The sequence below is a fragment of the Biomphalaria glabrata genome, chromosome 8 (genome assembly GCF_947242115.1).
Source record: "Biomphalaria glabrata chromosome 8, xgBioGlab47.1, whole genome shotgun sequence".
Lineage (NCBI taxonomy): Eukaryota > Metazoa > Mollusca > Gastropoda > Planorbidae > Biomphalaria > Biomphalaria glabrata.
This window is the reverse complement of record NC_074718.1, coordinates 35,882,198-36,024,170: the sequence shown is the minus strand read 5'-3', so window position 1 is coordinate 36,024,170 and position 141,973 is coordinate 35,882,198. Positions and strand designations below refer to the sequence as shown.

The 141,973-nt window shown below is 35.9% G+C and overlaps 6 protein-coding genes across 8 annotated transcripts; 1 reads left to right on the top strand and 5 right to left on the bottom strand.

The window, feature by feature from the left end:
- Window positions 1-4,369: 4,369 nt before the first annotated feature.
- On the bottom strand, window positions 4,370-21,431 carry LOC106059424 (LON peptidase N-terminal domain and RING finger protein 3-like). The gene is made up of 10 exons (XM_013217052.2): window positions 20,714-21,431; window positions 15,255-15,496; window positions 14,263-14,545; window positions 13,733-13,882; window positions 12,185-12,513; window positions 11,055-11,176; window positions 10,206-10,376; window positions 9,659-9,849; window positions 9,285-9,532; window positions 4,370-9,054 (listed from the first exon to the last, which is right to left on the bottom strand). Exons 1-10 carry the CDS (start codon window positions 21,309-21,311, stop codon window positions 9,019-9,021), a joined length of 2,370 nt encoding a protein of 789 aa, XP_013072506.2. The 5' UTR covers window positions 21,312-21,431; the 3' UTR covers window positions 4,370-9,018.
- A 3,562-nt stretch (window positions 21,432-24,993) lies between these two features.
- On the bottom strand, window positions 24,994-40,094 carry LOC106059425 (vacuolar protein-sorting-associated protein 36-like). 3 transcript variants are annotated; one of them, XM_013217054.2, is made up of 14 exons: window positions 40,022-40,094; window positions 39,571-39,670; window positions 38,252-38,320; window positions 37,898-37,968; window positions 37,652-37,766; window positions 35,380-35,478; window positions 34,339-34,455; window positions 34,130-34,207; window positions 33,173-33,307; window positions 32,230-32,295; window positions 31,167-31,231; window positions 30,601-30,685; window positions 26,858-26,934; window positions 24,994-26,291 (listed from the first exon to the last, which is right to left on the bottom strand). In XM_013217054.2, exons 2-14 carry the CDS (start codon window positions 39,664-39,666, stop codon window positions 26,198-26,200), a joined length of 1,167 nt encoding a protein of 388 aa, XP_013072508.2. In that variant the 5' UTR covers window positions 39,667-39,670; window positions 40,022-40,094; the 3' UTR covers window positions 24,994-26,197. The 3 variants fall into 3 exon arrangements, with proteins under 3 accessions (XP_013072508.2, XP_013072507.2, XP_013072510.2); XM_013217053.2 differs by having other exon boundaries at window positions 39,935-40,083; XM_013217056.2 differs by having other exon boundaries at window positions 39,843-40,076.
- Window positions 40,095-40,292: 198 nt separating this feature from the next.
- On the top strand, window positions 40,293-46,095 carry LOC129927672 (uncharacterized). The gene is made up of 3 exons (XM_056037743.1): window positions 40,293-40,450; window positions 44,669-44,868; window positions 45,518-46,095. The coding sequence occupies exons 1-3, from the start codon at window positions 40,411-40,413 to the stop codon at window positions 45,581-45,583; spliced, it is 306 nt and encodes a 101-aa protein (XP_055893718.1). The 5' UTR covers window positions 40,293-40,410; the 3' UTR covers window positions 45,584-46,095.
- On the bottom strand, window positions 45,872-58,723 carry LOC106059408 (GH3 domain-containing protein-like). Its single transcript, XM_056037736.1, has 10 exons — window positions 58,553-58,723; window positions 57,506-57,756; window positions 56,551-56,763; window positions 56,288-56,433; window positions 52,450-52,877; window positions 51,525-51,697; window positions 50,271-50,398; window positions 49,687-49,844; window positions 48,655-48,755; window positions 45,872-48,006 (listed from the first exon to the last, which is right to left on the bottom strand). The coding sequence occupies exons 1-10, from the start codon at window positions 58,578-58,580 to the stop codon at window positions 47,776-47,778; spliced, it is 1,857 nt and encodes a 618-aa protein (XP_055893711.1). The 5' UTR covers window positions 58,581-58,723; the 3' UTR covers window positions 45,872-47,775.
- An 8,711-nt stretch (window positions 58,724-67,434) lies between these two features.
- Window positions 67,435-90,293, bottom strand: LOC106059427 (protocadherin-1-like). The gene is made up of 4 exons (XM_013217057.2): window positions 89,694-90,293; window positions 74,170-77,257; window positions 72,664-72,771; window positions 67,435-70,390 (listed from the first exon to the last, which is right to left on the bottom strand). The coding sequence occupies exons 2-4, from the start codon at window positions 77,218-77,220 to the stop codon at window positions 70,379-70,381; spliced, it is 3,171 nt and encodes a 1,056-aa protein (XP_013072511.2). The 5' UTR covers window positions 77,221-77,257; window positions 89,694-90,293; the 3' UTR covers window positions 67,435-70,378.
- Window positions 90,294-123,606: 33,313 nt separating this feature from the next.
- LOC129927838 (histidine-rich protein PFHRP-II-like) lies at window positions 123,607-125,529 on the bottom strand. The gene is made up of 2 exons (XM_056039367.1): window positions 125,505-125,529; window positions 123,607-124,397 (listed from the first exon to the last, which is right to left on the bottom strand). Exons 1-2 carry the CDS (start codon window positions 125,527-125,529, stop codon window positions 123,607-123,609), a joined length of 816 nt encoding a protein of 271 aa, XP_055895342.1.
- Between the last annotated feature and the right edge of the window lie 16,444 nt (window positions 125,530-141,973).

Genomic DNA, 141,973 nt, shown 5'->3' with positions numbered 1-141,973 from the left:
CCGGCTCTGAAACCACATTGGCTTTCAGATAAGACCTCGTCCACTAAAGAGTGGGTTAGTCGGTCGAGCAGCTTAGTATGAAATCATTAATGATGAAAATTATTAGCCTACAATAATTACAATAATTTATATAGCGCTGTCACATCCGATATTTAATGAAAGGAGATTTTCACATTAAGTAAGTGCCTCTCTAATCGTTGTACTTTCTCTTATCTTATAATGGAATGGGTTGCCTGAGTCAGCCAAGAAAATCAATGATTTAGCATATTTTAAGTCACAGATCAACATACATGACTAGATTGACACATGAAATGCGTAAGACGTAACAATCTTATTTTTTGAAGAAACGTCTGTAATCTATAAGTAATACCAAAAAACTTCAAACTCATTAGGCTGCTATTGTATTGTTTATAGTTTTCAGACTACATACATGTATAAATAGAATACATTATGTAATCCTACGAATGCATACATCCAGTTTTCGATGCGTTATCAAACTTTATACATTTTGTAGAGAATCTGGCTTACACCTATAATATAACACATGGGCGTAGCCGGAAGGGGAGAGTCTTCAAACCATCACTTGCCTCAGACCTCATTGTCTGAAAGGGAAACTTTACTTACTGCCCCAGTGCAGCCAACTTAAGCAAACTACAGTCACCAAATTTCATGAGCGTAGCCAAAAGGGGCTTTGTGGTTTCCCTTCCCCCTCCAATACAAAAACTAAAGCATTTTATCCTTTTCTACCAGTCGCTGGACTCCATTGAATAGCAAATTTGGTTTTTGAATTTTTTTTAGCGAAAGAGTAGCAGGCTAATTGCACTGTAGATTTTTTTAAAGCTCAAAATAACGGAAATAATGCTTGGTTCAGCTGCCCTTTGGCGGTGTGTACTGTCTTCCCACTAATTATAGGAAGAGAGTATTCTAGGGTAGAAAAGACGTTTGAAAGAATGAAAGATCAGAATGTAATGAAGATTAATTACATACACACACACACTATATATATATATATATATATATATATATATATATATATATATATATATATATATATATATATATATATATATATATATATATTATATATATATAAATTACAAAGTGGGGTAAAAATCCCCCCCCCCACCGAAAATATATGACATGCCATTTGTGGGCCGGTTTATATGGTAATGCCCGGGCCGATTTTGATACCCAGTCCGCCCCTGTATGGACTGGTATATCAACCAACAAACCAGCATAGATTCTTGATTTAAATAGATAGTTTAGAAAAAAAAACAACATAAATGTTATGTTTATACAGAACTCGTATATTAAAACGCACAAAAAAAAAGGCAATAAAATAGAATATTGGGCGTTTAGATAGAATGATTTTGTTAAATAAGATCTAGGTTCACAGTGAACAATAAGTAAACAACTGGATTTATCATTAGCATCATGGCGGAAACAACTTTATTATCTTGCGTACCATATCAACAAAACAAAACATAGACATGATATACTTAATTCAATGAATATTGTTGTAACTCCGCTCCCGCGCCGTCACTTATGATGCGCATCAGAGCACCGTTCAACGCGAGTAAGAGAAGACATGTTGATTCTACAGGATATATTAAACATAAATGAATAGCAGCACCAGGGACCAAGTTTTTAAGAGAGAAAGTAGTGAATTAAATGCCACGAAAATAAGGGACTGCGCCGACCAAGGCCCGAACCAGTGACCCTGGAAACGACAACACCGCCTAGCGATAACCCACTAAGCGACCTCCGTGACTATGTCGAAGGCGTTGACTTAACCACCTTGTAATCGATTCTCGCTTTCACGGGAAGCCAATGGAGCTTACGCAACAGCGTAGTAGCAGAATCTCGTCTTGTTTTTCTAAGGACAGAATACGTAACAGCTTGGCGATTCTGTCATCAGGTATACCCGCTAGCACGGCGTTGCATAGTCAAGGCGGGAGAGTATGAATACCACAACTAGCTTTTTTGCTGACTCCGTTGTTAAATATGGTCGGATCTGGCCTAATCTGCGCAGCTGCAGATAAAGTCCCTTGCAGAGCTGACTTATGTGTGGGTCGAAAGATAGTGTTGAGTCTAAGAAAACACCAAGATTCAGCACTACATGGACATAAGGAACCTGATAAAAAGAGAATCTGTGATCTCGACTTTTGAGACGTTGTTCCGAGTGCCAATCTTAATTATTTCTTAATTATTTCTGTCTCGTCTTCGTTCATCTTCAGCTTATTCTCAACCATCCAATCGCTCACCCTTGCAACGGTACCGCTGATTTTCTCTACCAGATGCGACACCTCTGAGGGTAGGCCTACTGAGGAATCGTATAACTGTGAGTCATCGGCAAAGAAGTGGTATAAGAAGCCGTATGACACCGCTGAGTAGATATGTATACATAGTGAACAGTACTGGGCCTAGAACTGATCCTTGGGTGGGGTACTCCGTACTTCAAGAGTAAACTTGTTGCATGTGACCCGTTAACAACGACACTTTGGGTGCGTTCAGTCAGGTAGGAAGCAAGCCACATTAGGACGATTCCTCCTAAACAAAAAGTGGCAGAGAATCTGGCCATCATAATTTCATGGTCTAGCGTATCAAAGGCTGCGGACAAGTCCAACATGAAAAGTATTGATATGTGGCCTATGTCGGAATTGTGAAGTAAGACGTTTAGTACCCTGACCACTGCTGTCTCTGTGCTAGGGCACTTCCTATATGCAGATTGAAATTCTTCCGAGAGACAGTACTTTTCAAGATGAGAAATAATTTGCGCTAACACGATGCGCTCCAGAAGCTTTGACGGGAAGGGAAAATTTGATACCGGGCGATAGTTTTTTTTTTTAGATATTCTGGGTCAAGACTGGATTTCTTTAATAAGGGCCTGACAAGTGCATGCTTAAATTGCTGTGGTACAATGCCTGAAGTCAGTGAAGAGTTCACAATGTTAGTAATTGTGGATACAAACTCATCTAAACATTCAAGGAGCAAGGAAGTTGGAATGGGATCAAGGTTACATGACTTATTTAGCATCTTTAAAATAATACTTTTGACATAATCTTCAGATACACGCTGAAATTTGCAAAAAAGGAAAATTTTGAAAGATTGGAGAGTGGTCAAGCTGTGATGAGAGGGATGGCATGTCATCTCTGATCTGCTCAATCTTGCCAATGAAGAATCTATTGAAGGAATCAGGGAGTTCAGATACGTTATTAGCTCCCCCTAACATTTCAGCGGTGATCCCGAATAGCTCCTTTGAAGATTCAGAAGTTTCGATTTTTTGTCGTATATGACTAGCCTTGCGTCTCTAATCATACGCTTCACCTTTTTTTTCTAGGATGTAGATTTGTCGATGTATCATCAGACCTTCTTTTGAAATGTACGTTCGGCACGTCGGCGAATGAGTTTGGCAGTCTTCCGTCATCCAGGGTGCAGATGGCCTGACTGAGCCTGTACGAGTGACGAGAGGTGCATGGCTATCCAGCAACTTTTTCAAGCAAGAATTGTAATTGCTGAGAACGTCTGTGTTGCTCTGCTGCAACAACAAATAGGTCACTTCCATTTTGAAGGAGGCAAGTCACGTTTTTCTTTGGCTTTTTTGTTTTTGATAGTCGCATTTCAAAGTGTACAAGAAACTGACCTGACAAGCCACGGTCTAAGGCAGTGATGCCCATAATACGGCCCGCGGGCCAGATCCGGCCCGCGATGTGCTTCCATCCGGCCCACCGAAACATCGGCACAAAATATAGACAATCACGCCCCCCCCCCCCCCCAAAAAAAAAATGTATCTTTACCTACGTTAGGGCCCTCGCTTTTTTCTAATAGATTACTACCAACGCATTTAACATTTGTGGGTTCATGAAATAGAATCTACAAGGCAAAGTGAAAGAATCTTTACTTTTTGTAGCACGATATCATTGCTAGCCAACATGTTTGTTTTTATAAAGAAAGTGTGGCGGTTTAAAAAATACAAGAATAACAAAATATAAACAGAACTCACGCCATTTTTTGAAGTGTAAAGGGAAAATCCATAGGCCTACATCCCAATAATTCAATGTAAGTACTAGATCCTCGGTTTGAAATAAAATAGTTTCAGGCCAATTTCATTAAGTTTTTGTATCTTTTCCATCATGTTGCTCGAGACACTAGTGTTGGAAATTAAAATGGCCCGCAGATTGAATTGTGTTGGGCATCGCTGGTCTAAGACATTGATTTTGGCTATAAGTTCACTTGCATGTTTAACAATCCAGTCAAGAGTATGGCCTTTGACGTGTGTCCAGGGCACATAATGATGAAGTGTTTTCTTCAAATCTCAAGCGTCAGAGAAATGTATGAAAAACAGAAAAAAAAAGAGTAACAGATAAAAATTTTGAGGACAAAGTTTATTTCATGACTTCAAAATTATTGCATAAATTAATATCAATTAGCCTATACATTCTGACACCAGAATAAAGCTTTTGAAGATAGCTGAAACAAAAAAAAAAAAAAAAAAGAATCCAAATGCAAAGTTTCATAAATCATTTTAAATGCCAGCCAACAATGTTGTTCAAATCAACTCTAAAGAGTTACCTTATCTTAGGTCTGCATTGTTACTATTTTCCATTGTTTCTTTCTTGCTATTTATGTTTGTTAGATTGAAACCATTCCTTGGATAACTTTTATTAGCAATAGCCCAAACCTCCTACATAACAGGGGATGATGCATCAGTAGCATGCAGGGCTCGAACTATGTTGAGGACAGAGTAAAACACAAACACCACGTGGTCAGGATGTTATCTTTACACTCAAACTAATATGCATATATTTTTGTTTTTAATTTTTAAAAAAAGTATAAAAAAAAGAAGCTATAAATAACACAAAAATACAAAATTTATCACAAATATTCCATGAAATACCAAAAAAAAAATAAAATTAAATAAATATGTCTTCAACCAGATCCATGTTTATGTCATTTCTCACTTTTAAGATGCAAGCAAGACAAATGTTTATCATTATTATCTTTTACTCAAAGTAGATAGTCAAAATAATAAATAACAAGACCAGAAAAAGTTTATCACAATATTGGCCCAGTGAAATACATGGTAGAATACACAAACAAGTGTTGTTTTTGACACACACATAAATCTGGAGTCTAGATCTACTTTTGACTCCATAATTGGACAGGATCATATATACATGTTATTACAAAAACAATAATTGCATACAAAGTCAAGCAGTTGATAATTGTATTAACCTTGAGAAGTAAGTGCTACTTCATACATTATGATCATGATAAAATAAAAAAAAAAAGTCCTATAATATAATACTATGTAAATGTATTTGAAGGAATATTTATATGTTTCTCACTTATGCCTTCCAAGTAATTAATTAATTAAAATACAATCTTTCTATTGGGAAAATTAATTTTGATTTATGTATTTAAGACTCTTTGAACAGGACAAATTGATACATTGATTCAGCTACTGTGTTGGGAACATAGGAAGATACATTAAATAATGAAAAAAAAAAAAAAAAAAAGGCTAAAGTAGTTTTTCAATATATGTCACTTTATACGATGCACTAAAGCAGTGGTTCTCAAACTGTGGCCCAGGGGTCCACGAGATGACTGAAAGATGAAATGTGCATACAATTGAAATAACTTCTTCACTAAAAGCCAGTTTATCTGATCAGGTAACTTTAATAACAATCAACTCGCCCCTAACTACTGTTTTATGTCTATTACGTTCTAGGCCTATTCTAAACTGTCCTAAACCAAAGATTTGAATATATTCTTGGATATTCCTGACTTAGTATTGAATCCTTTTGCGCATGAACATCCTCAGATCCCTATCACAAATAAATTCTGACTAACGCAGGAGCAGCTTATTGAAATATCCACAAACAAGGAACTTAAACCAATGTTTGAAAAAAAGTTACCACAAATTCTGTCTACAAAAACAGATTTCAATTTTATATTCTGCAGTATGGGTCATCACACACAAGTATGTTGACTGCTTTCCTGTCTTCTTATTTGGCACCACATGGAATCATTGCCATATTAGTGAAACACATCACAAAAAAAAAAAGATTAGAAATGTGTGTTTGAGGAGAATTGTGGTTGCTACTTTCATGAAATCACATCAGCATCATCCTAGTCATTAGTTTTTCTATACTTTTATTGTAAACAAACCTATAAACTCAATAAACACTTCTCCAAAAAAATGTTTTTTTTACACAAGTAACTTATGTACTATGCAGTTATATAGCTTTTTCACTTAGGGGTCCATGTGTAAGTTTTGATTATATAAAAGGTCCCCTGGTCAAAAGTTTGAGAACCTCTGCACTAAAGTATTTGAACTGTTGGAAAGTGAACACAATAGATGTTGCATATATTAAAGAGTAAAATGAAACATACAACAAAAATATAGAAAAACAGAATTGTAAAACACAAAATATATATATATATAAAAAAAATGCATCCACTGTAAATGAAAATGTGCATATTAAGGAAATGTATTAACCATATCATCAGCACTTGCTCCTCAGTCTTACAAATCAGATGACTCTACCTTTCTTTTGTTTTTCAAACATAAAACTGACCAAGTTTGTCTGGTGGTTCTACTCAATAAGGTAATAGAGATGGCATAATGTAGGCAGGAGCTCTGAAGTCACATGCTATGCTGATAAAACTAATCTGGAAGGTTTTATCATGTAATAGATCCTATAGCTTTGACCAAGTAGACAAAAATCTCAAACAAAATACAGCTCTATACACAACTAAAAAAAAGTGCAATGCAAAACTAATACATTTTAAAAGAGTACACCCTTGACAGTTCTTGCTTCAAATAGATTATAACTGTTTCCATTTAAACACAAATGTATAATGATATATTAGTGACTTCTAATTTTTCTTTTTCTCTTTGTTATAAATGTATTGCATAATAAGAGAGTTTTAAGGTGCTAAGCGTGTGCTATTTCACACTATTTTTTGTAACTCTAGTTCACACATAAATTGTGTTGGTAAAGAAGTATGAATGCTAGACAGACAAACTTTGCTTTGAATAATTACTGCTAATTTTGAGCAAAGAGAAGCATTACAATTTGGTAAAGGCGCTTTTGGGAAGAGCGTTCAGTTTAGTGACTGGTATATCAACCAACAAACCAGCAGTAACAAGAGTCATAAAGGAGGGGGCTTGAAGACTCTAGTCAAGACAGTCAAAAGAAAATTGGAAAATGCAAGTAGTGATATTTCTCAATAGTATTAGCAGATACACTTTTACAATGTCATGTTAGATGCTTTTTGAAACCATTATATCCTTAGCAGAAATCCTATCTCATCATGGAATACTTCAATTCAGATGTGTCAACTGCTCTTTATATAGAAAGCTTAAGAGCATTTCATGATAGAGAAGTAAGACTTGCACTACAGACAGTGCTGGTTCATTTGAATTCATAAGTTTTAGAGAATAATATAATACAATGTAAAAACAAAATAGGGAGACAACACTTTTTAATGTCCAAATATTATGGACTTCTTCAAACTGTTAAACCATCTTGAGTTGTATCTCATCTAGAGCAAGCAGTTTTTTTTCACTGGCAATTGTGTTCAATAGCTAATCCAATGTCATCAATCAAAAACACTTTACATTTTTCAATAACTCTTCATGCACTATAGCATTATTATAATATCAACAATTTTATAGACAACATACAAAGCCTTTTATGAATTACAATTCACACTGATTTGGGAGGGGGATGAATTGTATCAATCTTATTAACAAATCCATGACAGAGCAGTAAAAAAAAAAAGTACTATTGGCGCCAAATAAGAAAGCTAGTCACTTAACCAGCCCTGAGAGCGTAAAATCAAGCAATAGGGATTCAGAGCAAAAGAATAACCAAGAAAAAGGCAGATGGACATAGTGAAAGCAACACATAAAGATGAAGACACCAAGCTTTATTGGGCCTCACACCTGGTGCTTGAGCATCTACTACAGCTCATCACAACAGTCTCATGGTAGAAACAGAAGGATGAAGTAAGCATTTTCTTTTGTTCTCTATTTTTGCCTCTATTAAAATCAACTGATTAGCAACAATAGAATCTAAATAAAATGAAAATACAATTATGATATGTTACAAACTCAACATATTTGTACAAATACAATTGACGCAAGCTTAATATCAGTTTCTGCTCAGTTTGAATATGTTACACTTTTAACATTTTTTTTTTTTTACACAATTGATGGTGTGCAACAAGCTTCAAGATAAGCTTTAAAAACTTTTGTGGTAAATGTCAGTGAAAGATTTTCACACAAGTGATGATAATCAGTGAAAAGTTATTAGAAACTTTTTTTCTTTACAATTGAATAGTGTGAGAAAGGAGTGTTTGATGGTTTATCAGCAGCATTTCCTAGATTTAAATTGGGAATATTGCCAACTATTAATGATATTATTTCTAAAAATATTGTCACTTATGTTTTTATTTTTTTTAAATATTATGTAAATTTAAGCTATATATTTATTTTCATTTCAAAAGTTGCATGACACAATGGCCATGACTACTTTAATTGAATGTAAAATGTTTGTCAGATGTACACATTCATTTTATATTGATAATTGCTTGGAGAGAAAACAACTATTCATTATGTTTTATAAACTTTATTAAAAGTTCAGTTTTTTTTTGTTTTTTTTTTTAATCTGGTAAGATAATTAATGTAAGATACCATTGTCCTGTTTACTTGTGTTAGTGAAACCCACATGCTTCAGATTTTCATAAAATATGTATAAACTATCATTACATTGATATAAAGTATACTTTGACCTGAATACAAAGAATCGCAGATAAGACAATCTTCACAATTTGGTGTTTTAATTAAATATCAGTATTTTAAAGTACTAAATGTTGAAGCTGATTTAGCAGTTGGCAAATGATGTCTCATCTCAACCAATATAAAGCCATGACAGCAAGCGATATGGCTGCCACCAGCAAGTTGATTGGTGAAGCCATTATGAGTTGCCATAAAAAACATGAAATTAGTCAATGACATGACCTTCTGTTTAAATACTCAATTATCTATGGAAGAAAAATAAAAGGGAGTGAAGAAATTAAGATTAAAAGTTTACAATTAAATAAATATTAATTAACTGTATGCAGTTTACATATAATAAAATAAATTTCAAGATAAAAAAAAGCATTTGAATTTAATGAGAGAACCTAAAACTCTAAAATACAAATAGTTGGTTGGATATTTCTGCCAACACTTTTTTTTCTTTTTACTATTTACAAAGATTCTAAAACCAAACCTTTTTCAGTGCAAGTAGTCTGTCTTGGAAGCTGCACATTCCAAGCATGGTCAACTGAACTCGAGGATCTAATGGTAGCACAGCTAGAGCCCACCAGGCCCAGTTAGGGCCATTTACAGTAGACGGATTGGTATCAGGTTCTGGAAGCTCACCAAAATGCTGTATAATTCTATTCCGACGAAAAGATGGAACTGTGGTCAGCCAGTATTGCACAGCAGAGTGTATTTCCAACTGAAGTGCATTCACAACTTCACCAGAGAACAAAATTGGAATAAATTATAATCAAAATATGATATAATAATCTGTCATTCAGTTTTTAGTTTTGAAATTAATAAATGATGTTACTTTTGATATTAATAAATGATGTTACTTACCCAACATTTCTTCCCCTGTGATTGGCTTATCAGAAAGAAACTCTACTCTAGCTGTATTGTAACCATCACGTTTCCCACGGCTTAAAACTTTAAAGCGCCTTCCTCCGACAGTGTCTACAACTGATCTTCCATCAGGAAAATATTGAACATCTCTTATCTCCAGCATACAACCAAAGTCTGAAAACTCAGAGCTGATAGAAGATTGGAACAATCAGTAAGATCAAATTAATTTGAATTGGATCAGAAATAAACTAGTCAACAATCACAATAAATATTATGACATTGATTTGTTTTTTAATTTGTTAAAAATAGTATTCAAGCCAAATAATAAATTTTACTATTTTGAGCAAGATAACAACAACATATTATTAAGAAAGTAATTGATTCATAAATCAACTATTTGTTCCATGCTTTTGTTATTATCATAATAAGACTAAACATCAAAAAAAGTTATAAACTTCTAAATATTTGTTCATAATGAGCAGATGAATTAGTTCTAGAATTTTTTTTTCCACTTAGATAATTATGCAAATGTTGATACACTCACTCTGAATCAGGCATGTGCATACACATGCCAAATTGACGATTTCCTGATTCCATGCATTGCCGAATCATTAGTCTGTAACGTGGCTCAAATATGTGCAGAGGGCAAGAAATGGTTGGAAATGACAATGTACAAACAAACACAGGGATATCAGACTGTTGTCCACTTCCCATTCTGTAGTAAATAAAAAAAATTAAATTAGTCAATAGAATTTAACTTGAAACTTTTTGGAAAATCTAAGAAAAATATCATCACTGAAGGAAACTAGACATTTTGGTTAAATCTAAAATTAAATCGCAAAAACTATTTTTCTGTTTTCAAAACACTGACAAAAATACAAGAATTTGTTTTCAAAACCATTGCATTATGATTCAGGTGGCATTTCTTAATAGTTACGTTTCCCCATAATAACTAAACAAGTTATTTGTGGTCTTTACTCTTTTCCACATTATTACCACTAGCCTGATTAAAATCTTCATCAGCTCTACTCTGTATTACTAAGCCACCACATAACATGAAATCTTAAGAATTTTTTTAAAACAGACTTCTGCACTCTATATATATAAACACAGTGCTTTTTTTGTAAAGAAATAGGTGTCAGTATTCAGTGATGGATTGCCTAACTTTTAACTACTAATAAATTAATAATAAACTTTAAAATACAAGAAAAGTAATAATTTTTTCGAAAAAGGTGCTGGTATGCCATACCTGTGCGTACCGTCACAAAAAAAAAGCAATGTATATATATATATATATATTAGTATATATATTAAGTAAATCTTTAAAAACAATGTTTTTCCTAGAACTTCATAGATCTAATTCTGACAGTAAATTGAGTATGACAATACTTGCCTAATTAACTCTACCATTTCTTCATCATTCATTCTACATCTTTCTAAGTATTCCTCTTTGAAGTAGGTCTCTAGAATACCTTCAATGGCAATATTCACAGCTTGTCTTCTTTCTGCTAAATACTGTGGTACACAAAAAATGTATAAGCAAATTATGGAGTTAAAGAATATAATGTTACAGAAGTTTAAATGACAACTGAAATTATAATCTTTGTTTACAGAGCAGGCACACTGAATTTTTTCATTGAGTTCCAGAGTGCATGATCCTAAATGTGCCATATAATCAATATGTAATTTTATTTGTGATGAATTGTTTAATATGATAATAAAAAAGTCAATTTAAACACAATATTGCAACAAATTTCTTATCTCACAATTATTTTAAGTTTTATAACTTTGAAGTTGTTTAAATGCTGATTCAGTGACAAGTTTGATTCAAAAGTCTAAAATAATCTATTCATATTCCTAAAACTGTTCTATTCATAGAAGATGTACAACTAAAATTCTATCATAACAGAATTATAATTAAATTTTCATTTTTTTTGCTCCTAATTGATAACATTTTTCTGGTGATATTTGGAAATGTTAAAAGTTTTAAAAATAAAGGTTTAATAAAATAAATATTATTTATGTTTTTTTTTTTTTTAAATATGAATAATTTTAGTTATGTAGTGCTGGTGGTGAGTGGTGAATACAATTTTGTATTTCTAAACACTGGGTTTATTAACTCAACATCCTAACATAGCTGGCAATATTAAAATTGGTAAAAAAAAATTATCTTAAATAAATTAATAATTTAATGATCTGAATTAAATTAAAATCAGAGAAGTAATACACAAAAACAAAATTCCTAGCTAGAAAACACAATATGACATGTTTTATTACATGACGGATTCATTACACATTATTTATTATATATATTTTTTTAAACATGAGTTGAGCTTCTTTGAAGTTGTTTTTTTTTTTTTGTATATTTTTTTTTGATTAGCTTTTAAAGTTTTCTCTCTTCAAAAGTTAAAGTGTTTTGTGAGATCTGAAACAGGGTAAGAGGAGTCTTGGCAAGTGATTTTCAATAAAAAGCATTAGGAACTTTATATCTTTTAAATTAGAGGGGCAAAGTCATGAACTTACTTCTGCTAAGTTTCCTTTACACATTGGGCAAGTAACAGTGTGGTCCAGACATCTATCTAGACACTTGCGACAAAAAGTGTGACCACAAGGAGTGGTGACTGGCTGGTAGAAAAGCCTGTAACACAAACCACACTCCAGATCTTCCACATTTCTTTCCTTTGGTTTGACCACGATTTTATCTGCTGACATGGGATCACTAGCTAACTGAGTCTTTTTATTAGAGGCACTTGGTTCTACACTATCTAGTAGAGTCTTGTTAGAAGAGGCACTTGATTCTACACTAGCTAGCTGAGCCTTGTTAGAAGAGGCATTCATGTCTATAACAGATTCTGGAAAAATTGAAAAAGTATACATTCTTAACTATTTTGATTGCTACCAACATTGTCTACCATTAATCCATTCATGTGGACGATATTTTATGTTGAAAGTATCATTACAGGAAAGGTAAAGCTAAATCAATAAAATTTGCATTGCAAAAACAAACAACAAAATATATAAGTAGGTTTTTTAAAAAAAAGTGTAGGCTATAGTTGCATAAATAAAAAATGCACCATTAAAAAAAAACGGCTGTTGGAATTTGAGGTTCCAATGATGAGTTCAGGTATAATTTATGGTTCCCAGTCACTTCATCATCTGATCATTTTTATCTAACAAATTATAATTTTAAAAATCATGAAATGAGCAATATTTAATGTATTTATTTTTTATTTAAATGACAAAATTGTAACACGTTAATGTTTAAAAGGAATTAAAGCAAAACTTATACAGACGACATGATATCACAAGGATGGGTGAACTCCACCTTTATTAGAAAAAAATAAAACCTTATTTCAAGGCTAAAAATGATGCACCCATTTTCAAGAAAGAGTGATTGAAAAATAAAATAAAGTGAAACATGGTCGTACTTTCACCACACTACACTAGCTAGCTGAGCCTTGTTAGAAGAGGCATTCATGTCTATAACAGATTCTGGAAAAATTGAAAAAGTATACATTCTTAACTATTTTGATTGCTACCAACATTGTCTACCATTAATCCATTCATGTGGACGATATTTTATGTTGAAAGTATCTCTCAAATAATTTTTTACTACTTCCACCAAACTTTGGCCTTTGATCCGGATAAAATTATGATATTAAAACACCCACATCCAATAGAAGCGCTATAGCTAAGTACACACCCAGATTAACCATATAATATAAGATTTCTCATTAAGAAAACAAAGTGGAAGAGGAAACACAATAAACGCATTAGTAACAAGTCATAAAATGTCAAAAAGCATTCTACATAATCGTATTTATAAATAAAATATTTAATTGGGGATGAAATGACCGGGGATGAAGTGACCGGGGGATGAAGTGACCAGGGATGAAGTGACCAGGGATGAAATGACCGGTCACCTAATTTACCCCTTTACAAAGTTAAAATCACCACAGGTAGTTGTTTTTTTTTTAATTTATTTATTATGAAATCTCAATTAAAATATCATACAACTATTTTACAGTAGAATACTAAAGAAAATATACAAGTCACTAGCTTAAAACTTACTAGATAATTTCTGAGGTGAAGAGTGGGTGGGACTGAGTGGAGACTGAGTCAGACTTGGGTTTCTTGAACGTTTTCTTGGCAAAGGTGAAGATGTTGCAGAATTAAATAAGTGATGACTCTCTAAATGATCCAATGAGCTTCCATCTGGTACTGAGTCATTATAAAAAAAACAATTGTCAAAAAAAAAATAAAAAAAAAATAAAATTTTTTAAAAACATTTCTTACTCCATATGATAGGACCAATTCTCTAAAAACATGTACAATGTCTTTTGATAATAATTTAAATGGAGCTCATTACAGGTTATCTTTGTTAATAAACATAATTTAAAATTAATTAAGGATCCTTGCTTTTAGAACCCTGGATAAAAACACTGCAGCTGCATGTAGTTAATGTAGATTTCCATAAGTCACATGATTATTTGAAGTTTAGAAATGTGAAAAAAGTACACTAGTTCATGTGTTTAAAGAAAAAGTTGAGGCCTGACTGTGTACTGTTTTAAAAAAGCATCAGTGAATTTTGTCATACTTACATTTCAATTTATTTGACTCAGTTCCTTTATCTATTGATGAATGTTCTTTATATTTTGACTCCAAGAGCGGCACTGGCTCATAGGAAGTGCTGCCTGTGTTACTGATAGCATCTTTCACAGCTCTCGTCAAGTCTTGTAGAGTATTTGTAATGTCAGGTAGCAGAAGCTGACCACTAAAATTGTTTTCTACTAGCTTTTGCAACAATGTAGGGTTGCTTCTCTGTTGCAATGCTTCAGTTTTGGGGTCATCAGGGGGTAAAGCAGATAAGATTTTGTCTAGAGCCTGCAAATGTATAAAGCAAATTAAAGATGTTGTAAATGGCATATGAAGATCTACTATGAATGAAAGCATCTGAATGGGAAGTATACTATATTTTATTTAGACAACTTAGTGGTTAGGGATATCCCCTGCATGCAAATGTACTACTTACTACAGTCATTATTGTATTTTCTTGAAGATAACTAGATCTACCTATTTCATAATAGCTACACTGATGCTTAATCAGAAGAGAATAGCATTACATTATGATTCTTTTTTAAGTTAAAATTAATAAAATATGCTGAGGAACATAAGATTTGCAAACAGAAGAATACATTTATGGCCATTTGCTAATGAGAAAAATAATAAGGACTTGGATATATTATAATGATTATCTGCAAAAGGCAGCAGATAATATTATTGTAAATGAGCATAATGCAAAGGCATACAAGTATAGGATATTATATCATTAAAAAAACCCAACAATTTTTCTTAATAAATATGGTGATTTCATTTTAACAAAATTTTTTTAATCCTGACACAACTTAGACTTTACTTGTAAGCATGGCCATAGACTGGTACAGTTCATGAACACAGAATGCTATATTGGTATTTCAATATATTAAGCACATTGAGGCAATAAACTAAGTTCAATCCGACAAGGTTGAACAATTTAAAAACTAATTCATTTAACATAACTCATTTCAATAGGAGGAAAAAATGTTATAAGTACCTTGGAAAGGTAATCCTTTGCTGAGGTGGCTTTCTGATCTAATGCAAGACACTGCAAAAAAGCCACAGCAGCATCTTCATATTTGCCAAGTCCATATGCTGCAAATCCTTTTCTAAAATATCCTTTTGGCCACTGGGGCTTTAGTTTTATTACCATCTCAGCATCTGCGAGAGCATCTTCAAATTGATCCAGAGAAGCATGGGTATGGCTACGGTTGCTCCAGAGAAGATGATCATTAGGAGCTAGATGAAGATTTAAATAGAAACTTTCATCATTCATAACTGAAAAATTGTTTCAAATATTAATTTTCAAAGTACTTTTACAATTATAATTGAGATGAGATACATACTCCAACTAATGGTGGATGCATTGACCAAGACTGCTATGAGATGAACAACACATGGTAGACAAAAGAAAGATTAATAGAGAGAGGTCAAAAGAAACAAAAGAGAAAATTAATAAGAGATGAAGGAATGTTACCTAATATTTCAATAGACAGAAGCTATTTTATGTATTTTATTTTAAAGGCTATCTTTTTGTAAAATTTGTAGGTTATGAGTTGGTGAAATGCTTCTCAAACTGTGGGGCTCCCCCCAATCCAGTTGAGAGAGAGGTGATATCATGACAAAGAGGGGTGAAGACAAAAAGTTCTATTAACATTGTATTTTTATAAATCCATTTCAGCAAATTCATAAAATGGTATTAATAACAATGTTTGAAAAATTTAAATATTTTACGTTAGTGATGTCATTTCCTCTTCTTGTATAACCTTATAAAATGTCTACTATAATACCATTTTTGCCAGATGAATCTGAAACAATATAAAATCAAAACCTTTTGACAAAGACATAATAAAATGTCTCTTGCTCTGTTAATGTGATTCTTCTTGACTTTCTAGTGTCAGAATGGTTTAAATTCTTTTGAATGTAGTACTTTATTATGTTGACAACTTTAGTGTAACAAAAAAAAAAAGGTCTCTGGCAAAACATCTTATGTTAACATGATTATCTTATTACAATCACACCCATCAAAGATGTATATATTGTTGTAACCCTGCCTTGCACCAGTGCTTGTGCTTGAGGTGCGCACTAGCACACTAGTGAACGTAAACAGGAAGACACTAGGATAGAGAGAAGAACAGTGCATCAGGGATTGTGAAGAGTATGAATGCTTGGAAACTAAGAAGCCAGCTTTTGTGCTGCCTGAAGGTTGTAGAAAGAGACCTGGAGCGAAGCTGGGAAGGCTGTTGTTGGTCCACATTCGGGTTGCTGTCTAAAGGACTGGTAAATTAGTAGCAAGACTATGAGGAAGTTGAAGGATGTTATGTGTTTGTCCTAGTGAATAAACACCTGTATTTATTTCCTGTTAAACTGTGTTGAGTTGCCTGCCTTACATTGAGTGCCTAACCTAGAGAGTTACAACAATATATATATGTGCTATGTGTAACTAGAATGTCCCTCACATAATAGTATTGTCCAGTGCAGCCTCCTTATTTATTAAAATTAATTTGACCTGTTACTTTCCTTTTTTTTTTTTTTGCTAGGATACTAAGTTGCTCTGATTGGAAGAAAACACTTCAAAATTTATTTTTCTTTTAATTTTCTCAAATTACTATGAGAAAAGGTGTTAGAGACACCATGAGAAAGAATTTCTGATGCTCATAATGCCATAAAATGCTTGGCACTGGAGCTTCATCCAACTCCACTGTACAAGCTCACAGAATTCTCCAGTTCCTTAGTGTATGGAGGGAAAACCTACTGCATCCCTAATTCTATTTCTAAGAGGAACATTTTCTAGCATACAAAACACAAAAATTATGTTGGGAATAAAAAGAAATAAGAAAAAGGACAAGCTTTAGAGAACATTCATTGCATAAATTTGGATACTAAATATAATTTTAATATAAATGCAAAATTAAACCAGAATCTTTTTCATTACATTACTAAAACTCTCTCGGACCCCACAGTAGTCCTCCAAGAGGCCCTCAGCAGGTAAGGGGATTGCGAATGACACTTTTTTATTTGGAGGGGGGGGGGGGGGGGAAACACCACTAGAAAAAATTTGACAGAGGGTGGATTAGTGTTTTGTCCATTATTGTTACTAACATTATTGTCTTCTCTCAAGAAGTGACTGAAAGTTTGGTAATTTTACGAGTAGTATTACTCGAATTCCTTGTGAATTTGTTATAAACCTTATTGCTCTATTTTATGCCTGTCCTAATTTTTTTTCCCCTTTACTTGAGTTGAAGTAACCCTAAGAGATGATGCACATTATAGAATTAGGGTAACGAATATTAAATAGCATTATAGTTTTACTTCTTGTTATTTTTATGTATGGCCCGATACCCCCATATCAGTTTTCTTTATAAATATTATTGGTGAAATGGACAATTTATAATATTCTGCATTTGGTGATCCATACAATTAGTATCCAGACAGACCCTGTTTCCAATTAATCTGGATAATCAACCTTTTAATGTATATAACAATTTCATCCTTACTTATGAAATCCTGGATGCATTGTTTTTTTGTTTTTTTTTATTGGTAATGAATCAGAAATGCCAAAGTGTTTCTACATTTTTAAAAATCATTTTTTAAAAAGCTAAAGTGGTGAAATTTCCCAAATGCCTTAAAATTAGAAAAGTTCCAATCTTAACTCTTTCTCTCTTAAGGTGAACTACCTGAATTCTAACTCAAGGGCTAAAGCCTCCTTAGCCGCCTCAGGCTAATACATTTACCACAATGCCAGGGAAGCTATTATGAATATAGAAGGTTTTATAGATTGTTAATTTCAAACTTTAAAGCAAATATAAAGAGGAATAATTTAACTTATGCCACCTAATCAATTTCTTTCCCTTGTTCAAGATACCAAGCAAAATAATTAATTACCAATAGGTAATTAACTAATTGTTTATTTTTAAAAATTGATTCTTGTTTTGTGAAGTAAGAAATAATTGTGCTTGGGTGTGAGAAATAACGTGTACAAACCTTTGGCCAGACAGACAGAATGAGTTGATATATATAAGCTTTGTAATAAAATTTCATTTTGGTTATATAAACATGTGTTTTATCATAAAAGGACATGCCTTTGATTCTATACCACATAAAACAGTCTCTAATTACAAACAAAAAGGTTATTGAAGTTAAATCTTAACAGGTAGTGAAAAACAAATTAGCGAAATGGATAATTATAGTCGGAGCATGGATAATAATTATGGAAAGAGTTCATCTAATAAAATAGCATTTATTTATAAACACAAAACCATTCACCTAGTACAGGGGTGGGCAAATATGGCCCAGAGTGTTTTATGCGGCCCGCGAACACCCACAGAATTCAGGTGTGCCCACAGATTAAACATATAATGAAGTTACAATGAAATTTAAACATCTTCTTATCACTTCTGATGAAGAGGCTAAAGAAACAATGTCTCTGCATGTCATTCTACAAAGTTTAAAGCAAATGAAGATTACGCTTATTGGCAATATTTCAAAACATTCAGTCAAAGACACAAACTTATGCCAGTAGTTATTCAATGCTATGAAGAACTGTGTTGAAAGTGTTGGGTTGGCTTGGAACAAGATGGCAAGTGTAACAACTGATGGAGCCGTGCTTGGAATGAGTAACAATTTTTTTTTTAATAAATTAAAGAAATATATCCCAACCATAAACTCTACACGGAAAAGTTTGTCCAAGGATGCATTGAATATCAAACATGTTATTGACCCAATTATCTCAGTGATCAAACTTATCAGAGCTAGGGGTCTTAACCACACGCAGTTCTAAGAAGTACTTGAAGATGTGGAAACAAAACATTCCGATGTTTGGTTTCACAGTAGTGTCTGCTGAGTTAGCATGGGCAAAGTGTTGAGAAGAATATGAGATCTCAAGGGAGAAATTGTTATGTTCCTTGAAGGACTGTGACTTTATTACTAATATTTCTAATGAAGAGTGAAGACAGACATGTTTTTCATTCTGAATGTTGGAATGAGTTGCTTGCACATGAAATGTATGTGCATCTTTCCAAACAAAACTTTTCCATTTCTCCGGGCAAGCAAGTGAAAACAGATTTAATCATTTTCCTTTGCTGAAAGGTTTCTAGTAAAATGGTTGAAATGTACAGGACTTGTTGAATTTGAAATGCAAATTATAAGACATCAAGATCTTGAAACAGTTTTCAATATCCTCACTTCACCATTTAGGACAGAAGCTGATTCAGCTCCAGAAGAAATACTTCCAAGAAAATTATGACCTTCCACTGGAGTTTTATGGGTGCCAGAAGCTTTATATCCACACTTTAAAAAAACTTCATGCTAAATTTTTACATTATTTGGGTCCACATAAATCATGAAAAAGCATTTTTTTTTTTGGGTTAAAAATAAACAAGTGTAAGAACAACTCGATGCTGACAGACTGTAATTTGACAGCAGTCACAAGGATAACAACTAGTTAGCTAGTTCCATCACAGTTCCGGAACGTTATGCACAAGTGTAAAATTAAATATTTTACATTAAGTAAAACCGAATTGTTGTGATGAATTGTAGTGATGTAAAAAGGGAATAACAAAATTTAAACAAAGGTTCATAAAATTAGTTTCAGATATAGTTAAATCTTGTTATTCCTCAACTGGTAGTGTAAAAAGAATACATTATAAATCTAAATTAAAAGTCAGGTAGCTGTATTTTCTAAGCTGTAAATACATATTATATATGCGCCCCCCCCCCCCCCCATTTCAAATTTTTTTTAATGCGGCCCTCCATAGAAAAAGGTTGCCCATCCCTGATCTAGTACAACAAAACTTCAGGCCTGAAAAAGATCAGTTGATAGACTATAGACTCTGACAGTAGTCCTAAACCCCCCTACCCATATGCATAGGCTACAGGGACAGAGTAGACCAAGCCATAGAGCCGTCCTAGGATGTGGGCCAATGAAAATCATAATCACATTATGAATGATTATGACATAATGCCTGGCATATGATTTAAATTTAATTTCAATAATATAAGTTTTGATTATTTGATTATGTATTGTTGTTTAAAATGTGTTTTGCTAAATGAAATTTTATTATATATAATAATATATATATATCTAATTCTAGTAAGCATTTACACTTCTTATGCCTAGGTTAAGTACAAATATGTATCCATATTACATCTAAATTATTCTAAATGCATGATTTATGTAACTATGTCAAAACTCTTATATAAGATAACTGTTAAAAATAGCTTGGATAACCCAGTAGTGGGTTACTCTTCACTCCACAGCTAGCAGATGACATGCGCAATGACCTAGATCTAAATATTATACAAGAAACTATTATGAAACCTATGACCTTATGGGGAAAAAAAGAACGAAGTTTTGAAAATAAGAGTACCAAATCATGAAACGATTAAAAAGAAGAATAGTTGTCTGATCTTATGTATCTATGTAAATTATATCAATAGTCTATTTTAAATACTTACAAACTTCGATTGCTTCAGTGTACATCGTCAAGGCATGTATCAAGTTCCCTTTACTGCCTTTAGCAAAAAATTCATTTCCATCCTTTTTTAACCGAGCCGCTTTCCATTCATTTGGAAACCATTTATCTATTAAATTAGTAAGAACAAAATTGGAATTTAAATGTTTAAGTTTGCCTCGATAGTTCACACTTCCACATAGTTCACAATAGTTTGATTTATCTTTCTCAAGACAATGCCTGCAAAACGTATGTCCACAGGGTACAGTAACAGGGTCGGCTAGTAGTCCGAGACAATATCCGCATGTAAACAAACACGTTTTCTTTTTAATTTGAGATCCCACATGATCCAAATCTTGTTTTACGCTCTTTATCAAACTGGCAACTAAATGTTTTAGCTTTTCAGGTGTAACTTTCCCATATCTATAAGCAAATTTGTAAGACTGAAATGCTTTAGCAAAGTTACCTCCTAAAGCCAAACTATCGGCCAATCCTAAAAATAACTCCAATGTCGGTCCATTCTCTCGAATAGTTCTCTCATATATATCAACAGCAAGACCAAAATTATTAGTGCTAAATGCTTCTTTTGCCAAGTCTACCATTTTAGAAAATCAAAAACATAATATAATCCACGTAATTATACAAACATTTCTATAAACACAGAACCTAGTTGATGTAGATCTATGTGGCACACATGTAATATAGAAATGCAAAACAATTTCCCGTTATGTAAAAGTCACATGATCAGGATAATGCAAATGATTGGTTGAATGGTTGAACTTGACCAAACTTTGACATGGGGTTGGATAGGCCTAAGCATTATTAATAGACCAAGATTATGGCCCAACTAGTCTTTATTATGTAACGAAACCTATAAATCTATTCAGTCTAAATAAATTGAACCCATTTGCTCCCAAAAATATAGATCTAGAATGTATTTAGATCTTCATAAAACCGGACGGAAAAATAATTGAAACTAGGCTTGTGCTACATATAGGCCTAATAGGCTACTAACGACCAATATAGCCTAGCTACCACTAGATAATACTTTTTTTTTTTTCGAACTACCAATATGCTCGCCGCCTGCGAAACGTTTAGACTACGATTTAATGAAATTTATTTCTGAAAGAACATCCAAAAGATGCAAAACAAAGAGCTCACTTATTTTATTGATGGCTTTCAAACCATCAGCCTGTTTCCTCTTTTCATTATCGCATGGGATGGAGTGCACTCCAAACTACCGAAAATATGTCCCAACTTTGCCTCAACCTTTTGGTCCTGGCCCCTACCGTTCCGTTACTCTATACTTTAGGCAACATTGAACTTTTTTGGAAGTATCAACTAGAGTGTACACTCAATGAACCATAATCCATAGATCTAATCTATGATTGAATATATAATTTATATGGGCTAATGAGTTTTTGACCCAGAGACCGGGGTCAACAATATTAAATCAAATGCACGTATAGTTAACACTAACAGGACGCCCCATGGGTTGTGTGACATCGCTATTGTGCGGTTCATTTTGTACACTAATGATTTTCAATGCGATAGCCCACAAAATTCGCTGATGGACGCGTCTCTTCTTGCCCAGCTAGCATAGCAAAGAAAAAGAACAAGTTGAAAAATACTGTGAAGATAAATTTTAAATATTAAATGTAAAAAAAAAAAAAACAACAACAAAGAAATGATAATCGATTTTTGTAGGGAATTGAAGGAAAAAGATATTGTTATTGTAGCTGGAGAAAAAAAAATGATATAGTGCATACCTTTAAACAGGCCTACTTTGGTACTATCTTAGGAAAAAAAGGGAAGCTAAGGTTACTAAGACTTTTAAAAAGTCATTATTAGCGAAAAAGGCCTTGCAGCGATGTTCACGCTCACGACGTCTGCAATCTGAACATTAAAAGTAAAAATAAACTTCATAAAATCCTAAATGCTGCTGGTAAGGTCATTGGCAAAAATTAAATTTAAAATTAAACCTAAAAAAAAAGGGGGCCCTAATATTCAGTAATTTAAAAAGGAACTATTCTTAGGATTTGAAAGAAAGTCATGACAATGAGATTAATTTTTGTATGTAATCACTGCAAATTGTTTGACATAATTTTTGTATAAAGATAATTATGGCAATGTCTTTGATTCCGAAGATTAAGGCTGAGTGCAGTGTTTCACATAATTACGCATACCCAGTTGCGACCTACATATTTTCCCGAATTTCTTGCAGACAAAGCCTTTGTCCGCTGTCGGTCTATTTAACTTTTCCTTCCGTCTTTTGGCGCCTGACTTTCCTTTGAGTCTCAACAGTTAGTCCCGCAGCTTTTACAAGAGCTCTCCAACTGTCTCTCTCAGAAGCCATCTGCTGCCAGGTACTTTCCTCTGTGGCAGCGAGGGCGAAATGGCGTCTGAGTTTCTTTAGTGGGGTACCTCTGTTACGCCGTCCTCCTCTAAGCTTGCCAAAGAGGATCGCCTTTGGCATGAGGTCATCTCCCATGCGGAATAAGTGTTATTGACAGCATACAAATTAATAAATAAATGACATGTTGTTCAAATTTGATTTCTCACGCTTCTTTCTGTTTTTCTTACGAGGGAGGGGGGTGGGGGTGGGGGGCTGGCGGACTTTTTTAAAGGAAAAAATACGAAAAAGGGGCGGTAGGCCAAAAAAGGTTGAAGATCACTGAATTGTAGAGGAATGTAGATAATATAACCATAACCAACCAATTGTCAGGACTTTTTTTTTTTACCGAGATGGATGAACTCTGGAATATTCTCAAATACTAATATTTACTAATTCTTAATGGATCTACAGATTGGCAGTCTCAGACATAATATAGATCTAAACTGAAATTATCACAATATAGATCTAAACTGAAATTATAACATTGGTTTTGAAACCATTGAATGCTAAATGTAATTTAAGGCATTGAGAGTAGTAACCAGCCAGTGTTTAAAGTTTAAATTACTCCAGGATCAAAGGTTTCAAAAGCAAGCAGGTTATTATTGCTCCAGAACTAAAACATCATACTAACAAGTATCGCAAATAAGACAGTAGACTGAGTAGAGGCTCAAAATGTGTGAGAAAGGGAGTCACCCTTCCAGTTTTATTAAGTTTGTATAGTCTGTCCATCACAAAAACTAGATATTAAAATCCGATAATATTTATATTTTTTCTGGTGCAACGGCTACTTCTTTTCTAACAGCAAAACGTGTAATTTTTAAAATTAAATATAGAAGAAGACTTTTTGTTTATAAAAATAGAGTTTTACAACTATTCACTATTAATAAAAAAAAACAAAACAAACAAACAAACAACGGGAGACTAAATTAAAAAGGGAGTTAAGTTTTTGTATATTCTTAAAATATTGGTGCAATTGTTTTTTTTTTCCTGAAATAATGTTATAAAAATATTTGTTTTACAAAATTAAGTGTTTCCTGTTTTATAAGCTACTTATATTTTCAACAAAGTGTTTACTTTTGTTTTAAATGAGAAATAATGCATTTAGTAAGCATATAAGTCGAATATAATTTAATACAACATTTAACAATCAGTATTTTCATACTATACAAGTGGAGTGCAAAGCTGGCTCAGAGATATAGCTATAAGATATTTAACCAATAGGAAAAAAGTTTTCTTCTTGAGGCCTTGAATGATTGAAAGAGTGGGCCTTTACAAAACCATCCATTACATAATAATTCAATACCGTCACTTAGGCTAGGTTCACATTCAACCATATCTTTATTCATTGAATTTTGAATACATATGAATATGTATCTTCTTTTTTGAAGTAACGTCTGTATTATATAAGATAAGATAAGATTAACAATGCAATAAAAATAACACTAATAAATCTCCGTCATCTGATTCTGTGGTATCATGTTATCAGTCAGCCAACAATACAATAATATTGACAATACGTACAATGTGTCTCTTCTTTTTGTAAATGGCATATGAAGATCTACTATGAATGAAAGCATATGAATGGGGAAGTATACAGTATTTTATTTTGACAACTTAGCTTCTGATATTCTTGCTGAAAATATTGATACCTGCCTGAGTGGACCGATTCAACAAACTATCTTAGTAACCTTGTTACCTTTCATCCTCTCATTATAAATCTGTCCCCTCCACACTTTTATCACCATTACCTCATTTGTAAAATGAAATGGTATTTGTAAATTAACTGTGTTCAAAAACAACAACAACCTCGATACTACCAATGTGTAATATTGAATTGGTATGTTCCTCCACTGAGCTCGGCATTATTGGGTGATTAAGACTAAGACTGCTTTATTGATTCTTATGGAAATTTGTTGTTTATTCACAACAGAAACATACACATAAATAGAACAGACACAACGTGAGTTCATTGAGCGACTACACACAGACATTCAATTTAGTGAGCTGTAGAAGAGGTAATTAAGCAGCTGGAAAAATGTGACTCCATGTAACGTTCAAGTATTCTTGTCTTCATTCTGGGTACATACCAGGCATATCCTGTTTGATCATGCCTTGAAGTACTAGACATACAAAATAAAGGTCGACAATCAATTTTAAAAATATGACTTAAATATGTCAGCACATCCACAAAGAACATTTAGCACTAAGTTGAAGATTATGAACAAACATTCTTAAAGCAAGTACAAATTTATTGTGTTTTAACTGAACAGTATCACTTCTGTATTTGGTGTAGATTTTGTGATTGAATATAACTGATTGACTTTGAATCCAACATTAGAGGTCACAATTCTAGACTACAGCAGAGAGTGGAAGGAGAAGACAATGAGATGAAAAAGAGATAAGCTCCAAAAATGACTTAACCATGGACTTTCAACCTGGTCACATTGCCCAGCAGTTACTTAAGTACCAAGCTAAAATCTAACTTGACCATCAGGTTCTCCATAAAAGAACTAAATGAGCCAGGGTGAACATACAGGTCTAGATAACTTACTGTGGTACTGCTATTAAATTTCAAGTTTTTTCATCATTTGTTTAAGCTCGCAGTGGCATTTTTCGTATCAAGAGAGAAACTTTTTCCCTTTGCAACTTCATGTTTGACTAAAGAGGCCAATCTGCATCTGTAATCACTAGCAACTGTTGCACTTTCACCTTCTTTCTACTACTGTAGTGTATGGAATCTGCAAACCGGGACCTTTCCTTTATGTTTGCTCTCCATGTGGATCTATCCAACTTTTTTAAGCTCTTAAGCTTTAAACTTCAATTATTTCTGACAATAACAAAAAGAAGAGCTACTTTATTTTTATTAAGAAAAAAAATTAATTCAAGACTTGTTTAATAATTTTTTACATTTGCTAAATCCCACATCTCAAATAAAATTCAACCAATGAATACAAACAGGGATAGAACCCACTCTTTGAAATTTTTGATTCTAATGATTTTGTACATTATAATAGTTACCAGAAACTGCTAACATTCACAGTCAGACACATTAGCATAAATTAAATACATAAGTACAAAGTACATCAATAAAAACTAAGCTTGAGTAAGAAATAAATTTGGATAAAATTTGAGTCCTTCAATAGTTTCATCTCGACACAAGCCACCAAGTTTTTCTGTCAACAATAATCTGCAAGAGATCCAGACGAACATTTTTAGCAAAAACCTGGTCAATTATTAGGACAAAAATAGCTCAATATACAACTTAAATTTCATAAGTAGGTTACATTTCATTTAATGAAAGGTTTACAAGGAAGAGTAGATTGAAACTTTAAATGTTTCTACCAAGCCTTCTTTTTTTCCTGTATAAGGGAATAAAACCTCAAGCTCTTAAAAAGCTCTTACTTTAAAAAATGAAAAAAAAAACAACAAACAAAAAACAGCAAATTATAACTGCTTGACTGTGTACTAGAATTAATAGTAATCAATTGTTAATCAATGAACATGTAAAAGACCACAACTGGTTCACAACATTGTCAACAAAACTTTCCCACTAACACGCACTGCTCTCTAAAATGTGACAAAAGTATTTTTTTTGATGTATAAGCTTCAAAAGTTAATATTGATTTTGAATTGGATTTGTTTAGTTTTTTTTATTTCTATGGCCACCCAAGTCATCAATGCAAAATTACCATTGCTACATGGAGAATAAGTGGGACTAATATCTTACACTATAAGTAAGTAAATCAAAGATACCTTTCTCTAGCTAAAACTACAGGGAGTCCCAATCTTTGGGCCAGTTGCTCAGCAGTCATGGGACCTTTATCTTGCACCTGCATACAATTTATAACTGTATTAATAGTTTGTAAATGAAAATTAAATAATGTTAATAATAATGGCAATGTCTTTGATTCTGAAAATTAAATAATGCTAAACACAACAGGCAAACACCATTTCAGTGTATTTATAAAACAGAAAATGAGGCCAAATTTATAATTAATTTAGACTGAATTAATTATATTTTTTTCCAGAGTTGTATAAAATGAATCCTATACTCTTAAGCGAGCAATTCTTGTATCTATCTATCTATCAATCTATCTATCTATCTATATATATACATATATATACATTTTATTTAAAAAACGGCTCAAATGATTTTCTTTAAAATTTCACGGTATGTGTATAATAGTGAGAAAAAAATTATCAACTCATTGGCCACATCTGGTAAAACTCGAAGTCGACTGTTATATCGGTTTCAAAATGGCTCATTATCGAAAAATTAATTTTGGCTAGAATGTTTTATGAATGAAATTTTCTATATGACGTCAAATGGAAAAAAACCTTGACACCTCTTACATCACTAGGCTCACAGCAGTACACTAAGACATTTCTTCGCAAACAAGAACAAGTTTTAATGATTCTATTGGCGTAATTAAACATTAGCACACCATCTTATTGTACATTGATCCATTATGAAACTATAGAAGAAAATAATGAAATTAAATATCTTTGAGTATGATTGGTTATTGTGTTTTAAAGGCTTTATAAATTGTTTACACTTTAATTGAGTACACCCGTAGGTAGCTTTTATTTTGTTATTATTTTGCTGGTGAATTATTGCAATGTGTTTAAGCTTCGAAGTCTACTGTCCCATACCTAAACATAGGAAATGGTCATAACACAACTTATCTATGCCTTACTTGCACAACCAGGGCCGGCCCTAACATTTGCGGGGCCCTATGTGAAATGGATTGCACGCGGACCAGTAAGAGTAGGGATAAGGATAATAAGTGAAAATAAAGATTTTGTATTAGAAAATAAATTCGTATTTGCATTACATTTTTATTTAATAAAAGCTGACGATGCCTTTTTTTATATCACACGTAGGAGTGGCGTTTACCATATTGATTGACACCCCAAAATGACAATTTTGTCTTTTTAAGGACATTTTTATGAGTTTCAGATTTCCTGGAGCTCCTTGAAAACAAAAAGACCACGGGAACCCTATTATAAATTATAATGGTTTAATTTAATAAGTTACACCTAGAATTAGCGCAGGGCTTTTGAACCTTTGGGGTCCACTGAGGCAGCATAGGCCCAAGGCTGGCCCTGATGATATCCAGCTCGCGGTCAACAAATTTTCATCACGCTGCTGCTTTTTTTTGGTTAACCTATAAACCTTGGTAAAACAGAAGTCATATTCCAGAAGTCACCCAATAAAACCTACTCTAGCCCAAAGATCACCGCGCATAGACATCCCTTAAAGAGGTAGATAACTTCACATTATCTGGGAAGCATATTATCAAATGACGCATTGCTTTAAAGAGAGGCTGATATGTGATCAGGGATAGTCGTGCTTTTGGACGCCTCCAAGCGAGAGTGTGGCGAAATAAATCGCTTCGCCTGTCTACAAAAATCAGTGTCAACCAGTGGTTCTCTCAACCCCTCTATGTGGATCTGAGACATGAGTACTTAATAGAAAGCAACAAAGACTTCTTGAACGACTTCACCAAAGACCGCAATACAAACAGCGATATTCTTGCAAAATGGTATGAACCTCTTTTAATCCGACAATCACGCTTTGCAGGGCACTTATTCCGTATGGGGGACGAACATATTTTTGGCAATCTTTTTTTTTAGTTAGCTGGAAGGTTGTTGGAGTAACAGAGATGCCTCACAATAACGCTTCTTTAGAATGCTAACGTGATGTTTTTAAGTCTCTTAGGAAAAAATGCGCGATTTTACTTTGTTACTAGGTGTACGTTTTACACTATAATGTAGAGATTTTGCATCACTTGATGATTCTTACTAAAGCCATAATAATAAGGCTTGTCTTTGAGTCCGAAGATTATTGAGGAAATGCAGTATTTCGCGTGGCTGCGCAGCCCCAGCTTTGACCTACATATTTTGCCACATCCAGGGCAAGCATAACCGTTGTCCGCAGGTGGTCAATTTAGATTTTCTTTTCGCCGTCTGCGTTTGTCCTCGGCAGCAGATTTTCAATTGGTCTCAAATGTGTATCCCGCGGCCTTCGTGAGTGACCTCCAGCTGTTTCGGTCGGAGGCCGCATACAACCAGGTGCTCTCTTCTATGTCAGCCTAGGAAAGTTGACGTATAAGCTGGTCTTTGAAGCGTTTCCGTTGTGCACCTCTGTTACGTCGACCACCTTTTAGCTCACCAAAAAAAGACTGCCCTTTGGCATATGTTCGTCTCCCATAGGGGATACGTGCCCTAACCAGTGCAACTGTCGGACTATAAGTAGTCCCTCTATACTGTCCATACCGGCGTTAGCAAGGACATTACTGTTTGTAGTGCGGCCCTGCCACCATATGTCCATGATGGAGCGCAAGCATCTTTTGTGAAAGCACTCAAGAAGTCTTAGTTGTTTTCTGTAAAGTGTCTCAGAGCCGTAATGAATATATTAATTGCAATATTAAATGTCATGAAGTAACCATTTTAGAAGTTACAACTGCAAAGACTTTCTTCCAAGCCTATAATAGCCCAATAGTTTTACGCGAAAGAAGCAATGTAAAACGTTAAGACGTGAGCTGTGGTTTTCTATAGGCCTACTGTTTGGGGGACTTTCTATTCTAATCGCCATGTACAATTACATTGAGAACTGACAGAACGAAAAAGTTTGATAGTCTTTACCCGATCGTTCATTTTTGTTATTACAACAATATTCCCAAAATGACTTCGGATATATATCCTTCCTTAACAAATTATTCATCCGAGCGAGGCTCAGTCACCTGATATTAACATAGATGCATGTATGGTAGAGATATTTAAAAAAATAATGGCTGCTTGGTCTTGGGGTATGCCCTCTGAACTGCTATCTCAATGGTCTAGGTTTTGAACCCTGCCTGCCTTCCTCACCCACTGTCATACAGAAAGTTTAGGCTAGGATGTAAAAATCTTCAATTCTGAAGGAACACCCAAAACATGTAGAACAAACAGAAATTGTATGTGTGTGCTACTCATTGATGATGTCTAATGACTGTTAACTTTAAGTGATTCATGCATTTTTCATTTAGCTATTTCAGTAGATTTGAACAATTTTAGATTTCAGAATTTAAAAAAAAGTTTGAAAAACAATGTCAATTACAAATTTCTTTACAGCATTACTATTTTAAATGTTTAGAAGCATTTCCCATTTCTATTCCTTTAGTAGCTAGGTGGCACAAACCATTTGGCTACCTATGGGTCAGAGTTAAAATACTGACTCGAGATGAGTTTTTTTTTCCCAGGGTCGAAAGGTAACACAGAAGCCTACTCCCCCTCACATGTCCACAAAGACATTGAACCATAGCAAACTGAGCAAGCTATAAGATGAAAGATGGCAATACAAAAGAAATATTTTTTTTTAATGACTTTTAAGTTTTACATATTACATAAAGACTGACTGAGGAATTTTTAAGTCTGAGCAACTCTAATCAATATAAAATACACAAAAACAGTTACATGCCTGATTACTGGCTAACAGTAAAATTGATCCTTACCAGCTGACTTGTTTGTGTGACAATTTCTTCTTCATTCTGGCTCTGTGTCTGGAGTACTGATACACCGCTATCAAATGTTCGCAACCTAAAGCACATCATAGTATTATTATTGTTCAGTGTTATTAAGGACTTAACTCTTTCTCTCCTAATTGACGATACCATCATTGATTTGACCTCATTTAATTTAATTAATGTTTGAGTTTATAAACTTTACTTTATGTTCTATAAAAAGACCATGCATTCCTTTAATTCTATTTAAAAAAAATCACTTTCTGATATCAAACGAGAAAGTTACTCAAGCTTAATCAAAACAGGGTAAAAAAAAATACTAACGAGAAAATGAAGAATTCCATTGGAAATAATTGCGGGGAGAAAGAGTTAACAAATAGAAACAATAGATCAAAGAAATACAAATTTAAAAGTATTAAAAGTGTTTTTTCACTTATTGTTTTTATTGCTATCAATTTTTTTTTTTTAAAAAGTACATTGCTAACTCTACCCAAAGTAATCCAATCTAATTCTGTTTAGACAGTTGTTTCTTCCTGCGTTGAAGAGATTAGTCTTACCGTAAAGGCAGTCTCAACATTTCCATCAACTGACAAGCGTGAAGTAAGTCTTCAGGAGACAGAAGCTGAAATGAGAAGTTTTGAAATACTGTAAGATGTGCTTGCTCATTAGAGCTTAACATTTTACTATGAACATCAATTCCTACCTGGAATGATGCTTGCATAGTGGATTTTCTGTTGGATTTACCCACCCATCATCAATGCTTTAAGACTCATTTGTTATGACCCCCCATCCCCTGTAAATATTTTTTAATGATAAAAACTTCATCTTCAATGGTTTCCCTAAGTTAAACATCCACATTTTCCCCCTTTTCACCATGTTTATATAGTGTACTAGGTTTTTAAATCAGGGTGCATACATTTTCTTCTCTTTTTTAGCAGGCTTTTTCCTATGGTGGTAACATTAAATAATAAGCTCAAGATTTCCATTTAAATTGCTTTTAAATGTGCTATATAAAGTTTCATGTAAATATGGGTAACCATAACAATTTTTTTTTTTCAATCTGGCTCATAAAATACTTCTTAAATCTAATCTTTGGATCTAGATGTAGGTGACTTGTCCACTGCCAGTGAGTTTTTTATTTTTCGTTTCATAATCCAAATTTAAAATAACTTTGGTCCTATAAACATTAATTTGTTTTATAAAGGGTAAACATTTTCTTTTAATTCTACACCAAATATACCATTTTCTATTATCAAAAAAGTTATTGAAGTTTAATCATAATATAGTAGTGCATGACAAATTAATAATTCAGCCCGAATGTGCAAAATAATTAGGAAGAAAAAGAGTTCAGTGTTGAAATAATGTTCAATTTGTAACCACTAATTTTCTTCAAGAAACAATACATTTTACTGACAAATTTCATTTCCTGTAAAAACAACAACAAAAGTTCAGGTTGCTGCACATAAAATTGTCAAAGTGATGATAAAATAAGACTATCAATCATTTGTCTGTTGTAACGTGTGAGCCTACTTTAATCTGCAATGAATTATTAGGCTATGGGAACTTGTGGTAGTTTGCATGAAAAATAACATGAAGTAAACCTAAATTTAAGCTCCATACCTCCATACCCCTTGCTCGGTTAACACGACAGTAAACATCTGTTAAAGTCATCATGCCCCCAGTTTCCTGTACAAAAAATATATTTAGTTATTCAGAGATAATGTATAAAAAAATAAATAAACAAATTACATTTCTATACTTATGTGCAGTTCTATAAATTTAGTGAATGTAAGTTTACTTTTTCTAATGCCTAGTGTAAAACCTCAATTGCTACAGAAAAGACAAAATTTAAACATAAAGATAAGTCTAAGTAAGTAAGAGTAACATTACATTTTAAATTACACTCTTTATACATAAATGCTCTAAAGTCAATTGGAAGCATGTTTCAACTTAAAATTCAAATTCATCATTATTAGAATGAAAAATGTTTATTCATTTTCATAATCCTTCCCTCCCCCCCTAATTTGTTTAGCTCTGGCCCATATAAACTAATTCCACAAAATAGAGAATTGAATGAGGATATCTAAGATGAGAGAGAGAGATTGAGTTGATAGTGGGAGTTCAAAGAAATTTGATTTGTTTATGCCAAACTTTTGTTTTAAATTCATGGTTTCAATATTTAAGAACAACTAAATACAAGGTAAAGTAGGCTCAAATATATTGTCTTACAGTTTTAAAAATTCATTCCAATATGTAGATTTGACTGAATATTTTTGCATTGGTCTAAATATTTTCCTATTAACAAATTCCACTTCTCATAATCAAAGAGCTGAAGAGGGCTAATGAAAACTACGATGGCAAGTCTAACTACCAGTACACAAGATGGTCTTGACATCACGTTATTAAGGGGCTTACTTTAGCCACCTATAACTGTTGAATTATTAATATTGCAATTATATCATTCACTATGACTATCTTGACAACTTAATTTTTTTGTAGTTAAATTAGACTAGCACAACACAAATAATTTCTATTAACATGTATGAACTAAGTACAAGAGTACCTGTATTTGTTTGGCTAAAACACTAGATAACTCCTTTGCTAATTCTGAGTAATATTTATCTCCTGTGCCATGAGTTTCTTTGGTGACAGGATTGGGAATTCCCATACTCAGCAAATAAGACTTAAACTTTACAGTCTGAGAATGAAATGTTCAGTTTAGAAGAATTATAAATACAAATAAAGTTAAATACAGTAAATGTACACTACTTAGATAAATAAGCCATCAATTGTAACCAATTTATGCTTGCAATTAACAATAGTATCACTAGTTGGAGTAATATATATTCTGAATGTCAAAAATAAAAGTACATTAATCTATCCTTCCTAATTTTAAATCAAATTTCTAGCACTAATAAAAACTATGCTAAATCTAACTTGAAACATAGCTCTTGGATGACTTAGATCCTAATACTAGATATAGATTTCATAAAAACATATTATTATTAAACCCAACAAAATGCCTTAAAAACATTCCTCAGGACATATAACTGCAAAGAGCATCATGAATAGAAAAATCTTTTATATATCATATGTCCAACCACAAAGTTTAATTTAAGCTGAAATTGTAGTCTATAATCATAATAAATCTACAATCATAATCCACCATATAAATTTAGCTGAAAATGGTTCAATTCATGACCTGTTGAGTGCTTGCAGCCCAGCAAAGTTTTCATAGTATGTTACACGAATTCATCAACTTCATGGCCTTAGTTAGCAAAAATACCATTATATTATAAATTACATTGGCTGGCAAATTTAGATTACTTTCTTTCTTTCTTTCTTTACCTTTGATTAATTTCTGGTTGGGGCAAGAGTTATTTCCAAAAATGTTATTAATTCTTACAACGCTTATATTTGATTTCCTTCAATGCATAGGTTTTTTAGCTCTTGGCATTCAATCATGAAAAATTAACTATTAGTATTGCAGCACTGGTTTTTTAAATTATGACAAAAGTACCTCATCTTCTGTGATTTCCCCTTGTTTATCCTTTATTTTGGTTGCTATAGTTTTACTTAATGTCACCATTTCTTTAGCCTGAAAAATTCATAAAAGGAAAAAAAAAATTAATAGTGTTTTAAAATAGTATTTTTTGAGGGGTAGATGGTTGAACTAGAGGATAATCTACAGAGAAAAAAAATTAACAGATGACCAATACAAGTTCATACCTTTTCCATTAAATTACGAAGGTCTTGAAATGCTTGTGAAATATTTTTATTAGTTTCTTTATTTCTTTGTTGAATAGACCTCTCAATACCCATGATTCCAGCTCTTTGTCTTGGTAACTGTAGAATAAGACCATAAATGATCAGGAAACAAAATTGTGTTTACATGTTAAAATAAGTGAATTTTTAAGACCGGCTGGGCAGGTGACTTTTTTATCCTTGTGATTTGTATTTTGAAAGTATTTTCTCTTTGTCATTGAAAAACTTCCTGCTGCCATTTTGTTCAGAAATTAATACTAGGTACACCTACATAGCAAACAATTCATTGATTTAAACAAAGAATCAGTGGTCTGATTTAGTCATTTCAGTGATTACAACACAGGGAACATGTTTGACCAGAATGAACAATGTAGGCTTTAGTGTGCATGGGGTGGTCAATTGGACAAACCCAAATAGATGAGCAAATTATCTGGTATGTGTGTGAGACTGTGACAGAGAGAGTAGTTCAGTTGGCCAGTTCCCTCATTAGATAAACCCATGCAGGCTAGGCCACTCAATAGTTATACATGCTATATACATTGTAAAATATGATATGCCAAGAACACACACAGAATGGTATGTTAGAAAATGATTCACAGTATATATATATATATATATATATATATATATATATATATATATAATAAGGATTAAAATATAAAAAGAAACAATGAAGTGTATTTGGCTTGAGCGGAACTGCAAATAATGTGAGTCTGAATTATCTGAACTCCACTGTGCTACTCATTCAGCAGATAATCAATGACTGACATTTTAAAATGCAATCTGAAAAGGATTATCAAAAGAAATATAAAGATGTCCTCAAGAGCTTCCTGCAATGAAAGAGGAATATGATATTTGCTAGCCAATGATAGCAAATAATGTTAGTGAAAAAAAAAAGTTTCTTTCTTCTCTCAAAGTCTAAGTGATAGAAATGTGAGTACCTAATAAGTAAAATATATTTAGGTTACAATATAAAATAAAACATTTTGGTTCATAAAAACTTACAAGATTTGATGAGCCCCCACTATTAGATGCTGATGGTATTGGTGCAGTTTCAGCCTCCCATTTTTTTTTCTGTATTTCTTCTTTCATATATTGTAGGAACTAGACAAAGAGACAGAACAAAGTTGTGTCATTAAGGCCAAAATAATAATAATAATCATTATTATCCTTGAGAAAATTTGTCTAACAGCTGTGCATTACACACAATACATTATATGAGAAAACAAACTATATAATAGCTGACAAAATTTACTTTTATACCAGTTTAGCTTAAACATTACTTGTGAAGTGTGCATCAGAAAGTTGGATTTTATTCACAAGAGTTTTTGTGACTGGTGTATTGTATCTTCTCTTTGATGGTAAAATGTTAAAACTATGACCTAGCAAGTGTTTTTTTAGTCTTGAAATATAATTAGTTAAGGAGTCATTTGTGTACTTTATATAAGCTTTAAAACTGCTAGAATATAGCTTTTGAATAGCATAAATTTGGTATGACTACTTTGTCAAGATTGTCACAATGTCCCACTCAACTTCACAATCAGTCCAGTAAATTAGGTTACATTCTAGATGACTAGAGAAGGTTTGATAATTTGACCAGTTGTTGGAAAACAAATACATTCACAAGCAAAAAAAAAAATATTACAAAGAATGCTTAAAGAAAGTGCCAAGAAGCATGGTAGCTTCTAGGAAGTTTTTATAAAAGACAACAAATACTGAAGTTAAATGTAAGTTCACTGTAGCTCAATGTTCATTGTTGGTCACTACCAGAGCTACCTTTTTGTATTAATATTTGTAGAATTTACATGTGATTTTCAATATAATATATTTCATCTTTGTTATCTTGGCTCCATCATATCCAACAATGCTCTACTGGATAGCCAAAGCAATGGGCACCATGTCACGGTTGCAGAAAAGAGTCTGGGACAACATATTCCTTAGTCTACCCGACTATTAGCACTTTGTTATACCGAAGTGAAACATGGTCAACCTACTCATGGCAGGAAAAAAAGCTGAATTTCTTCCACCTCAGATGCCTAAGGTGGATCTTTAAAATAAGGTGGCAAGATAAAATAACCAATGAGAAAGTGCTATGAAGAGCAGGGTGCCAGGACATCTGCTCTGTTATTAGCAGCAGATGCCTTGGCTGGCTTGGCCATAATCGTAGAATGCCAGTAGGTCGACTTCCACAAGACGTTCTGTATGGCAATCTAATAGAAGGCAGGAGAGCCGCTGGCCGCCTACTTTTAGGGTATATGGATGTATGCAAACGTGACATGAAGCTCTTCAAAATCGACACTAGCAGCTGGGAAAAGTGGCACTGGATAGTTCCACATGGAGAGAGAGCATAAAGGAAGGGTCTCAGATTGCAGATGCCATACACAACAGAAACAGAAAGAAGGGTGAAAATGCAATGGCGCCTGGTGATTACATATGCCCAACCTGTGACCGCAGCTATGTATCAAGGATTGGCCTCTTTAGTTACACAAGAAGTTGCAAAGAGAAAATATCATCTCTCGAGACGTAAAATGCCACAGAAGATATTTCATCTTTGGATTTAAATGTATTTAGTGTATTATTAGAAGAATCCATAAGTGTATGTTGAACGGAGAGACAATACAAACTCAAATGATTGAAATATTTCAACTGTCAATTATAAAATAAGGCAGACATTGATACCAGTGTGAAACTACTCTACCCTCTCTTCTGCAAGGACAAAGAAGTTCCACCAGAGTGAAAGGAAGGCTGCCTCATATAACTCCCCACCAAGATCAGGGATTTCAAAACATATATTAAGCCAATACTATTTTATGGAGCAGAGACATGTAGAACCATCATCACCACCATGAAAAAAATACAGGCATTCATCAATACATGCCTCAGGAAGATTCTTATGGTCCGCTGACCAGACAAGATTTTTGAATGAGGAACTGTGGCAAAGAACAAACCAGCAGCCCATTGAAGTAGATATCTTTTAGAAATGCTGGAGATGGATAGATCAAACCCATCCCAAGCCTGCATCCATTATTACAAGACAAGCCCTCACTTGAACCCCCAAAGAAAGAGGAAGAAATGATAGGCCAGGAATAAATGGTGCTGCGATTTGTAAGCAGATGGGCCAGGGTTACAGTTGGAGAGACTCGCCCAGAACCGAGACTCCTGGGGTATGCTGGTTGCTGGCCTGTGTTCCAGACAAGACCACAGAAAGATGCTTAAACATATCACCACACCAAAAAAAAAAAAATACAAGGGCAAGCACTCTGGACATTAAACTAACCTCTCGTTGACCCAATTCTCTAAATGACAGTCTGATAAAATTATGACAGCTGTAAGTAACAGGCCCTGGTGGTCGTCCTGGAACTGCAGGTGTCAAATGGACGATGATTTTAGCACTGAAATGTATGAAATCTCATTGAAATAAATGCTTGATAAATATAACATTACTTGGAACAACTTATTTTTATTTTGTTCTTTACAATGTTAGCTATTACTGATAATTCATATTTTGAAACCATTCCTTCACCTTTTGGTAAAGCCAGAGGGCTGTTCATCAAGGCTTGAAATGTTTGAAAGAGGGAGACTAATAACGCAGTTCTGGAAAATTAGATAACAATACCACTTTAGAAACGAGGTAAAGGTAAAACAAGAAACAATTTTATGTAACAAGAAAACAATTTAGTAAAACAATATTCAGTACTATGAAATGTATTATTTAAAATACAATGTTGTGTAATATACTTTGATAGAACATTCTATATAAATTCTTAAAATATTATACTTATAAAAGGATTTAGTCTTCAAACCAAAGTGATTATACATCATATTTAAATAGAAAAGTTTTAAAATTTTTATCTGTTTGTTCAGTTAATCAGTTTACCCTGTTTTTTTGGTCCCTCCACATTAAGCGATGAGTGGTTAGAATGGCTATTCCATTTGTAAATGCAGTCTGAAAGAAAAATTTTACATAGCTGAATAAACAATTTTATAATTATGTTCTAATAATTTAAAATTGTTGAATATTTGTGTTATCTTGGCTTCATCATCTCCAAGATGTGCAACTGAATAAAGACATCAGTCACAGGATAGCCAAGTGTATAGCTTTTGAATAACAATGGGCACCATGTCAGGACTGCAGAAATGAATGTGGGACAATACCTGACTACCAATACCAAAGCCCTAGTCTACTGGAAATGTGTCATGAGCACTCTGCTATAAGGTAGTGAAACATGATCAACCAACTCGTCATGAAACTTAGGAAGTCTGCTGGATCTTATAGATCCTAATAATAAATCTAATTTCTAGGTATGTAAAATCTATTTTACTCTAATTAACCACTTCTGGACACACTCATTTGGTCTTAAAAATAAATGTGTTGCTTTCCTTTCCTATGCATATACAATGATGAATTTCATGTCAGAAAGTTTTGGGGGTCTTTACAATCTAGGGACAATTTTTTTTGCTGAATAAAGAAGGGATATGATGGATATCCCAGAACAATTAAGGAACAGCTGTGTATAAAATATGAGGTGCGGTAAAATGTTTGGCTTTCGTAACAGGGTCCAGGGTTCAAATCTTGGTGAAGTTCTTAGGGCGCCTCTGAGTCCACCCAGCTCTAATGGGTACCTGACATTATATGTGCTGGCCACATGACACCCTAGTTAACTGTAGGCCACAAAAAACAGATGACCTTTACATCATCTGCCCTATAGACCACAAGGTCTGAAAGGGGAACTTTACTTACTGTGTATAAAATTTGCATGCAATGTACTTTCGATTTGTTTTTAATAAAAAATCAATGTTTTCAGTAAATCTTTATACCTACTACATTTGAATATATATAAATAGTATTAAATTAGCACTTTAGACACCTAAAGAAAAAAAATGGATAAAAGAGCGGAGAGATGCCTCTTGAATTTGAATGTACCTGTCCCTCAAACATCAAATAGAATTAATAGATCTATTTTAATGTATATTTAAATAATTTAAATTAATAGATCTAACTCTATTTAAAAAATTTAGATACTAGAGTAACAGTCTAGAGATCTATTTTAGATCTCCTTAACTTTCTATTTACTTGATTAATTTAGGGTAATAGTCAGTATTAGTAATATTGCGGAAAATCCTAAGCCTAAGAAGTAAACATAGATCTAGATTCTACTAGTTTTCTAGATAATATTTTAATTAGGTTTAAATTACTTTATCTTGTCCATCATAAACTGCAACCCCACTTTTTTCTACCACACGACTTTCATCTGGATATAATCCTCCATCACACCAAGAAAAACGGTCCATTTTACTGTTAGATGTAGTTGTATACTTTATTGTAGCATTAGTGATATTTTAGTCTTAATAATTTAATCTATATTATTAAGACAATTAAGATACAATTCTTATCATAATTTATAATCATAAATCATGTCTTCAGCTGTGTTACACTGTGTAACTGTGTAGGTAAAATAAAACTTTACCTAATCGTACTACTACTAGAAATACTAGATAGTAGATGCTAACTTAAGTTAAAAAATCTATATTCTGTATTCTAATAACTAGATCTATAGACCTATAGAATACTAGATCTAGATCTACTTGGACTAGATCGAAATTCTATAGATCTAGACTAGAATCTAAATCTAGTTAGTAGTTGGACCCTTTTCCTAGATGCAATGTTTATTCTTTCGGTTCGTTCCTTTTGATAGTCGAACATTTTTTTTTAACTGTCCACAATTACTTAAAAAATTGAGACTAAGATTTTGATCCGAGGAATATTTAGATCTAGATATCTAGATATACTTTATATACTCTAGACCTATCTATGTTTATAAATAATTATAAAATCTTAAATAAACATTTAAAAAATCAAAAGAACACTTATATATTTTTTAAATTAGATCATTTAATGAAAATTATTTTGTTAGTATTGAATATTTTTACGTATTCATTCGTTTCATTAGTAGTTACAGATTTTTAGATATTATTTCCTTTACTTTGGAGGTCAGTAAACAGGAGGACACTCACGTTCGAAGAATAAACAAAAGGATGTTGAACAAAATAGTTCCCCTGTTAAGAGTTGCTGCCGGTAAGCGCTTTTTTTTTTAACTTTTATTTTGTTAAATCGGTTTTGATTTAGATCTATGTTAAGGAAGTGTTTCTGGTTGTGCGGTATGCTCCCTGGACTCGTTCGACTGACCCGTGTAACTTGTTGACAGTGTTGAGTGTTTTATTCATCTAATCCTGCCCAACGACTTGAACGACGACGACGTCCTACGCCTGCGCGAGGTTTGGGCTTGGGCTAGTATAGTTGAGGTTCTAAGTATGTAGACTGTAGAGTCTAGTCTAGGTTTAATAATCATCAGATTTGAAGGAACATCCCAAACAAGAAAACAAATAAAATATGTTTACCAGGACCAGTCACTTACCAGTGGCGGTAGTGGCTTCCCAAACAAAACTGAAAATTAAAAAATCCCCCCCCCCTCTTTTTTTACTTTATTTATGCCTTTAGTTTAGCCAGTAGAGTAGTAGAGAGTCAGAGCCAGGGGTTTGCTGTATCATTCTTTTTATAATTTAAAAATACAAGAGTGCCAGTATATAGAATATAGATATAGGCTTACTATATATTATATACAGAGCATAACTGTAGACAGTGTGTTTTTAGTGTGAGCTCCCAGAGTAAGTTTTAAGCCTTTTTAAATGAACATATACTAGGTACTTCGATAAAAATTTCAAAATGATCACAATGCAATGGAACCTATTTAGTTAGATAGAGCTTGAGAAATGCTTTCCAATGATACCAATTTTATATTGCTGAGTTAATTGTGAGGGAAGTTATTAAATTTTTAGTGGCCAAAAATGAGCCTTCTTTAGCCTTTGTAAATAAAAAAAAAATCTGTGACCGAAACAACTGACAGTTGAACTTAAATTAACTGTATTATAAAAAGTCTTAAAGATATGGGGTTGAAACTTCACACTCTTTTACATTAACCAGTATTCTGTTAAAATAAATTAAAAAAATAAGACCAAGCAATAAAATCTTTGAAAAAAGTTAATTAATATATATAAAAAAGCCTTCGACAGAAAATAAAAATATATGTGATTTTGTCATCATATGAGCCCAAAATCACAAATAAAACAAATCAGAGATCTGTATTGTGTTTTATTTTGTTTAATTATAATTCTACTGTATTTAAATAGCTATTTATATGCATCAGATAGATAATTCTTATAAATTATAAATGAAAATAGCACTGCGCAGAAAAATATTTCCTAAAATTTAATGACTAAGTTTCATAAACTTCATAAAAAAACAGTTTTAACCTTTTTGTAGAGCACTGGCAATTAATCATTTTAAAATGCCTTAATTTAAATGCTTTAAAAATTAGATTGTAAATGAAAAATTTCTTGCTTCTGACAATAAAATTAAAAAGAAACCTTGCGATTTTTTTAGAAGTTATTAAAAGATTTTTTACTTGAATTTTTGTGCAATAATAGCTCATCATTTTAAAAATATAATGTACTCATTTATTAACTATTAATTTACATGTATACTAATAGAAAAAAACAACACACAGAAAAAAAAATTAATTATTAGTTCGCTGAGCTAAAAATATGAAAAAAAAATTTTAATATTTAATATTATTTTTTAAAGTAATTAAACTTTTACTTTAAAATTTGCAGATTACAAATTCATTATAATAAAGACACATTCCCTCTCCATAATCTAGCATTCAAACACTATAAAAGTTAATCTAAATGAAAAATTCCTCATGTGTGCTTCTAAAAATAGCTCGTGATAGACAGAAATTGACCATTTCCAGTAAATCACAGTGTTGGTTGTTACTAAAAATAGATTTTTACCATCAACTTTGAAAATTAATATCTAAAGAGTGCGCCAAGCTACAAAGTTCAAACTTAGCACATATATATATATTAACATGCTAAATTCAATAGAATTAGTGAGATTGTTGTAACCATAAACACTTTTATTTTATTTAAAAAAGAATATTTTACCCTTCTTTGTCTTTGTTAATTTTAATATCAAATATCTTTAAAGTGCGCCAAGAGAATTTAATGAAATTTGAAATATACACATTTCATAATATGATAAATTATTGTAGCAAACAGCATTGTTGTAACTTTTATAGGAAAAAAGTTGTAAAAATGTCAACTTTCACATAAACTTTTGTTAAGAAAAATTTAACAGATTGGCTTCAAAATCAAATAAAAATGATCTCTGATATCTTATGTTTACAAAAAGTAATCATAATTAGTCCTCAAATCAAATACAATATGCTAAAACTTTGATGGAAATGACCACCCCTAAAAAAAGGGTAAAATGTGCTGACACACTTTTCAGCCATTTTTTGGGAGGAAAAAAAAAATGGATCTAGGTCAGTTTATCGAAGTACCTACATATACAATATATATAGATTTTCAAGTTTCTTTTAGATCTCTATTACTTTGTATTAGTCTATAGAGTAAGCTCTTATATTTGGGACACCCCATCAAATTCTCCTTCGCTGAACGTATCACTTTTTTGTTTGTAATTCATTTGTTTTATGTTTGGAGCAAAAATCGATGTTTCGAGACTCCACATGACACACATGTCCAATTTTAGATAAGTTCCGGTATTTTTGTTTGCAGTTTTTGAATCTTGTTAACCATAAATGTAAAGCTATTGTTTTAACCTCCCCCAGCAACTCACCCATATAAGGGATGAGGGCTAGATTATAAGCCTGTTAAATCATACACTGATGGACATATCAAAATAAGCTTCCATTCATCTTTAGAAAGACATTCCAATCACATTTATACTGTTAGCTTTTAAAGAAAATTAAAAAAGGCGGTGTCCAACAAATAATAATGAATTTAACTCTTCTTCCTTGGACATGGCTAAAATCGTAATAAGAAATTTTATTGGGATTAATAAATCTATTATATGTTCAATGATTAAACATGACCTAGATCGAGGTATCTAGAATATATAATTTATGAATGAAGGAAAAAAAGTGCAGGCTTCTATATAAGTTCTAATTTGAAGCCAGGAATCATTTCTACTGCAGGTCATCACGCCAAGTGAGCTGGTGGTGAGGAGAGTGAGGTATACACTAAGGGTGTAGTGTCACAACCTATTATAAGCATCTTTAGGGGGGCGGGGTAAAGTGCAAAAAAAAAAAAATCCAAATTATGAAAACAAGATGTTCCATGGATGGAAATTAAAAAAGAGAGAGAACATTTATACTTGAAAATGTCATGTTTATTAAATTATAACAATTAATTTATAGATCTATAATCTATATAGAGTTATTTGTTTCTACAAATAGAATATATATAAATAAATAAACTATAAATAGTTTTAAAAGATACAAAATATAATTTCTCAGCAATTACATAGTGGTGTTCAGCGACGGTGATCAGTGTCCAATGAAAGGGAAAGCACAAAAACTGCGTTCAGCCTAGGGGAACGAAGTGACCCAATTTATTTTAAAACAAAATCTTGACTATGAGTAGTAATACATAGGAACACAGCTATTTTTATTGTCCATTAGTTGAAGAAGAAGAATCTGCTTTCAGTTTTTTCGGTCATAAAAAAATAAAATAAAAATTTGACTTGGTTCTCAAAAGTTGGTGTTCAGGTATAAAAATCTACAATATATTAATAATATATTTACAATATTATTTGCATAACGTCATAATAAATGTTTATTATAATTAAAGTATTAAAATTAAACTTTATTAAAGCAAGTCCTTAATGTCTCAGAAAGAGTATAAAGTTTTGTAGATAGCTCTAATGTTTTATATACCGATACTAGAAAATATTGTTTCTGGAGAAGTAATAGAGCAGGTTACCACTTCAGCTAGCAAACTCCAAGCGGGTCTAGTCCTGCCACCAATTGTTTTCTTGCTTTTTGAGCTTCAGTCAGAATTTTATCCACCTGGCTACTTAACATACTTTTTCTCATACTTTTTACTTATAGTAAAATGAGTTAATGTCAAAAGAGGTTAACACAGGTCAATACTTTTGTTTTGTTACGCCAAAAGTAATTAACAAAACAATGTTCACAGGAAGACTTAGATCATTCTGACAAAAACAAAACGTCGAGAAGAATTGCATTTGGAAATGTATTCTAAAAGTTTGAGATGATATTGTTGCATAATGCAGACAATATTGTAGACAGCATCATGAAAATAAATGCTAGGAAAAAACAAAAACTTGTATTTAATGTATTTATGCTTCCATTCATTCATTTGTTTAACTTGTGCACACATCGACTAGACTTGACACTTTTTATTCACATAGAATTGCAACTACGTCGTTCAAGTCATGGTGTACCTGCCCACTGGAAGACCCTGAGCCAAATAGCTCATGAACAGAAAAGTCACATGAACTTTTTGCCAGTCCCTGAAGGGTCCTGGAAAAAAGCTTATGATGCCAAGAATTCTAAAAGAAATGTATTGCTCATAGCTTCAATTTTTGCTTTCCTTGGTACTTTCGGATTTGTAAGTATTTTCCCTATAGAATCTATATTGACAGTTGCTCTTATAATTAAGTGTAGATAGGCCTATGTAAAAAAATTTTTCCAGAACTCATGGATTGATAAAAGTGACCATTTCTTTAATAAAAGTTGAATTCAGAACACATCAATGAGAAATATTTTAAAGAATTGTTTAAAATGTATTATTCTGCATAATGTTTAGTACCGGTAACTTGGTGGAGTCTTGGTTGTTTATAGAATGGTGTCTTTCTTTCTTAAGCACTGCATTTCGATCATAAAATTTTATTGGGTTATTTCTTTTACTGCACGTTGTTGTTTTATTGATATTTCTACATAATGTTAATGCAGGTGATTGTTGCAGAATAAATTTTTAAGCCTAAAAACATTTTTGCTTTTTAAAACCAAATTGGGATGACTTTACTCAAGTTTTTAAGCTTTAGAAGTTACCATTTCTGAAAATAATTTTTTTTTCTGAATAAAAAGTTTTTGGGGGCATATAATGTTAAAGTTTTTGTATTAACCATTTTGCTCTTAGTGAAATGTTTGTTATGACTGTTTGCTACTTTTAATATTAAATTGAACATGGACAATCATTTAATTAAATTTTTCATGCAAGTGATATTATTCAGCTGTTGATTTATTTTTCATTTCAGCTATGGAAGAACAATTTTCTTTACCTCCATTCAGCACCCCCAACGTACAACTGCAAAAAACAGTAACTGATATCAGACTTGTTGTTTCCATTTGAACTTGGCCATATCTCAAGACTTCAATCAGCTTTTATTTATAGTAGGATGATGTTTTTATTTTGTTACATTCAATCTATCGAGTCTAGAAGTGCAGCTTGTGCTATTCCAGGAGGTTGCTTAGCATACAATAGGTCAATTGTCTAGGATGTGACCTATGTATCACTGTGATTTGTAATTTACAGAATTCATTTTTTTTTGGTCTTTTATTGGTGTTATTTATTATGCAGCAATTCCAATAAAAGTTTGAATGAAACTAGAGTGATTGTTTTTGTAGTATTATGTGGTGATCAAGTCAGGATCTTTATTGAAGAATATGCAAGAAAGTCAAGATCATGTAACAGTGAGAGGGCCTTGTTTTCAATGTTAACACTAGTATCATTTTTAGTAGACAAGTCTTACCTAATGGTAGCTGTATTTAAAGTTGGCAGTTAAATTTGACAATTGTTTGAATGATTAAGTTGAATAAATTTTTTTAATGGAAAGGTTTTTGTCTTATATACTTTATTCTGTAAGGTTTTTTACAATTATGTTGTTGCTTTTTGGAAAAAATGTATCTTTGCTTTACATCAACCATAGGACTAACTATAAACAATAATAATATATAATGCAGACAGAAATCAAAGAAACTATGCACAATATTATTGTCATCTGAGCTTAATTTGAGGTTGTATATGTCATTTACTTTTGATTTTAAGAGAGATATTTTTTTTTTTAAAGAATTTAACATTTAAAAAAAAAATGACAAGCCATTGTGTGACTCAGAGAATATTCAGACACTTTTTCATTCCCTAGGCATACCCGCACAGAATACGCCATTAGTGTTAATCATGATTTAAACATCTGTGATGTGGAATTATTGCATAACTCTTATTAGAATTAACCAATTTTTTTTTTTCAGCAAGGACAAGCGTAAAAAACAACAACAATTAGGTGAATTTAAATTAAATTTGTTGTATGCAAGTTCAAAATAATCTAAATTCCACTCTTATTTCATAATAATACCAGGTTCTTTTCCTTGCCAGTCATCCTTACTTGGTTAAAAGTTGGTATTGAACATATGGTTTGACTTTTGAAGAAGTAGGGCTTTTGGTCAAACTATATATTGTTGTTTTCATGTATATTCAGCATATTAGTAAGAGATCCATTATAATAAAGGAAAAAAATTAGAATATAACTTGCCCAAATTTAGTGTTGTAAAACTTTGAAGTGTTAATGCCCAGGCATTGATCTCATCTTCATGAGATAATTCATAGTCATTTCGCAACAGAATGAGGCCTTAATAACAAAAAACCTGGAAATCATTTTTTTTTTTTTTTTCCATAAAATAATTTTTGAGCAAAACATTCTTAATTTTCCACACCTCTTTTAATACATTTAAGCACACACATACAAACCAAATTATCCTCTCCTTACTATTTGTTGTAGGTTACCATAGGATATATTAAATGCTTTCATATATAATTATGTACATGAAGAGTGCTATTTCTATAATTAATATAAAGGTTAAACTAAAATGACAATAATCAAGTCAACAACAATTAAATAAGTACAGGTTCAGAAAAAAAAAATCCATTTTTATGTTAAAAAATAAAAAAATTAGCTCTAAAAATGTCTGCATTAAAAAAGTTATGAAAAAAAAAAAGCTTACATTTTTTTAACATTTATTATGAAAGGTCATAAAGTTCAACTTCTAACTAAAAAGTACAAATATAATTTCCAGCTTTGCCAAATTCTGATTGGCTTATGACTAACACCCTCAGGTTCTTGAATGTTTTAGAAAGTTCATCTTATTAAAGACACACACAAATTTTGATTATCAAGTCAAAATTTCAAGAAATTCTGGGAATGTAAACAGGGAAAATAGCATGTGGAACATGTTGGTTTGTATCAAGTATGTACACATTTCCAAATTGAATATTCAGTTATTTTTACATGTGCATCACCTATGTATTTGATTGTATACTATTGAAGCACCTATTACTGTTGAAGGTGTGCATCATATTCATGTCTATTAAACTTTCGAGTCACAAATTCCAGTCTCACACAATGGGAAGACAGCTTATTAAATTTTCCCATCTTACATGGGACATAATATCTAAGGTCTGAAAACCAAGTCTTTCAGTTTATTTTATGTTATAACATCACTATATATCTCAACAAAATTATTTTTTAAAGCTAACAGCCTTATCAAGCATAAATTTAACAGCTCCTGGATTCCGTAAAACTCTAGGTATTTTGTACTGGTTGGATGTCGCTGTAGGCTTTTCTAGCATGTATAGGCGTAAAGATTGGAAGGAACCTTTGGGAACTAAATGCACTTGAATTAGGCCAATGCTGCCTTTTTGTCGAAATGAGCAATATGGATATGAATGTGTTTTCAGTGCATCATCAAGCTGTGAAAGAGAAAAATAAACATTTTACATTTCATTTTAAAATATTTTGTCAATAATTTTTTATTCAAATCATCATTTAGAAAACAAAGAAATACTCAGCTGTTCAAATTTTGTTATTGCTACGTTACATTTATCTTAGTGAAAATGTCACAGATTAAACCAATATACACTGATGTACATTCTGATTTTAAGAGAAAAATAAAAAAAAAATATCCTAGAAAAAGACAATTCAAATTTTATTCCTAGTTTCTAAAATTATTTATATTAAAAATTTTCTGCTGTGGTTTATTTTGACTGACAGAGTGAAAATTATATCCCTTGATAGATGGCAAATATTTCTCCTTGAAAAAGTAAAGAAAAAAGACATTGTGAGTGCCAGTAATATTTAAAATATATCGAAAACCTAAAATATACATAAACAAAATTACAAATATAAAGGTGCAATGGATTCGAACATTCACAAGCTTACAATCTAAATACTATGTGATTCAAAGTATATAAAGATATACAGATGTTCAATGTAACATCCGTAGTAAAATTTCTAGAAGTTCAATTTTAAAAATGTTCTACATAGTTTTATAGTTTGCATACTACTTTGATGCCCCACCTGTTTTAGTTAATGCTTGAATAATGTCAATCATTACTTACCAGAGTATTCTGATAGTTTGATGTTAACATTTGATCTCCACTGCCATCTTCCTTTTCTAACTCCACAAACACATGATAACAAGGCTGCTTACTTTTGAAGTCTTCAAAATAAAAAAGTATTTACTAGTTTATATAGATATCATGTTTAATGAGGAATAACTATTTTCCTAAATGGACATTTCCAATAAGGCCAGAGAAGCAAGTTTGTGGTTTTATATTTAAACATTTCACTTGAGGTTTCTGGGAAGTATTGTTTATTCCAAGTCAAAATAATCTCCTTTAACAACTTAGCCCAGTAAACCCAAAAGATCACACAAAAGAAGATTTAGAAACAGTTAAAGAAGCAATGAATGAAAGGTGATGTAATGGTCAAGGCTGCTGTGCACCACTGAGTAGGAGAAAGGAGGCAAAGGAAACATGGAAGAAGAGAGAAAGTAGGACAGAATGATATGGTGTTTACTTATTGATGCTTGCTGTTTCAAAGGGCACTTTGAGATAATGATGACTATAAAGGAAGCCCAAATTAAACATTTTAAAGACAATTTAATTTTCAGAGTTCCACATTATGCATGGAGGCGCGGTGGCTGAGTGGTAAAGCGCTTGACTTCCAAACCAGGGTCCGGGGTTCAAATCCTGGAGAAGACTGGGATTTTTAATTACTGAATCTTTGGGCGCCTCTGAGTCCACCCAGCTCTAATGGGTACCTGACATTAGTTGGGGAAAAGTAAAGGCGGTTGGTCGTTGTGCTGGCCACATGACACCCTCGTTAACTGTAGGCCACAGAGTCAGATGACCTTTACATCATCTGCCCTATAGATCACAAGGTCTGAAAAGGGAACTTTACTTTTTTTTTTACCACATTATGCACACAACAAAGCCTTGGAGTACCTAGCTAAATATACAATGTATGCAAAGTTGTAAAGGATAGAAAAGATTATTATTATTATTCACTTTTTATTGCATTTTACTAACAAGTTTTGTTTTTTTTTTTACATTTTTTTTTAAAACACTTTTTTTGTTACAGTCCCTCACCTTGATGAATGTCTATGCCATCCAGTACTACACTTTCTATACAACAATAGTCTGCTAAGGTACAGTTGGACCACATTTTGGACACACTGGACTTCAACACATCATAGAACAATTGTTCAGAGACTTTCTCTCCTCTGATATTTAAAAACTGACCTTTCCTAAATTGAAAAAAAAAACAAAAAAAAAAAAACAGCAAATTATTAAAAAATAAAAAACAAAAAAACAAGGCTTATGTAAGGGAAAGAAGAGCACAATTACTGCCACATTTCACAATACTGCAAGATTTATCCCCATTTTTCTATATAAAACAAAATTAATTATTACTCCTAATTAATTAACTAATTGGTTTTACATTTTTTGATTGAATTACGTATTGTCTAGAACAAAGAATAATTGTGCAAAGTTCAAAATCACTCAGAGAATAGTATAAAACATATATCTGACACCAATACTAATTAGTAGCTTTTTTTTTTTCTTTTACCTTTACAGCTTTTCATTATAACTAGTTACAAAGCATAACTTGCTAACAGAGACAAAGTGCACACACACTCAGTTAATTAAATGAATGTCATCCTTACACTCACCTATATTTGAATTCTATAATTGGACATTGATTATGAAATCCAACCACTTTAACAACATCCCCAAACCTGTAGCGATACAAACAGCTGGGGTTTGTGATGACCAACTCATAGGTCATGCCATCTTTTACCTGAACAATCAATACAGTAACAAAATTAAAGACACGACAATGCAAACTATTTAATGCCATGCATCAAAAGGAAGATGAAGTTCTTAAAGACATCAGTGATGTTGACATCATTGATTGCTATTAATGAAAACAGTGACAAAAAGAGGCTTTTATTTTTTCTTTTATAGGGACTTACATGGGGAAGATCTTTATATTTACACTGTTACAGTGATGGCCAAAGTGAGATAGATACGTTATGATGGCCTATAGAAAATGCTGGTTTAAAAAAGAATCATTTACCTAAAATAAATCTTTAAATAATTATAATTAAATGCAAACTTATTGAATTTTACATTCATTCGTATTTTTGGAGACAAAAATGGAATGAAAAGATAACTGGTTTTGGTTCCTTATTAAATTTCTGTATAAAAACACATTTAAAAGTCCCCCCCAAAATTGTAGTTCTGAGTAACTAATAGATCAAAGTAAATATTCTTAAATGCAAATTCTAAATCAACATATTCTATATAATACAACTATTAAAAAAATTAACATTTTATTGAATTCTTATTCACAATATTTGGCAGACAGAAATCTATTTCTATTTTTCATCTGGCTTTGCACATTTTAATCGAGGAGTAATACATCACAACAAGCTTAGCTTATAATATTATTCAGCTTAGCATTAAAACCCCTTTCCTTACATAAAATGTATTTTAACATAAAAGAGAAAGATTAATACACATGGTTAATTAGTTAAAATGATTCTTGATGCCTTATGAACCAGGAAAATTATTAAATGTTTTTCTGCTGTACAATTTTTATTTTTTGTTTAAAATCCATAGCTTGCGAATACTTTAAGACAAATACAAAAAAAATGAAATGTGGTCATTTTCCATTCAAAAAGAGGCTTCCATACCATCGTTACCAATCCTACATTTTCAATACTTTAATTAGTTAATAGCTGCCACTATATCAGTATAATAATATGTGGTATGCATTCTATATATATTTGTTCCTGAGCATAAAAAAAAAAACACAATATTTTTCTTTTACAGAATATTTTTTTTAAAAAGTAGTATGTTATATTTTGAAAAAATTTTTGTGTTCTTATAGTAGGGAAAAAAAAAAAGAAAAAGTATTCTACCTCATGCATCAAAAAAGCATCTGGATTCTCTTCATCCATGATATCCTCAGGAATGAATTCAAAAAACTGTGCCCTAGGGTGAAGAAGATAACGAGATGGCAACTGATTGGGCCAAATATTGATTCCAAGCAAGCCTTCAGATGCAGCATATATAGGAGAATACAGTGGCACATCTATAGCAAAATAAAAACAAGAATTTGAAATCTACTAATATGATAAAATCATTTTTAACAAAAGGAAATGATAAAACTCTGAGATGTTGGACAACTAATGTTTAATTAGGAAAAGTGTTCCATTAAGATAATTGGTGCTGACTTTTGTCATATCTATAGCTTAAAAAAACAAAAAAAAAAGTTAATTTCTTCACTTCCCTGATATTTTTTTTACAAAAAAATTGTAGATACATACTGCTACATAAAAACATTTTTTTAAAACCAGATTAAAAAAGAAAGTTTTTGTTATTCAAAAGCTGTACAGGATCTAGATTATCCTAATTTTTCTCCAAGGCCTTTAAATAAAAAAATATAAATGGTCTCATGATCGTTAATTCAAGGTCACGGTTGTGAATGCAAACTAGATTTGAATTTGTGCATAACAATGTCTTATTTGTTGAGCGGGACTGATCTGAAAGGGCTGCAGAGTTTGTAAAACCTAGTTTAATTACATAATTTAAGTTATACTGTTAGTCACAAATCATTCTATCCATCTTGTTGCATCAAACATCCAATTAAAAAAAAACATTCTTTTATAAGAAATGACAATGTGAGTTAATTATTTTAATTTAGTTAAGTCAAACACCAAATGTCTAAAACAATTAGGGTGGCCATCAAAAGTATTCTACTTCAAGCTAAGCTTTAATAATAATAGCAATGTCTTTGATTCTGAAGATTAAGGGTGAGTGTAGCTGGCAGCACCATTGTGTTACCTTTACAAAATTCATTTCTTAACTTCTCTGCGTACAAGTCAAATGTTCCGGTATCAGCAGCAAGGACAACTTGAAGCTCAGGCCATATTCTTCTGGCAAGTCCAACTTTACCCTTCTCTGCTGCCTCTAACAGTTCCTTTGCCCTGACAGGGTTAGGCTTCAGTAAATCTTGAAGCTGCTCTCTAACAGCTGGGTCAATCTTAAGGTCATGGTTTATTACACCTTGTTTAATGTCCGTCGCCAGCTGGACAAGTTGAGCATCCAGTGTGCAGAAAGCGTTATATACAATTGAAGCAAAATTAGCTTCGATCATTCCTACATGTGGGTCTAGAAGTGCAAATAGGAGATACAGATAAAGTGCTTCAGGTTCTGACTTGACATCATATGCTGGCATTGGCGTTGTGTAGATGTGAAGAAGATTATGTGACCTATAATAAAAAAAAATCTTTTAATGTTTCCATTTATCATGAATCATATTGTTATAAACTTGGTGGTGGCACAGATGGGGGTAGTGGTGTGAGTGTAGTCAGCCGAGTCGAGTGTCAAGAGGACAGTTCGGGAAAGATCGCCGTCGTGAACAAGAGCTCAGGAGCGTCACGAGAGTTGTAGTCATCTGACCACCTAGAAACGTCGAGCGGCGTTCTGTCCGGTTCGAGAAGGCCAGTAGGGACCCTATATAAGAGCGGAGGCGACGCAGTCAAGACGGTTCAGAAAGCGGGTTCACGACAGGAGTTCAGAACACGGTCGACTACAGCACAGTTCAACGGTGTGGTCCTGTACGAAGCATTACGACGGTTCAGTGCGGAGTACTGTCAAGTACAGTTGAGACGAACGGCGTCTTGATCTTGGTCTGTGATCGAGTCCGACACAACGAGCCCAAGTGTGTGAAGTCAGTCCCGAACTGTTGAACCCAGTGCAAGCCCGGAACGAGACGGAGAGGCCAGTGCAAGACTTGATACGGCGGAACGGTGTTATCGCAGAGCTAATTGTACTGTTCTACGTGCTGCCAATTGTACAGTATTGGCTGTTATTTATGGACATTAAACCTTTACGTTATTTTGGAGCCCTGACTTGTCAAGTTCTTTAAGTTGGTGGTGTATGGTGCAGTTTGCAGAGAGCCTGGATAGTGAGATTCGTAACAACTGGTGTCAGAAGTGGGATCGGATCGGAATCGGATTGGATCGGATCTACTATGGCTCGTCTGAAACTGCTGTACGAACTTGAATTTAGAGAACTGAAGGAAGAACTCCGTGGACGAAGGCTGAAGGCATATGGAAACAAGGAAACTTTACAAGCACGCCTCCGAGAAGACATGTTGGAAGAAAATGAAGATCCGGACACATATCTTTTTGAAGTCGAACCGGACTTGCTGGAACAGCTCACCAGTAGTATACAGCAACAGATCACCAGTACCATGCAGGAACAGATGGCAGCTATGCAGGGACAGATGGCAGCTATGAACTCGGGGCTGGAAAACACCAATTCCAAGATAGATGCCATGAACACCAAGATAGCCGCCATAAACCAACGCATACCTGCTGTGGAGGAGAGAATCAACAACTCAGACATTCGTTCAGATGCTAAAGCCAGAGAGAGGAGCCTTGGTGGTGATCATGATGACCCATTGAAACCTGACGAAGCCGTTGAGAGACATATGCAAGTTGAGAGATACCAGCCAGGTCCGAACCTAACAGACGTTGGTCCAGCTGCCAAGACTGGAGAGGAAAGTCCTGATGGTGGTAAAGAGAATCCAAGGCAGTCTGACGTTGACATTGATGGACATTTGAAAGATGAAAGTCATCGACAAGGTCTGAAACCAACAAGTGATTGGCCCGATACTGAGACGAAAGAGAGAGGTCCTGATGGTGGTAAAGAAAGCCGAATGGAGCCTGAAGCCGAAGACGAGGGACCATTGCACGAGGAGTATTGCCAACCTGCCCCACGAGCATGCCCTCCAGACAAGGCTGAAGATGATGACCTGTCCCACAATTCCCTGTCCTGTGGATTTGAAGCCCATCCCAGTCCTTCTTCGCAAAGCCCTATGAAGCCACCTCTTTTGCCAACAATCTTGGTATCCCCAGCCCTTACATCCGATACCTTTCCATGTGCCAAACAACTGCCCTCAATACCGAACGACAAGAGAGCGACGCGACCACGACATCACTGCAGTCACATGAAGACCAACTGGCGAAGAAGAAGAAGGCTACTTTTGTTGAATGCAAGATGGATGACGATGCAACCTTGATATCAGTGCAGCCACATGCAGACCAACTGGCGGAGAAGAAGAAGAAGGCGACTTTTGCTGAGTGCAGTATGGATGACGATGCGATCACGACGTCGATACACCCAGATGAAGGCTAACTGGAGGAGAAGAAAACGTCTTCTGAATTCCACGTGGATGGCAATGAAAGCACGACGGCGGGGCAACCAGGTCAAGGCAAACTGGAGGAGAAGAAGGAAGCTGACTGCAACATGGATGGCTCCATCAAGCTCAAGAGGCAAGCCAACTGCCACCGATCGACCCCCACCTACAGCGATGAAACTTCACAGCCAATGCCATGATGTTGATTCTGTCCGGGACGGACAGATCTAAGGAGGGGGCAGTGTTATAAACTTGGTGGTGGCACAGATGGGGGTAGTGGTGTGAGTGTAGTCAGCCGAGTCGAGTGTCAACAGGACAGTTCGGGAAAGATCACCGTCGTGAACAAGAGCTCAGGAGCGTCACGAGAGTTGTAGTCATCTGACCACCTAGAAACGTCGAGCGGCGTTCTGTCCGGTTTGAGAAGGCCAGTAGGGACCCTATATAAGAGCGGAGGCGACGCAGTCAAGACGGTTCAGAAAGCGGGTTCACGACAGGAGTTCAGAACACGGTCGACTACAGCACAGTTCAACGGTGTGGTCCTGTACGGAGCATTACGACGGTTCAGTGCGGAGTACTGTCAAGTACAGTTGAGACGAACGGCGTCTTGATCTTGGTCTGTGATCGAGTCCGACACAACGAGCCCAAGTGTGTGAAGTCAGTCCCGAACTGTTGAACCCAGTGCAAGCCCGGAACGAGACGGAGAGGCCAGTGCAAGACTTGATACGGCGGAACGGTGTTATCGCAGAGCTAATTGTACTGTTCTACGTGCTGCCAATTGTACAGTATTGGCTGTTATTTATGGACATTAAACCTTTACGTTATTTTGGAGCCCTGACTTGTCAAGTTCTTTAAGTTGGTGGTGTATGGTGCAGTTTGCAGAGAGCCTGGATAGTGAGATTCGTAACAATATCATGGCTATCATAAGTATCCTTCCTATGTAAGCCAGAGTCATAATAACTTAAGACAAATTAGACAAAATATGTCACTTTTATCAAATGTTTAAAGAAAACTTTTTAAGGAACACAATCTAATTACATAAGTCAAGCTTTAATTAATGGAAAATAAGAACAATGGGGTAGAATATTGACATTTTCAGAATACAGAAATATATATCTGTGTATTTAGATATTACCTAACATATGGCTTTCAAATTTATTTCCTTTTTCAGACCAATGATCAATTAGATACTCCAAGATAAATAGTAAATAGGCTAAAAATGAAAGGAAAAAAAATGTGTATTGGTGGAGAACAAGGAAGAAAAATGCAATTTACTCTAAGAATATAAAATACAAAATTATACTTTAATTTCAACTTTCTTTAGTTGTACATTAGAGTAGATGGAGTACATCAAGCTTCAGGGACCAGTTTGATACATGGCATGTGAGTAGATGTAACGTCTATACAGTTATAACATTCAAAAGTTGTTTGATAACTAAGTCTACTTAAACGTAACAAGGGTCAAAGTGAAGAAACTACCTGTCAGGGGATGCAGAGTTGGGACCGACAGGAACTTCATCCACAGTGTATCTCCAGTTTGGTGAAAAAAAAAGTTTCAAGTCTTTACTCAACAGTTTGGTTTGAGGGTAAGTATCAACCATGTACTTGAACAAAACTGATATACCCTGGGTGATAGCAGTAATGGATCAAGTTATTAGAAGCAATTGGGTGATAGATCTAATAATGCCAAGTGTTAAATATATATATATAGAATATATTTATGGGAAATGTCTTCAAGTCACCTCTAGAAAGAACAGCTTGGTTTGTTTCATCAACATGGGTATCACTTTGCTGTCGCCAGATGTTCCTGATGTTACTGCAAAAATGATTGGTGGCTGGGAAGAGAGAACATTTTTTTCCCCACTCATCATTCGACTGATGTAACGAGAATAATAGGTGTAGTCAGTCAGAGGAAACAGTTGACGGAAATCCTCTATTGATTGTACTTGGTTGAGCTGAAAAGATGAACAGAAGAAAATTCAGTTTTTTTAAAGCAACGGTAATAAAAAAACCTTAAACCTCATGAATTTTACAACTCAGATTTTGTCAAATGAATTCAGTTTTTGATTGGCTCTATTATGTTTTTAATATAAAGAAATAAAATTCAGACTTTCTATCACAGATGAAAATTATCAAGGTGTATCCCAGACCTCCTTCAGTACAGTACAGCAGGGGATGATGAAAAGCAGTGTTTCTTTACAACCAAGAAGCCCTCAAATGGATGTTAGATGCATGTTATTGTTGTACACAGTGTTATGTTAAAAAAAAAAATGCTGTATTCGAATTGAATTTTAAAAAATATTGTTTGGACCAGTAAAATTATACCATATAATATGTTTATGAAAATGTTAACAATGTAAACTTTAAGACTGGTTATTATCATTGACCTAGATAACATGCATATTTTTTCTAATAGCAATAAAACTCTTGCCATTTTGTTACACTGAACATAATGAGATTAGTTCTTCAAGATTGATATTATATAAAAATATCAAAACACAAAATCTGAATTCAAACAGTGTGCAGCCCAACACTTACACTATAGCATTTAAGTCAGCTGTTAAAGAAGAGGAGCTTGAGATTTTAAAGACCAAAAGCTTTTAGAAATAATAATGCTATTTTTACCCTAAAAAAAAAAAAGCCACAATAATAAAAAAAATAAGAGTCTAACATTTGTTCATTTTTAAGCTTTTCAACCTGCATATCTTTAAAAAACTGTGTGTCCTTGTTTTCTTTTAGCTGTTGCATTAAAAACTCTTTCTGTGCTGTTTTGATGTCTTTCGTTGCTGCTTCTAGTTTACGTGCCATTATTTTGCCCATCACATACAAACTGCGAACAGTGAAATAATGTTTAGCAGCTTCAGCAAATGTCTGATCAGAATAAACCTTATGTCTTTTGACATCATAAGCTATGTAGCCCATTCCACAAATGCTAGCAGCAGAAACACCTGAAAAAAAAATAAATTATAATTGCATTATAATTAAACTAAAAAGAAAAGTAAAAAAAAAAAAAAGTAAAGTACCCACTTGCAATATGTGGGACAGATGATGTGTCATCTGTTTCTGTGGCCCAAAGTTAACAAGGGTATAATGTGGCCAGAACATTGACCAACCACATCTACTTTTTTCCTAACTAATGTCAGATACACATTTAAAGTTGGTTGTACTCAGAGATCGCCCTGAAAATCCTAAAATTCAAATTTCAGTCTTCACTGTTATTTGTACCAGTGGCCCCTTGGCTTGGAAGCCAAGCACTTTACCCTTTACCCAACAGAAAATTTAGCTGGATCAGTAACATCTAGTTTTATAAAAGTAACTTTGTTTATAAGTAATTTCTTTACAAGGTATCCAAATACTGGAAATATTTTATATCACTCAGATTTTCTTCTTCCAGACCTTTTGCTGAGTTACTCAGTTAGCTATGAATGCTTTGGCATCCTCTACAATCACTAATAACAAACATTTTATTTTTATATATTTGTTTTTCAGGCAGATAATCCTAATTAGTCATTGAACTTGTTTCTAACATTAAAAAGCTTGGCTATTGAGACTGCCTTAAATGCCCCCATTTCATTCTTTGAATTTAGGCCTTCATAAGTAATGGAACTTAGCTAGTCGCACTGGATTTCACTGGAACTCAGTAAGTAACTGTCACTGTTACTCACGCAGAGTCACTGCATACACAGTCATCACAGTGACAGTGTTGAGTGTGCACACTCACGGGTGTAGCTGTGAGTTACGTACCTGATACAGCTTTTTTCCAGAAACCCATTTCTGTTTTAATAAATTAAACCTCGTGTGGTTGGTATTTCTATAGATCTAGATGTAGATCTAGATCGAGTTTACATGCTCAGTTACAAATCACAGAAATCTAGAGATCTACATTGAAGATTAAGGTATGTTGACAATGTTACAAGTAAAGCAGATTGATCTCCCTTGTCTATGGCTACCCTGACCTTTATATAAAAAATCCTGGCCTTCAATATAAGGTTTCACCGTCTACTGTGCTTGAATGTATCTACTGGTAGTCAAGAGTGTAATTGTCTCCACCCACTCCTCACAACTTGAAGCTTGAGAGTGAAAAAACAAATTGTCAAATTATAAACTTTATAGGCCCATCCTATATGGATCTATAGTGGCTTAACCTAGATGAAGCTAATCGTTGATAAGATGACATAATTCCTACTTTAACCAAAAATTTTGGAATGACAAATACCGGTAGAAAAAAAATTGCGAATCGCGTTCCAATGTTGTTGTTTAAAGAATATTCTCAAATTTTACAGGTTTATTTTTTTTTTATTCTTCTATAGAAATGATTAAGAGGTAGAGTTGTGTTCCCGTAGATAGTAGGCTAGGCCTAATTCTAAATTTCTTCCATTTGTATAAAACAGATATAAAATATAATATTGGTTTGTAATAGAAATGTAGGCCTACAATGTTAAATTTTTAAATTTTCTTTTAAATAGGTACATAAAATCAGTGCTTTTTTTGTAAAAAAAAAAAAAATAAAAAAAAATAAATAGGCGCCGGTTCTCAGTGATTAGGTGCCGGTACTCAGTGATGGATTGCCAAACTTTTAACTACTAATAAATTAAAAATAAACGTTAAAATACAAGAAAAGTAATATTTTTTTCCCCACATTGAAAAAGGTGCGGGTACGCCGTACCGGTGCGTACCGTCACAAAAAAAAAAAAAGCCCTGCATAAAATATTATTTGTTTTTTTTTCCAATAACTTTTATAATATAGAATCTTATAATAGTTTTATATATGTATTGCCATTTTAAATAGGCCTACTCATATTAATAGAAAATTGTTATGACAAAAATGCACAATTTTGTTTATAAAACGTCTATAAAGTTCTCTATGTCGTTGTATTACGAAAATAATATACGGAAAGGTCATTCATCAGAGGTGGATAACTGTTGGAAAACGATGTCATCTATTTTAAATTGATTGTTTAAGTATTAATATTGTAAAGGTCAACTATTGCATAAAACATTTTCTTTTGTTTTACTAATGGTGTTTTCGAACACTTGTAATTTATTAATAATCCATATAAATTTCAACATTTTGAAGAATGTGTAGTGCAGAAATAATTGGCAGATTCGTCCTTATAGAATATAGGCCTATGTTGATCAAATTATGTTTAAAGAACATCTATTTGATTGCTTTCTGTCGGATGTATTATCTATGCGTTGTACACCTGCTTTTGGAGCCAAAGCTGCTGGGTTCAAATTATCAGAGAGATCTTATTTAAAAAAAAAAACTTTTAATTTTTTAATTTTTGTAATATATGAAAATCTGTACTACGATAACCTAAACATGATGATTTTGTCTGAATACACTGGCCTATATTCTTAGCAGAAAATCATAAGATAAACCTTTGCACTGTTTAACGTTGTTCGTGCAGCTTTCTTTATAATTTTATTAGCCTACATCTGTATCTTGAATGATGATTCTGACAGTGAGTTGTGTCTAACACAATGACCAAACCAGCTCAGCTATTGTCTCTTTTGTCAAACACCATGATTCCCCACTGTCAGTTTAATACTTTAATAAAAATTAGTTTGTTATTTCTACTGCCGTACTTATATATAAATGTTATATCACTTTAAACCTATATTCAGTGGCGTCACTAGGGTGGGTGTAACCCGGTGCGGACCTCACCCCTTCCCCCGCACCCTCCTAGTGACGCCACTGCCTACATTATGTTTGCTGATCGCGCTATGTAAATATAAAAAATAATAATAATATTTGTTTTACATCTCCATTGATGAGGTAGAGTATTAAAAGAGTTATTTCAAAGATTTCTTATCTGAGAATTCAAGATGTCTGCAGACTTTGTTCAACAAATATGCATTGAAGTAAACAGCAAGTCATTATGGTGCATTTATAATAACTGGAAAGTACAGCGGTATACATCAATCAAATCAGTCTCTTGCGGACATACGAAAAATGTCTACGAGTTGAAGATTCCTAAGATTTGGTTTAAAATTTGTATGGGTTATAAGATTACAGAATAAGAAGATGGGCGCTTCTGCTATTCAATCGGGCAATAACAATTAATATACAGTACGTAATCGGGTAAATATTACTATCAATTTTATATTGTTTTAGTAGGTCTGTATCAGTAATATCAAAGATCTATATGCCACATGCTACTGTTGTTTTTATTTCACAGCAATAAAAAAAAAGTGTAACTGCTACCTGCGGGTTAAAAATGTCGCTTGATAATAGTTACAGTAGCATCCCCTGGACTACTCGAAGTTGAGTTAGTTACATTAGTACAGATCACACCGTGGTGTAGGATAAAAGGGACGCAAGCAAGCTCTTTGGAGGATGGAACATCCCAACGATCATCTAGCATAAACTCCCTTGATGGGAGTGCTCATTGCTCTTATTGAGCTGCCAGAGTGTGAACGTTGGAGAGACACTTTCCAAAAGATGGGACAAAGGGTTGTGAAGTCTATGGGAAGGACAAGATGTACATTCTCATGTCTTTCCTGAAAGAGAGAGAGAGAGAGAGAGAGACGGGGACTACAAATTATATGTACGGTAATTGTACCATTCTTTATTTAGACTTTCAGAGTGTGGTCCATTGGTGCAAAAGTGATCAATACCTCATGTTTTCTGATAAGCTGGTAATTAGGTGTGATGGATTGACGATGTGGAAGCAGATCTGAAGCATCTTGGGGTTAAGGCGTGGAGACGAAAGGCCCAGGAGAGATCTGAATGGAAAGATGTGCTGAAGCAGGCCAGAGCCCTCCATGGGCTGTAGCGCCACTGGGATGGATGGATGGTAATTAGGTGTATGTTGTAGGTTACCTACCATGTTGGTGTGCCTAGGGACTGTTCATGCTGTTATGTAAGTAAATTCAAGGGCATTAATTTGTTGACTTTTCTCCAAAATGTGGATAGTCTTAAGGGCCTTTACATCTTGGACATAGACATAAATAAATATAGACTGGAAAAAGGAAATAACTTCATGTAACTTGAAAACATGTATATCTATTGTATTCGGATTTCCGAATTCTGAAAAATTGAAAAATTGCATGATCTTCAGTCTTAGAGATTAAACAAAACTCCTAGACATAAATAAAGTACACAGAAATGCAAGTCACAAATTTTAGTGTCATAAAACTCTATTATCGGCCAGTCTATATTTATTTATGTCTATGATCTTGGACTATGATAAAATTAAAAAAAAGAATACGACAAAAGGGATCAAGGTAATGCACTCAGAAATCTGAAGTTTAGATGCTTTTTTTTTTTTAAATAAGCAAGCAAAATGTAGAATTACAATTTTTTCTCTTAAAGGGAACTTTTTGGACCCCAGTTCTGGTGCACACGGTACTTGATTTCCACGCGACATTGTCCCAACATTCCGCCAGTGTCGAGAAATGGAGGTGGTGAAGTATTGTTACAAAAATTATTGATTATTGTTATTAATATTTTTAAAGTGGTACGAATTTTTTAGAGTTACCCACTGAGAATTTTTCTGAGCATGAGGCAGATCTGCAGCAGTGCCGCCATCTGATCGGTAATGAGAATTTTTCACGAAGATGTTTGCGAGGTCAGTTCTCGCCTTCGCTTCGGCTGTTATCACAAGTAGGAATACTGTAATTTTTTATGTTGATTCATTGTTACTCGGGGGCTCGTGTTACTGCTTGCTGTTTAATCTGAAGATCCAATCTTTGATTTAAATATAATTGGCTAGGTTTAACACTAGAGAATAATCTACCTTTAGGTCCCAATATACATAATTTTTATAATCCTAATTTCAATTCAAATATGTATCATACGAATAAAGCCATACAAAAAAAAGTACGGTGGCCTCGGGTATAATGAAGAAGTATGTCGGATGACAGTAATCCCGAATCTCTCATCATTTTTTTTATGCACGACGCGCTCGGCGGGATTCTCTCAGTGTCAATTATCACCCATTCTTCAACTCAAGTAGTACGGGGGGACTTAACTCTTGTATTGTGTTGCTGGCTTCAAGACTCAGTGTTTTGCCTCCCTTGTAATATCATCACACAGGACGAGCTTAAGCCGATCATAAAATCCTTTCTTCACATGTTAGCGACCTCTATTGTCACTAGGGTCTCTTCTTAAGACGAACAGGTGAAATAAAGGGTGAAAATGACAGGAGATGATCTTTCTACGATAGTCTGTATTGAAAACGTCGCATCAGGAGTTGATTAAAAAAAAAAAGTCTCGGCCTACCCCTTCAGTTCATCTCCCACTTATAATAACTTCTCCTCTCCAAGGTCACAGTTGTAGATTCTTTTTAAGACGACATTGGGGTCATGTTGAGCAGAGGTTCTCAAACTTGGTTGACCCGTAGACCCCTTTATATAGTAAAAACTTCCCACGGACCCCTATGTGAAAATGCATAAATGCATCTAATATATATGTAATAAAGCAACATTTAATTGAAAGAGTGTGTTACGTGGGCATGTTAGTGTAAATGTGGAACGGTGCGAATGCGTGTTGAAAGGAGAGGAGAACCAAAATGGAGAAATAGAAATGAAATAGTGTTCTAATGTTTCATGGACATTAAATGAGTTCTAAACAATGACTTTGTTGTTTTAGTGTTAATGTACTGTTCAAAGAGTCTCATCTTAGAAAGGAACAAAACAGAGTGTTTAGTGAGATTGTAACTCTTGTAAATCTCAACAACAACAGCAAGGTAACATTCCTCCTAAAGTTCACAGACCACATTGAATTAGAAGGCAATGAACAAGTAGAAATGAGAGAATGACTAAACAATCCAAAGTCCCTCTCTACCCGGAAGAAATGAAAAAAATAATAGAAAGTTGAATAAACACGAAATGGACCAGCTCTCAAACAGTTCAAGAACAAAAAAACATGCCTATTACAAGCTGTCCTGACAAGACCAACAAATAATATTGTGTCTCAGAACCGGACAAACAGAATGAGACAACACGCGTCCGGGAAGCTAAAAATAAGGACTAGTGAGGAAAACCAGTGACTAGACAGAATTTAGGTCATTGGTCAATATGCATGACTAAATGCATTACGCGTAGGACGTAATCATCTTTTTTTTTGAAGTAACGTCTGTATTATATAAGTTAAGATAAGATAAGAAGCCCCACCAGAGATGCATTCTCTATCAAAAGGGCCGAACAAGACAAGACACTGGCCCTCCCCCAAACCCACTTAATAGAACAAAAACTCTATGGAGAGCTCCCAGATCTGGAGACCACTGCGCAGTTCATCTCATATATAGGACTACTTGTCTGAACCTTTCAACATATATATGAGAACAAAGAGGAAGAAAAATAATCTGTGATTGGGATCTGAGTTGTTCACGCGCAAAAGGCTTCAATACCCAGTGGAGTGTATCCAAGTAAAAAAATGTTTTCAAATCTTTAGTTTAGATCGTCATAGAATAGTACGTAATAGACACATTAAACAGTAGTGATGGGTGAGTTGATTACTATACAAGTTATCAGATTGGATAACCTTTGCTTTTAGCGAAGAAGTTATTTTAATTGTATAAAATTTTAATCTTTCTGCGACCACCTTCGGTCGTCTCGCGGATGCCTGGGGGTCCGTGGACCTCAATTTCGGAACCACTGATGTAGAGAGTGCTAAGTTGATGCTTCCTGTTCGTTGTTAGGTTTATTCTACGATATATGGACTTCAGTTATTGAGAAAAGCAAGAGGTTTCCAGAGGTCGGCTATTCTATTCTTTTATTCCAGATGTTTCCAATTCGATTGTTTAAAATCAACGTCGAAGAAAGGCAGATATAGCGGAAAGAGAACTTAAATAAACTTCCCAGCAACAGTGGCTCCGTCTGTATCTGTTGTGATAAACAATATCAGGACATGACTGCCCTCTAACGCACTGGCGGATCCAGAACTTTGGAGGGGGGGGGGGCGATTTTTTTTCCAAACCCTAACCCTAACGCCCAGTAAACCCTAACCCTATGCGTAAGCGTGCGTACAGCATATATATATATATATATATATATATATATATATATATATATATATATATATATATTCGATATATGAGAATAAAATAAGACTGTTTCTCAATCTTCGGCGAAAAAAGCAGAAAAAAACCCAGTCTTTCTCTTGCAAGCTTGGGGGTCTGGGAGAGCGCTGTAAGCTTCCTCAGTGGGGTTCGGGGCGAAGCCCCGACGCCCAAAAGCGTTTTCTTGCATTTTTCTCTGCAGAAACGCATTCTTCTGACATCTACAGCTCATTACTTATTAGTGGTGTTCGGGGCGAAGCCCCGACGCCAAAAGCGTTTTCTTGCATTTTTCACTGCAGAAACGCATTCTTCTGACATCTACAGCGCATTATTTATCAGTGGGGTTCGGGGCGAAGCCCCGACGCCAAAAGAGTTTTCTTGCATTTTTTACGGCTGAAACGCCTACTCCTGACATCTACAGCTCATTACTTATTAGTGGTGTTCGGGGCGAAGCCCCGACGCCAAAAGCGTTTTCTTGCATTTCTCACTGCAGAAACGCATTCTCCTGACATCTACAGCTTATTATTCATCAGTGAGGTTCGGGGCGAAGCCTCGACGCTAAAAGCGTTTTCTGGCATTCTTCACTGCAATAACGCATTCTCGTGCCCTACAGCTCATTATTCTCTATTATAAAGTGCCTTTTGAATAATGAGAAAAATATTCTAATATGAATTTATAGTCCCTTAATGCATTGCAAATAAAACCGATTTGTTCTTTGAAAAGATTAGATACCCCTCATATTTAGATTAAGGTTTTGAGGATCGCCGCCGAAAAAAAAAAATTCGATTAATAATATTCAATAAAATTCTAGCATACATTGTGAGTTATAGTCCTAAATTTATTTAACTAGAAAAATATGAGATAGAGTAAAGGTTGGAAAAAGTCGACTAGGAAAAGATTATCTGGCTTTTGAACTCATCTCAACCGTGACTGTTATATTGAAAAATTTCGTTTGAATTATAACTTTTCCAAAGCAAAGTCTTTCTTAAAATAGTTATGATAAATTCATGTCAAATTACACAAACTCTTTCTGGAAAGGGCAAGGGCGGTAAAATGAAAACTATTAATTGTCGCTCCTTTTTATAATTTCTGCTATTGATTGCATTTTGCATTAAAGAATAGGGGTTGGGCGATTCGATATAAGAATTTACTTTATAGCATATATAAATTATATTAGTGACAGATTTTTTAAATTTTGTAATTTCTTACTATAATACAAAAAGAAAAAGTATTGATTTGTCCGATGGGGGGAAGGGGATTGCATCTATCGCACTTCCACCTGTTTATATTATATAGATATTCGACTAATTTTGTTCACATACTATGATTTCTCTATAACAGTAGACCCGCCCCCCCCCCCCACTTAAAGATGGGAAGGGCGGTGGAGGTATTTTCTCTTCCCCTTCCAATCGGCCAACAGGTGAACGAAATTATATAAAGACCGGTTAAAATACCAATAACAAGTTTTAATCATATAGATATTTAATTGATTCTGTTAGCAAACTGTGATTTCTACAAATAAATAGGACCGCCCCCCCCCAGTCGAAAGTTTATGGTTGGGGGGGGGGCGGATTGATGCCATCGCCCCCTCCCGACCCTACCAAATCGGCCAAAATACTAGAAGGGGGGGGGGCGAAATAATCTAAGAATAGGTTGAAATATAAATAATTAGTATATATTATTAACATAAGTAATAAATTCGCATACAAATTGTGTGAATTCTATACTATAAATCGTCCGCCCCCCCCCTTCGGGGGGGGGTGGTCGGCCGAGTGGGGGGGGGGGAGATCGCCCCTACCGCCCCACCCCTGGATCCGCCAGTGTTCTAACGTTATTGCTGACAAAACCTTTTATTGTCTGCAAAATGTTTATTGTACGTGTTTTGGATGTTGCTTCAGATTCTCAGGAAGTTTACATCCTACCCCAAAACTCACGCAGAACAACCGGGGAGGGGGTGGTGGCAAAGGGCAGGATTCAAACCTGGTACCTTCATGATCACCGAACGTCAGTCCAGAGCGCATACACACAATCAGGTAGTCACATTGGTAATACATCATCAACTAAATTAACTTGTACGTAAGAGAGAAACCTTTAGCATCCATGGACTTACAGATAAAGGTTTGAATAAATGAAGAGATCAAGTTTGAAACCAACAATAGAATACAAAAAAATGGTATCCAGTTTTAAGTTTATCTATGTTTAAACTTTCTAACTAGGAAAGATGAAAGATAACTCTACATTCACTTGTTGGTATCGAGCAAAATAATTAATTACCACTAATTGACTAATTATTTTTGTAAAGTGATTCATGTATTGTCTTCGCCCATGAATAATTGTGCTTCAAATGATCTGAGTATGGGTGTGGGATGGAAGATATAACGTGTTCCAATGTTTTACCAGACAGAGTGAGTTGATAAAAGCTTTGTACAAATACAAACCCTAACACTATCTACTGTACAAGGCAAGAGTTTATGTGGAGATATCTAAACTAGAACTTACTGCAAAGTTCATCTAAGATATAGGACTGGTTATTTGAACCTTTACCAGTACGAAGATGTAGATAGCGGTGACTGTAGCAACATGGAAGTCACAAACAAACAAACAAATACAAACTAAAACTTTAAAAAAAATACAAAATTATATTTTTTATTGCAACCAAAGCAGTCTGAGAACATACTGTCACGTGTCACATTCACTCAATGTTCATTGGTCGTCCTGCCCAGACTGATAATAATAATTCTATTATACGAAGCAATGCTTTCAGCTCAGCTTTCTGCTCTTACACTATCAACAAAATCAATATTTAAAACAAATGATCCAAATCAGACAGGCAGAGAGCAGGCACATTTATATGTACTAAAACATGTCCGTGTTTCTAGAAGCTCAAGCGGTACAATTGTACAAGGAATACCTAGATCTCTATAATCTATATTCTATGGTAGACTATACGTCACTATAGCACAGCTTCGATGTCATGCACAGGTGAAACATAAGGACCAAATAAATGACGTTTATGGTGACCTGTATACCTGTAGGTATAGACTCAAAAAGATACATTTTTATAGGCCAAAATAAACTTTTTTTTTTTGGAGCGAATTTGAGTATAAACTGATTAGTTTCTAGTGTATTATGCTTTCGGAGTGGGCCTCCAAGTGTTAGGAATGAAGGGGTCTGCTTCCTCCTCAAACCCTAACTTCCTTTTCGGTATAAATTAATGTATTTTAACAAGATATATATATATATATATATATATAATTTGTTCATTAAATTCACTCTGTGACATTAACAGTAGTAGTAGGCTTTAACAGTGCTAGAGCTTCGGTCTGCTGGGTCTAAAATCTGATGTGTCTAAAGCCTGGGAGGTCAAAAACTTGATGAGTTTCAAACCTGGCAACGATGGGGAAAAAAATGGAAGACTTAAAAACTAAACATGTGTTTCTTTAGAATGTCTTACACTAGCTCAGGTCTACACTGACATGTAGGAAGTTTTCACTTGAAATGGAACACAATTCTTTCAGCCATATCTTCTCTACTACAGCTTGTTTCAAGTAAAAAAAAAGGATGTAGCTGTGGTCAATCAAATTAAAACTAAGACTTCCCAGCCCATAACGAGATCTGACACGCCCTCCCCACCCCCTTGTTCCTCGTGCCGTTCGCTAATCAATAAGAGAAGAGAGAAACTGGTGGGGATGGGCCGAGAAACAAGTCCCTCCTAAAGAAAAAGCTGTTTAGAAAGGCCTACAGCATGTCAAATGAAGGTAAGTGTGTCACTGGGTGGTCCAAGTGTGTTGCTTAGTTCGATGTATACTACAATAAGGTCAGATAAAAAAATTTTGCTTGTCATTGCATCATAGAAATGTAGGTTTCATGCTTGTGTAACAAGAAACAGATGAACACTACGTTGATAAGATAATCTTCTGTGTACTGTTATCAACAAACAATCTTCTGTGTACTGTTATCAACAAACAATCTTCTGTGTACTGTTATCAACAAACAATCTTCTGTGTACTGTTATCAACAAACAATCTTCTGTGTACTGTTATCAACAAACAATCTTCTGTGTACTGTTATCTACAAACAATCTTCTGTGTACTGTTATCAACAAACAATCTTCTGTGTACTGTTGTCAACAAACAATCTTCTGTGTACTGTTATCTACAAACAATCTTCTGTGTACTGTTATCAACAAACAATCTTCTGTGTTCTGTTATCAACAAACAATCTTCTGTGTACTGTTATCAACAAACAATTTTAAAGAAATGTTCAATATCGTTCTTTTAAGTTTCTAAATGCTACATGCTATCCATTGGCTAACCTACCAGGCCTGACTCATACTGACAAAAAATTTTGGAAACATAAATATATATTTTAATACATACAATTTGTTAATAACATTAAATTGTTTCACAGCCAAATCACATCAAAAATTTATACAAAAAGCATTTTTAGACTCAGACTCTCTTGCAAACAAATAACATTTACATATTATTTATGTACAGGCAATTTACATTTGGCACATAGAGTTTGATGCTATAAGCTCAATACAGTCATCAACAAAAGTAATACTTTTAGTTTCTTTGTTCCTCATTACATTAAATAACACAAGGGAAGAGCAGACGATCTGGGGAGACATCTTTGGACACGAAGTCACGTGACAAAGCACGTTACGTGAAGGCTCCTTCTTATTACTTCTTGACATGCTGAAGAGTTACACAAAAGAAAAAAAAATCCAGAAGAGATTCTTAGTATTGGACGTTCCAGAGATTACACCAAAGCCTGAATGGGTATTAGCGTGGATCACTGCGTTAGGACGAGTCCGGCTTCCTTTCTCACAGCTGATTGACAGCTACACAGATTGTAGTTTTAACGCTGGACAGCAATACAATCTCAAAACAGAAAAAAAAAAACTTGAATGGATAAAAAAAAAGTTGTGCATGACAGGTTCTCGCGCTGTATGCTTCCATCACACCCCTTCTTCTTAAGGAACTGGATAACAATGGCGAACGTGTGATTATGTTATGAGTGTAGAGTCGTGTTGAAGAGGGCAGTGTTCGGTCTCTCTTTCTTTAAGAATGTCAAGCTTAAAAGCTTAATCCCCAGAATGCAACAGAAGAAAAGGGACAGTAAAAGAATATAGATAAGCCATGGAGAAGGGTTGGGCCACTGAAGATGAGAGATTCCCCCCCCTTCCTTCTCTGTACACCATGTAGCTCCCCATATGAAGTGCTATCTACTTCACAGTTGGTGAAATGTTTTTGTTTCAAGCAGACTTAGATAAATCCTCCTGCTCCACGCGGGGCTCTGGTTGTTCTTGAAAATGAACACGAGAGGGCGCTGCTGTCAAAAAGTCACTGGAAGCCGTCTACATCCTGACAACAAGGGCAGACTGGTAGGCCATACATTGTTCTCTCTTGTCAGGAGTGACTTGCCCCTCGCCGTGAATGCCAATAGAATGGTATCCTGGACAACAAAAAGCTCCCGCTGGTCAATCCATGTCCTGAACCTTGACCCGCAGGTAGCGGGAGTACAAGTCTTTTCAAGTTTCTAATCTATTCAGACCACCTCAGACATTCATCTGTCAGAAGGAAATAAAAAAAATTATTTATAATAATTACAAGAAATTATAACAACAACATAAACATATGATTGAGCTGAAAATACACGTAGGCCTACTTATTATTATATAGTTTCATCTATGGCGGAAAAGCAATAAGTAGCTCTCTTTTTGGTGCATCCGGTGTAAAAAAAAAATGGCGTGTTTATAAGCTATGTTTTTTTTTTTTAAAGTATATGATCATTTTTGTTTATTTTTTTAGCACTAATTAAAAAAAAGCATCTATTTTCACTCAAACACGGCTACAATCTCTTCAATAATTTTTTTCATGATGCCTTTGTAAGACACACAAGTCTTAAAGACAATGTGCACCCCTTAACAGTTACGTCAGATCTGGACGAAGTGGCCGACTCCTCTCCATGAAATAAAGTTTTAAAATCTCCTTTCAGTCAGGGCGTTTCAAGGTCACTAGACGTCACCGAGAAGTACAGAAAGCACAGGTCGTGTGTGTGTGTGTGTATTTCGTGTGTGAATGTTGTTCGTGTTAGCATCTCTATTGTTATTGTTATAGTAGTAACGCTGAGGTGGACAATTGTAGAAACTGAATTGCCATGTGTTTGGACCAATATAATTATCTTATCATTCGTAGCACAGAAGAATGTCTATATAGTCGTTGTCGATCTAGTCTAGCCTTGGCAACAGTGACATTGTTAAAGGGAAACTCCGATGGTTTTTCAAATTTGAGTTATTGACATATTTAAATTCTGCGTAAAAAGTTGTAATAGTAAACATTTGACCATTTTTTTATTTAAATGCTTAGAAACATATATATTTAATAAATTAGTCAGTAAATTCTTGACATCTAAAAAAAAAACGGGGTTCTATGAGATTTTGTTTTAAGCTAGTTCATACGTCACTTCCATCAACAATACTGAAAGAGAAACAGTAGCTATATTTCTTTTACGAGAATGTAAACTTTGCTGTATGGTCTCCTGTTATGCAATAAGTCAATAGATTAAAACACCTTTGTGACGTCACATAGAAACCCGGTGAAAGTCTGACTGTTTTGGATGCGCAGGAAAATTACGTCGGAAAAACATCAATTACTAAGTTATTATTGCAAAGAAAAAAAAAGAATCATATATTCATTATCTGTAAATCAAAAGACATATTATATCAAAAATTGTCAAAACAATCGGAGTTTCCCTTTAAGTATATCGAGAAAATCCCCAACAAACGTTTGAAGACGTCAAGTTCAATGTTGGCTTCTCACACTAAATCTGAAGAATTTCCGTCCAATGTGAACCAACTGCCGCATCGTGAGCCATCAAACCAAATGTTTCCAAGAGGTTGTTTAATAATCTTTTAAAATTTTAGAGGTTTTTGTCTGGCCAAAGGCATGCCATTATATTTGTTTCCGTCGATCATTATATGGTTATGGTTATATATATGGTTTTGGTAAACAGAATACAAATGTGCTTTTAGGCTAAAATTGATATGTATTTATAAGTATTGAGTTACTATATAGATTTACAATACATGCAAGTGAACTTTCAGAAGTTATTTAAAAAGAAATATATGTAAGCTCTGTGATAAATCTCTGTAACCTAAAACTGTTATGATTTCCTTACTCTAGCAACTCTTTTAATTCTACATGATAACATTATATAGTAAAACTCTTTCTTTCTTCTACTAGCTATTAGCCCTGACAGCGTGTCAAGAAATATTACATTTACATACATATCTAGATAGGACTAGGATTTGAAATAGTCAGAGTTAGAGTCAATCACATTAATCCATCCATCCATCCATCCATATTTATCTATCTATCTATCTATCTATCTATCTATCTATCTATCTATCTATCTATCTATCTATCTATCTATCTATCTATCTATCTATCTATCTATCTATCTATCTATCTATCTATCTATCTAACCCTATCTATCTATCTATCTATCTATCTATCTATCTATCTATCTATCTATCTATCTATCTATCTATCTATCTATCTATCTATCTATCTATCTATCTATCTATCTATCTATCTATCTATCTATCTATCTATCTAACCCTATCTATCTATCTATCTATCTATCTATCTATCTATCTATCTATCTATCTATCTATCTATCTATCTATCTATCTATCTATCTATCTATCTATCTATCTATCTATCTATCTATCTATCTATCTATTTATCAATCTATCTATCTATCTAAAATAATTGTGAATACACATCTGTACAGCGATGACGCTACAAGTCAATAGTTACGACAGAGATCAAGACTCACCTTGATAACGGAGACATCCAGCTCGCTGCCACCATGACCACTGTCACTGGTCTCCACGGAAGAGCTACTGCAAAGATCAGTCTCGTGACTTGCAGACGATGGCCGCAGCTGTGGACCAGAGAACAAAAGTAGTCAGACGCACTATATCTGTGATGGTCAGTGGCAGTACAAAACAATGAGAAAAAAAAAAAAACGTATGAAGTGTGAGTAATGTGTGCACCGAATTGTGAAGTACAGTCGAACAGGGTTTGGCCTAAAGTGTGAAAATATCTGACTTGCACTGTCTTGTTTACTTAAATGGCATAAACGAATTTTTTGTTTACAATCCAAACAGGAACATAGAATTAAAATGCTTTTTCTTCTTAGGTCATTATTAGAATATGCATCTTCTGGTTTGGGACCCCTCAACTCAAGAAAACATAACAAACAAATATTCCAATTTGATTAGAGTAACACCATAGTAAAGTAGCTAAATTTAGAGTCACTTCAGGACAGAAGAAAAAAAGTTAAGTAGCAGTCTCATTTGAAACACTAAACCATATAATTTACCAATAGAAAAACAAAAAGTTATAAAAGTACGCAGAAAGACACAAAGACAGAGGCACTTTTTTTTAATTCCATATGCTAAGACTAATTCATAGAAGTGCTTCTTCTTCCCTAGTACCATTAGGGAATGGAATGGGTTGCCTGAATCAGCCAAGAAAACCAATGACTTAGCAGAGTTTAAGGCACTGATTAACATACATAATTAGATAGACACGTGAAAAGCGTAGGGCGTAATTATCTTCTCGAAGTAAAGTCTGTAATCTATTACATATGATTTACGTGTCTTATATTAATATGTCTGTAATCTGTAAGATAAGATAAGATAAGATAAGATAAGACTATCCAACACTCGAATTAAAACGTGCATTTTTTTCTGGTTGAAAGACACAAACTCTATTAAATGAAGAATTTTCAACAGTACATATTATTAAAGGATTGTGCAGATGTGACCAATTAACACCAGTATTAGGAGTTCGAAACAATTTGCAGGACAGAGAGAGCTATTTCTTAAATTTATTCTAGTACAGTAATGTTGGTTTTTCAATGCTTTGTACTAACACATATTATTCATTTTTGGCGTAGCGTTTTCTCAGATCAAAATCGAGAAACAGGCTCTCCATAGCCGCAGTGAGAGGCCTTTTCACCAACAATTACAGGAATAGAAAGTGCGAGGAGCTCTATGCGTAAGTTTGCGTGAATGATGAATTTCTGCAGATTTTAGCTTCGTCAAAGAAATTGTGATACATGACATATTAGTTTTAAAACCTATCACTACCGACATGTTTCATGAAATAAAGTTAGGCTCATTGCAGTGGGTGTCCTTCTTTGTAACGAGCTCACCTTTTTAGGATCGTCCAGGGGTTTTCTACACATCTTAGGCATAAATAAATAAAAAAAGGGTTAGCATAGACAATTAACTTAAACGAATTGGTAAGGGAACAATAAAAATAGACTACTGACCTGTCGGACACTGTCTGGTGTACGTCTGTTGTGTCTCATGGATCTGACCAGTGCATTGTGATTCTGCAGTGCCACGTCCACCACCTGGTCTTGCTGCAGCAGCTGGGATGTTAACCCTTGGTCAAGTTTATGCACGTTGTTGGCGATGCTGTTGCTCCTGGAAGAGTTCGAGGACCCCAGGGGCATATTCGTTGGGGCCCCGGAGAGCGGCGACTGGAGGAACTGGATGTTGGGAATATTCAGACCGGAGCTACTGAGTCCGCTGAACGAGTTTTTGTGTGAGGGGTTAAAAACGGGTGAGGCGCTGCGATTGAAAGTACTTAGAGATGGAGGGTTAAAAGTCAGGCCAACAAAGCCAACGTCCGGTTGAGTGAAGACAGAGTCCGAACTCATGGAAACATCCGACTCTCTGATGGCACTGTCAAAAGTCACACATTTCTTGCCGTTTCGTATCTGACTGCCGAAACGCTGCTGCTGAAAGTCGGTGGGGGCGGCGTCTAAGTTATTGCCCGATTTATGGGCCTTTTCCATGACTTCATCGCCGCCGCCACCTTCGGCAAGATACACGGCAGTTGTCTTGGAAATGGGGTCAAAGGTGAGTTTCTGGTGTTGGTGATGGTGCTTGTCCGCGTTGAACTTCTTCTTGTCTAGGTACTTAATGAAGCACAGGGTCACCAGAACGACAATGGCGACAAAGAGCGTGACGCAGACCATGATGATGACAATGGTAGTGTACGACTCTTGCACCCTAGCCCTGGGCGACTGTTCCACGATGTCCACCCTAAGCAGCGCCTGTGTGGCGTGCTGGGGCTGGCCGTTGTCGCGAACGCCGATGATGATGTTGTAGGTCTGAACGTCTCCCAAGGTCAAGGGCGCCACAAGAGTGACCAAGCCTGTGTCCTCGTTCATCCAAAACAGCCGGGACACTGAAGTGTTCGGGGCGCTCAGAGAGTAGGACAGGCGCCCGTTCTCGCCGCTGTCTAAATCGTGGGCGACCACTTGGATGACCTCGTGACCCGGAGAGACGCCCAAGTTCAGCACCACGCTCTGATTGTCAGGACCAGGGAAAGCGATGACTGGAGAGTTGTCGTTCTCGTCAATGACGTCCACCCAGACGTCCACAGACTTGTTGTTGCGAGGGACGCCACCGTCTATAGCGATGACCTTGAAGTTGTAGTGAGCCTCTGTCTCGTAGTCTATTCCCCGTGTCAAGGTTAAGGCTCCGGTGATGGGCGAAATAGCGAAGGGGGGATCGGGCTGAGATGGGTAGCTGGTCAAAGCGTATCCCACAGTTCCACTCGGTCCAATGTCCGGGTCACTGGCATTCACGTAGCCCAAAAGAAAGTCAACTGACGAGCTCTCCATGACTTTAAAACGGTAAGAATCAGACGAAAACTGTGGAGCGTTATCATTGACATCCAAAACATCCACAGAAACTGTAGCAGATGCGGTCAGAGGCGCCATGCTCATGTCGCTGGCGAAAACCTTGAAGGAGTAACTGCTGACGTTCTCTCTGTCCAGAGGTCCAGACGTATAGAGGTAGCCAGTGGTCTCGTTGATTCTGAAAGCCTTGACGCCCGTCTCCAGATAGTACCGCAGCTGTGCATTAACGCCTTCATCTGCGTCAGTGGCGAAGACCTTGCCCACAAACTCCAGAGGTCTCTGGTTCTCCTTCACAGCCATCTGGTAGAACGCGCTGGTGAACACTGGAGGGTTGTCGTTCACATCTTCCACAAAGACTTGGATCTCGGCGGTGCTTGTCAGTGGTGGACTCCCTTTGTCCCAGCAGGATATCGGCACCACGTACGTAGCCTGTTGCTCCCTGTCCAGAGCGGAGGAGAGGACCACGAGGTACTCAGAAGGTGGCCTGGGAGAGGTCAGCTTGAAATGGTCACTGTCCACCGAGCAGCTCGTAACCCCGTTGTTCCCCGTGTCCCGATCAGTCACCAAAATGACAGCGACAGCCATACCAGATGGCTCCGTCTCTGATACAGAGCAGTTTCCATCTTTCATTCGGGCAAATATAAGACTGATTATTGGAGGGTCGTTAATCGTATCCTCGATGGTGACCGACACGTTGGCCAAGGAGGAGAGGGAAGGAACCCCATGGTCATATGCCCGGACGTTAAAATAAACAGTTGTTCCCCCTTCTTTATCCAAAGCTCGAGTAAGGACTATTTCTCCTGTATCAGGCAAAATCTTAAAGCTGTCAAGTATCTTGGACTGGAAGTTAGACACCAATTCGTAGCTGACCCTTCCGTTCTCGTTAGCATCAGGGTCTGTAGCGGTCACTTTCAGCATGACAGTGTCCTTCGTGGTGTTTTCCGTTATGGTCTTGGAGTAACTCGTCTGTTTGAATGCTGGAGTGTTGTCGTTCACGTCCGAGACGACGATATTAATGGGCAGCCGAACCTCATGATCGCCATCGGACGCCATTAAAGTGACCAAGTAGGATGGGGTTGTCTCCCTGTCCAGTTTACGGATGAGGCGAAGGTTTGGGGAGAGATCAACGGAGCCGTCCGGTCGACTCGTCCTGTTGATGACCAAGTCAAATGTATTCATTATATCTGGCACGAGGCTGTAGTTTTGCACTCGAAACCTGGGATCGTAATCAGCGTCAGTGGCCACGGGTAAAGGGACCATCGTATTGACCGATGCGCTCTCGGACATCGTAGTCTGAAAGCTGGACACAGAGAAATCCGGAAGTTGATCATTGATGTCTACAACCTTGACCCCAGCACTGATGCTGTCGTAACTGTTAGGGGCAGTGGCCGTGATGGAGACATTAAGAATGCACAAGTCCAAGCCCTTGCAAGGGGCGCCCTCCCTGTCCAGGGTGACCTTGGTGAACAGGTCACCGTTGTTTGTGTCCACGGTAAAAAATTCAAGGGGCGAGACGAGAATGTACCTGTAGCCGGGCCCCATGCCACTGGCCACGTTGCCGACCAGGACAGGAGGCGGCTGCCCTTCCTTGACGTCGAACATCAACTGTGCCTGGAATGCTGCATGCAGCAACGTGGACAAGACCACCACTTGGAACACTGGCGACATCGTCAAGGAAGTTGAGCTGGATGTTCTGAGGTAATACCTGTGTAGAAAATAAAACTTTAATGTAGTAACCGATGAGAAGCGAATACAAAAAATATCTTATCTTATAAAATACAGACGTTGCTTAAAACAAGAAAATAATCACGTCCTACGCATGTTCCTAGGTCAATCTAGACTTTAATTCTGCCACGTCATTGGTTTTCCTGGCTGGCTCAGGCAACCCATTCCATGCTCCAATAGCACTACGGAAGAAGGAGCATTAGTACAAATTTGTCCTAGCATATGGAACGAGGAATGAGCCTTCATCTCTGTGTCTATTAGATTTTGTCTTTGTATTTGAAGATTATGGTTCAGTGTTGTATTTATAACATAAGCGACAATCATTAAAAGAGGTGTTTTTAAGAGATGAAAATTTGAAATCTTAAATAGGAAACGACAAAGTCACTTTTTTACTTTGTAAATTACTTTTAATGAAATATCTTTTAACAAGTTTTGCAAGTTCAAATGGTGGAACAACTTACAAACAAACAGAAGCATTTTCAGGTCTGAATGGGAAAACACACACAGACTGGTAAGGGAAATGTTGCTACCCTATAAAGAACAAAAATCGATTAAAGAATTAGCGCTTTAATAGTGGAGATGTCAGAAAAAGGAGGCCAGTCCGTAACTAGCAAGGTGTTTGGTGTATCGGATGTACAGAATACAAAGTATTTATAAACTTTCCTTTCTAAAACCATATGTTAATTTTATACATTGAAGAATAAAAAAAAAATTAAAATGTAAACAAATTTAATAATTTCATTTAGGCCTATGTCGAATACAAAAAATCTATCTTTTTGGTGGTATGACGTCTCCAGTGTACACAGTAAGGGAAGGGTTGATAGGTAATGTATTAAAAAGTTATAGGATCATTTATTTTCACTTACAGGCACTGCAGAACCATTTGTTTTAAGCTTTCCTGTTTCTAGCTCATTTTCTGTTTCTATATAGCTGGCAATACTGAATTTCAACTGAGCGCCCTTGACATTGCTTAGTTTATTCTTATAATCTCCGATACATTTGGTATGAAACTTTCCCTTACAAAGATATAATTACCAAACTTGCACTACAATAAACCACTATCAATGTCAACCAAAGAAGTGAAATAGAATGCTGTAAAACCAAACAAACACTATTAACCTTTTGGTATGCAATTCTTCTCATCTTTAAATAACAAAAAACACAGCCACACAAACAATTATTTTAGAATGTAATTCTTTTCAAATAAAATATCGACCTCTTTTTTCTTCTTCGTTTTTTTTTGACTAGAGGATTGGCTCAAGTTGGGTGAAAATAAGACGAGGCTGAAACAAGGGTGAATATGACCATGTTTCCATTGCCCTGCAGAGGAGATCAACACCCAGAGATATGAAAAGAGGCTAAAGAGAGGCCGCGCAGGAGATCAATTGCCTCCAGTTATCATGATTTAAAGGCCGTAGAAAGTTCCAGGCAATTATCCAAAGCAAAACGGTTTCCCAGGGATCGAAGCTGCTGCTGCACCGCTTGTCTAATGGCGCAAGGGGGCCCTGAGTGTGTGTGTATTTGTGTATGGGATTCTCAATGGCCTCGAAGCTATGGGTCCGGCAGCACGTGCTTCAATCGGCAATCAAGATTTAATCAACTTTTCCCCTCTACCGCCCCTCTTTCCATGGTGCCTCACCCTCCCTCTCCACGTTTTCTTTTTAAAAACTCCGTTTAAAAAAAAAATAAAGTGGAGAGACCACTCCGCCATGTTGTCTTGTTGTAGGGGGACTTGTAGTTAAAAGAAAACAGTTCACCCCCCGACCTACCCCCCCTCTCCTCTCTTGGTTTCTCCTCATGTGTACCTAAGGAACATTTCTCATCGACTCTGTAGGGCCATCACTTGATCTGATCAGACTGGTTTAATTTGGACTCGGGAATGGAAAGGAAAAAAAAAATGAAAACAGTGAATTTGTGAAAGGGGACAGAAAAAAAAAAAGAAGTTGATATGAATGGGGGGGGGGGGGGCGGGGGCGGGGGGGGGCATTCAAGTGAACCAAGCCGATGTGGCGGCTACTTCAAGACAGGACATGATAAAACAATAATTGTAACAGAATGCAGTCAGTGTCCTGGAGACGGAGAGATGGGAAGATCTGATTAGACAGTGTCCATCAACCTGACCGACATGACCGGACCACGTTAGGACAGACGCCCGACAGTTGCCTACAAAATACAAGTCGCACTTGCTCGATGTCCCTGCTGTATTGTAAGTGTATGCGCTTTTGAAGTAATGGAGCCATTAGAGTTTGGGTTCGAAACCTTAAAATTTAGTGCTTTACATCGGCAATACATTCCAATTCTTTTTTCGCTTATTTTGTACTGTGGACAATATTTTTTTTTCATTGACCACAAAACAGGAAACTTCAAATACCTCACCGCCACCAAAACATGAGTCACTGCGCTTTCATTTCTTCGTCTCGTTGTATCGAATGGTCAATACATAATGTTTTCAAATCAATCACGAGGACTACTGACATTTGTCTGCAATAGAAATGCACGCGGTTTCCTCTAAGACATTTGTGATCTATGGCTGCGGATGACATAAAGCTCGAGGGTGTCATGTGGCAGTATAACTACCAACCGCCATGACTTCCCCATCGTATGTCAGGTACCTATTAGAGTTGGGTGGACTCAGGGGCGTCCTAAAAATCCTGAATTTCAAAGCTGGGATTGGATCTTGAAACCCCACTACTCGGAAGCCAAGTGCTCTACCGATCTGTTACCAAGCCCCCAAGAATCCACAAACGCATGTACTGATTTTTGTTTTCTATTATGTCTTGCGTGTAAGACACGAGACACGGCAACATTCAACAAACAAACACACACACACAGTGAGGAATGAAATCCCTAGAAAATAAGGCAGATTTGCAGAAAACTAAAAGTTCCGACAATTTGTTGACTACCATAAAAACAACACCAAAACAATCGTATATTAAAATACAATATTACTTCCGTCTCCGGGTCAAAAGAGAATACTAGAGAATAAGACATCTATTTCAACATGTCTGATACCTTAACGTCTGCGACACTAGCGCTTCTAATAATCACTCGATAATTCGGAAAGCTTGTATAACCATTTAATAAATATTAATAAAGTGTATACTTACACAATGATGGCAACATCAAATATCAGAACCAATGATTAATAGCATACTACACAACTACCCATTGTTTGGAAAGCACTTTACTAATACAATGTTTTAGGGGGCATCGCAACTTATTATGGATACAAATCCTAAGGCCTACGGATAGAATTCACCATTTGCACGTTTTGAAACGAGAATCTTAAGAACAGCTTCGCACTTCGTCGCTCAAGTGTTGCCTTGCTCAGGGCTAGTTATAAATAGATCGTCTTTAAAACCAAACAAAAAAAAAATGTTTCAGATTGTAGAATTAATGATTGCATTGCATGGACGCTGCAATAACACATTAAGGATGATGAAATATAGGAATACAATATAAATAGCACACCATGACGCAGGCGAAAAAAAAAATAAATGAGAGGGTGAGTAATTCGTACAGAGTTGTGGCATGTAAACAGTGCATGCTGGTGCAGACATAATACAAACAAAATGAATCCTCGGAGTCATTCCTACAGATTTATGGCATGCAAACAGTCACCATTAATTATTTGTTATTTCCCCTTCTGACAGACCAAACGGCCTAGCAATCTTGTCAAAAAAACAAACAAACAACAACATTGATGTCTCGACAAACTAGAGGACAGGGACCACCGCAAGGCGGCGCTACGTTCTCCATTAAATGAATTCCTCAAACACGCCGAAAAACTCGTCAGCTCCAAATCTCATTCCGAGAGCAGACGAGATGAAAATAACAGGAAGTTCCCTACAACTCGCTAGATTCCGTTGCTTGGAACCACTGGTCTAAGTTGAGCTTAGTTCTGCTTCATTATATTAACTAAAACAAGTATTAAATGGAAAAAACTAACGTTTCCAATCAAGTTTGTATTCATCGAAATATTTAATTCAATGATGGAAAAGTATCTTCTTGAAACTACAGAGGAGACACACATACACGCAGATATATATTACACGTGTGCTGAATATCAAAAAGGAAATGACATCCAATTTACAAGTTCGCCTACTCTAATATGTCACAGAAATAATTTAATGCATTTTCATTAAAGCCTTTACCAAAAAGTTGGGCTTCTCCACAAAAATTCTGCCCAGGACCTTCCTATACTTAAATTAGGCCATTATATCAACTCAGACATGTCTCGTTCAAGTGAAAAGCTGATGATTTCCAAGGCTAACAGTTGTGTTGCAAGTGGTTAAAACAAATGCTCGATTTATCCAGCTTATCAAAGAAGAGCCAGAAAGGAATACAACCGAAGGTTCTGCTTATAAGTATTGTGATCAACACATTAAAGCACATTTGACTGAACTATCTCTGAAACTAATGTCAAGTATTATTAAAGCACACTTGACTGAATTATCTATAAAGCTAATGTTAAGTATTATCAAAGCACATTTGACTGAATTATCTCTGAAACTAATGTCAAGTATTGTTAAAGCACATTTGACTGAATTATCTCTGAAACTAATGTCAAGTATTATTAAAGCACACTTGACTGAATTATCTATAAAACTAATGTTAAGTATTATTAAAGCACATTTGACTGAATTATCTCTGAAACTAATGTCAAGTATTATTAAAGCACACTTGACTGAATTATCTATAAAACTAATGTTAAGTATTATTAAAGCACAGTTGACTGAATTATCTCTGAAACTAATGTCAAGTATTGTTAAAGCAAATTTGACTGAATTATCTCTGAAACTAATGTCAAGTATTATTAAAACACATTTGACTGAACTACATTTGAAACTAATGTTAAGTATTGTTAAAGCACATTTGACTGAACATTTGAAACTAATGTTAAGTATTTTTAAAGCACATTTGACTGAACTACATTGGAAACTAATGTTAAGTATTGTTAAAGCACATTTGACTGAACATTTGAAACTAATGTTAAGTATTGTTAAAGCACATTTGACTGAACTACATTGGAAACTAATGTCAAGTATTGTTAAAGCACATTTGACTGAACATTTGAAACTAATGTTAAGTATTGTTAAAGCACATTTGACTGAACTACATTGGAAACTAATGTTAAGTATTGTTAAAGCACATTTGACTGAACATTTGAAACTAATGTTAAGTATTGTTAAAGCACATTTGACTGAACTACATTGGAAACTAATGTTAAGTATTGTTAAAGCACATTTGACTGAACATTTGAAACTAATGTTAAGTATTGTTAAAGCACATTTGACTGAACATTTGAACCTAATGCTAAGTATTATTAAAGCACACTTGACTGAACTACATTGGAAACTAAAGTCAAGTATTATTAAAGCACATTTGACTGAACTACATTGGAAATTAATGTCTAGTATTATTAAAGCACATTTGACTGAACTACGTTTGAAACTAATGTTAAGCATTATTAAAGCACATTTGACTGAACTACATTGGAAATTAATGTCAAGTATTATTAAAGCACATTTGACTGAACTATGTTTGAAAGACAGGGTCTAGACTCGGTATGTAATTTTGACAATACTTATTGGGGAACAGATGTCAAGGGAAAAAAATAAATTGAACGCTCAGAACTGAGAAGAAAATTGAAGAATTGATTCTATGCTCTCAAACCTGTTTCACTTTTCTGCTTCGTTAACTCAGGCGTAACAGGTACTTTAACTGCCCGTCATACTCGGCCTGGCGTTAATCACTGGGGAGGCCTGGTCACAATACATCCCCAAAGCCAAGAACGACCATGGTTACAATTGATGCAAAAAAGAGCGGGGGGGGGGGTGCGGTGGAACCCAGGCCTGCGAACTGCGTGGCCAATGGAACGTAGCCGGCTTTGAACGACTCAAAATATTTAGCCAGCGCCGGGGGGCGCCCATCTGAAAAGGGTGCGTCACCACCCGTGGTAATCTGACCTGTCATCGATGGGAGGCCCCCAAAAAAGATAATTGGACAGCAGCGCTGGAGTGATTTCTCTGACATGTGACTGAAATGGTCGCCATCTAAAGAAACTGTCTACAGTCAGTTGGTCATTTGTGTGTGCCCGCGTGTGTCTGTGTAAGTTCGTGCTCTCAAAGAGCTCTCCTATTGTAAAAGAAAAAAAAACTAAAACTTGACTCTCGAATTCATACGCGACTTCAATAACTGCCTTTGGCAGACGAACAAATTTGGCGCCAATGACTTGCGTCTTTACCAAACGATCCTATACTCGAGAGTTATTTGTTCATGACAGGCAGGCTTTTGTCAAATTGAGCAACAACATGAGGAGTTTGTACTAGAACTTTCTATCTCTGAGATTCCTACAAGGAGGCTGATCTCTAACTAGCAATGTTTTTGTTGTATCCCATGTACATAGTAAGAAATGTTAATAAGCAAGGTATTTGAGTCAACTATAGCAGCCTAACTCAACTTTAATTGTGTGCTTTTGAGTACTGTAGAATTAACTTTCGAAGCCATCACATTTCCTCGTATCGATTTGTCTTCTTTTTTTTTTTCTCTCTCTCTGAATTTTATTGTTTAAAGAACGTAAACAGGATCTTAAAAATCAAAGGGTAAACAAAGAGAAGATTACTGTGATTAGCTTTTAGTGTGAAAATAACCAAACGTCCTCTTTTTCTTAAACATTTTTTTTTAAGGTTCTATTATACTCCACCACATTCTTTATATCGCTTTCTATTCTTTTTACTCTCTTGCTGAACTTTATTGCTTTTAGGAACGTAACGGGACCTTAAATATGAAAGTGTAAAGAGCTTAATACTTTTAGTGTGAAAATCCCCCACTACTATGTAATAAAATCTAGAGTCTAGAGAATGTTTCTAAAAGAGAAGAACTTAACTAATTCCGTTTTATTTTTGTTCCGATGAACACGCCTCCGTCCGTCACATTGACATGACCTTGGCGAGAAAGTCTGAACATTTTCTGACATTACTCCACAGACGCCTGAAGTGAGAACCGCTGAAATCAGAGCGGCACCGGCCACCTTCTCGACCCCGAGCATCATTCATCATCCAGCCACTTTATTAGGAACCATCAGTCAGCACTGGCCACACCGGGGCACGATAACCAAGAGCGGGACGCTTGACCACCGAGATGATGGACAAGAAGTGATGACACTGGTGCATGCTTTGGTCAACACATCCAACGTCTACGAGTTGTTTACCCAATGCTAACATTGATGAAGTGTAAACCATGGGCGTGTTTCGGTTTTATGTTCACCTTTAGACACTTTAACTCTAGATCAGTTTTTTCGTGACTAATCATAGTCACACAATCTATGCTTACATTTTGACTTTTCAAAATTAGCTTTAGATTCAATGGACTGCTCTTGAAGCAATAAAATGCAGTCCGAGAGAAAAAGAAGAGGTAGCAGTAGGCGACTTAAAGAAACTAAAAGAAAATAAGCAAAATAATTTTTTAAAAAGCTGATCTAAAGGGGAAGACGTCCGTCCTTAAAACTATAACTACAAAGTTATTCTCCGTATTCCATATCAAACGAAATGAGTAATTACCAACAATTAATTTACTTATTGGGTGTTTTTGTTTATTAATTCATGTTTTTTTTTAGGTACCATAAATAATTGTTTAAATTATCAACTTGATCGGAGAATGCGAGAGGGAGAAATAGCGTTAACAATTTTTTTCTTTAATGGGACTAAACCCAACAAATTTAGCCGTATCTGTGAATACTGAAGTATTAGTTTCCCTTGTTGGTATCAAACAAAATATTTAATTACAATTAATTAATTGTCTAATTGGTTACTTTTTTTTTAAATTGATTTTTTTTATTAAGTCTTGTCTTTGTCAATGAATAATTGTGCGAAATTTCAACTTGATCCGAGAATGGGTGTGGCAGAAATAACATGTACACACTTTTGTTTACCAGACAGAGTTGCTATAAGTTTTGTACAAACAACATGAAAGGAGGACGGGAGAGATTTGAAAATACACAAATTAAGCAATGTCAAGGACGCTAGAGTGAAAGCTATATGCCGATAGAGTAATTCGGTGATGTCTACCTAGCAAGTGGAAATTTATGTATTGTCAATAAAATATAATTATTCTAGGTTTAAAAATAGCTTATCAATACTTGCATATTTGTGTACACCGGAAACTCCGTTTATGAAAATTATCCATAACTGTGACAAGTCAACAGACGCCAACGGCATTCATTGTACTAATAGGACCATCAAGGAGAATTACCAATGACAGAAAGACAATAACGCTAAAAAAATGAACAGAATAAATTATGAACGTCTGGAGACATGAACGTTAAAATGATGGGACAAATACTTCCAGAGATTTACGTTCATCCATTTCTCATGTTAGTAATGTGGGAACAGAAGTGCTGAACAAATGAGACATAAGAAAGTCTTTCCTAAACCTTGAAATAGAAAATGTGTTCACTTTTAATAACACAGAACGCCGCCCGGTTGAGTGCATGCGACATTTTCTTGCGCTGAGAACATGCAGATGTACAGAACACTGCTTTCAATCAGTAGATGCTGCCTCGTGTCTTTGAAAGTAACAGGAAGTCAATGCTAGTTCTGCTTGAATTTATTACAGATTAAAACAAGGCACCCCACACCGACTAAACAACATACAATATAACCATGACTGACTAAGTCAGTTCTCTCCCTCCCTTACCCTCCCTCCCCCCCCCCCCACTGGACTATCGGCGCATGTCACATTTGCTGAAGGTTACAGTTGGTCTATCAGCAATGCACGATGGTACTGAGATTAGGCACACAAGTCTTAGTGTATGACAGGTCGTTTTCTTTTTTTTACTCCCAGTGATGAATTAAACATCACGGCATCAAGAGCGCGTCTAGGGGTCGTATTGGTGGTGGTGGGAGGGGCGTGGGGGAGGGCTGGGGCGCTGAGCGTTAAATAAGAATGTCAGCTCCGGAGATTATCAAAGTCAAGTTAAGGGAGGATGAATTCGGACAGCATAGGGCGTAAGAATGCACGAGCGCCCCCCCTCCAAACCCCTTTTATTTTGTTCCTAATCAGAATCAGGCAGACGCTAAACAAAGGGCTGAAGAATGTGGAGCAAATGCCCACAAGGGAGGCGCCCTGGGGTGGCAAAGCCCAACTAAGAGATAAACCATTTTTTGTTATGAACAGTCTTACGCACGTGTGGAGAGAAGGTTAGAAGACACGGCAACAGACGAGAGATTGTCAGTGACGTTCAATGTGTTGTCGTTTAGCTCAGCAGCATGGGTTCACTTCCACACCACTTCTTTACGTTGGTTTAGGGCCGTCTGAATGATGTAAGGCAACTGTCAGCTCAAATTCAAGTTTGTCTGATTCAGGCAACATCAGTGAATAGCAACGAATAGATACGAGACGATTGTGGTCTGTGGAACAGGCCTGACTAAAGTTCGTATACAAATTAAACATAAAAACGCTTTCAAAAATATACATTTTTTTTCTAAATATACAAAAGATCAGCTCAACTATGAACCCACTGGGCATGTTCAGGATAAATAAACAATGTCATGGACGCTAAATTTCACATTAATGATGCCAACTGCGACAAAGGAAAGGGCTTAAAAGATTCCATACACACACACAATACAACCCACCAAACTTTTTAATTCCCACCCTAAAAGATCAAATATTATAATAACTGACACAATAAAGGGAGAGCAGAGAAAGCTAGACAGAAATGTCCAAACTTTATAATTCCTTTCCACCATTGCAACTAGATCTCTCTTATGTCACAGAAACTATACGTGCAACAAGGCCCCCACCTTACTGATCCATTCTGACACTTCATTTAATAACATTAACTTCCATATATATAATAATGTAATTTGACAGAAACTATATAAGAATGTTAACACCGTTATTTCCCATTGCCAGTTTTTTAAATATTTTTAAAAATAGTCAATATAACTTATAGAAATATTATTTTAAATTGATGTTAAACATTTGGCCTCTACTAGACACCCTGACGTTGACACATACTATTTCAGTTTGGACCAAGACAGAACAACTAAAGTCTAAATCTCTCGAGCTTCAATTTTTTGGTTATTAAACTATCAATGTGAATGGTACTTCATAGTTCCCCCCCCCCCCAATCAAGGCCACACAGTCATCAGCAAGATGTCCATCATGACCACACAGTCATCAGCAAGATGTCCACATAGTGATAACTTCTCACTTGTGTCTTCACAACTTGCCCCCCCCCCCAGCACATTGTATTCCTTCAGTGTGAAGAAAGAAGTATGAAACTGAGTGAACCTGCATCTAGTTTATCAATCCGAAGGTCATGTATCAAGCACTGCATAGAGATTGGGTTAGTTTTGAAAACCAAATGTCAGACCCAACTTCTTTGACATGGATTTCACTAACTGCTACTTTGACATGGACTTCACTAACTGCTACTTTGACTTCACTAACTGCTACTTTGACATGGACTTCACTAACTCACTTATTGCTACTTTGATATGAACTCCACTAACTCACTTATTGCTACTTTGACATGGACTTCACTAACTCACTTATTGCTACTTTGACATGGACTTCACTAACTCACTTATTGCTACTTTGACATGGACTTCACTAACTCACTTATTGCTACTTTGACATGGACTTCACTAACTCACTTATTGCTACTTTGACATGGACTTCACTAACTCACTTATTGTTACTTTGACATGGACTCCACAAACTCACTTATTGCTACTTTGACATGGACTCCACAAACTCACTTATTGTTACTTTGACATGGACTCCACTAACTGCAATTTTGATATGAACTCCACTAACTGCAATTTTGATATGAACTCCACTACTTCACTAACTTCTACTATGACAAGGGAGCTGCCGCCACGTGCCGCTACTGACACTAAGTAAGCTATGTATGTAGAATGTTGTTGACATGTTGAAACTGTGTGACTACTGGATGACAGGTGACTGTCAGTGGACAGTTGACTTAGACGTGTCTTCTCCAGTCCAGCAACGACATTCAGTGTTTGCTTAGATAACTTGAACAAATCCCTTTTCCGTTGAATATTTTACCCACTTGGAACACATAGGTAAAGCCCCCCAACCCTCCCCTAGGTAAAGTTTGACCAGTGTGACCAGAGGGGCCCCAGCCCTGCTTTAAGCCATCAAGTGTTTCAGTAATGTTGACCATCGAAGCTGATCTCAAATAGAAAGTGTTGTGGGAGGCAGGGTGAGGAGGAGGTGGAGAAGCTGAGCACGCAACACAAACCTGAAGTGCTGTCGACTCAAGGATTTTGTCCAATACACAAGTCAACATTACAGGCTTGGAATGCAAGAGTTACCACGGCTTGAATGGAACGTTCTCAGGTGATGCGAATAGTCGTGGTGTTAGTCCCACTGACCAAGGTGGCAAATCTTGGACTTATGGTCATCTTTTTTGCAGGGCGACGGTGTTTATAAAGTTAGCATTCAAAGTAACGTCTTAGGTCTACACGCAGTGTTTGGATTAAACAAAAAAAAAAAAAATCGTAGAAGTTCCAAATATTCAGACCATACCATATTATTTATCATGAAGAGAGAGAGAGAGAGAGAGAGAGAGAGAGAGAGAGAGAGAGAGAGAGAGAGAGAGAGAGAGAGAAGTTTGAAACTGAACTAAGCTTTCATGAAAGATTCGTCATTTAACTAAGTTTGAGTGGCCTTCGGCCCTTACATTTTAAAAACTATAAATGCATCCCAACATAGTGAGTATATATTTACATCTAGAAGTAAAACCTTTTGATAAAGATGGTAAAAAAGATCCAGCTCTACATGGAAAACAAAAAAAAAAAATCCGAGTGTACAATCCAATCATTTTTTTTTTTATTAAGAGCTCACGAAGATCTACCATACAACTATAGGCCTACTTTTTTCCCAAATGCCCTTTCAACAGTACGGTAAATGGAATTTGACTATGACCAAAAGAAACTTATATAAGACACCATGGCTAGATCTAGCTTAACCCAGTAAGTTTGGTGTGTGAACAAACATCACAAAATTGGCAATGTGTTGGAACAAATGGTTTTAAAGGTGGAACTAGGACAACTTCACACGCGTAAGAATCCTGTTTAATAATGGGCCAGTTTTAAGACTAAAACACGAGCCAAGAAAAACACAAGTCAGGTCTACAATAGTACAATATTAAACACGCCTAAAACACTAGCCAAGTAGGCTTACTCGATCTACAACAAATGGAGTGCTCTTCCCCTGTCCCAGAATAAGCTAGACAATACAGACCTACATCTAAAACATCCTCAGGTAATCCAAGCTTTGAAAGTACTGTACCACACAAACAATAACAAACACCAACAAGCACCAAACACTAAACACAAAAACACTATACATATAGACTAAAGAAAGTCAGAGTGACCTACCTATCAAAGGGTGAACATGGGGTGTCACAAACGTGCCATGTATGACACGAGTTCCTCTCAAAGATAACAAGCTGGATGAAACGTGTCAGACAACAGTATTTCAGCAATCAGATAAGTCCTGGTCAGTACATACAGCACTAATCTATATAAATCCGTGACGTTTTTTGATGAAACCTGTAACCAGCGGGAAGCTATGTAAATACACTTTGTTTATGCACAATATTGAAACCACATAATTTTATCAATAATTAACTATATAACAGTAAGTCTCATTAATCTAATATATGCTCATATTTAATACAGTAGAGCTAGTCTACACCATGTCCAATTTTCTTCCTAATATCGAATACACTTGAGTCAAAACGCCTTGAAATCAATCAAGCTTTAATGCTAGATCAAGATCCAAATATATATATCTCAAGTACTGGAAAAATAACAGCGGCTAATTTCTTCTATCTGGTCTGTAACAAACTACACCACAAAATGTCTTCAACTGAATCAATGCATGCGTTCACTCTTCAACTCATATTTAATGTAATCATACTGCCTGGACTCACACTCGGCGGACCAGTTACTGAGAAAAAAAAAAAACGGCTGGCAAGATAGCAACTGTCGCCACACCGCAGCTACCCCCCTCATTTTTATTCACGCGAAGCAGCGCGACAACCAACGAAATCTTGGCGCTGGCGGAAAGGGGCGGAGCTCATAGTTAAAGACCTGCCCAGGAACGCAGGCTTGCATGTGTGTTTGACTGTGTGTGTGTGTGTGTGTATTAAACAAAATTGAAAAAAAAGTGCTCGCGGCCGCGTCTTCTGTTATGTCGAGATTATCCCAATAGTCAACTGTCCTCATAATAAACGCTAGTTACAGTTGAAACGGTCAAGTGATTACTGTATTGTCCACTTCAAAGGACACGCGGGCTACAAAGAAACCTATACGGCACGCTCGATCAAATCCATGATCTACCATTCAAAATATCTCTATGACAAGTGATCCGTAAAGGACAGCCCAACGATTCAAGTGGACACTCAGTTTAATGAAAACATTTGTGATTCATTTTAAAAGCTTTTTCCAAAAAAAAATTATGTCTTGTACAAGGCCGACAAGGGGGATAATTAGAACTAGTCAGAACACAATGAGAAATAATTGAATAAAAGAACGATGGCGTGGCGAGAGGGCTATACAGAGAGAGGGCTTTACAGAGAGAGGGCTATACAGAGAGAGAGGGTTATTCATAGAGAGGAGTATACAGAGAGAGGGCTATACAGAGAGAGGGCTATACAGAGAGAGTGGTATACAGAGAGAGAGGGCTATACAGAGAGAGAGGGCTATACAGAGAGAGAGGGCTATACAGAGAGAGGGCTATACAGAGAGAGTGGTATACAGAGAGAGGGCTATACAGATAGAGGGCTATACAGAGAGAGGGCTATACAGAGAGAGGGCTATACAGAGAGAGGGCTATACAGAGAGAGAGGGCTATACAGAGAGAGGGCTATACAGAGAGAGTGGTATACAGAGAGAGGGCTATACAGAGAGAGGGCTATACAGAGCAGAGAGTGGTATACAGAGAGAGGGCTATACAGAGAGAGGGCTATACAGAGAGAGGGCTATACAGAGAGAGGGCTATACAGAGAGAGTGGTATACAGAGAGAGGGCTATACAGAGAGAGGGCTATACAGAGAGAGGGCTATACAGAGAGAGTGGTATACAGAGAGAGGGCTATACAGAGAGAGGGCTATACAGAGAGTAGGGTATAAAAATTAAGAAAGATTAAAACATTAAAAAAAAAACAAGAGAAAGAGACAGAAACGCCAGAAACAAAAGAGATTAGATTTAACAACTAGCACCAGAAAGTGAACAGATTGATGAACTTGGCCCATGACACAAAACTAAGGTAGTGACAAAAGTTCAATGACAAGAAAAACATAAAATACAAGAAAAAGACAGTTAACTCTTTCTCTCCTAGTTGGTGATACCATCGTTAATTTCACCCCATTAAATTAACTTTTGTTTTTTAAAAACATTAATTTGTGTTATATAAAAAGAGCATGCATTCCCCTTTAATTCTAGACCGAATAAAACATTTTCTGATCACAAAGTTCTAGACGTTTAACCCTAACAGGGAAGTGAGCTACACATGACCAAATGAATCATTCCATCGGATCATGGGAAATTATTGCGGAGAGAAAGAGTTAAAATAAACCCCGGGACTTTGTTCACATTAGGTAATGTTTAAAATCTACATTCAATGCCATAAATAAAGGACAATGCCACGGTCTAATACAATGATTACTCCACAAAACACACACGTATTGATAGTAAAAAAAAAGTTTCCTTTCAGACCTTGTGGTCTATATTGCAGATGATGTAAAGGTCATCTGTTTCTGTGGCCTACGGTTAAAGAGGGTGTCATGTGGTTAGCACAGCGACCAACCGCCTTTACTTTTCCCCAACTAATGTCAGGTATCCATTAGAGCTGGGTGGACTCAGAGGCGCCCAAAGATCCCGAAATTTTAAATCCGTCTTCACCAGGATCCGAACCCGGGACCCCCGGTTCAGATTAATAGTGCTGGGGATGATTTCTAGAGAACATTCTTCCTTTTGGTAAGTCTCTGCTTCTTCCCTCTTCTAAATATATTTTCCTAGAACTACAGAACCTGACATAAAAAGATGCGTGCGTTTACCTCTAAGACGGCGTGAACAGAACGCGGCGGCGAATGAGTGCAGATCCATATCACAGGAAGGGACAGTCAGTCAAACAACGCTCTAGCTTTAACACTGAGTCTCTGACCCTCTTGCTCCATCTACACTCACGGACACCAAAACGACCACTGACCCGTCTGTCTTGGAGATAGCCATCAACAATTTTCACCTTTCTAACTGACCAAAGGGTTTCCCGAACAAAAGTATCACAATGGGAGGCCCTCACAGGTTAAACTCTGACCTCTTTAACACAGACTCCACAGAGTCTAGGTAGAAAATAGATAGATAGATAGATAGATAGATAGATAGATAGATAGATAGATAGATAGATAGATAGATAGATAGATAGATAGATAGATAGATAGATAGATAGAGATAGATGTATAGATATGGATGGATGGCTAGATAGATAGATATAAAAAGAGATAGTAATAGAAATACAGGCAGATAGAGAGAGAGAGAGAGATAGAGAAAGAAAGAAAGAAAGAAAGAGAGAGAGAGAGAGAGAGAGAGAGAAAGAGAGAACGAGTAAATGTAAGTGTGTTAGACAGGTTAAAATTTATCTACTACTGAAAGGGAAATCGCCCTCACTGCGTATATCCCAAGTATATATCCCAAACATAGATCTAAGCGAATGACTATAAAGACTTAAAGGGGGAAAGAAACAAGTGTATGAGTAACTGAGGAACATATTTGGTGACTGTATGGTAAAAGCATTTACCCCCGCCTATAAGCTTTTTGATTTCACAATAAGATCTGTGATAACGGCGTCGCAAATAAAAAAAAGGGGGAAAATACAAAAAAGAGGGGTGCGACTTTTCTGTTAGAACCTTTTCCCTCTCCAGTGATGCGATGTCTGCTCCTGGGACTTAAAGCCATTATTCATTCTTCACTTGCTTCATTATCAGGTACTGCACTAGCGTCTCGCTCGAATGGCTTTTTCAAACTCTCTTCCCCCCCCCTCCCAATTTTTTCCCCCGTCCTTCGCTTTCGACACCAGGAACCGTAAAACACTTAAACCCATCAGCTATATTTTCGTAGGGCGCTTTGATCGTTAACTGCCACCCCTATCTGCCCAGTGCCTGAGCCAAGGGATTTTTCTCTCCTTTCTCCTCCCTACTCCTTCATCTTCCCCCCCCCTTTTTTTAAAGATGTAATGCTCATGGCGTTCTTCAAAGGCGAAAGTTTTGCTGCTGTAAGGGTAGACAACCTTTATTTATGAGCAGATCATTGACAGACAATCAACTGATTCATAAACCCGATCTTCCTTAACGCCACTTGGCTATGTGGTAAAAACCCTAACTCTCTCTCAAGAGAGCTCTACAGATTTGAACTAGACGTAAAGAAAGTTATAGTCTGTTGATATGGACAAGGCCCAGGTGAGGTCGCTAAAAGATGTGTTTACTAGAAATCTGTAATACGATTATAGTCCATGTCTGTGTAAACATTTGGTAAGACCACACGGGAATGACAAAAGTTATCATATAATAGAAGATATTGCCCCCCCCCCCCCCCAATTCCCTTAGCCATTAGTACTGCTACTTAGCTAGTTAGTATTTCTGAGAAGTAACAAGTTTATAATAAAACATACACCACATGACATATGATTTAATATGCAAATATTGTTTTTAATATTTTCTTCATAGCCATACGATATGACTGAATGATTCTAGAACTTTTTGTTTGTCTTTTATTTGGAATCAATGTATTTTTTTAAAGTACATTTAACTAAAAGTGTTAACAATATTTAAAAAAAAAAATCTAATTAAATAAAATTAAGCACAGAGTCTCCTGCTGTTGTATTATACCAAAATACCAACATTGTTGTAACGTAAGAAAAATATTAGTAATAAAACATTCCTTCTATGCGATGAGCTGATGGATACTTATTTCATTATGGACTTAGTAACAATTAACACAAAAACAAACTGAAACAAATGTCAACTATCAATGAGAGGGGAGAACACTCTAAAATATTTTAAAGTGTTCAACTAATATATTTATTATACTGGTAAAGTTGGCAACATGTCTAACTTAAACTAAAAGCTTTCATTATATTTTTTTTCTTTAAGGAAAGAGAGAAATGAGAAAGAAAACAACAACAAAACTAAACAATTATTGTAGACCACTAAACCGAGCTTGTCTAGTCGACACTTTGCTTCTCTGCATGGTATCCCACGCCCTGGGTTGGCCCAATCTAAAATTTTAGTACCTGGCTATGTTAATAAAAAAAGGGGGGGGGGATTTTCTGTCTATGCTATCTCTGTACTGGGAACGTTGACCAGCCCAGACATTTTGGAACAATTATCCCAGACACCTTACACTCGGACTTTGAATTAAAACAGACTTCTTGTCTGCAGAGTTCCACTCAAAGATTAAAAACAAACCTGCGATGCAGACTCTAGAAATGTAAAGATAAGAAATCGTACCCAATCATTTAGATAAAGTAAATCATAAATGTAATACAATTATGAGTTCATTTTCAAACTGCATTTTATTTCTAACTAGAAGTAAAATAATATTTTGTTATAATTTTTTTTTATATTTGGACTTCAACTTACGTTTTTATACAGTGACCCAGCAGTGACAGCACTATACTGCTCCTTTGTAAACTTAACTCTAGGTTTGCACATTTATCTAGATCTAGATTCTAATGCAAAGAGACTGTTTCAAGTTAGTTTCAACTAGTCTAATTAACATAATTTCAGCTTTCGATCTATAATCTATTATTCTAGTATACATCTAGAATCTAGATAGACTTAGGGTAGAGCTAGATCGAGATCCAATAAATCCAATCCATATTATTATTATGATTATCCGATCATCGTTTTGCTATGATCATTTTTTAATTAGATCTAGATCTTATATAATATTAATATATTAGTATAGACTGTATAAAATCTAGATCTATAATTCCTCAAGTGTAGATCATATAATCATATGTAATACTAATAATACTGGAATATAACAATATTAATATTATAGATAATAGATCTAGATAGATTCTAGTCTAGTATTAAAATATTATACTAATTTAAATTATAGTAACTAGATTATATAATTCTACTATATTTATATTAGGCCTATTTAAGCCTATAATATTATTATTATAGTATTAATTATTATTAAAAAAATATTTTTATAGATCTAATTATTTAATTTATCATAATTATAATAATAATTAATATAGTATATAGTCATTATATACTTATATACTGAGTCGTCTGAGTACACTTCACAAGTTCACTACTCTAATCTCTATTTTAAACTATTTATTATTATAGATAGATCTAGTCTAGATCTAGATCAAAATAAGATTACATGTACTGTAATAATTCATCGTTATGTAAACTACAAACCTAGCAGCCTAGCTAGTACTAATCAATTCAATTGAATTAATCATTTAAATGAACAAATCTAGAAAACCATATTACATCTATCTATCCATCTGTGTTGTGTAATCTATTTAAAAAATGTAAACAACTTTTTAGACAAGTTTTCGATATTGTGTACTGTCACCAATTTTTTTTTCTCAAGCCAGATTTCTGTGCATTTGCAGCTAGATCTATAAATATTAATTGTACGTTAAAAATGAAATTAATTATTTCTAAAATCTTGTATTCATTTAATCTACAATATAGAATTCTTGGGTTACTACCGGCAGGACCGGCCTTAAGTAATTGGAGGCCTAGCTCTAGACGAAGTGAATTTGGTGGCGCCAAATGAAATAAAAAAAAAAAAAAAAAAAAAATAAGATAGAAAAATAATAATAATAAGGCTTGTCTTCGAGTCCGATTCATAATCACCAGACAAGTTTCGACATTTCACCAAAATAAAGCGACGATTGTCTCGTAACGTATGTAGTCTAACAAGCAAACATTAATAAATAAACCTTGAATCATAATAGAGACAGAGCCAGGCTAGTACACATAGAGCCATAGACTTCTGCTATGCTTGAGATTTGAGTCATGTTTCGAAGTTTTTTCTCTGAAAAATGTCTTAAAAGTCCTATTGGAGGCAAGTGATGAGCAAACTACGGCCCGCGGGCCAACTCCGGTTTGTAAAAATGATTAGAAATAAAAAATTCTTTTATAATTAAAAATTCCAAGCTTTTAATACTTTTTTAAACATAAAAATAATATTAATTTCTAATTGTATAATTCAAGACTTATTTGGCAAAACATTTTGGTACCCGTGCTTCAATCAAGTGACTGTTAAAACTGTTCTAAATGTATAACCAGTCCTCAATGAAATTGTTAGGCTTGTAAATACTATTTGTTCCAGTTGATTCACTCGCAGACAATTTCAAAAGTTCCTTAATTCCATGCATTCTGAATATTCGAATGTACATAGATCCTTAATTCCATGCATTCTGAATACTCGAATGTATATAGATCCTTAATTCCAAGCATTCTGAATATTCGAATGTATATAGATCCTTAATTCCATGCACTCTGAATACTCGAATGTATATAGATCCTCAATTCCATGCACTCTGAATACTCGAATGCTCTCTACTAAGATGACTTAGTGCAGGACACGTTTTCGTGAGAGTTTGGAAGCTGAAAAACGAACATGTATATTTCTTTCATGGCTCTACTGAATATGAAATATTTGAAGATTCGATTTGGTCTCAAATTGTCCATTTTTTGGCAATTCTTCTGTTGAATGAACATAATACATGTTAAAAGATACAGGGAAAAAATCATTTCTTTTATATTATACTAAAAGTGACTTTGAATTCAACAAAAATAAGTCCAATTACTAATTTGAAGGAATATCTTAGTAATTATGAAGATAATGTTAGACAATTTGCAGGCGAAATTGAATTTTCCAAATTTAATATGTCAATCTCAGAGAATTTGTGCAATGTTTGCATCTTCATACATTTCAAAGCAGCTTTTCATTGCTACTTAGAAAAAGCTGTGATAGCTGATTAGGTCTAATTTTGAACCCAATCACGACAAACTATTATCAAAAAAATTGCGATTTCATGCATCGCAGTAGTTTGATTTTGATACCATTAAATTTATACTGAATTTCTAGATTAAAAAAAAATGTATGGCCCGCCAAATTTTTTCCTTTGAGTATTTGGCCCACTAAAAATTTTGTCCATCAATGCCATAAGCGGCTGCCTAGTTTGCCTATGTCTTAGTCCGGCCCTGCTACCGGAGCTGGTACCACCCAAGGGAGAAGAAAGGGAGCTAGGATTCATATATAAAAATTTGGTGAGGTGTAGAGGAGTACATTTAAACAAGAATTTAAAACATTATTCGTAACTATATAAATGTTTCCAAAAGTAAACAAACAAACAGCAATAATTTGACCTTTTAGTTGTTATGAAACCATAATAAACATGCTTATGGACAAATTCAAGGTCTAGATATAAAGCTACATCTTTAAATGCCATCACTAGCTCTAGTATGTGTTAAACTTTCGCCTATACAAAGAACGATAATCCTTTTCCATGCGTTTAACATATACTAGCATTACCCACCGGCTTCGCCCTTTGATTTGTTCCAGGATTATATATTGTTAATTTTACCTTGAACCCCTCCCATTATTCTTAAATAATAATTATATAATGATATAAAGTTAAACACTCTCTAATACATTCCTTTGGCCAACTAAAATAATAGTATAGAAATAAATACATTTATCTTTTTACTGTAGCTATACCTTTTCAACGGCTCCGCAGAGTAGCTATTACAACTGTAAAGAGTTATTTAAAATAAGTTTAATTTTTGAAAGACAAAAATGTATAGATTTGTCATGAGCTTTCTGCGCTATGTTTATGGGAACAAACTTTCATATTAAGGCCTATGTAGTGTTGAGGTAGAGGGAGGTCTACAACAAAGTTGGTATAAAAAAAATAATAAGGAGACGGCTTAAGCATATGATGATGTTATGTAGTTTACATGGGATGCAACTCAAGGAGTCAGTGCTTGACCCTACAGCAAACACTTTGGTTCTGGTTCTTGGGAAAGATGTTGTGTTTTAAGCTGTCAACGGCTAGTGGCAGAATCTTGACATCTCAACAGATTTCACGGCGTTTTTATTCAATAATTACAGTTAAATAGCGACCTCCTTAAAGGGTCTCAAACTAGCAGATTGAAATAGTAGCAGCGAGGATAGGGGGGACAATGGGACCCATTGTGCCTGGTTAATCTCCCCTCTTCTTGCGGTGACCAGTGACATCACCGTCTTCCCACGCGTTGTCCCTCACCCACCCCCACCCCTCTCTTTCTCGGTTCATCCTTACGTCAACGTCGGACAGTGGCCAGACGAGACAACGACGGCCTTGACATTTCGCACCTCATGAGCAGATCTCTCGGCAAGGGGGGGGGGGGCGGCAGTCGGGTGGAAGATGGGCCATTACAATGCAACACCCCTCTCGGCCCGCGAGACGTCAACCAGTGTTTAGATAGAGAGACTTCAGTGGGTGACGACACACAACAGGAAGACAAAGCTTTCACTGACGTCCAGGAGCCAATCATCATCACCTTCCCAGAATCCACGGAAGAAAAGAGAATGGAGAACGTGAAAAGCCCCTATGCCTGATCTCAAGCTGTTTTCATTTCGACGTTGAATGCAATCTGCTGAGCCACGGAACAACAGAAGTGATAGACCATGTAAACCCGGCGTCTATGGTGGACTGTATTTATCAATGATTCCGTGATGAGGTAGTCAAAAAAATGGGACTTTTATATAGATACAGTTTTAAATAGGGGAGCACAACAATATTTAAGTTACGGTTCTGGTGACACTTTTAAAAGGGGATAAGCCTGCATTGTTTAAGAGGATACGGCTTTACTCTCTGACAAGATAGCATTAGGACCTGTCTTGCAAGATAGGTTACTATTGTAACTGTCAGATGTTATTTGTGTCAGCTTTAACTTTAGACCACTACATGTACTGGTTTCTTTCTTGATGGGAAAATTAAAAAGAGTTTACAATAAACTTTTTGTTCTCTTTTTCTGAGAACACAATACATTACAAAACTTCTTTTAAACAGAACGAAAGAATCGCTTTCATTATATACATATTCTGTACTGTACAATGGAAAAAAAATATATTATATCATAACTGCCTTGTGATGATTTATGCTTTCTATTGAGACCAATGTTTCTTGCTAAATTTATATTTATTATTTTTTAAATACTTTACTCATCTTTCCATTTTTGTCTATCTATAATGGCCCAAACAGGGTCTGTATATGTAAAGATTAAAACACACTGAAGAAACTTTTCTGTTCTTTTTTTTTTTTTTCTTCTTTAATAAAATTCTTCAAACTCATAAATTCAAACAAGGCACCAACTTAGTACTTAGTACAACTTGATACTTATAGAACTTTATACTGACATAACTTTATACTTATAGAACTTTATACTGATAAAACTTAGTACCAATACAACCTAGTACTAATACAACTTGATACAACACGTCACAGCGCAATGATCAAGACTAACTCCCTTTCCCCGACTGGAATTTAAAAAAAAACAATATTTTCCAGAATCATCGAAACTTCTATTCTAAATATTTTTTATTAGCTATGATTTAGAAACTGGCGCATGCCCTTAGCTCTTTCTCTGATTGGATGATTCTAATTAACACGTGTTTGTTCTAGGATTTCTTTGACCTGACCCCGCTTTCAAGAAAGAGGAAGAAGGAGATCACAGTATCGATTCCTGACACCTAACCTGTTTATACTTTTTTTGATATATAGAATTTCGTTGCTCCAAACTTTATTGGCTTCATTATATTCTCAGTCAATCAAAGACTATAAACCTGCAATATTAAAAAACAACATTTTTCACACAAAGCAATTTTTTTTGTAGATCCGTTCAAAATTCAAGGTACAAAGATGGCACGACATTTTCTTGGAACTGTAAGCCCTTTGTCAATGAAGTGCCAATACATATAGTTCTTATTGGTACACTAAGCATTGATCAGCCTATAACAACTTTAAAGTTAGAATTTTACACGGGAAAGCAAACTAAAATCATAGATTCTCAGAGGCTCTGATAAGTAGAATTCTTTTGAACAAGAAGGAGATTCTCAACAGCAAACAGTTGCCTAGACTGTAGAAACATCACTACAAGAAGGAAATTCTCAACAGCAACAGTTGCCTAGACTAGAAACATCACTACAAGAAGGAGATTCTCAACAGCAACAGTTGCCTAGACGGTAGAAACATCACTACAAGAACGAGATTCTCAACAGCAACAGTTGCCTAGACTGTAGAAACATCACTACAAGAACGAGATTCTCAACAGCAGCAGTTGCCTTGACTGTAGAAACATCACTACAAGAAGGAGATTCTCAACAGCAGCAGTTGCCTTGACTGTAGAAACATCACTACAAGAAGGAGATTCTCGACAGCAGCAGTTGCCTTGACTGTGGAAACATCACTACAAGAAGGAGATTCTCAACAGCAGCAGCTGCCTAGACTGTAGAAACATCACTACAAGAAGGAGATTCTCAACAGCAGCAGTTGCCTTGACTGTAGAAACATCACTACAAGAAGGAGATTCTCAACAGCAGCAGTTGCCTAGACTGTAGAAACATCATTACAAGAAGGAGATTCTCAACAGCAGCAGCTGCCTAGACTGTAGAAACATCACTACAAGAAGGAGATTCTCAACAGCAGCCATAACTAAAACAAAACCTTCCAATTGTTGTTCAATGCTTCTTGTTTTAACCAGAAGATAGGAAGAAGAAAAAAATGTTAAATAACAAGCCATAGTAACAAAAACTTTATTAAAAACCGGACATGTTCACAACTTAGACCAACTTACCGGACGGAGGACACGTCACCTCCTTTTGCCGGACGTCTGGTAATCCTATATTTTTAAATCACTTGTGCCTGTAGGAATAACTAGACACAAATGACAGAACAATTTAATTCAGACCTCACCGGATGTTCTAAAAACAACAACAACAAAAAACTCATTAGATTTGATCTAACTTGTTAGATTTGTATGCTTATTTCTATTAACCCCCAAGGTCAGTTTTAATTTGTTTGATTTTTCTTTTAGCTTTTCTGTTTATATTTTTAAAGATATTTAAAAAAAAATATTTGATTAGTAAGACTTGTAGACCTGGGAGCATGCATCACTGACTTATATTATCCAGCAGATTTCGTGTGTATTCATGCATCAAATGGCAACTGAAAGGAGACGGCTCCAACCACAAAAAAAAAAAAATGAAATCTTTGAAATCCTGTGTTTAAGTGATCAAAGACAATAAACACACGCTTCTATAATGTACGCGTCGAAATAGATTTTGTCAAACCACTCAAGCGTAATGTAAACATTTTTTAACAATGACGTCACCTAATCATGTATATATATATATATATATATATATGTGTGTGTGTGTGTGTGTGTGTGTATGTATTTTATTGTATATCCAAATATAAAATTGACCAATACACACAGCATCTAGGCTTTTTTGACACACAGGAGACTACGCTGGCTCAGACATGTCACTTGGATGCCTGATTGCCTGATGGAAGAATTGTCGAGCTTGCGGGTGGAGTCAGGCCTAATGTACGCCTAAAACTAACCTACAGAGATGTCTGCTAGCGAAATCTGAGAACTACAGGCATCAATGAAATTATGTGGGAGGAAATCGCGCAAGATTGGACAGCATGGAGAAGTCTGTGTTTTCCAGTGGCGTTATCATCGAGAGGAAAAGGAGTGAAGAGGACATAAAAGAATTAGAAAGCTAGATTGAAAACAGGTCATTCACATGCACGAACTTTGGCAAACTTTGCCACTTAGAAATCGGTTTGTTTAGCCATACCAGAATTTGCCCGGACTCAAGACAAACTGTAACCATCTGGGCGCATCCATTGTCTTCCGATAAATTTCAATGTCCATGTAGAGCAATATAAAAGTAAACTTTTGTTTCTTTTAAACCGTTCGGAACTTCAGTCAATCAATCAATAAATCATTACGCAATAGGTCAATTTCCCGTAGAGCTCAAATGGCTGGAAGTCGGGTGTCAAACTTGGGACTTCAGTTTCAAAAACTACAAATTCATAATCCCACCCAAATTGCTGATATGGTGGGTGATGGGGCGGATCGTATGCATGACAATGTAACGTCTGCTCATAAGGTCAGCAACTTAGCAGAAGGTAAAGGTCAGGACGTTTCTTGAAAACTAGACCTGTACATTCATGTTGAGCAGTGGTTCTTAAGTGTTAACGTCAAATCGTCATATCATGGTACAGACGGCGTAACAGAAGTGGTCCCAACACACCGGGAACGCTTTAAAGACCAAGTCAGGCGTCAGTTTGCCCAAACAGACATGGAGAAAAAAACAGCTGGAAAGTAATGGCTTCTAAAAGAGACAACTCGAGAACAAAGGTCGCGGGACACAGTTGAGACCAAAAGAGAAACCTTTACTGCAGACAAATACATAGAAAGATAAATAATGAGGAGCAGTAGGAGCAAGCGACCCCCACCTTCCTTCTTCATACACAAAGTCACGGCTTGAAGTTTTTTTATGACAATATAATTTGTTCATGGCCAAATAATTTGATTGTTTAGCAAAATTTAGGTACGGCCTTTCCTTCGAGACTTAATTCTATGTCAGGGAAGTTTTTTGCCCCCCCCCCCCCCCCCCCCCACTATTAACTGTTAGGGAGGTTTCTTTCGTTGGCCCACAGTTTCAAGACTCTATGACTACACTCTTTCCACAAATACAAATTTGGTTGTTTGGTCGTATACCGGGACCCTCAACAATAGTACTATGTCCCGGGTCCCGGCTTGACAACTTCTAACTGGCGTCACGATGGTCGAGAGTTCCAACCCCATTCGCGTCTATTTTTTGACGTTTGCAGGAGGTTGAGACGTAAAAATATAAATTTGAAAAGGAGCCCAAAAAAATAAAAAAAATAATTGTTTGGAGTCATTTCGAAAGACAAAAAAAAAAGGGGGTACTTTCTCCTCCCCCTTGCTTCAAGAAGGTTAAATGTTTCTTTTTTCTTTTTTATTTATTGTTTTGTTCGTCCACGTTCAGCGTTATTAACAAAACAATTAAATTGTCTACGGCTCCGACTAACAACAATGATTGCTCCCTGAAGCAATTAGTCACGTGATTTAGTACCGAAGGAATTAAAATATGTGAACCAGTTTTATAAACAAGTCTTTTTTTTTTCTTTTTTTGTTTTGTTAGGGCGCTGGACTCTGAACGTTTGACTAAGGGTGGTGGTTGACAATTAGTTCTGTTATCAGGGGCGGCTTCTGACTTCTTAGAACTGAACAAGTCTAAACATTGTCTTCAGTGTATGGACAAAAGCGTGCTAGGTGTGATGAAAGCTGAACGCCGACTCTGGAATAATCACCGTCACGTGGCCCATTTTCTCCTGCCCTTTCACCCCCCCCCTTTTTCAGTTTGTTTTGCCTGGTGTGAGCAAAATGTCTCTAATTATGGTCGCGCGAGTCACCACAAAGGCAGTTGTTAACTCCTCCGCTATAACGTTATAATCACCGGACCCCGACAAATCGCCTACGCTCAAAGAGCGGTTCTCAAAGTCTCGGAGTCTGCTCCCCCTTTGGCCCATTCCACCTTTATTTTCTTTGTTAAATTAAACACGTCACCTATCTTCTTGAAAATAGAAAAACAAACAGTATTTTTTTTCTTTTCAGAAACCTGCGTGGCCATGTGGTATGCTCTCCAGACTGTTATCATGATGTTCTTGGGATCAAATCCTGCCGCCCCCCCCCCTCAGCTCGAATCAAATCTGGATTTAAAAATTCCTAATCTACAACAGGATTCAAATTCGAGCCCCCATAATTAGGTAGCCAAACGGTTTATTCCACTCAGCCACGCAGACAAAATTGCTTACTTCTGCAAACACACGACGATTGTTAGAATTTATGTATTTTAATGTCCTAGTAATCTACATCACAGGGGCGATATCCCCCCTCCCCTTTTTCAAAATTTTCATCAAAACTAGCAGCAATCTGTCCTTTTTCTTTGAAGCCTTATTTTTGCCCAGCCTTGCCTCACTGTAGAAAGCTACATGAAAAATTGCATAGCGAAAAACACGTCCGCTTCCTCCATTGAGACAAATGGTCAAACCATTCATAATAGAATCAGCAACAAAAATAACAAAACAACACCATCACCACCACCATTAGAGATATCAGACGTCCGGCAAAAAGGAGGACATGTTCTTCTTTTCGGGGCCATGTCCTTCGTCCGGCAGGCGTTGGCCTGAAATGTGAAAATGTCTGGATTGTAATGTGTTGTTTCTAGCTATTACACCAATCAAAGTGAATCCCTTCGATCTTATTCCAACACACAAACTCGTGAACAAGTGTTAGTACAGTCAAGGCTGTTTGAAAACAAACAAAACTGTTTCTCGGAGTTCCTCTAAGATCTGCAACTTTTTTATCCCCAATTCTGAGGCATAATGTTAACGTCGAAGGATTTGGTTTTAGCTTATTTGCAAGCAATTGACATAGAGATAGATAGTTCAGGATTTAGTCTGAGGTATTCTGTTCACAAAGTAAAATATGAAATAATCAGTGCATGGAGTTCCCACTTATATTTGGACGAATGATGAGTACTGCGAAAAAATCACATCGTCCGGAGAAATATCGTAGTTAATATAGCTAGAGAATTATCCTACTTAATATAGCAAGAGAAATATCCTTGTTAATATAGCAGGAAAAATATCCTACTTAATATAGCAGGAAAAATATCCTACTTAATATAGCAGGAGAAATATCCTACTTAATATAGCAAGAGAAATATCCTTGTTAATATAGCAGGAAAAATATCCTACTTAATATAGCAGGAGAATTATCCTACTTAATATAGCAAGAGAAATATCCTTGTTAATATAGCAGGAAAAATATCCTACTTAATATAGCAGGAGAATTATCCTACTTAATATAGCAAGAGAAATATCCTTGTTAATATAGCAGGAAAAATATCCTACTTAATATAGCAGGAAAAATATCCTACTTAATATAGCAGGAGAAATATCCTACTTAATATAGCAGGAGAAATATCCTACTTAATATAGCAGGAGAAATATCCTACTTAATATAGCAGGAGAAATATCCTACTTAATATAGTAGTTGCATAGCTTTGGATTTACTGTCACGTTTTATCAAGTCTATTGTAAGTCTAGTTTTCGAATTTTTTATTTAACTTTTTATGTCCTTCTTTGTTAAGCTTTGTCCTCCTTTTTGTCCTTCTCTGGGCACGCATTTGTCTGGTAACCTTACACCACCAACAACAAAAAAACAACGAAAAAAACCCCCAGTAGAAAACAAAAAAAAAATAACAAAACAAAACATTAAGAACAACAACAACAAACTAGTCCAATGACTAAATTATGTTCTTAAAATAGCGAAGAAGAATACATTTCAATTAGCTCAAAACTTAGCAAACAAAAAAAAAAATCTTGACTAGTACTTAAACGTCTTTCCCCTTGCTGCTGACACCAGAAATGCTATTTAGATAATCCACGGATAATTCTTGACTAATCCTCTCGGAAATCCTAACACACATTTGTAACGAGTTGAGAAAGTATCTGAAGCCAGTTTTCGTTTCTTTAAAGAAAAAACACAACAATCTTGCTTCAGGCTAGACATCTTGATTGAATGATGTAGCTGCACGTTACAACCAGCCACTGTTACTCTGTAAGTCTGTGAATGTCAAGTTTTTGTGTCTGATGTTGATGTATTCAAACAAAATTTACAAGCCACTGTAAGATGAAATAGATTGATAGTAATGATGTTTTCTGATTTAAAAAAATGTCTAAACTTATTGCATGGTGGTGGAGTTTATAACGTGATGACATGGCCAAGTGGTAAGAGTCTAAGCACACGTTCCTGGGTTCGAATCTTAGTGAGACCGTAAGGGAAAACGTTTAGTTAAAAAAAAAAACTTAAAATGAAATGCAAGGGGCGTAGCTAGGAATTTCCCATCGTTCACTCTGTTCGTATTTTAATCTAACGAGTGAAATAACAGTGATAGTGTTCTTTATTTTCATTATTTCATCAGTGGCATAGCTAGGGTGTGGGGGGGGGGGGAGAATTTGAAAATCCCCACCCGGCCCCCACTTGAGGGAGGGCCCAAATGAGTGTTTTTTACATTAAAAATTAAATATTACGCAAAATGCAAGGGGCCCCCAAAGAGTTCAAGTCCCCCGGGCCCCCAAACGATGGGAAATTCCTAGCTACGCCCTTGCATTTCATTTTAATTTTTTTTTTAAACTAAACGGTAGCTTGTAAACCACGTTGTCACTAGTTCGAATTCCAGCGAGGACTAAACTTTAAGGATATTTCTAGGACGTCACCAAGTTCAACTAATCGATTGTTTCTGACATAGGTGGAGGAAAGTCAAAGCTGTTGGTCGTTCCGCAACATCGCTAACCTGTGTGGGGGGCGAAATGGCTGAGTGGTATAGCGCTTGACTTCCGAACCCTGCGGTCCAGGGTTTACTTTTTTAAATGATTAATACCAGACTTGCCTGTAACTATGATTTTTTGGGGGGTTGTGGAATTCCCCTCTCCTGCCATGTATTTACATATATGTGTGTATGCGTGTGTGTACGTAATTAATCTTTATTACATTTCAACCCTTCATTCTTTTGGAATACGTTTCTTGTATGCTAGAATAGGTTCTTCTTGGAGTTATTCGATAGGCTGTAGACACCCCGCCCTTGCCAGCCAGGGGGTCTGCAAGAGCGCTGCGAGCTCCCACTAGCTCCCACTAGTGCGGTCTGGGGCGGAGCCCGGACGCCAAGCACTATATTCCGGTATTAAATAAATGCATATTCTGAGGTAAATTCAGTGCATTATTCTGACATAAAAAAAACCAGTAACAAAATTCCACCCCCTCGGGGTTGTGGGGTTTGACACCCTTCTCCCCTGGCTTCAGCCATGACTCCAGACAAACCTTGCAAGCTAGGAACAAGGAAATAACAACAACATTAAAACTACAACAACACAGAAATATATATATGTTTAGAGTCTGGCAATGTACATCCATGTGAATACAAACTGGCTTGTATGTGAGCATTGCATTCACCACAGAGTCTGTGGAAGGGAAACAACCCATTATTTACTGTTATTGTAGCATCTCAATATGAACGCTATAAAACATGGACTGAGAACTCAATAGCTTAGTGTGTGTGCGTGTACTGAGTGTGTGTGTGTGTCTACCTACCTTTTGTTTTTTTTATTAGTTTTTTTTTTATGTTTCTTCCGTCTAGTCCGAGGCCAGCACATACATTAGTCGAGTGTTAATTGAATGGCACACAAGATAAATGGGCTCAATCTTTACTCTTGTCACCTTGGTGGAGGCACCTCCCCCGGTGTATCCCGCCTCACAACCATTCCTAAGTATTTTCGAGAGGAAAAAAAAAAAGGGGGGGGGGTGATGTGACTGAAAAAAAAAAAAAGCAATTTGTACGTTTTCAACACTGAGGATGAGGATTCCCTGACGTGGGAAAACAACAAATTAGAAGAGGCAGAAAACTGGGGGGGGGGGCGCAGGGGGGTAAAAATAAACAAAGAGCTTTTTTCATAAGCTAAGGATTACAAATAATTACAGGGTGTATATTTGGTTATCTACTTTGTAAAACTTTCCATTGATTTAAAAGATAAGACTTCAACGTGAAGGCGGAGACAAGAATAACACATAATGCAGGTCATTGGCTAGAGGTTGTTTTTTTTTTTTTTCAAAATTGTGTTGCATCTCAACTATAAAAAAAAAGTCACTATAAAAGATCATCACTGAATCGTCTATGTGATCAAAGAAGAGCACCATTATGGTTGTATTTGAAGAGAGATGTATTGTCTCCACAATCATAGGACATACGCGGATTCTGTGGTGCAAGAGGCGGCCTTAGCAGAGCGCGGGGCACTGGGCGAGTGTTGTATGCGGGGCCCTGAGTCTATATTAATATATATACCGTACCACATCACACTAACGGTTTCGCCTCTAATACTGTAGGGGGACTACCACATAGTACCTTATGAAGTACTGTACTATTGGCTTTTCACTAATTACATATTGTTCTGCATTAAAGATTTCACATTTTAAGGTTAATTAACGTAAATACTGATTCAGAAACATTTTGCATTAAAAATCAACAAACTAGAAAATAATTTCTGCTAAGCACGCTGGCTGAGGCGGATTTTGGGAGTCAGTTACACAGATCGGGTCTCAAACAAGGAAATTCTATGCCGAACTGGGAGTCCGAACACTTAGTGAGGTTGTGACAGAACGTCGAATGAGGTTTGCGGGGCATGTTCTAAGACAAAATGAACTACGCATACCAAGAGTTGCAATGACATGGAGGCCAATACGAGTAAAGCGCAAACAGGGACGTCCTCGTATAACTTGGCGTCACACCTTCATGGAGGACCTCAGAACAGTGGACACCAGGTGGGAGGAGGCTTCTGACATTGCCAGTGACGGATCTTTATGGAGACAGCTTGCCACCCAATGCGCCGAAAGGCGCGGGAGGACGTAAGTCTAAGTAAGTAAGTAAGCACGCTGGAGAAGAACCAGAACACTTGCAATAACCAAGCAGTTGCTTAGACGGTCACAGACAGATTCAGTACAGGTCGCACGACGTGGCAACGAGCAATAGGTTTAAACTGCCCAAAGGCTGTGACGTTATAGGTCAGTGTTCAGGCCTATTGTAACGATAGGACTCGGTCCAGTTTATCTTGGGACCTTTTTACCCCAGCGTACATTTTGTTCAGCTGTAACATCTGCAGATAATTGAGATTGTTACTAGCGCGATGATAATATGGAACACGGGATAGGTCTGACGTAACGCTAATCTCCCTCACTTTTGTTTTAAAGCTTATAACAGCTCACTCTGTCTGTCTGTCTGTCTTGGTGGATTCTTTAACACGTTTTTCTCCAATTCCCATTCTTGGATCAAGTTGACATTTTGTACAATTTTACGTAGTCGAAGACAATACACGAATCAATAAAATAATATATTGATATATATACCGGCCTCCTTAAGTCGTATAACGACTATAGTTCATCTCGAACACTTTTTCGTATGGCTGTGGAGCCTTATTTTGGAGAGACACTCCCGTTCATATAAATTGCAGGTTTGGGCTTTGAGTAAGCGAGATGAAAGCCTGGGCATTGTCTATGGTCGGAACGATGTCGCTCAGACAGCAGTTCCCCCCTCTCCGCGCAGCTGAGACCAAAGGAACAGAATATCTGGTACAGTTTGGGATCAGTAGAGCCGCAGGCTTTGTCAGGCTGTAGCCCAATGTGCAGCAATCTGCCTAAAGGGTCATCAGCTCCTGATTTTCCTCAGGGTTGTCTCCCAAAGCCTTTTCCGTGTTTGGGTATAGCCGCAAGGCAGCGGAGGTTTGGATGGATTTAGATTTTCACTTCTCCTAGATGGGTAGCCAACCAAGGATAACGGACCCTTCCTGCCCGAAGCTTACTGGTTTAGGCATCAGTTGCTCGCCTTTGCCCCTTGTCCTGTTAGTGAGAACAGTTCCGCCCGGCTCTGTATGTTAACTAAACCTGAAGACAAGGAGTTGGAATGGTTGTTAGAGGCTATTTTAGACGCATACAATTGGAAGCATTTTATAGGTAATGGTGGGCTTAGAACCATTACCACTTCCGGCGTTAACAACATTGCGGAAACTCTCCCCCCCCCCCCCCAAAAAAAAAAAACAACAACAACAACAACAACAAAAAACAACATAATCAATTAGTGGTAATTAATTATTTTTTTACGTAGAAAAAGTGGAGATAAACCTTTCAGTATTAAGCGATATGGCAGTATTTGTGCAACGTTTTCATTCATATATTTTGTATGGTAAGTATTTTGTATATTTTGCTTGTTAAGAAAGAAATTGATGGTATCACTTTATTTGCAGTGGCGACATAGAGAGTGTAAACAAGGAGGAGAAATGTGCTGGGCATCAGGGGGGATGGAGGTAGGGGTGAAGGGGGAGGTCGTGGGGCGCCTGAAAATAATGTTCACAATATCACGACGCCCCCAGACTATATGTTTATAGCGATGATATCAAAGCGAGAAAAACAGATGTGTACTGTGGTTAGCTAGCTCCGTAAATTGACTTTTTTTTCTGTTTCCTTCCCCTAAACAGTGACGTCACTGTGAGATGGTATTTATGACGACATCTTTACGTATTATTAGACTTTACGTCTGCTATTGCTACTTTCATTCATTCGTCTCCAGTTACGCTCAGAGGCACGCGGGGAAACAGCAACAAAAGAATTCCACCCTCGATTGTCTATGGAAAACTTTCTTAGTCCTGGCTTGATTTCTATCCTAGTCTTACTCTCTTGACTTGAAATACAGACCTGAATCACGATGTATCGAATTCTGAGCACACTTTGAATGTTGACATTGTGAGTTGTGTATTCTTTAGATGTTCTCACATCCAATCCACATTATTTTAAAGCGATACTTGGGCAAAGTAGAGGCGATTGGTCGCTCTGCTGATCACATGACATGTTCGATAAACATTATCCATAGAAGCAGTGACCCTTATAATAGAAGTAAATCAAATACGTACATCAGATCAGTGTATCGAGGGGAAGGTGAGTGGGGCAGACGACCTAGCTGCAATTGCGTAACAGGATTGCCAAAATAGGTATTGAAAACATTACATAAACATATTTTTCTATTCTAACGACAGAATTTCCTGTTTATATTATTGTTAAGTTTGGTATTTACGTAAACTATTGGAAGATTGAGGAAGGGTGGAGGGCGCCCTGCATAGAACCTCCAATTACCCAAGGCAGTCCTTGTTCTAAAGCAGTGATGCCCAACCTAATTCGACCCGCGGGCCATTTTAATTTCCATTACTCGTCTCGCGGGCCACATGACCGAAAAGTTGCAAAAACTAAATGAAATTGTTCTGAAACTATTTTGGTAGAAACTTATGGATTTAATACTTAATTAATAGATTATTTGAAAATTATATATATTACGATTCAAAAAATAGCTTAATTCCGCTTCTTAAAATGTGAACAACAGTGTAGGTAGCTTTACCAACGACTCATTTTGTGGTCTCTTTTTGGTAAACATTCCCATCAATCCTCCAATCTCTGGGCGTAGTTTAACAATCTTTTATTCCCGACTCAATCTAAGAATGCCGCCATATTTATTTTATGTCATTTTATGTTGCTGTTTTGTTATATGTTGGCTAATTACTATGTTCAACAAAAAAGTCAAGATATGTTCACCTTTCCTGGTAGATTGTACATTCAGTCCCATTTCATAAATACACAAATGTTAAAGGTTATGGTATCAATCCATAGGAGAAAAAGCGAGGGCTCAAACGTATGTAAAGAGACATTTTTTTTCAACCTTTTTGTTTTGTTTGGAAGGGAGATTTCTACACTTTGTGCCGACGTTTCGGCGGGCCGGATGGAACCACGTCGCGGGCCGGATCTGGCCCGCGGGCCGTAGTTTGGGCATCACTGTTCTAAAGCATTATAACGTAAACTATTGTGACGAACCTCTACGATGTCACTGTAACCAGGCCATTAAGGTCTGACCTTGTCTTTCAGCTCGTGTGTCGTTAGTTCCGAGTTCAGTATATTTTTGGTCGATCACATGACCACATCTATGTCATTAGCAAGGCTTAGGGACCTGCATCATTAGTTTTCCCACCCATTTTGTGATAGTACAAAAGTTTTTTTTTCTTCTTTTTTTTTTTCCGAGAGTAGGCCTACTTATGGAGATATTTAAAACATTGATATATCAAAAATGAGCGCGGGGAGGAGGGTATGTAGACGCCTTTGTCTCTTATGTTACATAAAGTAGCAACAGATCACGGCGACATAACAGCGACTAACAGCGGCGACCAAAAAAAATTTTAATTTTTGTTGGTGTGTCAAAATAGTTTTTCTTTGGCAGTGATTGTAAGATAATATTTAAATAATTAAAAAAAAACAATTTAAACATTTACCTCCAACAGCTCAATTTCTTAATTTTCCTTCCGCACATAACATATTCAAACAGCATTTACCCTTATACCCATTTTAATTTCTCAACCTATAAAATATTCACAAAGATTGCGCTTGTAAGTAACAAACTAAAAAGAACTAATATTAGTTCACCTGCAAGATCTACGTTATCAGAATGTCGGCAACAATTTTCAGCTTTTACGTGGAAGAACCACCGGGCGTTGTTGCAAAGAGGTAAAGCGAGTGGTCTTGGTTCGAATCCCTGTGAAATCTGTGGTTTTAAACATTGGCGTTTTTATGACGCACCTGAGTCAACCCAACTATAATGGGCACCTGACCTACGCTAGGAGAGTAAAGATGGTTGGTCGTTGTGCTGGCCACATGACACCCTTGTTAACCGTCAACTATAGAAACTTATGAGCTTCACATATAACGCTAGGTCTGAAAGAGTTAACGGAAGAACTAATAGATCTAAGTGTTAATCTTCCCTAGTTCTGTACAGAAAAGAAAAACTAAATATTCAAAGATTATGAGCAATAATTTTAACACATTGTCTACTTTCAGTATTAAAAAAAAACACCTTTGATTTTGCGAGTTAATAGGTAAAAGACTCTTGTTTTTTGAATGGGTTCCACACACACACCTCATACTCCTGTAAGACCACAGCCCTTCGTCTTTTCTTTCGCCCTTTATTTCTGAGCTGTTGATGTAATACACCTACGCCCATGAGACATACCGGCGCACAGCCATGTTTTAGACCTAGTCCCGTGTATTCACAGTTTCCATGGCAATGTTTATATCGTAAATAAGTTGAAACAGAAATGTGTCTTTTGGCGCCAAAATTCGACAAGTTGTAAAAAAAAATGTATTGTGATTTCTTATTGATGAGAATAGCAGAGACCCAAGGGGAAAGAACCTACATAGTCTGCGCGTTCAGGAAACGAAAGTTGTTGTAAATATGTAGCGGGTTTATGATTTATAATAACTGAGTATGATTGTTTGAACCAGGTTATCAAGAAACAGAACATGAGGAACACCTAAGAAATGGTGGATTGTCTGAAGGTAACGCTACAAGAAATACAGCCTTACGCAGTGTAGGATTTACTTACATCAAATAAATAAATTTTAGATTTTATAAAGCGCTACTGTAACTCTCATCGTATGCTTAGAGTATACTTAAAGCATAGTGGTCTAATCTCATTTGTGGACCAGAGAGGGGTATCTGGGAGAAGGTTTTCCTTGCTGCCTTTAGGTGCTCAGTAAACACTTCTTGAGTTGGGTTTCGAACCTCGAGCCTCAATAATAAGTAGCCAAGTTCAAGCCTCTCGACCACGCTTCCAACTTACATGCTTTACAACCTATAAATTAATGCCCTTACTTTCTTTAAAAAAAAAGTCCAAGTGAGTTATTTATGAATGATAATGTCTTAAGTTTAACAATTATTGCTTCGCTATCTATACAGGCCTCTCTTTTTTTTTTTTTTTTTTTTTTTTACTGTGTATCAGTTTAACCGTTTCTATGTAGAAAAATCCTATTTGACACTGGCATATAATATCTGGACTTATAAAGGGTCCCATATTTCAAATTGCTTAGGGCCTCATCAAGTGTAAATCCGATCCTGATCTTGAGATTGATCAACACGCTACTGCTACATCCGCCATGGCCTCGCGGAAAGATACAGAAAAATAATAAAAGTGAGGTTTTGCCTGTTTAGGTTGAACTAAATAATTTAAAATGTACACAATATGAAGGAAGATAGCGAGAGATAATGATGTTACCCTTGGAACGATGCCCTTGAAAATGTGCAATTATAATTAAAATTAATGGTCAAATGTAAATGTCGTGAGCTTTCTTAAAAAATTGTTTTCCTAGAATAGTTATTTGTCCAAGACATACATATAACCGACAAGCATGGAGACAGACAGACAACATACAAATCAGTGTACTTTAACGGAAATGACAAGCAAAGGAAACAGAAGATATAAACACCACGGAACATCTGACTTCACTAAAAAGTGGATTTCTACGGAAGCCCGTTTCTACCAGAAACGTGCAAATTAACGCGATGTCAATCGTTGGAACGGATTAAAAAATTTAAGCAGTAAGCTTCACGACCCCCTCCCCCCGCCTCCTCTAACCAACATAAGATCAACTTCCAAAACCCATCTGGTCGAAACATTAGTCTACTTGCTAACGACTCTTTAAATGGCGTGTGAAGTTGGCAGAAACGGGTTGAGAAAACATTTTAACAAATTTAGCGATTTTCTCCCCTTCTTTCCGCCTAGAGTTCACTCCCTTTCCCTTCTAAAATGATTTAAAAAAAAAAATCCTACAAAACTTTGTACCGAGACCGCTGTGAGAGATAATTGAACAAGTACAAGAGTTTTGGTTCGTCGAGAGGCGCGCGTGCTACGGGTCGGAACAATCTAGTATGTAGAAATAGCAGACGATCCCCGGATACAAAATTGGAAAAAAAAAAAAAGAAGACGCCTGCGAGATTGTTTTTTATGAGAAGACAAATAATTCTCAGAAGTAAGAACAAATAAACATCCAGTGTCATGAAAACTTTCCACAGAAAAAAAATGTAGTTTATAATCCTTTAAAATCTAGTTTGTTTAAAATTCTTTGTAAACCGTTTCTTTTTTTCCTTATACACAAACACGCTAAAAAGAATAACTCGATGCACATTTCAAAGTAATACGTTGTCTCCCCCTGCGCGAAAGGTTTACGATTATAGTAAATGAGTTATTTCCCCCTTAATAAAACACATCGGCTTACCGAACTTTGGTCTTTCCCATCTTTTTAATTGCCTTGATTTCATGTTCTGAAAGGCTGTTCTGGGGGTTGGGAGCAGTGATGGCTGCCGAGGCATGTTTACAAATTAAATTATCAATATTACTTCTGCTTTTATTTTTAACGGTAATGAATTTTTTTTTTTTTAACATCCCTTCTAAATTGTTTGAAAAAAATCTTTGTGCAGCTAAAAATCTTTGTTTTTAAAGTTAGCATTTATTGAGACTAATGAAATGTCACAAGGCTTTTAAATATTTTTTTTTTAAGTTCACAAACTAATGGATCTAAATTATGCACAGCAATAAACTGAATAAACAAAAAAAAAAAAAGTTTTGTGAATCTTCTCGACTATAGACAGGGCTGGATTTTCGCAGCTTAAAAAGTGCAGCCGCGCAGGGCCTCACCTTCAAAAGGGGAGGGGGCCCTCCATAAACTTTATTTAAGAATAGGCAAACTAAATATAAAAAAGGAAGAAAAATGAGATTAAATGTACACATACTCTAATCACTCATTTCTGCCCAGGGGCCTTCAAATACTTAAATCTGGCACTGACATGCTGAAGATTTTAAAAAATCTTAACTAATGTATAATGTCGTTTTTACTTGATAAATTAAAAGAGAGAAAGATGTTGTGTAGTATTAAAAAAAAAGACCACCGTCTAGTCTAGAATATTCCTTACGTTTCGTTGTGAGTGTAGTCTCCTAAAAACAGTTGTACATACTATATAAGCCTTTATAATATTGTTTGAACAATCATGACGTCAATAAATAAATAAAAATAAATAAATCATCAAATATATAGCATTTAATAAAATGGAAACATAAAACTAAACGATTGTCTTTCAGAGGGCCATATAGAGTCTTTGTCTCGATGTGAAATGCGATGCAGGGGATAGTACAAATACATTTTATCTATTGACATCTAAAGAAGACGGGACAACGGACAGGTAGACAAAAAGCACAAAACCAATAACGACTTTTCACAATGGGCAGTGCCGTAGTTGAGAAGGCCCTAAGATATTTAAGATATAGGGCCCTTTTGGGGCTCCTTATGTCCAGTGCTACAATATAGCTTATGCTGCTAAATCCGTCCCTGCCAATGGGGGCCACTAAAAAAAAACTTCCCAAGAAAAAAAATTGCCATTTCTGAATGTACTCCAAAGAACTTTCTAGCGTGAAGACAAGAGGACGTGTGTTATTTTCAGCCCATCAAAGTGTCCGTTCTTATAAGTGGAACAAAACGTAACGGTCGTACTAAAGTAACTAAAGGATTACAGCGCCATCTAGCGCCACACACGTCACTCGTAACAAGTGCACCTATTAGACATGGTACAAATGACTTGGCAGGAAGTTTTGCAGTGCGCATGTCATAAGCTTTAAGGTTGAGCTTTGTGGAGGCGGTAAAACCTCCCGACTTTGACATTTCCTCTGGCATACGTTTGTCGAATTTACTATATTTTGTAAACCCTTAAAAAAAATCATTTTTTGTTACATCTTATATTTTATTTTAAAACGTAGGACAATTAAATTTAATCTACAAGTTCTCTCTTTCATTTATAATATGGCATAGTTTTAAATATTATTTTTTTTATATATTAATAAGCGGATTTTTAATTAAACTTGGGAAAAAGTGTAGGGGCCATCACAAAAAATTCTGCCCCGGAGTCTCCACATACTTCCATCCGGCCCTGTAGATAATTGCTTTTAATCACCTAAAATCGAAAAGTCTAGTGGGAAATCTGCGCCGGAGCGCCATTATCCTTGTGGCCGTTGGGAAAGATTTTACCCAACAGCTAGGCGTGGCCATGGAGCTCTTCACCTCAAGTCCTGTTTGAAGGTTTCATAATCACACCAGGGGCGGCCTTAGCATAAACACGGTACGCATGTTGCAAAGGGAGAATACCCCACATGCTTCATCCTAGTGATTCTTGAATTTGAAACCCTTAAATCAGGACGATGTAAATACAATTTAAGTAATACAACTTTCATTTATTTTAACAAATAAATCAAGTAAAGTACGCCTTTCAGAGATTGTAATCTATTGGAAAAGGGGGGGGGGAATGACGGTTAACGAAGGTTTGGTATCACGTGGCCAACACAACGACCAACAGCCTTTACTTTCCCCAATTAATACTGGTACTAATTAAGGTTGGGTGGACACAATAGCCTCCTAAAAATCCGAAGCTCAAAATTACAGTCTTCACCTCGAGAACCCTCGTTCGGAAGCCAAGCGCTTTACTACTCAGCCTCAAGGTTTAATTCTGAGTTTGGTTTTACTCTTTTTAAATAAAAACGTTCAAATAAATTAAAGACTATAAACCTATTACACTAATTATTACACGACTTCACGTAAAGCCATTTCCTACCTAACTGCAATTAATGTCATGCTGAATCCAAGTCAATGCCTATTTAAAGCATTGCTACTTCCAATAGATCTGGACTAGAATGCATGGCCGAAGGCCGAGTACCCCGGGAACCTCCGCCATTTTCTCATGTAGTACCATGCTAACCGTCAGGACTTGCCGTTAGTGTAACGGTCCCTTGAGGAACGGCGCATGGATTATCGACAGGCACGTGGAAGCTCTCTTTCAACTCCGCACCGTGCAATGGGAAAGCTCTCGCATTCCTTGGACACTCCCACGGGAGTTTTATTTTGCTATTCATTTAGCCAAATCACTTCCTCTAATGGTCGCTTCCACCCGAGTGCCACGTTGAGGCAGAATAGCGTACCCGCGATGCCTGGTCAGATTCTCGGAACCCATAACTAAAGGAATTTTTTTTTTTTTTTACGGAAATGGTTTTTTTTTATTGAGGCTTTGAATAAGAGATTGACCCTTTACAAAACAATTGAACCAATTAGATAATCATTATAAGACATCAGTTAGGCCAGGTTCACATCTAACTTCACATTCACTTTCACATATCCCTTGGTCTGCTGGACCGCTGGGACACCACAAAACTGTCTTTGTAACCCTGTTTAGAAAAGTTATATGTGGTCGAGCGACTCCCTAACATCAGACCGAACTGATCCTTGATCATGTCCATATTCTTGTGTGCTTGCAAATCTTGGACGCTAATTGCAGAACTAAAACAGAAGGAGCCTAGCCATGGAATTGAGATGCTATAGAAAGATCCTAAGTATCACATAGAAAGACCGTATCACAAGTGAGGAGTTTGAAAACAGGATCACAACAATAATTGGGTTCCACAGTCAAAGAACGTTATAGCTGTGTCACAAGATCCTCAGGGCTCGCGAAGACTCTTCTTCAGGGAACAGTACCAGGAAAAAAAAGAAGAGGCAGAGAAAGCGATGGGAAGACAACATCAATGAATAGACGGGTCTGTCATTGAAAGATATACTATTCAAGGCCAAAGAAAGAGAAATGGAAAAGACTTTCAACAAATCATAAGTGGTGCCCCAGCTGTTCAACAGACTAGAGATAGGTGAAGGTGAAGGGGAGACGCCCTGAAGGTGTATCTGGAGCCATCTGTCAGCGGGCCACCCTAGCGAAGGCTACATAAAAACATTACATCGGAAAAGCGTTACAGGTTGTTTGCATTAAATTCAATAACTTAACGATTGCAGACTACACTCATGGACACACTCTACAATCAAATGCAACTAGACAGGAGCGGGCTGGGTCGAGAAGAGCCCAGACATAAGCCTACGTACCCGGCACCCATTAGTAACTGTCTTATATAAATATGATGAGCCGATGCATCGAAAACTTAACAGATGTATGCATGAGTTGACATGTTCCTTCCTCTATCTCTCTATATCTTTCTCTCTCCTCTCCCCCTCTCTCTTTTTCTCACCCTCTTTCTCTAAATCTCCAATTTATGACAAGCAAAATAAAAATAAATTCTTAAAAAAAAAAACAAAGCTTATTTAAGGTGAAGAACTACACATTTACAACAGTATATATATATATATCATTACTTTAAGATTTATTTCCCTTTTTCATATCGAACATAATATACGATTATTTATTAACTAATTGGTTGATTTTTCGGTTGATTTCTGTTATTCTTTTTTTTTTTCAGGAACAATGACTAATTGTGCAAAGTTACAACTTGTTCCAAGAATGGGAAGTGGGAAAAATAACATGTTCAAAATTTGTACCAGACAGACATACAGACAGTCAGACGAAGTGTCGACATAAGCTTTGTAAATAGCAGAAAACCTCAATATTATTTTTTTCTTACTTGTACTGATCATTTGAAAGACAGATCTATTCCAATCCACCTTTTTTTCACTTAATGAACCAATAATCTGTCTGCTAACTAACACACAAGTAAAAAAGTGTGTAGGTCCATCTTTCTCACGCTCTGCTTGACTAGACTAGATGTCACTTCAGTACAAGTGGCTTTTATAAATTCTGTTATTCAGCGGAACACTTTGCACATTCGGAGTATTTAGCGGAACACTTTGCACATTCGGAGTATTCAGTGGAACACTTTGCACTTTCGGAGTATTCAGCGGAACACTTTGCACATTCGGCGTATTTAGTGGAACACTTTGCACATTCGGAGTTTTCAGCGGAACACTTTGCACATTAGGAGTATTTAGAGGAACACTTTGCACATTTCGAGTATTCAGCGGAACAATTTGCACATTCGGAGTATTCAGCGGAACACTTTGAACAATCAGAGTAATTAGTGGAACACTTTGCACATTCGGAGTATTTAGTGGAACACTTCGCACATTCGGAGTATTTAGTGGAACACTTTGCACATTCGGAGTATTTAGTGGAACACTTCGCACATTCGGAGTATTTAGTGGAACACTTCGCACATTCGGAGTATTTAGTGGAACACTTTGCACATTCGGAGTATTCAGCGGAACACTTTGCACATTCGGAGTATTCAGTGGAACACTGATAATGTTTTTAGGATGGATTTTTTTCTATTACATATTTGTTTAAATAAAAAAAATAGCAACTTGCATTTATGGCCTGCTTCAGTCGCGAAGCGACTATGGTTCATCTCATGGAAATGAGATGAATGCCTGGGCATTAGCTGTGGTCGGAACGATGTCGCCCACACATCAGTTCCCCCCTCTCCACGCAGCTGATGTATCCAAAGTAACGGCATTGCCGATACAGTTTGGGGTCAACGGCGTCGCAGGTTCTGCTTGGGTGTAGCACTGGGTGCTGCAAACTGCCATAAGGTCAGACGGACTCAATATCTGAAGGCCAGGAGTTGGGCTGGTTGTCAGAGGCTATTTAAGACGCATGCCATTAGGAAGCATTTTATAGATAGTGGAGTGCTTACATCCATTACCACTTCGGCAATGACAACCTTTCGGAACCATATATAATATATATATAAAAATGACTTTTATAATATCATATTACTTCTTGTTATCAGGCATATCAACAATCTGAATTCTAACATCTAACATCAAGCCTTTATCTATACATTGACTTTGTTGCAACATATCGCATAAAATCGCCGGCGATTGGTATGTATAGAAATATACTAACTTTGCTTGATCTCTTGGACAAACCTGGTTTGGCTTTGCTTGATATCTAGGACAAACCTGGTCTGGCTTTGCTTGATATCTAGGACAAACCTGGTCTGGCTTTGCTTGATCTCTAGGACAAACCTGGTCTGGCTTTGCTTGATCTCTAGGACAAACCTGGTCTGGCTTTGCTTGATATCTAGGACAAATCTGGTCTGGCTTTGCTTGATATCTAGGACAAATCTGGTATGGCTTTGCTTGATATCTAGGACAAACCTGGTCTGGCTTTGCTTGATATCTAGGACAAACCTGGTCTGGCTTTGCTTGATCTCTAGGACAAACCTGGTCTGGCTTTGCTTGATCTCTAGGACAAACCTGGTCTGGCTTTGCTTGATATCTAGGACAAATCTGGTCTGGCTTTGCTTGATATCTAGGACAAATCTGGTATGGCTTTGCTTGATATCTAGGACAAATCTGGTCTGGCTTTGGTTGATATCTAGGACAAACCTGGTCTGGCTTTGGTTGATATCTAGGACAAACCTGGTCTGGCTTTGGTTGATATCTAGGACAAACCTGGTCTGGCTTTGGTTGATATCTAGGACAAACCTGGTCTTGCTTTGCTTAATATCTAGGACAAACCTGGTCTGGCTTTGCTTGATATCTAGGACAAACCTGGTCTGGCTTTGCTTGATATCTAGGACATATCTGGTCTGGCTTTGGTTGATATCTAGGACTAACCTGGTCTGGCTTTGCTTGATATCTAGGACAAATCTGGTCTGGCTTTGATTGATATCTAGGACAAATCTGATCTGGTTTCGGTTGGATGTAGATCTAGTTTTATTAAAGTGCTCGGCCTTCTTCAGTGGAGGTTAGATGGGGAAAGTGAGCCCATTGGTATTGCTGTGGCCCATTTGTATAAAGTCCTAGAAGTTTCCATGTTAGGGGAGAGAATGAAGAGATTTAGTTCAAAACCTTTCCATTGGGCAGTCACAGAGAACGTTTATCTCGACTCTTAAAGAAGCATTAGATAAAACAAACAAACAGACAAACACTGAGTGAACACAAGAAATGAATGTGAGTCCAGATTTATCCACGACATGTGTTAGTAGGGCTCAGTAGGCTTCATTATATTAACATTTCAAATATGATTCGGACCACGAGTCATTCAATGAATTGGACATACAATCTAAAACAGCTTAACACAACCTGAAAACAATCTGAAACAACCCGAAACAATGTGAAACAATATGGAACATCCCGAAACAATATGAAAACAGCCAGAAACAATGTGAAACAATTTGAAAAAAAAAACGAAACAATATGAAAACAACCCGAAACAATGTGAAACAATATGGAACATCCCGAAACAATATGAAAACAGCCAGAAACAATGTGAAACAATATGAAACAAACATCACGATACTACCTGAAACAACTTGAAACAATCTAAGACAACCTGAAACAGTCTAAAACATCTTACGCAATCTGAAACACCATTGCACTGTTTGAACCAATCACTGTTACAAAACAGGCTTTCTACAAATAGCAATGTCTTTTCATTCCGACCAGACTTCACAAGGAGACTTGTTTCTTTTCTTTTTTTAAATTGTACTCCAAAAAAACGATTTGATATGTTTTAGTGTTGTTGTTTTTTTACGATTAGAGTTTGCATTAATTTATATAGTTATAGTGGGTCGATGATGAAAACAAAAATGGTTCGGCCTCCTTGAAGAAACTATTCGTTTGTTATTTTGACAACAGCAGGGGTAGAACTTTGCACGTGGCTGACAGGACCGTTTAAGATGCGTCATGTGATCAGACCTGGGCCTTATCGGCTATGTCTACCTGAAGGCGCCCTCTTCCTACCCCCCTCTCATGGTCTGCCTCTTTTTTTTGGCCCGTCTTAGAGATAATACATTCAGGGATCAAATTCAGAGAGAGACTGAAGAGCTCTACACGTCTGGAGCTGTTAGATTTGACAAGCTTATCAAGCCGTTACTTTAGCTACTCTTGTCTGTTCTACGCAGCCGTTCATAAAGCCAGCAGCTATGTTGTACACAACAGACAGCTATACACATTTATAAGGATGTAGCTCTTCAAGGCGATGCCCCGAAATCAGTTAGATCGTCCTTTACTGGCAAACACCCATCTGTGTTACAACAGTCAATGTCTAGACACATGACAAGGTCTCAAGAAGCTGGGTTTTTTTTTTCACCCACGTTCTTTGAGTTTATTTTAAGTTGTGTTCCTTGATTGGAAAAAAAAAAGATCAGCAAGGGAGTCAATTCATATTACTGAGACATTCTAGAATAAAGAAAAACTTGTCATGTTACTTTCAAACTTTACTTAATTGCCTAAAACCTGACCTTTCTCTTGAGGTATGACCTTCATGATATAACCTTTATTTGCAACACTTATAACGTGACCTTTCTCTATCTCGTTACTTATAATTGACCTTTTTCTATTTAATAACTTAAAATATAATCTGAACATTGTTTATAAATTATCTTTCTCTATTTCATAACTGATAATACACATGTCCTCTATTTCATAACTAATGATATGACCTTTCTCTATTTCATAACTAATGATATGACCTTTCTCTATTTCATAAATAATGATATGACCTTTCTCTATTTCATAACTAATGATATGACCTTTCTCTATTTCATAACTAATGATATGACCTTTCTCTATTTCATAAATAATGATATGACCTTTCTCTATTTCATAACTAAAGATATGACCTTTCTCTATTTCATAACTAATGATTTGACCTTTCTCTATTTCATAACTAATGATTTGACCTTTCTCTATTTCATAACTAATGATATGACCTTTCTCTATTTCATAACTAATGATATAACCTTTCTCTATTTTATAAACTGAATTTTCTCTATTTCATTGTTTATAATGATATATAATATAAAGTTTGGGAAACCCTGGTTTAACAAACGACAAAAAAGTCGCAATGATTCACTAAGAAATTTACTGTCTCACTGGGAAAATGTTCTCAATGCTGTATGTGTGGCTGCATGTGTGGCTGTATGTGTGGCTGTATGTGTGGCTGTATGTGTGGCTGTATGTGTGGCTGCATGTGTGGCTGTATGTGTGGCTGCATGTGTAGCTGTATGTGTGGCTGCATGTGTGGCTGCATGTGTGGCTGTACGTGTGGCTGCATGTGTGGCTGTATGTGTGGCTGTATGTGTAGCTGCGTGTGTAGCTGCATGTGTGGCTGCATGTGTGGCTGCATGTGTGGCTGTATGTGTGGCTGCATGTGTGGCTGTATGTGTGGCTGCATGTGTGGCTGCATGTGTGGCTGCATGTGTGGCTGTATGTGTGGCTGCATGTGTGGCTGTATGTGTGGCTGTATGTGTGGCTGCATGTGTGGCTGTATGTGTGGCTGTATGTGTGGCTGTATGTGTGGCTGCATGTGTGGCTGCATGTGTGGCTGTATGTGTGGCTGCATGTGTGGCTGCATGTGTAGCTGCATGTGTGGCTGCATGTGTGGCTGCATGTGTGGCTGTATGTGTGGCTGTATGTGTGGCTGCATGTGTGGCTGCATGTGTGGCTGCATGTGTGGCTGTATGTGTGGCTGTATGTGTGGCTGCATGTGTGGCTGTATGTGGGGCTGTATGTGTGGCTGCATGTGTGACTGCATGTGTGGCTGCATGTGTGGCTGTATGTGGGGCTGTATGTGTGGCTGCATGTGTGGCTGCATGTGTGGCTGCATGTGTGTCTGCATGTGTGGCTGTATGTGTGGCTGTATGTGTGGCTGCATGTGTGGCTGGTGCCAAGTAACTTTTCGAGCCATTTCATCTCCAGAGACACGACTTTTTAAAATCCTCATCTGAAAGAGTTGAATAGTTGACAATACCAGCCGTTGTCTTTTTTTTGTTTGGGTCTTGTTTTAGACAAACATAAAAACATTTGGACAGAAAATCACTAACTTGACAACGTTGTTGTAGTTCTTATTGAGTTAATGAACGACTCACGTTCGAACAACTTGCCATTTGTTAAACCAGGGTTTCCCAAACTTTTTCCTTAACGGAACACTGCGCACAGAGTTTTTAAGTCATTGATTGATACATGACTAGATTGGCACATGAAATGAGTAGGGCGCAATAATCTTCTTTTTTGAAGTAACGTCTGTAAAATATAAGATAAGAAAATGGATACTCATATCGAAAGCACAAATAGACAGGGGAGTAGCTAGAGATTTTTCATAGTTTGGGGACCGGGGGGGGGGAGCTTGACCTCTTTGGGGGCCCCTACATTTTGCGTAATATATTTTTTTAAATGTGAAAAACACTCATTTGGGGCCCTCCTCAAGTGGGTGCCCGGGGGGATTTTAAATTTTCCCCCCCACCCTAGCTAAGCCACTGCTAATATTATCAGTTTGTTAAACCGTTGAACACAGAATGACTATTTTGGGTTAGCGTATAAAGATAAGAGTACTTTACAATGTGAATAATTAATCTCGTTGTCAATAACCAGCTGAAAGCTAGATCTAATTTAGTGTCGACCTCAACGAACCATTTCATTTATAGCCATAACAATGTTCATTCTGTGGAATAAATGTTTAGTACCGAATTCTACACGCATTTTAAACTTTGAACACAAAGCGTAATCTAACTTGAAATTTAAGAAAAAGAAAGGGGCGAGGCAATAATGTCATTAATAAATGTTTGAAGACAACAATCACGTGATCACAAATGGGATTGCACCCATCATTAGCATAGTTCTGCACAAAACTTTCTTTTATCATCTTACACAAAACCGATTTTTACAGTGATCCTCGGGCTTAATGACATTTATGTATCGAGAAGTTGACCTATGTTTAAACATAAAAAAAAAAGGTTTAACAAGCAGATCATTGAGTACTTTTTATTACCAGAAGCTGTAGAATAAGCAACCATACTATCTAATCAATGTAATCTCTTCTGTACTGAATAAAACAACAAAATATCTAATCTAGGAAGGAGTACTTAAACTATTAATTACATTAATTACATTATGATTAGATCATGGACTCAAAGTTTATCAACAGACAACAAAGTCCGGAGACTAATCTTCACAAGACAGATCAAGTTTTGTTTGTTTTCATTAATCTTGAACTTTCTACCTACTATTTATGTAGATTCACTATTTTAATTACTATTAAGTATGGATTAATCATATTTCAAAAGTTTAATTTTAATTCTTTATACTTTACTATTTGTGAAATGTGAGAACTTATAATAATAAAAAAAAGCCCACAAAAGAGGCAGGAGGGCCCAAAAAAAGAGGCAAAGAAAAGAGGCCTAAGGCCCAAGGATTCCTATGATGACAAAGCTAAAATTGAATAGCGCTAATTCTGAGGTTTCCTTTAAAAAATAAAATCTAATTATTTAGCAGTGCCACTCATGAAAGAGGAGCGAGTTTAAGTAAGCTGGCAGAAGTGTAGAAAAATGTGGTTGAGTTCTGTATAGAATAAATGTAATAAAATAAAACAACAACAAAATAAAATTCCGGAATCTAGCAGGTGTTAGTTAGCTGGAGTAGGGGGCGGGGGGGAGGTGAGCGTCTAACCCATATTAATGTACATCTTTAATGTCCAGCCTGTGTTCTAACATCAATGTCTAGCTATTTACGTGGCATTAAAGTCTCCCTAGCCTCGTTTCAACTCGTGACGTGTCAGGGTATCTTCCTTTTCCTCCCCTTTCCTTGTACTCTTTTCTTTCTTTCACCTTCATCTTCCTAGCGCCGTGGGCGTTTCCCTAGCTGCCAACTCCGACAAAAAAGAAGCAGCAGTTCCTTAAGAAAATAATTGTGTCATTAGGTGGGGTGTTAGTGGGGGGGGGGGGCGGTAGAGCACCGGCCCAACGAGCTGCTCGGGTGGGTACATTCTGCGGCCACACACAAAACACAAAAAAGAACGCCAGACACGTCTGTGTCAACCCTATACGTTACTCTAACTCATTAGAGAGAACATTAAAGCTCTGTCACGGAGATATTCACTTTCCATTTGACATGATGTTAAATTCCGGGTAGAACTTTCACCCATTGTGCATAGAACATTGTAGCTGAGGAGAAAAAATGGTTTTCAGTTTAAATGAAAGATCCAATCTTGAAATGTTTATATTTAATGGCTCTCGCTAAATTATACACTACACATTTAGGAATATCTGTATCTGTAACAATGGATTCTGTTACTAATGTTAATTTTTCAGCAACACTAATTGTAACATTCACTGACATAGAAAAAAAGAATATCTTTATTGTTGGTGTGAGTGGAAATTTCGGACGTTCATTCAGAAACACAGATCCTTACGTCCAACCCAGACAAGACGCCAGGGGACGGTTATGTGAGTGTTCGAACTCTTGACTGATGACAGGCAGCTAATGTCTCATGTGTATGGTCATGAAATGTTGAGGTCAACAGTGGACTAGAATTCACACACGTGAACAGTGTATTCGTGAAGGTTTTCTCTGAAGCAGAGATCGTTGTGCTGGCTGCTTAAACTCAGGGTCACGTAGGCGGATGTAGCACTAGTATACCATTCCTGCAGAGCTAGTCCCTAATGGAGACCTTTCTTTGATAAATTTACAAAATAATAAACTACACACATACAAACTACATATTGTTTAACTTATAAAATACGGACGTCAATTAGATTACGTCCTACGCGTGTCCTTAGGTCAATCTTGTCATGCATGTTGATCAATGACTTGATCTCTGCAAAGTCGTTGGTTTTCCTGACTGATTCAGGCAACCCATTCTATTCTTTAAAAGCATTAGATCTTTCTCATTGTCCCTACAATTTATATAGTAAACAAAGATTTGGGAAAAACTTATTCTTCTATTTCACTAGTATATTACAAAAACTACAGTAAACTATAATTATAGTACCACTAGTTATTACTCCAATTAAATAAAAAATCTTCCATAAACTCATTTAGCATTTTGTGTAGTCATCAACATAGTAGAAAGTCTCCTCGCTGCCCTTGGGTTGACACTCAGACACTTTACCAAATTGAAGTACATAAACACGCATCCTTTACTGTCAGCTAATTATTTTTTCTTTTCCTTTCAAAGCGTCACCCACAGAGACGTTGGCCATAAACACATTACTCCAGGGGTGTCCATATTTTCACACTTTACTCACAAAACATTGACCAGCTGTCATTGACAGAATCAACACGTAGCCTTATTTTATTCTGCAAGACAGGAAGGGGAGCAAAGAGGAGGAAGGGAGGGCACCCTCTTCATGTTTTTGTGTCCGGACTCATTAGGCCCGTGTCCGAGCTATTTTCACGCTCGCACGCTAAGAGACCGACGCTGCTGCACCTGCAGCGGCGCCCCTACTTGACCGAACCACGCCCTACGCTCAGTTCTTCAGGAGGTGCAGAAGAATAACAATAGAGAGGAATAGCAATGATGCACCCCGCTGGTCAAGTTTATGTTTAGCTGGTCAAGCCAAAAGCAACAGAACAATAGTTCTGATGTTATTGCCTCGAGTGGACCTTTGTGGTCAGTGTTTCTATTTTTTGTTGTATTTCTCCGCAGTCCAGTTTGGCTGAAAACATGCGCGAAATACTTTGTGTGTGTATATGTGTGTATATATGTGTGTGTGTGTGTGTCTAATGTGTTGATCCCGGGGTGATTGAGTTATAAAAAGGTGGAGCAGACATTGGCTAGAGACAATGCTTAAAATAGCTCACGAAAATACAACCCTCAATTTGTGGCCTAATGACACCTAAAAACATACGCTCTATATTTCTTTTAAAACGTAGGCCTATTCTTGACTTTATACCCACTTACACTTTTCTTTACTTATACGCACACGTTAACAAATACTAACACACATACACACACATACAGGTTCTTACAAATTTAAAATGTGATAATTATGTAAAAATGTCTGCAATGCAAAAGTTGAATCAAATACTTCTGTGCTGTGATGTGTTTGAGATTCTTACGATAAGCCAAACAATGTCAAGGACTCTAAACGGAACTGCATTGTTGCCAACTAAAATGAGCTTCAATTTTAACAATATCTAAATGCAATGCGTGACAGTTGATCTTCGTATCAAATCTCCATTATTACCGCTAGCTTGTTACTCGTTTATTTTTAACTAAGTTTTAAGTCATAAAGTCAAAGTCTAATGCTACGCCATATTAAGATTATTTTTTGCTAAAATCAAAAGATCTTATAATAGTTTAATCTACGTTGCTAAAAGTTGCACAAAAATTGTCTTATACTTTTTAAATAACCTAGCTTACCAACACTTCCTTTAGTTTGTACACCGTATACACCAAATAGTTAGCTTAGCTATTTATAGTTTTCCCGCCATGTATGTAAATCTCCAATAAAGGCATGAAGGAAAAAAAACAAGAACTTCAAATTCAAAGTTAATTATTCAGATAAAGTAAAAAATAAAAACAACACGCTCTCCTGCGCCGATAAATTTCTGGTTGAGATGTCTATGAATTGTCATTTTTCGTTAAGTTTGGCACTTGAGAGTTTTTGTTTTGTTTTTGTGTGAAACATTTAGTTTACAACCGTTAGAGATTAGCATCATGAATGTTTATCAAGTTAATTTTCTCTTTGCTTACAATTAATTTTTTATTTTTTTTACAGATCCTGTCTACATTCTTTATGCAATAAAAATGCAGCAACATAAAAAACGAAGAGAAAGCAATATGGAGAAATGGTAAGGATGAAATAAGGGATCTAAAAGAAAAAAAAAACGCAAGAAAAAACAAAAAAAGAAAAGGAAGTTCGTCGCCCATTTTTTTAACATACGATTTAAGTTGTGCCTCAGTTATAGAAGAAACCCTTAATAGCTTTTACAAAGCGTATTTATTCTGCCTGCCTGTCTGCATGTCTGTCTGTCTGGTAGAAAGTTTGAACATGTTTTTCTCTCCCATTTCTCATTCTCGGATCAAGTTGAAACTTTGCACTATTATTCATTGTACCTGACAAGACGTGAATCGACAAAAAAATTAACCAATTAGTTAAATAATTATTGGTTCTTAATTATTCTGTCTGATATCAAAAAAGGGGAATAAATGCTACTTAATGAGAAGTGCAAAATGTCACGCACATCTTTCAAACTCCACAGCTTATTTGTTATTCATTTTTTGCTGAAGAACAGAAATATTCAAATCTAGCTATTTATAGTTAATCGCCACAGATGAAATTCTGAATATTCACGACAAACTAAACCATATTTCGGACGATAAATTGAACATCAGTGGTACCGACTATCTTATATTATCTTATACACGGAAGACGTTATTTCAAAACAGAAGATAACATCGTCCTAAGCAATTTCATGTGTGTCATGTGTGTTAATCAGTGGCTTAAAATCTGCTAAGTCTTTGGTTTTCCTGGCTGATTCAGGCAATCCATTCGACACTCTAATGGCAACAGGGAACTTGTACGATTTTTTTCTGGCATATATATATACACATATATGTGTGTGTGTGTGTGTGTCCTATAAAAATAACACAAGATAGTGAAATTAAATTTTCTTAATAAACAAAATTTAGCTACAAATGAAAGAACTGAGAAAATTCGATTCAACAGTGTAAAAAACAAAGGTAACAAAAAAAGATCAAAGACAAAAAAAAAAAAAAAAATAAAAACAAATAACACTCTTTGATTTCTGATCCTTTTTTTTAAAATCCTTTATTTATTACACCGGATACACCAAAACGAGCTATGCATAATTTTTTTCGACATGCATGAAAATTCCTAGCTGAAACAAATAGTACTTAGTGAATATATATAAAAGACAAGAAAATGTTTAATCCCAGATTCAAAAACATAAGCTCGATATATTGGTCATAAATAAACAATATTTATGTTAAATATGTTACTATGTATGAACAACAAAACAAAAAAACATATAAACAAGAAAATCATCTTTCAATGACAATTGCTCTATCCGAGTCTTGTTTAATATCTCACTACGTCTATCCAATGAGCTGAAATGTGATAGACTATCAGATCTATATTACACCTCTAGACCTAGATCTGTATCGAGCCTAGAGTTCACGGTGCATACCCAGCGATATGATGGGCAGACATTGGCGCTAGAATCGCATCTCCGGAATGTAAATTGGATTTATTCAGTAGAAGATTAAAACTAGTCCGGGTGAAGAGAAACAGGTGAAAATGTTTCGGGTCTTTCTTTACTGGTGGCTGCTGGCCTGCTACTGCGTTTTACTTTTACGGTCAGCTATTCAATTAACTTTCCGGACTCAAAGTATGACCACCGCAGTGACCGCAACAAGTTCTTTTCATCTTGTGGAAGAGTTGACCTGGGGAGGTGTGTGTGTGTGGGGGGGGGGGGTGAAGAAGTTAATTAAGAATGAGATCAATAGGCAGAGGAAAATAGCGGAGTGCCAGGTACCGTGCAGAGATAATCACAGGAATTATACGGTGACGGGCCTTAGTTAGAGCTGACCACTGTCCACTCTTGGTGGGCGTGGACAGCATGTTTCCAACTGTGGGAGAGACTGTATTGATAAAGGGGGGGGGGGGTGCCTGTTTGTATATACAATGGTGAGTTTGTGAGCACGCTTCAGGAGGGTAACAGTGACATATGGACAGAGGCGGAGATTATAATTAAATTAATAATTCTAATTAAATTAAGGAGAGTGCAAAAGTCACACATGAATATTCTTTTAATTCAAAGCGTTTACAAAACATATATCAATCACACAGTCTGTATGTCTGTCTGTCTGGTAAAAGGTTTTTACACGTTATGTTCCTCAGACTCAATTTTGGATCAAGCTGAAATTGTGCACAATTATTTCTTTTTACTTGAATATATATATATATATATATATATATATATATATATATATATATATATATATATATATAAAAACAATTAGTTTATTAACTACTGGTAATTAATTATTCTGTTTGGTACCTGGAACAAAGAAAATAAATTGTACTTGACTGATGTGGTGGTATAAGTTGAATTAGCCCCTTTTATATATTGTAGGTCGCCACTTTGTGGTTTAAAGCTAACAATAGATAACTATAAAAACATCTATTTTTATAAGCGATTCTCTGGCAGAGTGGTTAGTGAATTGGCTTGAGGAGACTGGGGAGGCATCAGCTCTCGAGTTCGAATTCAGGTCGTTCATCTTTTTTTCTATGAATGTATGTATCCCCCCAGATACTTTCTTTCTTCCCCCTCCCCTTTTCCAACTGGTCCATACAAGTGATAGGATCATAGAGCATTGAGAAAGCTAGAATTTCAATATGCAATGGAATTAGCATGAATTTGCGCTAAACAAAAACAATTGGTAAAATTTTTTTTTTTAATTTATTGTTAGTCTAGATCTATTAGAAATGTAAATAAATGACTGATTGATACAACTACATTAATATTAGCTTTCTTTTTTAATGGAAGAATTGTTTTGCTTTTGTTTTATTTTTTTAATTAATGTTCTTATAAAAAATGTAAATAATTACGTCACGAAGAGACTTTCTGAGGACTTTGAGCAGTTTCTGAGCTCATGAGTCAAAAGCGCTTACCTCAGTGCCAGTGGCCATGCCAGTAGACTAGACTTATAGATCACGTGCTCATTCCAATAGAAGTAGTTTCAGGCTGCATTTAATATGTTCTCTACAGAAAATAAATAGTTTGTATTTACTATTAGATCTGTAGTGGAAATTTTCACGACAAGAATAACTCAAAGACGCTTAACTGCCAACTAAATTTTAACAAAAATTGAGCTATAATTTTAACACTACGTCATTGCCCAGCAGTTGATCTTCACATTAAACCTCATAGTTAGCTGCCATGTTTTTAAATAAGGTATGTAATGAAAATCTAATGCTTCGTCCATATGGAAATTATTGTGTTATTCAAACAGGACCACCCTTTCGAAAACCAGCTACCTATGTTGCAAGTCAGGCACTTTATTGGAATCGTCAAGGAAACAGGAAAGTGGACAGACTCAAGCAACCCTGGAAGAGGTCAATTATCAGTGAAGCTGAGGGTACTGGAATGACATGGGAGCAGATGAAGAAAGCTGCTCAAAACCGAGCTTGGTAGAGAGGTGTGGTTGCGTCCCAATGATCCCATGGAATTAAAATGGCTGATGGATACTCCTTAAAAATACTAGATAGATAGATAGATAGATAGATAGATAGATAGATAGATAGATAGATAGATAGATAGATTTATAGATAGATAGATAGATAGATAGATAGATAGATAGATAGATAGATAGATAGATAGATAGAACCTACTGAAAAATAATAGAAAAGAAAACAGAAGATTGACTATCAGCCACGAACGATGAACAGGGGGGGGGGGGGTTGTTTGAGTACAGACAAGTTCAGAGAATGAAAGAAGAACATATTTTTAAAAAAATATAAAAAACCTGTTCAAATTTCACCAAAAAAAAAAATTCCTTAAGTAGATTAGTTAAACATGTAAAACACACTCCCACCCACACACATACACATAAAAAAAAAGCAAGTCCCACTACTCAAGTTGTTCTTCGACAGCTGAATGCCTCCGTGAGGTGTACGGTGAACAGGGGAGGGAGACAACCAGAGGGGAACGAGCACAAATTAGACAAGTCATGCCCCTGACAGTGTAGCCCCCCCCCTCCCTTTCCCCATTTAGACGATCCCAGGTCGTGATAGCCAGCATCCCGCTGTCACTCTGTATGTGTGTGAGGGAGAGAGGCAAGCGCCCTTTCTCCCTGGTCGGACTTATACATACTTAGCTGTTTGTCTCTTGTGTCTGGGGAAAATCAGTAAAAATAAAAGAAAAAAAAGGGGGAGAAGGGGGAGTAGTGAAAGCGTAGAACCTTCGTGTCTTGTAGTGTACAATAGAATCTATTTCACGAAACAGAAGAGCTCTACGGAAGAACGGAAATAAGACAGTAGACATGAGATTTACAACATGGCTGGAGTCGTCTCCCCTGTTGATTGCCTAACTCTTCTTTGGCCAAAGAGTTCATTTATTTCTAACCGTTAAGATAGATTTAAAAAAAAAAAAAAAAGCAAAACTAGAGCATAAAAACCACGAAACGAAATGACATTTCTTTGTGAGCGTTTCGTTTTGATAGACAGGCGGGTAGGTTGTAGATCTAAATAGAAAATGAAAAATGGAAGGGAAAAAAAATAAGGAGGGGAGGAGGGGGGGGGAATACATCATGTCAAATTGTTGCAATCAGTGAGCCTGTCAAGTCTTAGGTAGAATCTTGTTAGACGTTTTTAGGCGAAGTCGAACTCACGTGAACTTGTGTATTTTAGTTGGCAGCATTGGCTTAAATGATTTGTTAATTTTCTACATCATTTAAGAGTAGTTTGTTAGGTTGGTTTATTTATGATCACATTGTTAGAACTAAACTAGGCAATATTAGAACTAAACTAGGCAATATTATAACTAAACTTTGATAATATTAGAACTAAACTTGATAATATTAGAACTAAACTTGAAAATATTAGAATTATATTTGAACTAGAACTAAACTTGACAATATTAGAATTTTTATTTGATAATACTAGAACTAAAGTAGCAATTATACATAAAACACAGAACCATAATCTTCAAATACAAAAAACAAAATTTAATAAAATACTCAGAAAGTCACTAAGATAAAGGCGCATTCCTCGTTCCATATGCTAGGACAAATTTGTACTAATACTTCTTCTTCCCTAGTGCTATTTGAGCATGGAATGGGTTGCCTGAGCCAGCCAGGAAAACCAGTGACTTAGCAGAATTTAGGTCATTGATTAATATGCATGACTAAATGAATCACGCGTAGGACGTAATCATCTTCTTTTTTTAAAGTAACGTCTGTATTATATAAGATAAGATAAGAAGATTATCTTGACAATATTAGAATTAAACTTGGCAATATTCGAATTTCATTTGACAATACTAGAATTTCATTTGACAATGCTAGAATTTCATTTGACAACACTAGAACCAAGCTTGACAATATTAGAATTAAACTTGGTAATATTAGAATTTCATTTGACAATATTAGAACTAATCTTGACAATATCAGAATTAAACTTGGCAACATTGATTAAAAGTGAATAGACATGACTGCCTGGGCGTGTGGTATGTAGGCCTACTCCTCTGAAGTCCTCTGGACTGTCGTCTCCATGGTCTAGCTGCTATGCCAACCTTGCCCACCGCTATCCCAACCTTGCCCACCGCTATCCCAGCCTTGCCCACCGCTATCCCAACCTCGCCCACCGCTATCCCAACCTTGCCCAACGCTATCTCAACCTTGCCCACCGCTATCCCAACCTTGCCCACCGCTATCCCAACCTTGCCCACCGCTATCCCAACCTTGCCCACCGCTATCCCAACCTCGCCCACCGCTATCCCAACCTCGCCCACCGCTATCCCAACCTTTCCCGCCGCTATCCCAACCTTGCCCGCCGCTATCCCAACCTTGCCCACCGCTATCCCAACCTTGCCCACCGCTATCCCGAGCCATCTTTCGGAAGGTTTTCGGCTAGGGTGTAATTTAACTTCAAATCTGAAGAGGAATATCTAAACTGTATAAGAAACACAAAATGTATTTAAAAGTCAAAGATGGGAATATTGAAACTAAGCATACCAATAAGTAACCGAGAAAAATTTGTGCTCAATTAGTCCTACCAAACAATCCCCCCTTCCCTCCTTGTTTTTATAACCTATTTATAACCTATATTTATAACCTATTTTAACATATCTCTGACAATGTGACATGGGTAGATTTAGTTGTCAAGAAAATAGCTCACTTGACAGTTGACACTAATATCAACCATCCAACAAATGTTTTTGTTAAAAACCTGTGCACCTACCTAAACAGAAAAAGTTGCCGATGTCAAACTAACTTTTTGATTATACCTTCGAAAAACAAAGTAGCTTTTGTTTGATCAAAATAAATCATAATTATATTAATACCCAATCACAAAAAGACTTGTTTTTCGGATACGAAAGGCAAGTGTCAAACTTTATTTTATAATAAATCTGTGAGTATTTTTTTACATAGACTTTGTAATGTTTAATTATTTGATGCTTCTTTTAACACTGTTGGCTTCGCCTAAACTTGAAGGTAGAGAGACAGTAAGCTTCGAACTTAAGTAAGCACATTCCAAATCACATTTGTTCTTAACATTAAATAATAATAATGTTAATTATTTGATGCTTCTTTTAACACTGTTGGCTTCTCCTAAACTTGAAGGTAGAGAGACAGTAAGCTTCGAACTTACGTAAGCACATTCCAAATCACATTTGTTCTTAACATTAAATAATAAAATAAAAATAAAGTAGATTTCAATATTTTACTTCGGATAACATAGCAATAGAGTTCAACTTTGTTTAAGCCGGTGAAATTATTCACAATGTAATGTTAAGTATTATTCTAGGTAGAGATAATAAAAACTATTTCTAGATAGTATGGGCGTAGGATGTTTCTTCGGGGGAGGGAGTGTAAGTGCTGAGAGATTCTCCATCGGGGTCCAGGGCGGATCCGTGGCGTCAAGCGTTTTCTTTTATTCCATTGTTTTCTGAACTTCAAATATACATTTTCTCAAGTGCAACTTTCTGCTATTGTTGTAACAACAACAAAAACAATGCATGTCAAATATCAAATCTGCTATTCACGAACTTTTTAAATGGATTCCTGCGACTGATATAAAAACAGATGTATGTGTGGAACACTTTATTGGGGAGGTGGGTTTGAGCCTAATACTTGGTAGACTCACCAGAACTAATGGACCTCATTCACCAATTATAAACAAACAACATTTAGCCACGTGATTCTCTATCTCTTCTATACAAATTACGTAATCCATAAAGGCTGTCACGTGATACTTTTAAAAAATTGTTATATCATTATTATCACGTGGCTATAATGGACTTAAAAGAATTATTTCTTATTAGACTTAACAAAACTATTTCTAGGTCCACCCAAAAGAACTAACTCTAAGGAAAATCTAAACCTCAAATGAAACTATTTTGAAGACTACATCTCATCTTTTAACTCTATCAATGTTAAGGCCATTTCGCTCTAGAGAACCGAAACCCAAGATGAAAGAATGGCCCAGATCAGTGGGAATGTGGACATCTATAGTTGGTGGCCTAGGACAGGGGCTATAATGATTTGTTATTAGCGGCTCTTAAACCAGCAGGGTTGACGGGCTGTAAGCGAGTACATTTCTAGGAATGATTAAAGTCAATAATTATAAATAGATTTATCAGAACCAATAGAATCAGCAGAAATGAGTTGTTCCATTTAAATGATAAGAACGACAATGTAATTGAATTCTGACAGTTTTATATGACACAAAAACCATTGTTATCTTCCAACTGCTCATGCAAGGCAGTTTCTCCCGTACATTGATATCTGTGTGTATTAAAGCATGGGCGGACACGGGATAATAAAATATGGATGTTTAGAAAAAGATATCGTCACTTTACTTTTGAACTTTGCAGTTTTTTCTCTCTTAAATTTTCTTGTTAAAGTCACACAAAATTTTTTTCTATTGTTATCACTACACAAAATACTTTTGTAGGCCATTCTTTCTGGACCCCATTATCACATATGTCAACGGGACGGCACTGTTGTTTTTTTTTCTTTTTAGCTTAGCAAAAGATTGTATCTGCACTTACAGTAAATAGCCAGCAGAAGTGGTTTAGGCGGGAGATTTTAGTGTCAGATTCCATGGGCGTATTCTAGATATTAGTAGCTTTGTTCATTTGTACAGAAATAAAAGTTGGCATTAGGAAGTGGTTTCAACTCATGATTCTTTAAGTACTGTGATAAACACGGTAGTGAAACATGGTCAACCTACTCTTGGCAGGGAAAAACAAAGCTACATATCTTACACCTCCGATGCTTAAGGCGGAATTTTAAAAATAAGGTGGCAAGATCACATAACCAATGAGAAAGTGCTGCGAAAAGCAGGATGCCAGGTTTTTCGCGGTGTTATCAGCTGTATAGTGATTTAAAAGAAGGCAGGAGAGCCGCTGGTCGTCCACATTTCTAGGGCCCTGTGCAAACTAATAGTGAATAGAATAAACAAGAAATGAACTCTCATCCAAATCACATGAAAGACGACGCCTACAATAAGCTATCCCGACATGACCAATGTCTAATCTTTCGCCTCAGAAGCGGACACAACAGGAGGAGACAACATATGTTCCGGAAGTTAAAAATTGGAACTAGCGAAATCTGCCCATGTGGAGTGTCACCAGATAATGCTGACCATGTCCTTCAAAACTGCATTCTTTATCAAGAGGGCCGAGCATGACACTGGCCCCAAAACACCCCAATAAATAGAAAACTATTTGGAGAGCTGCCTGATTTGGAAACCGCTGTGCAGCTATGAAGTCATCTGAACGCTCCAACATAATAATGAGAACGAGGAAAAAGAAGAAACAAAATGTCAGTTTATATAGATCAGTGATGCTCAGACCAGGACCCACGGGTCTTATCCGGCTCATAACGCGTTAATATTAAGTCTCTGGAAAGTTCTAAGTGAAACTTTTCTATCGATTTTTCAAGACGATGCAACTCGTGACCGATTTGTAGGAAATATTCATGGCTTGCTGATTTCAAAACGTTGGCACCACTGAGATCAATACAAGACTTCTATTAGTTGAAAACGTTTTGTAAGCTTTAAACGGATCAAAGTGTCTATCCAAATTGTAATTTAAAAAAAGGGATCCTACAGAAAAAACGTTGGATTGAGCTTTCGGAATAGTTCCTATGTTATTTCTTCAAGTGAACATGTCTATTCTCACCCGGGAAGCTATTCGCTTCCATGGCTCGTATACAAATCCATTCGTCGAATTCACCTTGCAAACAAAAAAAAAATGTTCCCCCCCTTAGTGATTGATGTGAAGTTGAAATAAAGAGTCAAATCTATTCATCAAAGTTGGCAGAAACATAAATACATGGACAAGATGTTTTGAATGTTTTATTTTCTTTGCGTTAATTTTAAGGTATACATTCATCCAGTAACAGTTTGAAAAGATAATGTAATTTTTCTAATGCAACTTTCTAATGTAGTCCTCCTAATGTAGTTTTGCTAATGCAGACAGCTGTGCAAACTATTGTCATATCTTTGTAAAATGTTTTGCACATTTCAGTTCAGAGTTGGAGATAATGACATCCTAACCCAAACCTTCCGCAGGTCGACAGGGAGGGGGTAGCGGGCAGGGTTTGGACCAGGGAACATCGAAATCCCAGAACAAGGTCAGAAAGGTATATTTCTTATTTCTTGTATATAAATGTTATTTTATCTTATAAATATGTGTAAATTTATGATCCCATAGTGTATATGAAGTCTATGAAAAACATTTGTAATTTGAAAGAGAAGATAATAAAAGAAAGGAAGGTCTATGAGTATTATCATTCATTGTTTTTTATGCTTTTTATTATCATGTTTTATTGTCATACATCTTTGCTCGTTGTATGCTACTATCTTTAAAAATTAATTATTTTCTTTTATCCTTCATATATCCTTCATTAACAATTATATTTTTTAAAATCTATTTTATTTAATTATTTTTTTAATGTATTTTTATAACTGTCCATAGCTTTTAATTTCTACTTGGTCGTTAAAATTTGGTGACTTATTAACTTCTTGGTTTCACTTAGACTTTGATTTTAAACAATTTTCTACTATGCCTTGTTTGCTGAAGCTGAGTGAGTGCCTGATTGCTGAAGTCTGAACTAGTTGTTAAGATGGTCGTCTGGTATGTGCTTTGGCTTGTCATCACGATAGTCTTAAGTTCAAATTCTTCCCAGGAGACCTGGGCAAGGGCGCAAAATTTTCATTCGTCCGAAAACAAAATAAACTAAATGATTGTGTATTTCAAAATAAACTGGTTGAGAATGTATTTTAAAATAAACTGGTTGATTGTATATTTTAATATAATCTGGTTGATTGTGTATTTCAATATACACTGGTTGATTGTGTATCTCAATAAAATCTGGTTGAGAATGTATTTTAATATAAACTGGTTGATTGTGTATTTCGCTGAGGTGCAGAGAGTAATTCAAGCCAGACTCTGTTGAAACACTTCCTGTTTAGTCAAGAACTGGTCGAATAGTTGGCAGCCAAATACTTGAGACTGGATCTTGTTTAAAAACAAAAAGAAAAGATATTCTTGATTGAAAGTTTTGGTGAGATATTCTTTTGGTGTACTGCCGCAACCCAAATATCAGCTGTGATTGTATTCTTGAGGTCTGGCTGTCTGTGCCATGTCAAAATATTCCTGATGTATTTCTTTGTTTAGATCGCATGCATTAGCCCCGTAATGTCTTTACCAAACTACGTAGGCCTACGGGTTAACGTGACCTAGACACAGAGACAAAAGAAAAAACATTAGGTGTCATTATCAGTCTAGAGTCTATGTATTGAAAGACAAAATTATTAGACAATACAAAACTGCAGTATAAAAACTTTGTGTCTAATTTATTATGGTGCGTGTTCATTTCTTATTCCTCAATGTATTTATCGGTCTATCTTAGAACACCAGCTTAAAATATCTCGTCATCAGAATGGTCTGAATGTAATTCCACGTTCTTCTGTATTTTAATAACATTATTCTTAAGCGAACATTGAGAAAGACAATATTGTTTATCATTTCCCCTCAAGTCTCATGAATACCATTTAGTCTTAGAATTATTTAAGACAGTTGTTTAAGACACAATAACTTCTTTTATTCCAATGTTTCTAAAACATTTAGACGAACATCTAGATTCTAGACGAAAAAAAAAGTTCGTTCGCGTCTCTCTTATGCAATGAAGAGCGTGGGTGTGGGTGGGGTTTAGATGTAATGAAAAAGAAATTGAAACTTTATGACATTTAATTTGAACACAATGTTCTTGTTTCTTTTCACATTTATTTTTACAATATTGTTACAATCTATGTCTAAAATTTACGTAATTAAAATTAGCCCGTCTGTGTTTCGTAGATAATAATTGTTTTCCACACTTTTTTTTTAGTGGCCCCCGGAAGGGGAAAAGACGCTATTAGTTTTGTGTGGCCTATCTGTCCGTCCCGTTTAGATCTCAGAAACCAGAAGAGAAAATGAAAATCGGACATCATGATATTTTAGATCATTCAAAGCTCTGATGCAACGGCTACTTTTTTCTTTTTTGAAAGCGAAAATTCTAATTTTTTAAATCAATAATGCAAGCAGTTTTTTTCATAAAAATTCACCATTTTTACAACTATTCACTATTAATAGTTACAAACACTAAATGTTTTTTAGTAAGGGAGCATTACATATACCGCTTCTAATACGTTTATGCAAATGGTTTTAGATTTTTTGGTACAAAAATTAATTTAAAAACATTTTTTTTTTACAATTTTATTGCTAAGTTATGTAAGTTCTGTCATACTAAATACTACATTTATAAAAAAAATGTTAACTTTTTTTTTAACGAGAAAAAAATATATTTACTATGCAAATAAGTCTAACATAATTTAAAACAACAATAAAAAGTAGTTTTTCATATTATCGCGTGAACTGTGGGCAGTGCCTGCAAGCTGATATCACAAAACTAATGGATTTTTTTTTCTTGAAGCTTTGAATAAGAGACTGACCCTTTACAAAACAATTAGATCAATTAGATTCTCATTATAAGACATCAGTTAGGCCAGTTTCACATCTAGCTTCACATTCACTTTCATCTATCCCTTGGTCTACTGGACCTTTGAGGCACCACACAGGATCTGCCAACCTTATTTTTCCATACTTCTCTGTTATTTGCCTTTGATATAATTTCATTATGATATTCTTTCTAAAAATATTGATACCTGAAATTTTTACCTTCCTGGGTGGACCACTTCTGATAGAATTTAATACCGATATTCTTCTGAAAATATTGAAACCTTCTTCGGGGGCTGATTTTGAGTTTGTGTTTCCACACAAACTGTCTTTGTAACGTTGTTCTTATTAAAGTTGGTAGTAGAATGGAATCAGGTTGTTCAGACCCGGAGGGCTCCAAGCGTTTTCCTGCTTTTTTTTTTTAGCTTCAGGGATTTATTCTCTTGTGCACACTATCCAATCTAATTAAAAAAAAGCGCAGGTCAAACTAAATAAAAGAAAGGAGGTAACTCTGGCCAATACTTTTCAGATACATAACGGGCACGTACGTCTGCAATGGGCGTGCGAGTCGTCACCCTTCATTTTTATTTTATTTTTTTTTTTGCCACACAAAAGTCAGCACGGGAACGGTGCACGACAGTCGACATTCGACCGTTCAGACATGAGAAAGTCGAGAAGAGTCGAGTTAGTGGAGAAAAAAAAGTTTTAAGTCGATCTTGTTGCAGTCGCATGTCGCGAAGATAATAAATGTTCTCAAAAGTAGAT

Coding starts and splice junctions, on each gene's coding strand:
- LOC106059424 (XM_013217052.2), bottom strand. CDS start 21,311: ATGGTAGACTTGGCAAAAGAAGCATTTAGCACTAATAATTTTGGTCTT. Junction 14,546..15,254: donor CAAAGGATTACCTTTCCAAG/GTACTTATAACA, acceptor ATACATTTGCAG/GCTCTAGACAAAATCTTATC. Junction 11,177..12,184: donor GTAAAGGAAACTTAGCAGAA/GTAAGTTCATGA, acceptor TGTGTACCACAG/TATTTAGCAGAAAGAAGACA.
- LOC106059425 (XM_013217054.2), bottom strand. CDS start 39,666: ATGGACCGTTTTTCTTGGTGTGATGGAGGATTATATCCAGATGAAAGT. Junction 37,969..38,251: donor GGAGGGACCAAAAAAACAGG/GTAAACTGATTA, acceptor CTAATTTTCCAG/AACTGCGTTATTAGTCTCCC. Junction 34,208..34,338: donor TTCGTAATTTAATGGAAAAG/GTATGAACTTGT, acceptor TGAATTTTTCAG/GCTAAAGAAATGGTGACATT.
- LOC129927672 (XM_056037743.1), top strand. CDS start 40,411: ATGTTGAACAAAATAGTTCCCCTGTTAAGAGTTGCTGCCG. Junction 40,451..44,668: donor CCTGTTAAGAGTTGCTGCCG/GTAAGCGCTTTT, acceptor TTATTCACATAG/AATTGCAACTACGTCGTTCA. Junction 44,869..45,517: donor TCCTTGGTACTTTCGGATTT/GTAAGTATTTTC, acceptor TTTTCATTTCAG/CTATGGAAGAACAATTTTCT.
- LOC106059408 (XM_056037736.1), bottom strand. CDS start 58,580: ATGGGTTTCTGGAAAAAAGCTGTATCAG. Junction 56,764..57,505: donor AGTTTTTTAAAGATATGCAG/GTTGAAAAGCTT, acceptor TCATCTTTTCAG/CTCAACCAAGTACAATCAAT. Junction 48,756..49,686: donor TGGCATAGACATTCATCAAG/GTGAGGGACTGT, acceptor TTTATTTTGAAG/ACTTCAAAAGTAAGCAGCCT.
- LOC106059427 (XM_013217057.2), bottom strand. CDS start 77,220: ATGTCGCCAGTGTTCCAAGTGGTGGTCTTGTCCACGTTGCTGCATGCA. Junction 72,772..74,169: donor CACCAGACAGTGTCCGACAG/GTCAGTAGTCTA, acceptor TCTGGTCCACAG/CTGCGGCCATCGTCTGCAAG.
- LOC129927838 (XM_056039367.1), bottom strand. CDS start 125,529: ATGGTTGCTTATTCTACAGCTTCTG. Junction 124,398..125,504: donor TGCTTATTCTACAGCTTCTG/GTAATAAAAAGT, acceptor ACTTGGCACCAG/CCACACATGCAGCCACACAT.